The sequence below is a fragment of the Leptopilina boulardi genome, unplaced genomic scaffold (assembly GCF_019393585.1).
Source record: "Leptopilina boulardi isolate dan_hultmark-lab unplaced genomic scaffold, ZJU_Lbou_2.1 LbouV2_315, whole genome shotgun sequence".
Lineage (NCBI taxonomy): Eukaryota > Metazoa > Arthropoda > Insecta > Hymenoptera > Figitidae > Leptopilina > Leptopilina boulardi.
This window is the reverse complement of record NW_026137880.1, coordinates 617,403-761,581: the sequence shown is the minus strand read 5'-3', so window position 1 is coordinate 761,581 and position 144,179 is coordinate 617,403. Positions and strand designations below refer to the sequence as shown.

Below are 144,179 nucleotides of genomic sequence, written 5' to 3'. Positions count from 1 at the left end.
GTCATATCTGTAGACCTCTTCATTGTAAAGTATGAATTGCCTAGTATTTTCAAATTGCATTTTTCTTTGGTTTTTATTCTCTGTTAGAAGTATGTTTCCCTTAAAAATGAATTCTAATCTATCATAGTTTAATATTTAACTAACTTTTTATTTATTCAATTGTTTTAAATTTATTGTGTGTTTAATTTATTTAAAATTTTATTTTTTAGAATCTAGAGAGAATAACTTTACAAAAAATTTTAATAGACAATGAAAAAGAAAGTTATGCTGACTTTTTAAAAAACGTAAGTTTCTTTATATTCCCGTACTATTTATTATTTTCAACATATAACTTATTTTTAAGTATACCTTATAGAATTAAATTTTTTACTTCTATTTCTAGATAAATATTGATACACAATCAGTTATCAATGAACCAGCTGCAGCTACAATTCCTGCAGCTGCAATATTACAAGTAAGTTATCTTTCAAAATTCAAAATGTTCCTTGGGGGTTTCTGGGTTACTGATTACAAATCCGATGTCATTTTTTATAACTTGCAAATGAGGCATTTAATATTGCGGACAAAATTTTAAAAATGAAATAAAACCTTTATGTGAGAATTGTTTTTAAAATTTTTATTAATTTTTAATATGGGAGACTGGGGCAAACCGGCCATGTTAAAAGTTGTAAGGCTCTAGTAACTAACGAAGCTAATGAAAAACCTTTTATAATAGCTTGTTGGAAAGGTAATCTAATTGCGCAACTTTCTCCTAGAGACACATGTACCTTAAAATGTATTGTTTAGTTGCTGCATCAATTTTAAAAAAATTTGCAAACTGTCCGGTTTGCCCCAGTTCCCCCTATATTTAATTTTTGTCTGACATATTAATCCCTTGACCGTGAACTTACATTCTAAGATGAGCTTACTCGGGAATTTTAAAAGTCACTGAATACGAATCTGATGTTAGTTATGCAAAATTCAAAATGGAGGATCCAATATGTCAAACAGGAAAATTAAAAATCACTAGAATTTACTAATATCAAATTCGTAGTCAACGACCCTGAAAACATCCGAGTAAAGATTTTTAAGCAATTCCATCGAATTTAGAAAAATATATCCGTTATATTGGTTCCGCCATTTTGGCCCCATCAAAAATATCCCCGTGGAAATCCTCGAGGATTTCCTCCTGTCAAATTTGGACGGAATTCCTTGAGGATTTCCACGAGGATTTTGTACTCTAATTTTTTTGTCTGTATTTTAAAAATTCGCAAGGAATCCACGAGGATTTTGTACTTTAATTTTTCGTTTCTTTTTTAATAATTCCCACGGAATCCACGAGGATTTTGTACTCTAATTTTTTGTCTGTATTTCAAAAATCCGCAAGGAATCCACGAAGATTTTGTACTTTATTTTTTTCGTCTGTTATTAAAAATAATCACAGATTTCGCGTCGATTTTGTACTACAATTTTTTTGTCTGTATTTCAAAAATCCGCAAGGAATCCACGAGGATTTGTACAAAGAGAAAAAATTGAATTTCAATGTTCGAAAACCTCGAGGAAATTTGTAATTAAATGCCGACAAAAAATATTTACTGAAAAGTCCTCGTGGATATTTTCAACGATCAGGAAATAAAAATATTTAACTTTAAGTTAAAATCATTATGGATTTTTTTGACGACAGTGAAACACAGATAAGACATTTTTAAGATAAAAATCCTCGTGAATTTATAGGTGCAGGGAAATTAATTCAAAGTTCCAAATCCTCGAGGAATTCCTTGCGGATTTTTGAAATACAGACAAAAAAATTAGAGTACAAAATCCTCGTGGAATATGTGAAGATTTTTAATAACAGACGAAAAAAATAAAGTACAAAATCCTCGTGGATTCCGTGAGAATTATTAAAAAAGAAACGAAAAAATTAAAGTATAAAATCCTCGTGGATTCCTTGCGGATTTTTGAAATACAGACAAAAAATTAAAGTACAAAATCCTCGTAAATTCCGTGAGAATTATTAAAAAAGAAACGAAAAAATTAAAGTATAAAATCCTCGTGGATTTCTTACGGATTTTTGAAATGCGGACAAAAAAATTAGAGTACAAAATCCGCGTGGAAATCCTCGAGGAATTCCGTCCAAATTTGACACGAGGAAATCCTCGAGGATTTCCACGGGGATATTTTTGACGGGGTGGATTTTAAAAAACTATACTGAAAAAATGTTGACGAGAGATTCTACTACCATAGGATAGGTGACTAAAAAGTAGTTAAACTAACTACTTTCTTAGTTAGTCTAATCATATTTATGTAGTTAATCAAACTATTTTCAAGAAGTTAATAAGTTATAGTTGATTTTACGTAAATTTGTAGTTTAACTACAGCTACAGGTTGGTAGTAAAATTAACTTTTTTAACGTAGTTAAAACAACTGTAATTGTAGTCACCTGAAAATTTCAAGAGTAGTAAATTCAACTACTATTTACCAGTTATATGAAAAGTAGTAAAAGGAATTATTTTCTTTAATTGATATAATTGCTTTTTGAGTAGTAATTTTTTTTTGTTGATTTCTGTGATGTTATAGGTTTTAGTAAAATTCTTGTTGTAGAATTAACAAGTCGTCTGTAATTGAAGCTACTACTTTAAGTTATATATTTATATTATTTTTATTAATTCGATAAGCTTAAAGAACATTTTTGTTTTACAATTTACAAATAGTTTCCAGTTAAAACTACTTTATGTAGTAGATTTTAATACCAAAAATAATTCAATAGGCTTTAAGAACGTTTTTGTTGTAAAATTAAAAAATCCTTTGTGATTAAAACTACTACTTTAAGTAGTACATTTTACTATTTTAATTAATTCAATGAGCTCGATGATGTGGATTTACCAATCGTTTCCAGTTAAAAGTACTACTTCAAGTAGTATATTTTACTACTAAAATAATTCAATAGACTTTAAGAACATTTTTGTTGTAGACGGCAAAAAAAACCGCAATCAAAGCGGTGAGGTGCACTAAATGCACCGATTTCAAAAAGCAACTGCAGGAGTTGAAGCAGCAGCTGGAAAATTCTAATATTGAAAAAGCCCGATTGGTAGCAGAAAATTCTCTTCTTAAAGAAGAGCGAGAAGCGCGTAATGCTCAACTTTTAGCTGAGCGAGAGGCGCGTGACAATTACCTTTTAGCTGGTTTTAACCAACTAAAAGAAACTGTCGAGGCGCAACAAGCAGTTGTACGGAACGAAACTGCAAATACTGTATGTACTTCATTATGTTATATTAAGGGGGGAAACACCAGTTGTAACTCAACAAATAATGCTTTTTTACAAGAATATTTTCCAAACAAACAATGAAAGTTTTTAAATAATACTATTAATTAGTTAAAAGTACATGTAAAAAACTGTAATTTAAAAGAAAAAAAATGTTTATTAACAAAAACTTTTGGAGATATGAGCCATTGAACTGGCGCCTTATTAAAAAAAAGAGCGAATTGCGGTGACCAGCATTCGGCAAGTATACTTCATCGGAAGTACAAAAATGAAATTGATTTACATTTATTATCAGATTATCTAGTTCGTGATCGAAGGATGTAAAAAAAATAAAAATTTGACAAAATGACGACCTGTCAAAGTTAAAAGTATGATTTTCGTTAAAAAAACACGGTCGATTTTTAGCTATATAAAAAAAAGTTTTGCATAAAAAAATTCTTCGATCACGAACTAGACTTATATGTATAAATGAAGCACACTAAATTTCAAATAAATCGGTTTAATGGTTTTCGAGTAATCGTGGTCACCGACTTGGGAAATGTCATTTTGAGGAAAACGCATTCAAAATTTCAACTTACTTTTTTTTGTTTTGAAGAAATTTTTTTCCCAAGATACGAAGAATAATCGATTCCTGGACCATATAATAATAATAATTTCTAAATATGTATACTTTAAGAAAATGCACAAAAAATCAATTTTTCGAAAGTTAGAACTGGTGTTCACCCCTTAAAGTGTACCTAAGTGACAGTTGTTTTAATTTTGGAGAGACAATTTTTACGTTCTTTAGTCTATTAAAGTTTACGAGAAATGGCATAATTTTTTCCTTCCATTTTTATTTCATTAAATTGAAAGATAGTTTTGAGTTTTTTAATTGTTTTAATATTCTTTGATTTTAAAAAATACAATTAATTTGTAGGAATATTTAAAACCAATTAATTAATTGTAATAATTAACAAGGGTTTTATTTTTTCGCAATTCAAAATAAGTATATCAATAACATATTACATTTGATCCATAATATAGTGTATTAAATATATATCAATAATAATTTTTTGTAGACTCGCTGTGCTGGTGTGTTACTTGACTCTGATTTGTATTCCAAGGCATTAAGCGCGCAGACAATCAGTTGTCGAGTGCGCAAAATTGCAGCAGGTTACTGGCCCAAAGACGTGAACAAAGTCATTGCGGCCAGGAAGCCTCCTGGTGTAAGGAATGAAGACTTTCTTCAAATTCATACGGAAGACTATTACAATATCGATCGTAAGTATGTTATACCCTAATTTCGTTATTTACGAAAGTTATTTAAATAAAATAAGATAATTTTTAATGAACAGATCAAAATTGAAGAACTCAAAGTTTCTCTGATAAACACTGGCGCATCAACGGCCTAAGATTCAAATCTATAATAGAAAATTATCACATTAACAGTCAAAGTTGTAGATCTATAATTAAAAATTATTAATAATGGTGAAGAGCATTTATTTTTTTATACAACATTAAAAATAAACTTATTTTATTTAAAGAGCTTTGTTAAGTAACAACGTATCACACAACTGCTAGATACTTATTTCCAGCACACTAATATTGTAATTTTAAATAAAGGTGTTGTAGAGGAAATGCAAAAAGATCCCGGGACTAGAATAGTTGGATTCAACAAAGAGTTATATAAAAAAAAATTTAAAGAAACGGTTCAGAAGGCTCTTTCCTGCAGACGCGTTACGTAAGTTGTTTAATATTGTTTTTTTGAGTAATTTGCATGTTTTTTTAATAACAATTTAGATTTTTTAAAAGTTAAATATTTATAAAGTAATTGTACCCTAAAGGTCGATTATGTAATTAAGCTTCATAATATTCACTGCTATTAATCCCTTGACTATTAGGTACATCTATAGACGTACTAACAAAAGTGGGCCCTCACTGTTAGATACGTTTATACACGTACTTACAATAAATTTTTTTTAAAACACAAAAATTTGCATATGTGGCGCGTCGCGAAGAAAGGGACCTTAGAAGCAAACGAATCATAGGTTATGTTTATGACAGTTTTACCTTGGTTAAAAGTTTATTGTCGTTTTTGTAACATAAAAATAAGTTTTTATTAATTATTTTAGATATAATGAAAACTTAAATATCATTGATTTGCATTAAGAATTAATCCTCTTTGCTTTTTTTCATTTTGAAATTTCAAAACATAACCTATCATTTTTTGCTTCTTAGATCCCTTTCTTCGCGACACGTCACATCGCACTGACGTTATTTAAGGTATTTTGAACGCTGAATCAGGATTTGGAGTCAAAATTTAAAAATTCGAAAACCTAAATCCAATATGTCTTTTCAAAAGTAATCTATTTTAAAATTCACTTGTAACTGGACACTGCGGTTGTTTTTTACGTTATTAATTACGAATATGAAGTCAGTTGTAATCGAAACTCGTTACTCGGGTTTTTTATAGATCACTGAATTTGAATCTGATGTTATTTTTTTAAAATTCAAAATGGCGGATCCAATATGGCAGACCAAAAAATAAAAATTGATTGGATTCGCTTGATACTTGTTACTCGTTTTTAAAAATGGAGGAACCAATGTGGCTAATAGGAAAATTAAAAATCACTATAATTTAGTAAAATCAGATTCGTAATCAGCGACCCTAAAAACCCGCGAGTAATTTGTTTCAAGCAAATCTGTCGAATTTAAAAAAATATATCCACTATAGTGTGTCAAAAATTTTGGTAGTAAAAAAGTTTCTTAACATTTTGTACCCACATTTAAGATTTTGCTCCTCACAGCGAAGGGGTTAATTTTGATTTTAGATTCCATGACTTCTGTTTTCACTTTTACCGATTTTATTTTCCACATTCATTTATTTTTATCATGACTTTCCCTCTTGCTAATGATGATTTTCATTCTGAGTGGCAGTGTTACTGCAGTTGAATCACATTATCGAAAAAAATATAGTTTTACTAACAGTTCTTGTATCAGAACTTGTACAAGAAAATTTACCTGTTCTTGTACATATTACAGTAAATATGAGGTTCAATTGGTCGATGACTCATGTTGATCGTATATCATTTTCAGATCCAAACCAGTAGAAAAAATTAATTCTTTTTCTTCTGAAGGAGAAAGAGAAGAAGAAGAGGAAGATGAAGTTAATAATGAAAGTCTGACGCCAGAAAATGATGAAAACGCCGAAGATGATGATGATGATGATGGTGATAATGGCGATGATGAAAATGATGATGATAATTACGACGATGTTGATGACATTTGATTAAAAATTTTATCTTCAAATTTTATAAAATAAAAATTTATTTTCACCTACCTACGTTTTTTACTTTGCCTGACCTATTATTGCTCCCACATGGAGAAAACATTGTAATACCGAAATTTTTCGAACTCGAGTTTTTGATGTATCTATGTTTTTAAAATCACAGTAGGGGAGGATGGGGCAAGGATAGTTAGTTGCTGTTTTGTTTAGACGACTTGCTCAAAAATCGCGTCGTTCGTAAAAGTTGGAAGCCAATCTGCCACCATTTGCGAAGTCAGGAGTTTTTTTGTAAAAAGTCTGTTTTGCTAAAATGTCAACGTAGTGTTTATCATATTGTTTTCTATATTAGTGCTTCCGAATATTTATTTACGTAAGTATTTTCTGGAGTAGAATAAGGGCTCATGGGCAAGGATAGTTAGAGCTATTACGGCTAGATAAAATCCTGCTAATGCGACTGCAAATTATTAAAAAATGTTTAATTGTTCTTTTGAGTTTGATATACAGAATAGTGCGTAATTATATACGGAAAATGAGGCTTAGTGACCAAGAAATTGCTGAACATCTGAAGAAAATTGGTTAAACCTCAGATTCTAGTTCAGACGAATTTTAATGCAATAATTGATATTTATAAAATGTTCAAAACATGTTGTTAATACTTGATATATCAATATTGAATAGTATAAATCCAATAAAATAAGGAAAACGAAAATTTACTGATTTTCTATGACATTTTTAGCATTCGGATTCTGTTAAATATCCTTGCCCCAGTACTGGGGCAAGGATAGTTAATTTTTTTTTACTTTTTCATTCGCATCTCGTAGGGATTGCAGTCTACAGCAAAATAATATATAGCAAAATTATAGCTAAATAACCAGGCACCGGTACTGGGGCAAAGATAGTTAATTTTTTTTTACTTTTTCATTCGCATCTCGTAGGGATTGCAGCCTACAGCAAAATAATATATATAACAAAATTATAGCCAAATAACCAGGCCCCGGTACTGGGGCAAGATTAGTTAATTTTTTTTTTACTTTTTCATTCGTATCTCATAGGGATTGCAGTCTACAGCAAAATTATATCCAAATAACCAGGCTTTCCAAAAATACTACTCGTTTGCAGATACAAATTCAGGCTTGGTCGCTAGATTTGAAAACTTCTTACCTAACTATTTTTGCCCCATCCTCTCCTGTAACTTTCAAGTATGATAGTCAAGAATGAAATAATATCTGTAATGGGTCGGACAAACTGTTTATAATTTTTGTATATTTTCAACAAATTAGATGTAAAAGCATCCCTGCAATATAAAGAGTGGTACTTAATAAAAATTATAAATAATTTTTAATATTATAACAAACAAAATTTAAAAATGAAGAATATAGTTTTGGAAATTTATGTGGTAATTTGTGGAAATTTATGAAATTTTAGAGGTGATTTATAATTATAATATGAACAAAATTTAAGATTCAAAAACTATTGAAGTAATTTATGAAATTTTTAGGTAATTTAAAAATGTAATACAAACAAAATTAAAAATTATTGCAGGAAATTTATGTGGTAATTTATGAAATTTTGAAGATAATTTATAATATTTAAAAACTAATTGAGCGCATTATATGAACACTTTTCAAAAAATTAATTGTGTTCGTGTCGGAACACGAACACTTTGAACAAAATTAAATTTCTTTAAGTTCCAAAAAAAATTTTTTTTAGTACTACTTGAGACTAGCTTTCATGATTTCTTGAGATTCAAAATTTTAGAATTTTAATAACTTTTTATTTTTGAATGCTCATAACTTTATTAAAAATGCATCAAAAAATTGTTCTTTATTTTAAATTTGTGTTTTTAAACGTACTATTAAAAAAATCAAAATTTTTTTCAAACGATATTTCAGTTCTAAAGGTGCAAAAAAAATTTCAGACATCTATGACATCAGGAAGTTCCCACACAGCACGACTTCTTGCTGGGAGGTTACTGTAACGATATCTGTAGGGTTTGTAAGGTTACCGTGTAAGCCTGCAGTAAACTTGAGGTCATCTTAAAACTTCCGCCTTACAGTAAGCTTACACAGTAAAGCTAAGGTAAGCTTACACAGTAAGGTCGTGGTAAGTTTACATGGTAAAGTTGTGGTAAGCTTACACGGTAAGGTAGTTGTAAGCTTCCTTTAAGGTTACTGTAAGGTTGATGTAAGGTTACTGTAAACATAGAATGTTGTTAATAAATAAAATTTATTAATATTTATGCGCAGTAGTTTTCTATGGCACATACGGCTGCGCAGTAACTTTTATTTGACAAACCCTATTGGGGTTCATAAAGTACTTTACCAAATATATCATTTTTTATACAAAAAAATTTATAATATAATATATATTATAATATAATTATTTTTAATATATTTTCATATTACTTTATATTAACAGTAACCTTACAGCAACCTTACAGTAACCTTACGGGAAGCTTACAACAACCTTACCGTGTAAGCTTACCACAACCTTACCATGTAAACTTACCACGACCTTACTGTGTAAGCTTACCTTAGCTTTACTGTGTAAGCTTACTGTAAGGCGGAAGTTTTAAGATGACCTCAAGTTTACTGCAGGCTTACACGGTAACCTTACAAACCCTACAGATATCGTTACAGTAACCTCCCAGCAAGAAGTCGTGCTATGTGGGTTGTTTAAATTAAATTTTAAAATTTCATATTTTGACATTTGCAAAACAAATTGCTTATAACAATAACACTGATGCTCAAAAAATTATTTAACCATAAAAATCGTGTTCAGCATAAAAAATACATAAGGAACACCTATTTAGGTCCTTTGAAATATAAAATGGTTCAAGAAATCCATTTTAATTGGTAGTAAAACTTTAGACGCGTTTCTCTCGAAAAGTTGATTTTGGTAGAGCACCCTTTTCTCAGACGCGGTCACATATGTGACATGTGTACACATGTATAATGTGAAAGCAACAGAAAGAGAGACATGACAAAGGAAGTTTGATCTGTAATGTAAACTTTAATTGATTGGAAGTGTTTAGGACACGATACAATATGCGTTAAGAATATGTGTTCTATCTTGAACACAATACATCAGTAGATTTGTAAATGTATCGTGTTCAAGATACAACACAATAGGCATTATGCAAATGTATTGTGTCTTGAACACGACACATTTACCAATCTGCTAACGTGTCGTGTTCAAGACACAATACATTTGCATAATGCTTAATGTGTTGTATCTTGAACACGATACATTTACAAATCTAGTAATGTATTGTGTTCAGGATACAACACAATAGGCATTTTACGAATGTGTTGTGTCTTGAACACAACACGTTAGTAGATTGGTAAATGAAGGAAAGACATAATAAGCGTTATGCAAATGTATTGTGTCTTGAACTCGACACATTAGTAAATTGATAAATGTGTCGTGTTGAGAAAACGCTACGACACGACACAATCTTTCCGAGACAGAACCTGGAAAATACATATTATAATGTGCATTATATTTAAAAAATTTTATTGTAATTTTTAAACATCACATTTAATGAAAGACGGCCTAAAGGCTTGCTCGTAATACTGATGCTTCTCATGAGGCGCATAATAATGCTTTTTTTAAATAAATTATGAGCAATTTTCAATCGGTTTCGCATTCCTGTCATTCATATTTATTGAAATACTAATATTATTACTACTACTACTACTACTAATACTACTTATGCTGAAGTATAACTAAAGTCTGATTTGATTTTCATGAAATATTTTTATGTTTTTAAAAGCTTTCCCATGATGCACAAAACTGGAGACAAGAATTAACATTGAAAACAAATTGTAACTTCAGATGTTCATTACATGAACATTTGGCTTCCTCTTTACGATCAGCAAAAAAATGTGCTTCCCCGTGGAGAAAGCATTAACATTGAAATAAACATACATAAATAATATAATAATATAAACATTTGAGTACCTATACATTTGTGTTAAATTTAAAGAATTAATGGATGTTAAAAAACCAAAAATTCACATTTTAGCTAAAATTTCAAAAAATTAATGAAGAATAATATATAATTATTTACAATTACATCGATTCGTTTCAATGCAAGGAACACAATTATTTTATATTTAAACTTGAATTTAAGTAAATACAAAAATTTTCAGCTAAAATGTGAATTTTTTATTTTTTAACTTTCATTAATTTATTAAATTTACCTCAAATGTATACTTTATAAATACCAATCGATTCATTTTCATGCAAGGAATACAATTATTTCATATATAAACTTAAATTTAAATAATCACAAAATTTTACAGACAAAATGTGAATTTTTTATTTTTTAACTGTTAAATTTATCGTCTAAACAAAAAAGGGATCCACACACACACATACATACATCCGGACAATTGATCGGGATCTCATATAACATGTTTCTATATGGAGAAAAATTTTTTTCCGCCACTTTGGAAATTTTTATAAACGAAAGGACTACAAAGCTTCCTCCACGAGGAAGCAAAAAGATTTAAAAAGTTAATTTTTTTAACAAATAATTTCTTTCTGTATTCTACAAACTTGGACAATACACTGTACGCAACCTATGTTTTTGACAATGTTAGGTTAGGTAATTTTTTTAGTTATATTCGTTTCTTGGTTAGGGATATTTGAGGTTATGTCTGTCGGACATAGCCTCGAACCCAGCCCCCTAGCCAGGTTAGTTTGAGTTAAAGGCCAACGCACAATAGGTTCGCGAACGTGAAATTCGTTCGCGAACGCCGTTCCCGAACGAATCAAACATAACCTCAATTAATGGAAAAATGCATTAAATAAGGTTATGTTCGATTCGTTCGAGAACGAATTTCACGTTTGCGAAGCAGTTGTGCTTAAGCCTTAATTAGGTAAGGTTAGGTAATTTTTGAGGTAATGTTCATTTCTTGGTTAGGGATACTTGAGATTCTATCTGCCAGACATAGCCTCGAACCCAGCGGTAATGCTGGGCAGTTGCGGCTATATTCACGGTTATAATTCATATAAATGTTAAATTGATGGTTGTTTCTTTGTGGATGGGAGGTATTCCCTGACAAAATTTGAGCTCAGTTTGAGGTTATGTTCGATTCTTGGTTAGAGGGGATTTCCCGCCAAAATGAGACCCAAATTTATGGTTATGTCTGTCGAACATAGCCTGGAACCCAGCGGCAATTCTAGAGATTTGCGCCTATGGTTAGAGTCTTAAAATTGCGGCGATGTTGCCGGCAATATCTTTTTGAAATGTAGGTAGATCAAATAAAAATCAATTAAATTACAAATAAATGAAGTAGAAATTAAAAAACCTTTTTACATATTTTCATGAATTGGTTAATTTCAGTACATAAATATTATTTATTATTAATAATCATTTATTTTTCAAATATTGAATTTATTTCAAAATAAAAAACTGCGAAGATTTCTATTTATGTTCATATAAATACATATAGGGGAGAGTGACAAATAGTGGGACAGTTTATACTGTAGGACACTTTAATTTTCTAAAAAACAACTTAAAATAACTCGACCAAAATTTAAATGTAAACCATGTTTAATGACAACACACTATCTCCAAAAATTTTAGCCACATTGATTCATTATTTACAAAGAAAATTGAAAAACTGTTTTTAACGTACCAGAGTAAATTTTTTCTTGAAATACAATGCTGATTTTTATATAGATATGATAGTTTTAAAAAAAGTGTAACTGTTACTTCGTGTACTCATGTTTTTAAGTATAATATACAATAATGTAAAATATTTTTAAATTCTTCAAACAATTTTTATTTAAATAATTTCTTGTGATTGCTTACCCACATAGCACCGAAGATTTAATAAATATTTATTAAATATTTATTTTCAATATTCGCAGTATTTAGAATAAAGCTTCTGTTAATATTTAAATATCCGCACTTGAGCAAATGTTTAGCGCGAACCTTGAGTGAAGCTTCGCCTAGATAGTTGGATTTTAAAATTATCTAATCATAAAGTATTAATTGTATTAATAATAATAGTATAATTAAAATAATTATATTTAAGAAATTTTAGTTTTCAAAAATGAAAAAAAATAATTTCTTGAATTTAGAAACTCATACTTGATTAAGCAATTTTTTAGAGACTTTAAATAATGAAATTAATTTTGAAAATACATTTGTGAGACCGGGGATCGAACACGGGTTCGACGAACGCAAACGCAATAACTAACCAACCGAGCTATACGAGCAACTATGATTGGAAAAAAATCTTGCTCTTAAGTTACAAGTGATAATTATTACAATTATTGTTCGACAACATTTAAAAAGTAACACTTAAAAAGAGAACGACTATTAATATTTTGCTCCAAATTATTATTAGGTTATGACCAAATTATGACGTATGATCAGCAACCCTTCTAAAAAAAATCGATTAAAAACGATTGAAAACAATGTGAAAGAAATTTCTATTGTCCCCAATCGTGTTTCTTAATCGTGTTCATACAATTGAGGACGATTCCCAAATAGCACAACTATTTACAGCAATTTTGCAGCAAGTTTGCAATGCCAAGTTTGCAAAATTGCACTGCAAAATTGCTGCAAATTTGTGGTAAATAGCGATATGTCCTCCCTTTTCCAACTTTGCATTATAAGTTTGCAGGAAAATTTTTCAGAAAGATTGCAGAAAAATTTCTTTGGTAGTTTGCAGAAAAATTTTTAGCAAGTTTTCTTCAAGTTTGACATAAAAATTATCTGCAAACTTCCTAAGAAATTTTTCTGCAAACTTTCTGAAAAATTTTCCTGCAAACTTATAATGCAAAGTTGGAAAAGGGAGGACATATCGCTATTTGCCACAAATTTGCAGCAATTTTGCAGTGCACTTTTGCAAACTTGGCATTGCAAACTTGCTGCAAAATTGCTGTAAATAGTTGTGCTATTTGGGTTGACTTTCTTTTTATATTCAATTGTTTTCAATCGTGTGCTACAGATTGTATTCCATACACTATTGTTTTGCGGGAGTTTTTGAAAATTTTTAAAAAAGCAACTACTTAAAAAGTCTGGAAAAATATTATTATTTCAAAGATTAACTTCCATTTCCAGCACTAAATAAGCCTGTAAAGAATTTTAATTTGAAATTTTTAGAAAAAAGGGACGCATGAATATTCCCTTCATTAGACTTGACGGAATTTTTGTAGTGTCAAATTAAAAATTATCAAATTTACATTTAGTAAAATTTAAAAAAAGAGATTTTATAATGAGCCCAATTTTAATAACAACAAATTTTTATTTAACAAAATTCTGATTTTGTAGAATTTTTATTTAACTGAATTAAGATAAAGCAGAGTTTCTAATATATCGAATTTTCAAATAACACAATTTCCATTCAACAAAATTGATATGTAAAAAAAGTTTTCATAAAAAAAAGTTTTTATTTATTAGAATTGTACTTTTGTCGAATTTCTATTTATCCGAATATTCAATTATAAAGTATTTTCATTTACAGAATTTCCAACTAAATGAATTTTTATATACCAAAATTCTCATTTAACAAAAGTTTTATTAAAAAAATGTCTATACAACCTAATTTTTATTTAATAGTATTGTCATTTAACAGAAATTCTTTTTAGCCAAATTTTTGAGACAGAGAATTTCTAATTCACCAATACTTTATTTGACCGAAGTTTCACTTATCCGAATTTTCATTAGATAGAAATGTTAAAATGTCGAATTTCCATGCAAAAAGTATTAAGGTAAATGCACTAATTACGGCGCGGTTTGAGTAAAAACACCTTTGAAATAGAATTTTTGATATTTCTATTGTATAAAGTCAATTTAAAACTTATTAAACTAAAAGGTTATGTTATTTAGATATTAAAAAACATTTAACTTTATAAAAATCGATTATTTAAACAAATATAAAAAATTAAAACTAATACCGCAATTTTCTATTACGACACGTTTGTATCAGTTTCGGTCTATCAATTACGGTGACCAAACTTACGTGTATTTTGAAGATACTTTGCCCACCGTAATTGAAGCCAATGGAAATCTTAAAAATGTTTCACTTACGGCGAGAGAAAAAATTTAATCTCAAATAATTATATTAAAAATTGTTTAAATGTACATTTTTATTAGTAATTGTATCAAAAAAAGATCAAAATAATTTTTTTAAATCATTTTGCAACAGATGTACTAAATATAATAGTAAAAATAGCTATTTTTTATGAACGCGCCGTAATTGATGCACTCGCCGTAATTGGTGCACTTACCCTAGTTAAAAATTTTTACAAATACAATAATTACAGAATTTAATAGAAGTAATTCAATTTTGAAAGAGTTAGAATTGAAAGTTTTGACTTATTAATTTTAAATAATTGAAATTTTGTAAAATTTAATTAAAGAATTAGAAAACAATTGAACTTTTTAAAGAATTTGATTACAAGTTTTGAAAATATTTAATTGAAAAATTATGGTCTTTTGTTATCGCAAGGAGCTCAGGTGAACTTCGAACAAAATTTCTAATGAATATTTTTTTTGATAAATTTTTTTGAAAAGCTGCTGGACACCCAAAGTTTTGAAAAACTAAAAATTTTTTTCTTAAAAAAATGAAAAATTGAAATTATTTTAAAACTAGCAACTTTGTCGTCCGCAAGCGCCCGACTACGTTGCTAGTGTGCATTAACCATATTTTTTATTCATTTTTTTTCAAAAAAATTTAATATTAGAAAAGTAAAAAAAATTTCTTTATATTGGATCTACCACCCAAGTAGCAAGGAATATTGCTCGAATGTCAAGCTGATATCAAGCGGCAATATTTTTGTGACATTCAGGCGATATCATAATGTCCTCTTCACGGGGACATTCCTCGGTGATGTATCTATATGATCTATGTGACGGTCTTTCACACAAAAAATGTAACGCATTACAAAACTTACATTCTACATTTATTAAACCTAAATAATTCTGTGGAACTTTACTTTCATTGAAATCTTTAAAAGACATTATTGCACCTCCTGTAGTTTTTTTATTCCAATTATCGTTTTTACATGACAAATTCTTTTCTTGACGCACTTTCTTTTCATCTTCCGTTTCCGTAGAAAATTTTTTCTTCTTACATGACAAATTATTTTCTTGACGCACTTTCTTTTCATCTTGAGTTTCCATTGATATTTTGCTTTTCCTACATGCCAAATTTTTATCCTTGCGTATTTTCTTTTCATCTTCAGTTTTTATAGATAATTTCTTTTTTTTTGCATGTCAAATTTTTTTTGCGCTCTTTCTTTTTTATTTCTGTTTTATTACGATTACGTTTTCTCAATCTCTCATTCTCTTGTCTTCTTATTTTCTGCTCATATGTAACTTCGCGCCTTGCCTTCCTTTTTCTTCCCTTCTCTTTAATTGCTCGAATTATCTTTTTATCATTTTCTTTACTCAGAAAATTCTTCATTTTTAAATATTCATGTGGTGAAATTTTGTTCACATTATTATCAGTTGTACGAATTATTTTCTTTTCACTAGTGTCATTTAGAGAATGTTTAATTTTTAAATTATGTGTTAATAGAACTCTGTTAATATTATTACTGTGCAAAGTATTAAAAACAGAACAAGAGTTTAAAATATAATTTTTATGTTCCTAAGTTCAATTTATGAAAAGACGGTTCTAATTATTCTCTATTATCGAATTCCTATTGTGAGACGTTCTTACTGCCAGAAAATGATTTAAGCGATTATTTTCAAACATTGACTTAAAATGGTTTCTCATTTTGTTATTATCAGTTTCATAATTTACACGGTTTGGCATTACGTTAAATAATACAGATGTTGCAAATGCTATTGCATATACTCCACACTAAACACTACCAAAAAGTTGTTGATTAACAGCTTCAAAAACTACTGTTGGTTTAAAAGGGAACAATCTAATTAAACATTTTATTTGATGCACATTTAAACACCCCTCATTAAGGCTATCAAAAATATAAAGCCTTACTCTATCGTAATAAACATAAATTCAGTGACCATAACTGTTATTACCGCTAAAAAGTATTTGAATATGTTTATCACCTTCTCTAATTGGGACAATAAAATCAAGCATTTGTACATACAAAGTACTTTGCACATTGAAAAATGAATTGGAATCTTTTCTTAATAATTCTTCAAATTTGTACATATGCATGTAATTTAACAATTCATTTCTATTTTCAATAATTTTTAAATCTTTATCACTTAAAATAACATACTCTTTTATGTTGGCCATAGTATACTTCGTTTAATTTTATTTTTGATTGATGAAAATCTAAATATCTTTAACCCTTTTGCTCACTCTCTCTAATATAACCAATTTTGTCTTTAATTCAATACAACCAATTTTACCTCTTATTAAAAATAAGAAATTTTTCCTTTAATTCAATACAATTAATTTTACCTTTTACTAAATATAACCAATTTTTCCTTTAATCCAATATAACCAATTTTTACTTTAATCCAATATAACCAATTTTGCCTTTTATCCAATAAAACTACCAAATATCCAAAAGAATGAGAGAACTATGAGTAACTATGAATCAGTAACTACTGATCAGCCACTAAGTGCAAAAAGGACACTCTTATATGAGTAATCAGTAGTTCATTATAAATGACATATATACGTATTTATACCTGTATTAAAACCCCGGAACAAATACCACAAAAGAACCAACCATTGGACAATAGAACCTTTGTTAATGAGGATTAACTCTGAGGACCCAGGTAATAATTTCTTTTTTCACATTTATTATATAGAAAAATAAAGATGTACCAACCCTTGGCCAATAGAACCTTTGTTAATGAAGATTAACTCTGAGTACATAATGAAATGTACAGTAGGTTTACATTGACATCGGCACGTCCGACGTCTCGAAATTTTTTCCGTGTATTATCACAAGGAAATATAAAGATAAAAGTCAAAAACTGAAGAGGTAATGTATATCTTTCTTTCTCTCATCAAGGAATATAACATATAATTTTCATTTAATATTGCATTTCTCTATCTAGAGGATTCAAAATAACATAAGAATATCTTCGCCTAAAAATCTTACTCTTCTTTCTTTCTGTTTTCAAAATAAAAAAAATATGTATATACCAGTATTAGACTCTCAGAACAATTACCACAAACAATACCAATCCTTGGACAATAGAGCCTTTGTTAATGAAGATTAATTCTGAGGGGCCGGGTAATAATTTTTAAATTTTTTTATTAAAATTTTCTGGGGCTCTAATACAGGTAGGGGAGAGTGATAAACAGTGGGACAGTTTATACTGTAGGACACTTTAATTTTCTGAAAAACTACTAAAGAACCTCGACCAAAATTTAAATGTAAACCATGTTTATGACAACACACTATCTATACGCATGCGCATTTATACTTACACAACGACTAAAAATGTGATTTTTTTATGCTAAAAAACATTAAAAAATTCAAAATTTATAATTATTACAATTATTGTTCGGCAACATTTGAAAAATAACACTTGATAAGAGAACGACTATTCAAATTTTCCTCCAAATTGTTTTTATGTTATGACCAAATTATGACGTATGATCAGCAGTACTGTAAACGTAAAAAAAAATAATAACAATTTTTTATATGAAACTTGACATCGTATTATAAAAATGTAAAATATTATTAAAATATAAGTGTTTTGCAACATTTGTTAACGTTATTTAATGCAAAACATATATATTTATAAAGTATGAAGCAGAATATTATTATTGAAACAAATATTCATTATTTAATAATAGGTGTCCCACTGTTTAACACAAACCTTGAAAACAAGAAAAATGTATCAAGTTCCAAAAACTTGAAATTTTTTTATTTAATCACAATATAATTTAAATAGAATATATGCATTATGTGGAAAAGAGTTCAAACTTTATGGTAATATCAAAAAGTGGACAAAAATATATAAAATTGAAAAAAAGTGATCTTATGCCATTTTGAATTGTCTAGATAGAGAAACGCAATGTTAAACGAAGAAGTACTTATGTTATATTGCTTGGTGTAAGAAAGAAAGGTATGCGTTACCTATTCAGTTTTAGACTTTCTTTATAGTTTTTTCACGTGATAAAGGGAGAAAGAAATTATTACCTGGGTCCTCAGAGTTATTAATTAATCCTCTTTAAAAGATTGCAGGTCAAGCGAACCCTCATTTGCAAAATAAAGATATATCTTTCTCTCTCCATAACTTGTTCTTTTCTCTGTCACCGAAAACCCAGCAGGGGTCCGGACGGAATGAATGAATGAATACCAAGATTATTATAGTTAATAGAATATATAATTATGTGGAAAAGAGTTCAAACTTTATGGTAATACCAAAAAGTGGACAAAAATATATAAAATTGAAAAAAAGTGTTCTTATGCCATTTTGAATTGTCTAGATAGAGAAACGCAATGTTAAACGAAGAAGTACTTATGTTATATTCCTTGGTGTAAGAAAGAAAGGTATGCGTTACCTATTCAGTTTTAGACTTTCTTTAAAGTTTTTACACGTGATAAAGGGAGAAAGAAATTATTACCTGGGTCCTCAGAGTTATTAATTAATCCTCTTTAAAAGATTGCAGGTCAACCGAACCCTCATTTGCAAAATAAAGATATATCTTTCTCTCTCCATAACTTGTTCCTTTCTCTGTCACCGAAAACCCAGCAGGGGTCCGGACGGAATGAATGAATGAATACCAAGATTATTATAGTTAATGTAAGAAATAGAATGTTTTCTTATAGGTATTTATTTTTATATGTACCTAATTATATTTTTAATTTCTGTTTATAATTATGTATTTTTTTACGTACCCATTTATTTATTTTTATTTCTTTGAGGTTATGTATTAACAACTCAAAGGTTGTCATACTGAATTTGTTCATATATAGGATAAGTAAACATATTGACATTATCCATATCACTAGAAATTTTCTTTAGATTTTATATATTTGACACATACGCACGAACAGAACAAACTATATATTACAAAACACTTAGAACAAGAACATCTTTTCTGTTTGATTCAACACTTTTCTTATTCTTATTATTAACTATTTGCGCATGTGCGTATATCATTCTCCCGATAGCAATTGAAAAATTATAACTTATTTTACACGATTGAAAACAATTCGAATCAATTGAAAAAATATATACTCCAATTGAAAACAATTAAAAACGATTACAAAATTTTTGTACTCACTCGTTCTGAATCGTGTTCAATTGATTTTTTCTAGAAGGGAATACTGTAAACGTGAAAAAAAATAATAGCAATTTTTTATATGAAACTTGACATCGTATTATAAAAATGTAAAATATTATTAAATTATTAGTGTTTTACAACCTTTTTTAACGTTATTTAGTGCCAAAAAATATATATGGGGTAAAATTCCTGTAGCGAACTAAGTGAAAAAAAAGTTGATCGGATCGGGCTGTAACTTGCACGTAGTTTAGCCCTGGGGGTGAGTAATTAAACCACGAAGTATTGTTAGGTTTTTTCAAAAACTGTTGAAGAGGGAGGGGGTTGATTTTTTTTTGAAAAATTTAAACAGTGAATATTTGAAGACTTGTAACTTTTAAACAGTAAGAAGAGGAAAGATTTGTCCTATATGTTTTCGAAAAGATTTTTCTTGATCTTTCGAATAGTGCAAAAAAATTTTCAAAAAATTTAAATTTTGACCCTTTTTCCTGAAAATTAAACATTTTTTCGATTTTTTTTAAGTTCGGTCCTTTTTTTTTTATTTATTTTTTTTGGAAAGCATGAAATATGTATTTTCACCACAAAAAATATTGAGATGTCCTTTTTGGTTATTTTCCACATATTAATTAATTAATTAATGTTAATAAAAAATGAAATATTTCACAAATAAATAAAGTTATTGCAATCCTGAATGTAGCAATTGGAAGCTGACGATATTATTATTTTGAATTTTTTTTTCACCAATCGCAATAGCACAAAAAAATTTTGAAATGTTTGTGTTTGTTTATAATAATCAAAAAAATTTTGAAGTTGCAACCGTACCAGTTCGGTTGAAATAATGAATCCCTTTGTTTCCACATCGTTTTTTTCCTCAACAAATTTTTTCAAAAAACAACCGTTCTTAAGCTATTATTGCTATCTGTTGCTATGGAAACGGTAACTATAGTAACGGTTGTTATGGTAACGGTTGCCATGAGAACCATACGAGTATACGACGGACGGACAGACGGAAGGACGATTGCTATGGTATCTGTTTCCATGGCAACCATACGAGTGTACGACGGACGCACGGACTGACGCCAAAGCGAAACGATAAGGCTTTTTCCTCTGGGCTACGAAACCCTAATAAGGGCTGGTTTTTTAAACAATTGACCATATCTTTGTTAAAAATGAGCGTACCATAATTTTCAAAAAAGTGTAGGGTGGGAAAAATCTACTGAGCGACACTGTATATAATGGTTTAAAAGCTATCTAGATATACATATATGTACATCAACATATTTATATCATTTTCTTTTTTTCAGATTCCATTACTCAAGAAGGATGGCACGCAGAATGGAGTGGGAGACTTCGCAGGCGGGTTCTTCTAAGAGACGTAGAATGTCAGGTTTGAATGATGAAAATGAGAGAGAGGATGACAGTATGTTTATTGAAGAAAATGCGCAATTGAGTAACGAGAACAATGGTGAGAGTGAAAGTGAAAATGTGGTTGATGAATCTAATAGTGTCGAATCACAAAATGGAGTGTCTGCCAGTGAAGAGAATGAGAGAGAGGATGAAAGTATGTGGTTGCGAAGCGTGCGGTCCGAATAAAGATGAAACGTATGTCGGTACATTCATTCAAGTTCCTTTAGCTCCTCAAATAAAACAATTTCTAGATTCACCGAAGGCAGCTGAAGCATTAAGGTACAGAGAAAACAGAGTGAAGATAGACCCTAACGCCAAGGAAGATATATTTGATGGAGAGCGATATATAAACGACTATGAAGAATATTTACAAAGCGGATTTAATTTTACCCTACAATTATGGATTGACGGATTTCAACTTGCAAAATCATCGAAAGCAAATTGCATTTCTTTTCTTGTGCAAATTAATGAATTATCACCTCACGCTAGGAAGAGGAATATTTTTTTGGCAGGAGTGTATGTTGGTAAAGAGAAACCTAATATTTCAGTGATAATGAAGCCTATAGTTGACGACATAAATGCACTGTATGACGTAGGGATACCTTGGAGACCAACTGCAGAGCTAGAGGTAATCAGCAAATTTATTGTTGTTATCTTTACATGCGACTCAGTTGCTCGACCATATGTTTTTAGAGTCAAACAGTACAATGGACGTTACGGATGCCCATTCTGCTTAACGGAAGGGAAAAGTGTCGACAATCGATGGATTTTTAACGCCGAGAGGGCAGAATTGCGTACACTGGAAACAATGCGTGCTGACATGCAAGAAGTGATGATAAATGGCGGAGAATCAAGAGGTGTATTAGGTTGCTCACGATTAGGAAGTCTAAGAAAATTCCAACTCATTAATAGTCAGGTTGTAGATATTGCCCACAAGGATTATTTAGGAAACGCGAAAACATTTTTTGAAGCACACATGAAGGATCGTGGAACACAATGGTACATCGGCAATCCAAGAAAGAAGAAGGAAATTAACAAAATTTTAACGACAATCAAGACACCTTCCAGAATTTCAAGAAAACCCCGGGCCATACAAACATCGGCAAAATGGAAAGCCACGGAATGGCGTAATTGGACTTTGTATTATATGCTGCCGTGTCTCGATGGTATTTTACCAGAAGCGTACTTCAACCATCAAGCTAAGTATTGCGAAGCGACATTCATTTTAAATAGTGCGTCAATAACTAATGAAGATTTGAGAAAAGCGAGAACCAACCTTGAAGAATTCGTCAACGAGACTGAGGACTTATACGGGGAAAGGAACATGTCATTTAACTTACACCTTAGTCAGCATTCTCCCAAATCAACGAATGATTGGGGTCCTGCATGGGCGTTCTCTACATTGCCATTTGAGTCAATGAATAAACCCATGTTAGATTCAATTAAAAGTCCGAATCACCGAGCTGAACAAATTGTAACGCGTTTTTTTATGAAGAAATTTATTTTGCGCACCGCAGAAGAGGAGAACATTAGCCGAATTACACGAAAGGAAATAGAAGATCTGTTAGAGAAAAAAACTGTCGATGTACATCCAGAAATGCCAGAAGGGCATTATTTCGTTGGAAAAGGAAGGCCAAGGATACGACTTGCAAACCATGAAGAAGTGGAGCGGATAATAAACGCAAGAGTAGAAATAGATGAGGACACAATGGTAAACTTTTTTCAAAAAGCAATTGTACATGGAGTAACTTATGCGAAAAAGACGAATAGGACATTCAAATACTGTGATCACATTGCATACTGCAGAAACAAGAAATTTATTATTATAAAGGATATAATATCTTATCGACAAGAAGAAGAGACTATTGCTGGCTTCATTGGAGAAGAATTTCAGGATCTTGGAGGAGCGTATAATACGCAATACATGAGATTTGTGACTCCAACGGAAATTAGAATTTTTGTTTCATATCATGATGTCTTAGCGCCAGGTATAATAATAACAACAGCGAATAAAGCAACAGTTGCGGTTCACTTAAGCAACTGCTGGGAAACCGATTAAAGAAAGAAAGAAGGATAAGCAAACTTTTGCAACCGTTAAACATTTCATTTCAACATTTTTTTCCTCTCCAAATCTTAACATTTATTTTTTATTTTCTTTTTAATTTTTAAAAATTTGTAATTCAAATTTCGACAAGAAACGAATAGATTTAATTTTCCAAACCAAAATAACTAAATTATTATTTAAAAATCTTAAAAAGTTAGAGTTTTATTCCATTAATATATTTGTATAATAAATAATTACTTAATACATTTTTAATTTATTTCATTTCATATATATGTATATGTGTATTTCAAATATTACATTAAAGTAAATTTTTTTCAAAAAGCATTTGCATACTGACGAAATAACAAATTTATTATTATAAAACATGTAATATCTTATCGACAACAGGAAGAGACTATTGCTGGCTTCATCGGAGAAGAATTTAAGGATCTTGGAGGAGTGAATAATACGTGAAATAATAAAATAATACATGAAATTTGTAACTTCAAACGAAAATATGGATATGGTCTTAGCGCCAGATATAACAATAACAACAGTTCACAACAACAACGTTCACTTAAGCTACTGCTGGGAAATTTATTAAAAGAAGAAAACAGGATAAGCGAACTTTTTAAACAAAAATCACAGTTGAATCTCGATAATGCGAACCGTAAAACATTTTACTCGAACATTATTTTCCTCCTCAAATCTTAAAATTTATTTTTTATATTTTTTTCTTTCTTCTTTCTTTAAAAATTTTTAGCATAAAAAAACATTTCTGCGTAAAAAATCTTAGCTTGATGGTTGAAGAGTATTGTGAAAGCAAAGTTTAGAGTAGTTTAAATTTTCTACACAACGTTTGTATAGTTCATTAAAGGTAGTTTAAAATCGCGTACTAATTATTTCAAGTTTCATTTGTTGCTTTTAAAAAATACTTTGCTTTCCAATCCAATGCGGATCATTTGTATGCAAAGTTTTAAATAAAATTTGTGTGAGAAAAATGCGAAAATGTTATAAATTATGTTAGTGTGAATGTGTTGTGCTTATTTCCAAAGAGATGATATTGATATTAAGTGTTACTTTTTCATAATTCAGATGATTTTAATTATTTTAAAGAGGTATTACAAAAATATAATTCGTAAGCTTTTTTTTTATATTTTTTTCTTTAAAATCGAACTTCTTTTCATTTTTTGGTCGGGGGTTTAAACAGCAATGCTGACAGACACGCGGTTTAAAATTTTTTATGCATTTTTATATCATCTTTAAAAAATTCAGTAAATGCGAAGTCTCCCTCCATGAAATGTCGTAGGTCTGGATGAAGACCAGAAGTCGGTTCTGCAAGGTTTAGTTGGGACTAGTTAAGGAGGATTCTTCATGACAATTTTTTTCAACTTTTCAAAATTTTTTTATCCTTAATTTTTCAAGAAAGTTTTTAAATATTTGTTTAAATTAGTGTCATTTTTTAAACTTTGACTTTTACATATAATTGTAGTTATGAGTACTATAATTTTACCTTAATGTTAATTTATGCCGCCCTCAATATACTAAGATAATTTAAAAAATTAACTATTTTTAAAATTTCTGATTTTTTTTGACTTTGTAAAAAGTTTTTAAATTTTATAATAAACTGAAGTAGAAAAAAATGTTACATTTTAAATGTTTTTACATTTATATTTTTCAAAATTTTCATGCGGAATCCCCCTTAAAGGGTGTGGTTTTTAGTGGGTCGACCAGAAAACGTGCGTGCCTCTAAGGGTTTGCAGATGTTCCACCTCTCTCGTAAAATTAAAAAAAAATTGTTGTTTAGGAGTTACCCGCAGTCCTAATTTTTAAAAAATCCAATTCTTAATATTCACATAATAAAGAAGTCCTTAATCAAAGAAAATTTTGTTGTGGTAAATTTTTTTTTTATTAATTAAGAAATGTTCTATTACATTTAAAGATATGACTTTGAGCTTCCGCCATTTTATCAAAGAATTTTTAAAAACTTATTTCTTCGCTCCGTGACTGCGGATAACTTTTTAAGGTTTTTTTGTTTTACTACTCCTATGCAAGGTTGCTTGAAGGCGATCTGGTACCCCTGCATAGGGGTTGTTTTAATATGTTTGTTTTGTTTTAGGATGCATAAAATTAATGGAATTCCTTTTCAGAAATTTAAATATATATTATTTCGGTGGAATCATCCATAAAAGAGATGAGTATTACATGTGTAATATTAGGTTTGACGAAGCTTGTAACATTTATGTAAACTTAAATTTTATACTTTTGTTACAGAAAAATAAAGCTTAAAATAAGATGCAGAACGTGCTACACTGGAAGTGATGAAATTTTTTTATAAGGAGGACTTGCCGCGAGATTATGACGAACTGCAATGTGAAGACATCAAAAAAAGCATACATAAATGTATTTCTATCTTAATTATTATTTAATATATATAGTTTAACTGTTACATTGTTTTACTTTAATTATACAAAAACATATATATATATCCCACATAGCACGGCTTCTTGCTGTGAGGTTACTGTGAGAATATCTGTAGGGTTTATAAGGTTACCGTGTAAGCCTACTGTAAACTTGTGGTTAACTTAAAACTTCCGCCTTACATTACACTTACACAGTAAAGCAAAGGTAATCTTACTCAGTAAAGTCGTGGTATGTTAACGTGGAAAGCCTACACGGTAAGGTTGCTGTAAGCTTCTTTTTAGATTACTGTAAGGTTGATGTAAGGTTGCAGTAAGGTTACTGTAAACATAGAATGTTGTTAATTAATAAATTTTATTAATATTACAGCAACCTTACAGTAACCTTACGGGAAGCTTACAACAACCTTACCGTATAAGCTGACCACAACGTTACCATGTAAACTTATCACGACCTTCCAGTGTAAGCTTACTCTAAGGCTGAAGTTTTAAGATTACCTCAAGTTTACTGCAGGCTTACTCGGTAACCTAACAAACTCTACAGATATCCTCACAATAATCTCACAGCAAGAAGCCGTGCTATGTGGGATTGTTTTTATATAATTCTCCACGAATTTACTTTTTTAGGATAACGGTGAAGAGGAAAACATTCTTCATGATCAGAGATCTACGTTTCTATACTCCACCCGCAGTCATAATTTTAAAAAAATTTATTTTCTTAAAATTCACATAATAAAGAAGTCCTTAATCAAAGAAAATTTTGTTGTGATAAATTTTTATTTTATCAATTAAGAAATGTTCCATGAAATTTAAAGATATGACTTTGAGCTTCCTCCATTTTATCAAAAAAATTTTAAAAACTTATTTTTTCGTTCCGTGACTGCGGAGAACTTCTTCATGCTTTTTTGTTTTACTACTCCTATGCAAGGTTGCTTGAAGGCGATCTGGTACCCCTGCATAGGGATTGTTTTAATATGTTTGTTTTGTTTTAGGACGCCTAAAATTAATGAAATTCCTTTTAAGAAATTTAAAAATATATTATTTCGGTGGAAATATCCACAAAAAAGATAAGTATTATATTTGTAATATTAGGATTGACGAAGCTTGTAACATTTATGTGAACTTAAATTATCTACTTTTGTTACAGAAAAATAAAGCTTAAAATAAGATGCAAGAACGTGCTATGCTGGAAGTGATGAAAGTTTTTTATAAGGAGGACTTGCCGCGAGATTCTGACGAACTGCAATGTGAAGACATCAAAAAAAGCATACATAAATGTATTTATATCTTAATTATTATTTAATATATATAGTTTAACTGTTACATTGTTGTTACAGTTTACGTTTTTATATAATTCTCAACGAATTTACTTTTTTAGGATAATGGAGAAGAGGAAAACATTCTGAATGATCAGAGATCTACGTTTCTAAACTCCACGGCCGATATCACTAGTTTCTTCGACAAATTCACTACTATCATTGAGAAAAGAATACTTGGAAGAATAAATTGGATTAATTTTATTATTTGTACCAGTGAAGTTTATTATTATTTTAATTGTTCAGAAAATAAGAGGTTTATATTTCATGTTCTCCAAATCTATAATTTAAATTATAAAATCAGTTACAACAGATAATTTTTTTTAATAACATTATAAGCTTTTTCTGTTAATCTTCTAAATTTATTTAAAATTGCTATAAATTGTAAATGTTTTAAAATTTCTGCATTGTCTTAAATATAATATTTAGGCCAGTTACATCTGTACAAAAAGCTCGAAAATCGATTGAGTATCTTCAAACTTTTGATGTTTCGAGTTCAATTGAATGAAACTTAATAATTGTTGAAGTTCAAATCGAGCTCATTTATTGCTTGAAATTTTTTGAGTTCTTCATTTATTTTAAATAACTGATTTTTTTCAAGTTTTTGAAATTCTCGAACACTCAAATGCATACAAGAACTCAAAAAAATTCATATTGATACTATAATTTCGTTTTTTAATTAAAAAAATCTCAGGCGAAAAATTTTTACTTTTTTATTTTAATGTTCTTATTATTTTCTCCTTTACACCTTAAAGTTTACCTACACGGAGAGAAAAATAAAGCGCTTGTAGCATGAACAGTCATCCTTATTTCGGAAAAGAATTAAGCGACATATTTGTAAAATTTGTGCTGTATTTCTATAAATTTGTACGATATGAGCATGAAATTTCTCCCTTTAAACGCATAGGACATCAGCATACTACGATTGCAAGAATCCATCCCAGTAAAAAAGGATTTTTTGAGACAGCAGTTCGGACAATTGAGCAAGCCGTTTGCTCAATTGTCTAAAATGCATTCGGACAATTGGAGTGTTTGTTCAATTGTCCAATGCATTAAGCCCAATCATCCGCAATATTTCTCGTGTCTAAAAAGCTGCTAAAATAATATGAAAAACTATTAAAACATTGAAAAAACGGTAGAAAATGCATAATTCTTGATATATACAGAAAAAGAAAGTATAAAAATACCTCGATCGAGGAAAAGGAAAGAGTTTTCCGAAAAATCACTTTTTAACTGACAGTATACTGCTGTACTTGACATTTTATGGGTAAAGAAGAGAAGATTATGATAATGAGTGACACTTCATTATCGACTCTCAATATTTGTCGAATGTTAAATATAATAGTAGATGACTATTAAAAATGGGTAAAAGTATTATATTTTTAGAATAAAAGAGCCCTATTTATTGTCAATTTTTACAATTTCTTATGCTGCACTAGTATCATTTTTCTTTAAATATTTAATTAAAATTTAAATAAAAATATTTAAATTAGTACTAAAAATATAAACATATAATAAAAACATAACAATAAATGAAATATAAAAGTAAGAAAATTTTTAATTCAATTAATTCAATAATTATTCCTTTTTTAAAAAATCAGAAAGAAATCTAATATTATATTTTACCATTCGACAAATATTGAGAGTCGATAATGAAGTGTCACTCATTATCATAATCTTCTCTTCTTTACCCATAAAATGTCAAGTACAGCAGTATACTGTCAGTTAAAAAGTGATTTTTCGGAAAACTCTTTCCTTTTCCTCGATCGAGGTATTTTTATACTTTCTTTTTCTGTATATATCAAGAATTATGCATTTTCTACCGTTTTTTCAATGTTTTAATAGTTTTTCATATTATTTTAGCAGCTTTTTAGACACGAGAAATATTGCGGATGATTGGGCTTAATGCATTGGACAATTGAACAAACACTCCAATTGTCCGAATGCATTTTAGACAATTGAGCAAATGGCTTGCTCAATTGTCCGAACTGCTATCTCAAAAAATCCTTTTTTACTGGGATGCTTTTTCGGTATAAGTTTCATGCAACTGTAGTACCTATAAGGCTACGCCTCTTAAGCAGGAACGTCCATACAAAAATAACATAAAGAGCTCCATACTACAAACGCTTGATTTTTCTCTCAGTGTATGTAATTAAAATTTGTTTAAGAAGATTAGTAATCTCAATATGTTCGTTAAAATTACATATTATATATTATATTATAAATATATGTAGTTTAATTTAATATTATAAAAAAATGTTGGTGTAATTTTTAGTTGATTTGGACTGATTTAAAAAAAAATTAATTTACATGTCACGATTACTTAGGATTTAACCTTTCATTTAAAAAAATTAAAATGATGAAGACTTTAATAGTTTTAGAGATATTGCATTTTTTTAAGGCGCGCACCAGTTTAACGCTAGAACCGTGCCATTCAGAGTCACACGCATGAAGCGGCAAAATGGTGTGTGTATGTACTATGTAGTGTCCGCACCAGTGCGTGTGATGGAGCTTCTACAATAGGTCCGAGAGGCTAGTGCAAGTACAAGTCCAAGTCCGAGTGGCTCGGACTTTGTTGCGCGCGCATCGTGTTGACTTTTATTTTTGTAAGATATTTGATAATAAATAGTAATTAATTATTAAATTATAAGTAATTAATTAATAATTTAACAATTAATTAATTAATAATGAGTAAGAGTAGAAGCTCCATCACCGAAGGGCACGGCGGTAGCGCTAAACTGGTGCACTTCTTCACAAAAAATGCAATATCTCGAAAACTATAAGTCTCCATAGTTTTCTTGGTCTTGAAATAAAGGTGATATTATAAGGAATATTTTACTTTTTCACAAGAAACTCAAAAATCGGTCCCGTTTAAGGACTTGACATAACGAAAGAGGTTATGTCGATAATGGAATAAACAAACAGATTTTGATAAAACTTGGTGAACTACTAGATAATGCTTCTAAACTTATACAGTTAAATTTTTGTGACTTGTAGAATTTGAGAAAAAAAGTTATGTTCGTTTTATTTTTTCACTCCTTAACATTGATTCTTATGGGAATTCATTAGTTTGTCATATATATTTTTATACTACAAATTACACAGTTCTACAAGGTTTTTTTTGCAATGTCAGAGTGGTTTGCCATGTTTTTTTGTGTACTGAACACGATCCCGGGTTCCAAAATTACATTTCACGTCAGGATTTTGAGAAAAGTGGGGGTAACGTCTTCAAAAAACGTTTCTTTGAGTGTTTTAAGTATTTTTTTTCTCCTTAACCTGACGTGATAGAGACTTCTCTATAGACTTAAATTAAAACTTACAGTCTTACACTTCAAGCCTCATATGCACAAGATAAAAAAATTTTAAATTTCGAAATAAAATTAGGTTTAAGTCACTCAAAAATATTATTTTGGTCTTTACCCCCATTTTTTAAATATAAAATTTTTTTATTATGCGTATATGGGTCTTAAAATGTACGTTTTAAGCTTTATTTTAAGCCTACATGGGCAAATCCACGAAACTTTTAACTTTCAAGAAAAAAAAATTCTCTTTTTAATTTGCAGGCACATTGATGTCACTTTGTATACATGTTTAAGTATACATTTTAGAACTACAAATTCACATGCGTGATTCAATTTTAACTGACGCCGTCAATGTTTAAGGAGACATTCCACTTCAAAATGAGGAAAAAGAAGGCTTTTTTAGTATGTATTTTTAAAAAAACCATGACATTCATTCAGAAATTTTTGTTTGCATGTTATAAATAACTTATTGAAGAATATGAAAAAAAAATTTCCACTTGTAGTCCAAGATGGCGGCGATGTACAACATTTTCAAAAATGTTCATTTTTCATGGGGAGATCGATTCCGAGATTTCTACAACAGATAGAGACATAAAATAAAAAGCATTTTTTTCGTTAGATATTTCTCTGTGGATGGAACCTCAAGAAAGTGAAATTTTCGTCCCCTTTTTGTTTTAGGGTACGTTTTTTTCAAAATGTGAAAAAAACACATGTTTTTATTCAGAATTTCTGTTATAGAAAAAAAGGGAAAAAGAAATTTTCCAGTTTTTGTGGTTCCATCCACAGAGAAATATCCAACGCAGAAAATGCTTTTTATTTTATGTCTCTATCTGTTGTAGAAATCTCGGAATCGATCCCCCCATAAAAAATGAACATTTTTGAAAATGTTGTACATCGCCGCCATCTTAGACTACAAGTAGAAAATTTTATTTTTCATATTCTTCAATAAGTTATTTATAACATGTAAACAAAAGTTTCTGTATAAATGTCATGGTTTTTTTTAGAAATACATCCTAAAAAAGCCTTCTTTTTTCCCATTTTGAACTGGAATATCCCCTTAAATCTTTAAACTGTTTAATGTTAATAAATTAAATATAAACTTGAAAAATTCGACTTTTTTTTATTTTTGATATCGGAGTGGTTTCCAAAGTGTTTTCATCCTCTGAACACGATTCTGGCACCCAAATTTGCTAAGCACGTCAGGATTTTAATTATCCATTGATAATGATAAATTTATTCATTCTTAGTTAATTCCAATTTTTTTTTTATTTTTATGTTAAATTCTATGTTTTTTTGCATATTTTCTAATGACTAAAAATTTGTCAGTTTTCAGCACCTCATATACTTTAAATTCATATTTTGCAAAAAATAATTAAAATTTTAATAAAATTCTTTTCATTTCGTGATCATAATAACTTCAAAATCATTCCTGCAAAGTGTTATAATTTTTAAAAATTAGTTAGCAGCGAGTTCAGTCGAAATATAATGGATTGACCCATTACTCTCTAAATTTGAATCAGTGGATTTCACTGGTAACCAGTTATAAGTATACCAAATCAGTGAAATTTCACTGATTTGGTATACTTATAACTGATTACCAGTGAAATACACTGATTCAAATTTAGAGAATAACATTAAATAACGCATTATTTATATTAAATAATTTCGACGCCTCCCGACAGGAAAATGCTTTTCCAAATGTCAATGCAAGAAAAATCTATCTGAGAAACAAGTGCAGTATGAAGTTAACCCGCAAATTTAGGCAAGAAAATTCTTAATCATTCTCAATACAAGATAATATGCTATCTCAAAATCCAATGCAAGAAAATGACAACTGAAGCACATTCATTTGAATGTGATTAATTATTAATTAATTTAATTAAAATAAATTAATTAATTAATAAAATAATTAATTTAACAATACAGAATAATTTTGTAATGGGATAGTTATTTAAATTAATTTTTTTAACAAATTATAAAAAATAGTTGTCTTCAAAATATTCAACGTGAATAAAAATCCTATCAAAATTTATTTGATATATTAAAGTATATATACATATATATTTCTAGAAAATATGCAGAATTTAAATAAAAAAATTTAAATAATAATTAAATGTTAAGTTTATTTATTTGTAAGGGTAACGTATTATTAAATAATATTTCTAGAAAGAATCATATTTAACGCTAGCTTCAGTTGTCATTTTCTTGCATTGAATTTTGAGATAGCATTATCTTGTATTGAGAATGATTAAGAATTTTCTTGCCTAAATTTGGGAGTTAACTTCATACTGCACTTGTTTCTCAGATAGATTTTTCTTGCATTGACATTTGGAAAAGCATTTTCCTGTCGGGAGGCGTCGATTTAATTAATTAGAATCAATAAAATAAATTTATTGTATCAAATACTTTTTATTTGTACCATAAAAATGAAATATTTGAGTGAAATAAATAAATTAATAGTTGCAAGTAACTCTTTATTTTCGTTTCAAATAAACATTTAATTGATTAAAATATTTCTTAATTTGTCTTCATTAAATAGTGTATTAGAGTTAAATAATTTAGTTCACTTGAATCCATCAAATAAAGTTATTGTATCAAATACTTTTTATTTGTTTCAATAAAACGAAATATTTGAGTGAAATAAATAAATAAATTGTTTCAAGTAAATCATTATTATTGTTTAAAATAAGTATTTAATTGATTGAAATACTTTTTTATTTTTCTTGATAAAATAGGGTATTAGTATTAAATAATTTAGTTGACTTGAATCCATTAAATAAAGTTATTGTGTCAAATACTTTTTATTTGTATCAAATTTACGAAATATTTGAGTGAATTAAATGAATGAATAGTTTCAAGTAACTTATTATTTGTATTAAATGAATTCATTTATTCCATTTAATTAATTATTTACTTGGACCAAATACGATTTATTTGGTTCAAATAAATGGGATTCAAATAATTCAAGTTATTTGAATCAAATACATATTTTTTTGATCCAAATAAAAAGTATTTGAACTAATTAAATATTTTTGAAATAAATTGAAGTATTTGAATCAAATAAATTTTTTTTTCAGTGTACAATTATTTACTTCAACTATTACTATAAATTTTATAAATTTTAATTACATACCTCAAAAATTCTATTCACTTCAATGTGGGGAATATTCATTCGTCCCAGAATTTGCATTTGACATAATTACCTGGATTTTACATTTAGACAAATTTTTATTTCATCGAATTCTTTTCCAGGCGATTTTTTAATTATTTAAATTTACTTAATTAAAAGATTTTAAAGCGCTGAATTTATATTTCAATGAACTTTAATTTGTCCAAATAAATATCTGTGAGAAAAATTTTTAATTTAACCATTCATGATTTTGCAGGGTGGCCGCAAAATTTTATTTTCAAAATTCCCTGATTTTTCCCTGACTAAAAAACTTTTGAATTATTCAATATTCTGCATTGCTGATTGAAATTTTTATAATGCTTTTTAAGTAACAATTTTATTCATAAAGAAAAAGATAAGATAATTATTAATTGTTAAATAACAAAATTTTATTATATATTTAAAACTTTTATTATTAAAAAAGTAAATACTTTGAAAAATGAAAAATTTGACGGCACCATTATAATGAGCTATATTACTAAAAACGTCTAAATAAAAAAAAATGAATTGACATTTATGTATCAGGGTATTTTAATTTGTAGTTTCTTTTAATCAAAATTCCTTGACTTTTAAAGAATTTTAAAAAATTCTCTGTTTTTTCCCTGACTAACAAAATTCTCTGACTTTTCCTGATTTTCAGTTTTTCCCTGACTTGCGGCCATCCTGTTTTGTTAATAACTTTCTACTTTTTTATTTTTAAATCAGCATTTACATTTTTCTGCTAGATAATTATTAAGACAAATGAATTTTTTGTAGAAATAAAATGTAGCGTAAGAAGTATTTTGTCAAATATAAATTCAGCTAGAAATGAATTCTTTTTGTGAAATAAAATTTTTTTGTTAAATTAATTTATTTATTTTTAATTATGAAATAATAAAGCACAGCTCTGTTAAACTGAATCAGTGAAAATTTCACTAATTCAGATTAAATATAAACATACTAATTTGTATCTAATAAAATAATGTAAAAATTGTTATGAAACAAAAATATGCTTCCACTAATTTAAAATGTCCAAATATTGCGCTTTAATATTCTTCGACGCGACATCTTGTGTATAAAAAATAAATCGCGCGTTCACTACGCCGGCCGGTAAAGTAGGCTCATATTTGACAGACGTAAACAAATCATTCTACTTTTTTAATCACTCATACATTTTAATTAATGTCACTGGAACTCATTAATTAAAAAAACAAAAAAAACAAATTTGATTATCTTTTATCACTTGGAATGTGAAAATTATGCATATTTATAATTTCCCGAAATGAGGGAGGAATAAGGTAGGAACGAGGTAGAAAGTATTTCGCTGTAAATACTTATTTTAAATTACTATTATTTATTAATTGTTGTTTAATTTAGTATAAATATTACATAAAAACAATTAATAATAGTATTTTACTATTATTAATAGTTTTTATTGCATTATTTATCATTTTTAAACTTTTTTTTCAATTTCCCCAAACCAGGGAGGAACGAGGTAGGAACCAGGGTCGAATTCGACCCTCATTCCTCCAAAACAAGTCGCAAGGGATTCTTCCTTATGTTTCAGTTTTAAATGATTTTTGAAAGTTTCAGCGTGTTTTTCCTATTATAAAAAAAGTGTAACAAATTAATATACATATATATAAAAAAAAATGAAAAAAAATTTATTTGATTCAAATACTCAATTACTTGACTATTATCAAATAAATATATACTTGAAACAAATAATTTTTATTTGAATTAAATAAATTGTATTTGAACCAACAATTTCTGTATTTGAAACAAATACAATTTAATTGACTCGAATAGTAATTATTTGATTCAAATAAATATTTATTTAATAATAGTCAAGTAACCGAGTACCTATTTGAATCAAATAAATCAACAGTTTGCTAATCGTTGATTATTTTTGTCGAAAATTAAATTTTATTTACGCCAATTTTTGCTTCCTCATATCAATATTCATAATGATGTCGATTTTGGAACTTCTTTCAATCATTTTTTAAAATGTTTTACTGGCAGACATATTTCTTCATGAGAAACAATTCTCCAGATATAAATTATACTTACAATTAGTTATTTCAATTTAATTATCAATTTTTTTTAATAAAATGAATAATTTTTTTTAAACAAAATTAAATTTACAGTATACAATTTTTTTTTTCAAAAAGTATATAAATACAATTTAAATGAAAATAAGTTCAGATAAGCCATTTTTAGAAAAAAATAATATTTTTGTTCCAAAACTACCTTTCTTTTAGTGCTAGAAAATCAATTACAATATCCAAAAATTCATCAATTTCATTTTTAGTGATTAATTTCTTTGTTAGATTATTGTAATAAATTTTAGCATAACCATATTAGCTTTTAATTTTCATTCATGTTCAAATTTTATTAAATGTCAATATAAATGTACTTTAGTGGTTAAATTATCTAGAACCGAAATATATGGGCGATTTCAAGTGAGATTTACATATGACCCTCTAAATTCGGCCAAATATATTTTATTCTTTTTCTGTAGTGAAAAAAAAGATACGTATTTTTTTTTCCTAAAAATTTTCGAGTTATCAATTTTTAAAATTTCAGTTTTTTCAATGTAGACCTATTTTCAATGACTGATAACTCGAAAAAATAGATTTTTTCAATTTTTGCTAAGAGAAGAAAAGTTACAGTTTTTCTTTTACTTTTCAATAATTTTAACAAAAAAATTTTTTTTGATTTTTTATTAAAAAATATCAATTTTTTATAAAAAAATTATTTTTTTTAAATTTAAATATGATTTTTTTAAAATTTGTTTTAAAAACATACCTGGAAACACTAAGCAGATTTTTCAAAAAAATTCAGTGTGGTCCGATAAGTTTTATAGGTTTAAATAAACATTTAAACTCCGCGTGCAGCATTTAGCACATTTCCGAAAATTTAAAAAAATTGTAAAATTATTAAAAATTATTTTTTTTCATTTTTTCTGGAACCTGAAATCATATTACATTATGAAAAATAAAAAAAAATAATTTTTAACAATTTTACAATTTTTTTAAATTTTCAGAAATGTGCAAAATGCTGCACGCGGTGTTTAAATATTTATTTAAACCTATAAAACTTATCGGACCACTCTGAATTTTTTTGCAAAATCTGCTTAGTATTTCCAGGTATGTTTAAAAAAATTTTTTTTTAAAATCATATCCAAATTAAAAAAAATTGATATTTTTTAATAAAAAATGAAAAAAAATTTTTTCGTTAAAATTATTGAAAAGTAAAAGAAAAACTGTAACTTTTCTTCTCTTAACATAAAATTGAAAAAATCCATTTTTTCGAGTTATCAGTCATTGAAAATAGGTCTACATTGAAAAAACTGAAATTTTAAAAATTGATAACTCGAAAATTTTTCAGGAAAAATAAATACGTATCTCTTTTTTTTACTAAAGAACAAGAATCAAATATATTTAGCCGAATTTAGAGGGTCAAAGGTAAATCTCAAGTGAAATCGTCCATATATAACATAGAATTATATTTAATAAGTGGAAATTTTTATAAATAATATTTTCTATTCCTTTTTTTTAATAAAAAAAACCTTCTCTTAGAAAATCATTTTTACTCACAAATTTTGATTTATAAAAAAAAATTTTTAACAAGGTTTTATTTTTAAATTTTATTTTTCTGAAAATTTTAAATTTACAAAATTTTTCAAAACGGAAAAAAGTATTACATTAAGAGCATTGCAGCATATTGAAAATAATATAAAAATCCATTACTTTTTAAAAATTTTACTTTTTTATTATATATTAGCTCTGCAAATATTTTTTACTGGGTATATTGAAATTAAAAAAAATGTTAAATTTCAAAAAGAGAATGTTGACATAATAAAAAACAGCTGATAAGATTATATATATATATATATATATATATATATATATAATATTACATATGGGTCAATCCATTATATTTCGAATGAAGTCGTCGCTGACTAATTTTTAAAAATTATAATACTTTGCAGGAATGATTTTGAAGTTATCAAGATCACGAAATGAAAAGAATTTTATTAAAATTTTAATTATTTATTGCAAAATATGAATTTAAAGTATATGAGGTGCTGAAAACTGTCAATTTTTTAGCCATTAGAAAATATGCAAAAATACGTAGAATTTACCATAAAAATAAAAAATTTTTTTTGTACTTTACTAAGAATGAATAAATTTATCATTATCAATTGATGTAATTATTTAAATATGTGAAATAATATATAAAATATGATTTTCAAGTTCGCCTGTCAAATAACCTAAATTTGCAAATTTCATCTATTAAATGTGAGAAAGAGAAGTCATTAAATTGAAAAAAACCTTACCAAATATAAAGTACCTGTGACTAACTTTTAGTTTTTCTTAGCACTTTTTTCCTTTTTTCTTCATAAATGTGAAATAAAAAGCAATAAAAATTGGCACTTTGCTTATTTTCACTATTTTCAAATGTAAATAACTTTCTTGGAGAAAACTGAAAAATTACAAAACTTGGGCAATATCTAATTGATCACTAAATACACAGACTGGAAAAAAATTAGCTTTGGTCCCGAAGATACTTTTTGAGATAATTATGTTTAAATTTTTCACAATTTTTATCAGGTTAATGCATGTGATTATTATAAAATTGAAGTTAGTTCAAAATGTTTAACCAATAAAACATAACTTCGTCCTTAAAAAACTACATGTACACGGAGAAAATCTGAAAGCACTGAGTATTTTTTCTCACAGCACTAGTTACTGTGTAAACCAAAAAATTAAATTCCAGAGCTCTGAATGTTCTCCGCACAGCACTCAGTGCTCTGCAGAAAATATTCACTATTTTTTTGACAGTAATCAGAGCTTCTGTTCATATTAATAGACAACAGAGTATTCAGAGCTACGAATATAGCAATAAATGCTTTGCTCGAAGTCGTGACTGCTTTTCTCACAGCTCTTAGTACTGTGTAGAATTATTTTTTATAATTAAAAAAATAAAAGAACGTTTAACCTTTAGTAAAAATAGATAACAATTTTAGAAGATGTTTAAATAAAATATTAAAAGAAAAAAATTATTTTGAGTTTCCCTAAAGTTTTTAACGTTCAAATGAATGACATTTTTTATCCCTTCTTTAAATTTGAATTTTATTATAAAATATTGTTACTCTACTCTACTCGTAATAAATCATACACTGTATCATAATATACTTTTGACATTTTTATAAAATTAATTAAGTAATTGTCAAACAATTGAAAAAATGTCTTACTTTTTGATATTTTAAATAAATTCCTTTTCTTGTGATGTTATATTCTTGCTATTAATTCCCGTCATTCAAGAATCGTTTACAAACATGACAATCAATATTGATCAATATTTGACAAGAAAAAATAACCACAGTTATCTTCTTTTTAAGTGAGGTTAAACTTTCTTTTGTTTTCTAAATCCTAAAAAATAATTCTACACAGTAGTCAGAGCTGTGAGGAAAGTAGTCACGACTTCGAGCAAAGCATTTATTGCTATATTCGTAGCTTTGAATACTCTGTTGTCTATTAATATGAACCGAAGCTCTGATTACTGTCAAAAAAAGTAGTGAATATTTTCTGCAGAGCACTGAGTGCTGTGCGGAGAACATTCAGAGCTCTGGAATTTAATTTTTTGGTTTACACAGTAACTAGTGCTGTGAGAAAAAATACTTTGTCAGTGCTTTCAGATTTTCTCCGTGTATTAACCTGATAAAAATTGTGAAAAGTTTAAACTTAATTATCTCAAAAAGTATCTTCGGGACCAAAGCGAATTTTTTTCCAGTGTGTGTATTTAGTGATCAATTAGATATTGCCCAAGTTTTGTAATTTTTCATTTTACTCCAAGAAAATAAATAAATAAATTCTACGTATTTTTGCATATTTTCTGATGGCTAAAAAATTGACAGTTTTCAGCACCTCATATACTTTACATTCATATTTTGCAATAAATAATTAAAATTTTAATAAAATTCTTTTCATTTCGTGATCTTGATAACTTCAAAATCATTCCTGCAAAGTATTATAATTTTTAAAAATTAGTCAGCGACGACTTCAGTCGAAATATAATGGATTGACCCATATATAAAATATTTTTCCATAATAAAATATCAACTAATTTTGTTTTTTGATAATATTAAAATTTTTGAAAACCTATATGAAAGATTTTAAAGTGGCATGAAAAAGCGTGTAAAATTTGCGATAGAAAATAGTGAAAATTATTAAAGAAATTACATTTTGAGAAATTTAATTTTTTTAAAATTTAAATTCTTAACTCATGAAAAATTATTAATTTCTATTTTTGACAATCCAGCATGTTTCTTTGAAAACAAATAATATTTAAATTAATTAATATATGTATTTATAATATATATTAATAAAAAATGTATATAACTTACCTTGAATGTTGTATTACACTGACCAATTTTGCACTTAAATTCGTTGTCTATTTCACAAAAAAATTTATTTACCTCTGATCTAGGTGCACAACCTGACATTTTGGAAAAATTTTATATTCACACAAATTATAACCACTCACTATCGTGTCGATCTGCGGAATGATATATTCTAATTCCTTTATCTCTCCAGGTTAAATGTACGTTTCTTTAATAAATTAGCATTTATTTTTGCTTCTAATTTAATTTCCCATCATTTCTGCATCCATTTAATTGCTTTTTCTTGATTAAAAGACCTACAAAAGTTGTCCATTTCAGTGAGTTTACAAGCTTATATGAGCATTTCGGATACCGAAAAGTGCTTGTATCCGAGATTCTTATGGATTTGTTTACCAGCTATTGAGCTGGAATCCGCGGTTCTTGTATCTTTTTCTTTTTACTGGGCTCTTTATGTTTAGGTCATTTCCACTAATTTTTTCAAACTTATCACAATGTTTAATGCATAAAAAATAACTGTCATTAATACCCTATTGAAAAAAAACACGTATAATTGTACGTATAATTATACGTATAATTAATTATACGTATAATAATACGTATAATTATACGTATTATTATACGTATAATTATACGTATAATAAGACATACGAATTTGAAACAAGAATTATACGTATAATTATACGTATAATAATACGTATAATTATACGTATTATTATACGTATAATTATAATTCTATTAAAAATAGAATAATAGAATAGAATAGATTAATTAGTAGCAAAATTGCGCTGAAAATTTTTAAAAATTTTAAAATGCAAATTAAATTTCACAAAAAAAAATATCGTCGAATGTCAATTCAAGCAGTCACCCATCCAAGTACTAACCGCGTCCAACGTTGCTTAACTTCTGTGATCTGATGAGAACTTGTTCCTTCGCCTTGGTGTTTCCGCTGTCTTGTCTTGATTAATAACTTTGTCGTATAAGTATCACTAAAAGTGAGGTTAGGTGCGATACAATACTTATACGACAAAGTTATTAATCAAGACAAGACAGCGGAAACACCAAGGCGAAGGAACAAGTTCTCATCAGATCACAGAAGTTAAGCAACGTTGGACGCGGTTAGTACTTGGATGGGTGACTGCTTGAATTGACATTCGACGATATTTTTTTTTGTGAAATTTAATTTGCATTTTAAAATTTTTAAAAATTTTCAGCGCAATTTTGCTACTAATTAATCTATTCTATTCTATTATTCTATTTTTAATAGAATTATAATTATACGTATAATAATACGTATAATTATACGTATTATTATACGTATAATTAATTATACGTATTATTATACGTATAATTATACGTATAATTCTTGTTTCAAATTCGTATGTCTTATTATACGTATAATTATACGTATAATAATACATATAATTATACGTATAATAATACGTATAATTATGCGTATAATTATGCGTATAATTATACGTATAATTATACGTATAATAATACGTATAATTATACGTATTATTATACGTACAATTATACGTGTTTTTTTTCAATAGGGTAACTTTCGACGTACAAATAAAAAAAATTCTCATAAACTTTCGATGTGTTAATTATTCTATGACTATTATAAAAATGTAGAAAATGGGAAGTTGTGACTAATATCATATTTAACAGTTTTTTATACTAATACGCACTCTATATTTTTTTAATTTTCATAATTTTTGGTGTGATAGTTTAAAAAATATTTGAGAAATATTAAAGTATAAATTACACGTGTAATAGTTTAAAAAATATTCCAGAAATATCAAAGTATAAATTACAGGTGTAATATTTTTCTAGGGTATACTTTAATTATTTCAAGTATTTTATGTTTTTTTTTTTAAATAACGCGGGTTTGAGTATATTCTAACCTCAAATCATTGACGCACGGAATACCGTGTTGTCAGACGTTGAAAGTTGTGCTTGCTGTATCACAAAAATTAAAAAAAAAATTATAAATTAATTAATTTGAACTCTCACAGGTACCTATTGTCCTTTTTTAAATACAATATCGGTTCATTACATATCTGCGTTTAACTATACAAAATTTGATCAATATCTCTTTGTTTAATAATTTGTAGTACAAAAATATACGTGAAAAAATAATGAATTCCCATAAGAATCAATATTAAACAGTGAAAAAGTAAAACGAATATAACTTTTTTCTCAAGAACCTACAGGTCTCAAAAATTTAACTACATAATTTTAGAAGCATTATTTAGTAGTACACCAAGTATTATCAAAATCTCTTTGTTTATTCGATTATCCATAGAACCTCCTTAAAGTATTAAAGGAAGTTAAAAAATCAAAAATTCACATTTTAGCTGAAATTTCTAAAAATTAATAAAAAATAATATATAATTTTTAATTATTTACAATTATATCGATTCGTTTCAATGTAAGGAACACAATTATTTTAAATTTAAACTTGAATTTAAATAAATACACAATTTTTCAGCTAAAATGTGAATTTTTGATTTTTTAACTTTCATGAATTTATTAAATTTACTTCAAATGTAAACTGTATATATACTAATCGATTCTTTTTCATGCAAGGAATACAATTATTTCATCTATATACTTAAATTTAAATAATCACAAAATTTTATAGCCAAAATGTGAATTTTTGATTTTTTAACTTTCATTAATTCTTTAAAATAAAACTATACTTTATATATACCGATCGATGTATCGTAATGTAAGGAATACGATTTTATTATATATAACCTTAAATTTTTCTATTTAAAAATTTTTTCGATTAAAAAAAATTTTTTGGCAAAAAGACGATAAATTTTTTTTTTTTGTTTTTTTTAAAATCCTTTGGTCAGATTTGAGATATTAATATGATAAATAAGCCTACCAAATTTTATCTAAATCCATTAAAACCTGGGAGTCGATTATGTAATTTGATTTGACTTTGACGTCAAAGTCAAATTTATTTTTTGATTGCAATACGTCAAATTGCTATCAAAAAATAAATTTGAATGCGACGTTAAATTGAAATAAAAAATTAAATTTTAATTTAACGTGTAAGTTAAATAAAACAATGAATTTGTTGAATTGAATTTGACATTGACGTTAAAATAAATTTGATTTTGACGTCAAATCAAATTACATAATCGACACCCTGTTAAAGTTATCTTCTAAACTAGAAAAGAAATCCACACATACATACCTCCGGACAATTGATCAGGATCTCATATAACATGTTTCTATATAGAGAAAAATTTGTTACCGCCAGTTTGAAAATTTTTATAAATTAAAGGACTATAAAGCTTCCTCCACGAAGAAGCAAAAATGAAATCAACGTTAATTGGTGATGCCTGCATTGTACAATTGGCCTTCTACATTAATATTGGTTTTATTTTCAACCTTTCGAGTGGTTGCGATCGTAAAAGAACGCAATTGTTACCACGGTAAAAGAGAAAACAGCCGATAGCACTATCAAGCAGTTGAAGCGCTCTTGAACACCTTCTGGAGATTTCGATTTTTTAGGATTCCGTACCCGACGGGGGAACCCTATTAATGAGACTAGTGAAGCAATGCAGGTACCCCCCCCTAGCGGCCACACGAATTTATCTAGAGGGCTGAAATTTGGTATACATATGTATTTTGGCGTGTAGATTACAGGAAAAATATAGCGAATCTCATAGGAATTAATTATCATAGCGTTGTCAAGGAAAAACCATGAATTTTTACGAAAAATCCCTAAAAATGACTATGTACCCCCCCCCTGGTTACCACATTTTTTTACATAGAGAGCTCAAATTTGGCACACTTATGTATTTTTACGTGAAAATTACAGGAAAAATATAGCGAACATGATTCGGATTAATTTACATAGCGTTGTCAAGGAAAAATTAAAAATTTTGAAAAAAAGCGATTAATCCTTCTAGCGCACACAATATTTGACGAAGGCAGTTCATATTTGGTATACTTACGTATTTTTGCGTGTAGATTATAGGAAAAATATAGCGAGCACAAGTGGAGTTGATGTTCATATTGTTTTTAAGGAAAACTCATATTTTAAAAAAAAATGATGGATTTTTCGAATAAAAAAAGAAGAAAATTTTATCCTAAGGGATCCAAATTTATACATTTTTACGTGTAGATTACAAAAAATATAGCGAGAACGATTGGAGTTAATTATCATAGTGTTTTCAAGGAAAAACTGATAATTTTCGATAAAAATCATGATTTTTCCCCAAAAAACGAAGAATATTTTATCTAAAGAGTTTCAAATTTATACACTTTTACGTATTTTTGCGTGTAGATTACAAAAAAATATAGCGAGAACTCCAATTGTGCTTGCTATATTTTTTGGTAGTGTTTTGCCATTCTTTATAATTTGCCATTTTCTTTTTTTTACCATTTGCTATTTTTTTTATCTTTTGACATTTTTTATTTGTTGATATTTTTATTATTTGGTGAAATCTAAAAAAGATCATAAAATTGAAATTGTTAAATGATAAAAAAATTAAAAAATTTTTAAAAACTTATGATAAAAGTATCATTAAAGTATTATTCTATGGTCACATTACAGGAAAAATTAAGCAAAATTGGAATTTTTCCATCGGCCTTCACACTTTAAACCCCTCAAATTTTAGGATTAGGGGTACGGAACCGTCGGTTTTAATGCGAGTGTAACTCGCACTTGTCCAATTTTTTTCACATAAAATTACTTCGAAATCGCTTTTGCTGATATAATTTCTATTCTACACATCATAAAGTATCGTTTAAGAAAACGAAAAAAATTGATTCTTTTTCCGGGTCAAAGGTGTCACTCCCCCTTAAGTGTCATAATTGGTTTAAATCATTTTATATATTACATTTAAAAGGCATATGGGAGACAGTGTGTCCGTAAAGTGCTGCACGCGATAGATAATTTTTGAGTATACTTGATATATTTAAAAGAGAAAAATTAATAATTTTCTCTTAATTTTGAATTCATAAGCTTAAAGGAAGAATTATTATTTGACTTTGTGGATAATTTGTAATTTAATTTTATTTGTTGACTTCTATTTAATGTGGGTGGAATAAAAACCACATGTCGAAATCGATGATTTGCAATCAGAAAAGCTGGCGTCAGAATATGCTAGGAAATCTTTCCTTGGTCCTAAATAATTTAAGCCCATTGATTGAGTCCCTTTCAAGTACATAAACACTCTTTTCACCATGTTCCACTCATTTTCAGTCGGGCTGAGCTGATGTCTGCTGAGAACATTAACTGCATATGCAATATCAGGACGAGTGGCACCTGACAAATACAAGAGACTACTTATGGCTTCTCTGTATGGAATATTTAGTGTACAGTCTTTTTGATGTTCGTTATGGTCTTCTTCTCGCGCACGTCGTTCATGATTTGCTACTTGCCTTGTTATCATTGGAGTATTCTTAGGAAAATCCTTTTCAAAGCCAAATTTTAATAAAATTTTATTGATGTAATCTTCTTGAGATATAGTCATAGCTTTCGTTTCTCTATCTCTTTGGATTGTCATGCCTAAGAATTTTTTCGGCTCATCAAGGTCTGACATTTTGAAAACATTCATTAAACTTGTTTTATTTTCAGGAGTTTTACACTGTCGTTGCTTGCTAACAAGATGTCGTCGACATAAATTAGTAAAATTACTGTTATTTTCCCGGAACTCCATGTAAACAATCAATAATCAAAATCATTTTTGATCCTTTTTTTCATCGTTTTCTAGTCCTAATGATTTTGCTATTTCAGTGAATTTCCTATTCTAGCACTTTGGACTAATTATTATGCCGTTAAGAAAGGCAAGTTGACATACATCAAGATCGTAATTGTTGATTAAGGCTAGCACTGTTCGCACAAGTGTTAATCTAGAAACAGGTGCATAGGTCTCCTTCAAATCGTACGAGTTTCTATCTTTAAAACCCCGTATAACTAATCTTGCCTTAAATTTTGTTTGTCCGGAACAGTCGTTTTTTCTTTTGAACACCCATTTAGAATCAATAATATTCGGTCGTTTACCTGTTTTTCCTAATTTTGGGCGATCTATCAAGGTCCAAACTTGGTTTTTTTTTATTAAACTCAGTTCCTCGTCTACTGCACTTATCCATTCATTTTTATTTTCATATTCTATTGGGAACGGCAAAATCGTGAAGCGCAATCTGGTGGCGAAAATGTGAACGAGAGGGAATGAGTCGCTGACAATCAAAATACATGTGACAGATGTAAACAATTGATATTTCTAATAAAATATCCCTTATTTTCTATAAAAGGTTAAGTGATAAACATATAAATATGGATTCTGGAGTAGAATTTACTCCCAGGGAAGTCTTAGTTTTCATAAGTTTCCGAAAGCTGGATTATTAAAAGTTGATTTCGAAAATAAATTTGGTGTTAATGAACAAAATGACAGGAGAGTCTTATGGGAAAGACAATTAAAAATGGGTAAAAAGGTTACAGATTATATGGTAGTTTGTTCGCTCCATTTTACAAAAAATGATTATTCTTTTTTTACTGGACCAGGTAAGAAAATGTGTATATATGTATTTAAAACTTTAAATTTAATTCAGAAACTAATATTTATTTATAAATTTATTTAAAACATACTATTAATTTTATATTATTTATATTAAGAATGCGCTTATCCTCTTAACGTAAACTTAAACTTGGAAATAGTTTTTAAAAAACAAAAATATATTAAAACTTGATTTTGCCTAATTTTAAAAGATCCAGTTGTACAATTTTCAGAAAAAATTATCTTTAGTTCAAATTTGTTATCAAATGGTCATTAATTAATTTATTGTATTTTTATTTTTAAAAATTACCTACGAATTATAATTTTTGACCAATTTTTATAAACAATAGCTCATTTTATTCTCTGAAAGATTCTCCTAAAATTCTATGTTTGTTCAATTTTGTTAAAAAAATATTTATTAAATTTTGTTAAAAAAAATGTTTATTAAATTTTGTTAAAAAAATGTTTGTCAAAATTTATAAATAAGCAAATTGTTATTTTTTTAATAACTTTTGAACAAAATATTTTCAATCAAATTCAACGAACAAAGTTGCAGAGAATCTTTTGGAGAGTAAAATAAGCTGTTGTTTATTAAAATTGGATAAAAAATTACGATTCGTAGATAATTTTTATTAAGAAAAAACACAAAAAGTTAATTAATTATTATTTAATAACAAATTTTGACTGAAAATAATTTTTTCTGAAAATTGTACAACTGGATCTTTCAAAATTAACCGAAATCAATTTTAAACATATTTTTAGTTCTTTTAAAAATTATTCTTTAGATTGAAGTTGTGGTAAGAGGATAAGCACCTTTAAAATATAAGTACTTTAAGTTTTATTCATTTTTCTTCATTTCTGATTAATTATATAAATTTTTGTAGATCAAACAACTAAAGCTCGATTCCTTAAACTAACTGCTGTACCGTCAGTAAATTTGCCAAAGTCGACTGTGGAAATAGAAAAACAAAGCGATGAGAAAAAAAATGCGATGAGAGGAGAAAACTTCCATTTGAAAAGCGAGAAAAACGATCTTTGAACGAAAAAGAAAATGATTCGAATTGTGATTGTTTTTTAAACGATAATCAAAACAATGAGGAAGAAGGCGAAATTTCTTCTGTTGAAGGAAGCATTGAAAATAATGTGAATAATTTCGATGATACTCTTTCTGTTGCTAACATAACAATTCAAGAGCCTATCAAAGAAATTAAAGAAAATGCTTTTGAAGATGCGGAAACACAAGTGACAAGTGGAGATTTTGACAATCCTTTTTTAATTTCCTCAAAAGCGATCAGAAATTAAGCACCGCCACTGGGATTCTGAATTTAAGATTGTTTAACAATTTTGTAAAGTCTTTTGATATAGCTGCTCCTCAGTTAAAAAATCACACTCGTGTTGTGGATACAAAAGATAGAGTTTTAATCACATTTCTGAAATTAAAGCAAAATCTATCTTATGCATTTCTCTCGATTTTATTCCCAAACGTAAGTCAGAGATATTGTTTTGATATTATTTGCAATGCGATAGATGTTTTATATGAAATTATGAAACCGTATATTAACTATCCAACGAAAGATGAAATTCTCAGAAATATTCCGCACTGTTTCGACGATTACTCCGAGACCAGAATAATTTTGGATTGCACAGAAATAAATTGAGATTCAGAAACCAAAAAATCTGTGTTGCCAAATTTCAACGTACTTCCATTACAAAGAAAGGCACACGATTAAATTCTTGACAGGAGTAACACCCGGTGGAATTATATCTTTTTGCTCCAAAGCCTACGGTGGTCGAGTTTCTGATGAATCTATTTTCGATCAAAGCGGTTTAATAGATATTCTAGAGGAAAATTCCGCTGTTATGGTGGATAAAGGCTTTTTAATTGTCGAAGTGTGTGCCGATAACAACATAAAATTAATAAGGCCCTCGTTTTTTAATAAAAATCAAACTCAGTTTTCGGAAAACGATGCTGTGGAAACTTCGAGTATAGCAAGTGCAAGAGTACATGTCGAAAGACTTAATCAAAGAATAAAAGTTTTCGACATTTTAGGAGGTAAAATGTCTTCGTGCTTGGTACCAAAAAGTGAGAAAATTATGTTTATTTTATGTGCTATTGCGAATTTAACCTCACCGATTTTTAAAGATGATAAATTTAATGAGTAATAAATATTTCCGGCGCTCACGGTTCGGATCAACTATAAGATTTAAAAAAGTCGCTTTAGTCGCATAAATTTACAAAAAAAGTCTAATGAAATGTCAGAAAAAGTCGCCAAAAGTTACTTGAAATTGTAAAAATGGGATTCAAATTGACTTCTATATTTGAACAAAAATTGTTTTAGTAATACAAAAACTTTTTTGAAAAAACTGAAAAGTAGATTTGAATATTTCAATTTATTACAACATGATCAATAAAAAAAATTGTACTGCTGAAACATAAAATTTGTTTTTCAAGTCAAAAAAGAAGATTTAGATATAAAAAGAAAATAATAAATATAATCTAGAAGTCAGAATTTTGGGACTACGTTTATTTTAATAATAAAAAATAGTTTAAAATATAAAATTTATGAAAACATAATTTTTTCTGCTCAAAAATTTTAAAAGACTGAATAAGCAGTGAAAAAAATAAGAATTAATACAATGATTTTAAAAATATTTTATTCTATTTTAAAAAGCGTAATTTTCAATGTTTCATAAAAATTTGAATAATTTCCAAAATAATGAACGTAATTTTAATACATTACGATGGCTGGGTGTAAAAACATGATACATCGGATTGGCGTTGAAAAACATGATACGTCGGACGACAAGACGACAAGAAACAAAATTTGTAAACTTATTTTAATAATTGCAGATCGTTAAGTGCGCTGATGAAAGCTGCTGTGGCGAGTGGAGAAGTAATATAAAAGATGTTCTTCTCATGAGTAATGGTTTTCTACCACCGCCTTTTCCTTTGCGTAGGACAGATCAAGGAAAACTCATCATTCCTCCCCCCGAAGATGTCAAGGAAAGTGATAGTTTTCCGGACCTTTGCCTACGCCAGTCCATTGGATTAAAACCTGTCACTACAACAGCTTCTCCTATTCCATACGATTTTTACTGTCCTTCAGTGCGTTATGAAATCGAAGGTATAAATTAAAGAATCATTAGACACACAGCCGAAAAAAAGTCATAACCTAAGTCCGTCATTTTGACTGTATTTATAAATATAAACAATTTGTAAATTTTTCTTAATTTTCAGGAAGAACATGTGATTTTTGTGGTGCTTATTTTGCATCCAAAAAGCAAAAAGGCATCCACAGTAAAGCCGTACATGGTCGTAGCACCAGCGCTTGTGAAAAACAGCGTGTAAACAAATTAATCACAAAGCGGGGAACAGAAGTATTATGTGAAATCGGTACTTTAGAGCCCGTAATAGAGTGGCTTGAAGAAGAAGAGATTCAAATAGACTCGCTTGATGTTCCTAATGACGAATCAGACGAAAATGTATTTCCGGTCATAACTGACCTACATGATTGGTTGATCTCATTATTTACAGAAGATTTTTCTTAAATATTTATATTTAAATTAAAAATATTAGTCATTTAAGTGATTTTTTATGTTGATGTTGAAGATTTAACATTTTATTTAATTTTATTTCATGTTCAAACGAAAAAAAGATTAATAAAGTTCATGTTAAAAGATACGTTTGTTGCTATATGCAAAAATGAAAAAAAAATTGTGTTTTAATTGACATGTTTCTATTTATACTATGTTTTTATGAATAAAAATGCATTTTTATAAAATTGAAAAAACTACGTTCTACTGGACGGGGGGGGGGTAAACCGAAAACTACGCTGGTCTACGTGGGGGGAGGGAGGGGTCAAAAAGTGACAAATTTGAGACTACGTAGTTTATGGACGATCCCTTACGGAAAATAGTACATAAAACAAATGACAATTGTAGACTTTTTTACTTTGCACAGCAGTTTTAAACAATCACTTCACATCTTTAAATTCATCTTACTTGAGCTTGTTACTGTTATCTAATAAAAATATTCTTACTTAGTACAAAGCCTGTTTTGTCATTAAAAAAGTGTCCAATATACAAAAAACCTATATGTGGAAATTTTTATTTTTTAAATATTGTTTTCTAATCTTATACATTATTAGATCTATTTTGAATTTTACAAATCTACCTTCAGATTCGTACTCAGCGACCCCAAAAACCCAGAGATACGAAGTTTTATAAAAAACTAATAACATTTATAAATTTTGACCACCATATTGGATCCGCCATTTTGAATTTTGAAAACCCGACATCAAATTTGTAATCAGCAACCCCAAAAACCTTCAAGTAACAAGTTTCAAATGAATTCGACGAACTTTTATAAATTTGAAACGCCATATTGAATCGGAAATTTTGAATTTTAAAAATCTGACTTCAGATTCGTACTCAGCGACCTTAAAAACCCCTAGATACCAAGTTTTATAAAAAATAATTAATATTTATAAATTTCGACCGCCATATTGGATCCGTCATTTTGAATTTTGAAAATCTGACATCAGATTCGTAATCAGCGACCCGGAAAACCCCGAGATACCAGGTTTCATAAAAAATTATTAATTTGTACAAGATTTCCTATCACCTTTCATTTAAGGGTTGTTTTTACCCCTAAAAGCAAAAAATGACCTGATCTAGCAAAACGGCCAGACACGGGTATCTTTTTTTGGTCCTAGTTTCTGAAAATCATTGATTTTTTCGTGTGTGAAAAAAAAGTTGAATTTTGTCGGACGGTGTTATTAATTACTTTTATTACACAGCCACAAAAAAAAAGTTTTGATCTGGGGGTCTGACTATATGAGGAGCTGGAAAGTAAAACTCGCTCTCCGCTCGGATGGACTCCGTAGAGCCAGTCAAACATTTGAAAAAGTGATGAAAATTGAAATTCAAAATTTTGAATTTTGAAAAGTACTACATTATAGGAAATTAAAAGGCGCATCTTTTTTTCCTTTGAAATTTTTTTATAAAACGAATATTTTAGTTTCTAGAGACCAAAAACTGAGAAATTTAAATTGTTAAATTTAATTAAGTTTTAAAACATAAATCATCGTATCTCCGACAATTATTAATGAATTTGATTCAAATTTGAGATGTACACGTAATAGGGTCTACTGAAGGCGACAAAATAATGAAAAATTAAAAAATCATTAATTGTTTAAATTTTTTTTAATAAAAATTGTGACCAGTTGATAATAACGTTTTCTTACTTTCATCGACAAAAAGTCTGCGGGGAACTTTGTAGTTTAGAAAACTTCCAGTGAGACATTTGTTTATCACTATATAAGGAAGTTTTCTGTAAAATATTAAACCAATTCATTGAAAACTTTAAAAATTATTCAAGTTTTAAGAAAGCGCGGTCGACGCGCAAGTAAGTCCTAACGCTATTCGTACAGACAGCTGTTCCGTGCATGAAATATAATTAGATTTTCACATTAAAGTATAAATTTCTTTATTATTATTATTATTATTATTATTGCCTATTCAGAATTAAAGTTTGTTGTTCAGTTTTATAAACTTTAGAAAGTTAATAAGATATTTGTAATACTTTCTGAATAAGTATCAAAAAAAATATTTTGAATTGTAAAATTTTGAGTGTATTCCTAATATAATTAATACTTTAATCTTTGATTTGTTTATAAACTTTGTCAGTTAGGCTGTGTACGTCTTACATATAGCAGTAAGAAATTAATTTCTAATATTCTAATTTTTCTGTGAAAAATGTCTGAAAAAGGTATTTTGAAAACCGTAAGAAAAAAATTAAAAAATGAAAAAATGTGGAAAGCAAATGTAAGAAAGTTTGCTTGAAATGAGGTAAATTTATTTGCATTTTTAAATTAATTAATAATTATGTTTTGAAATTTACTTCGCTTTCATTTTGGAATAAATTTTTTTTAAATATAACAGATTTATTAAACAGCAAAATTTTTTTTTGAATTCGTTAAAAATCTCAATATATTAATATAAAAATATCATTTATTTCTAATATTTAATTATATTGCTATGTATAATATGTATTTTTAAAGATTACTTTTGTACGAAAGAACTTGACTAGTTAATCAATAAATGAATAAATAAAAAACATTTCTTTTCTATTTCTTAAATAATTTAACATAAATAAATTTAAGATAAATTTTCGACTTATATTATTTAAAAAAATTATTTTTATTTATTACTTATCTTAAATATTAATTTTTATTATTTTTAAAAATTTTATTTTTTTTATTTTGTTGAATTGAATTTGATATTTTAATATTTTAGGGTAGAGAATATATTTCTAAATCCAAGAAAATAATTTGTGGAAAAAAATTTTTTCCGGTAAAAAATTGCTGTTTCAAAAAATGTTTTGAAATTGTGGACATCTCTCAGCAAGAAATTTTTTTTAATTTATTTTGGAAATCTGCTGGAGATTATAAATCGCAAAATTTTTTATTATATGGGTTGATGAAGAGGAAAATGTTTCACGAGAATAAAAAAAATGTTGCGTGGGAATATATTTTTCATTGCAATTATCATCAATCAAGTGAATATCTTTGTGTTTGCCAAAAATTTTTATGTCAATTGTTAGTTATAAATAAAGGAAGATTTTCGACGATTCAAAAGAAAATTTTAAATAATGACTCACTCGACGACAAACGAGGAACCCATATAAATAGTCATAACGTTCGTTTAACGGATGAATTAAAAAAAATGATACACGATCATTGCTTGTCAATACCTCATTCTCCATCCCATTATGCTCTAGAAAAATCAAATTTATTGTACTTTGATAACTCAGAGCTTACAATGACTACACTATATAAGTTGTTCATCGATTATATGTCAAAAATCGGTAATTTAAATTCTCCAATCGCTGAATCAACTTATTCAAAATATGTAAATCATAATTTGAATTTCAGCTTTTCAAAACCGCGTACAGATGTCTGTAATTTTTGCTTTGAGCATAGAGATAATGTAGAAACTTTAGAATTTCAAAATCATAAAAAAATGGTTGAAAATCATAAGATTTTAAAAACAACTATGTTAGCTGAAAAAAATGTTTTATGTTTGGAATTTGATTTCGGACAGAACTTAAATTTACCAAAAATTCCGGTTAACGAACAATATTACAAACGTTTAATTGCATTAAATGTTTTAAATATTCATACGTTTGGTAAAAGCAAAAATAGTTATATGTATTTCTTCACAGAAGGTCACTTTAAGAAAGGTGCTAATACCATCTGTAATTTTTTATATGATGCTATAAAACGCGAATTAAAATTAGATTATTATAATAAAATTTATTTGTTTTCCGACAATTGTGGTGGACAAAATAAAAATTATTTAATTTCATGTTTCTTGACATTGTTGTCTGAAAATTTGCAAATTGAATTGCATCATTTGTATCCCGTTAGAGGTCACAGTTATTGCTCTTGTGACCGAAATTTTGGGCTTTATGGTCAAAAAAAGAAAAAAATGGAAGTTATTGAGACGGGCGAAGAGTACTTTAAACTTATAAAAAACGCGAGAAATCCACCCTTTATAATAATTAAAGAAAAGGATATTATTGTACATGATTTTGAAACTTTAATTCCAAAGAAATGTAACATCCCTAAAAATCTTAATATTAGGGATACTGTTAAAATCATCTACTCTCCAAATAATCATCTTAGTGTTTATAGAGATTATAATGACCAACCAGAAGATTATATTTTAAGTTCAGAAATTAATTTTAATAATTTATTAGAAACGCCACCTCCACATTCTACTGGTATAAGCAAAGCCAAAATTGATGATATCACAGCTTTACTTAAATATTTAAGTCCTGCAGGAAAGTAATTTTTTAATAAGCTATTTGAAAAAAATTAGCACGATTTTAAATCAAACAAAAACGTTCTGAAAGAAAAAAAATTATTTATTAAATTAAATGCATTTAACTGCATAATATTACAATAAGACTGTTTTTTTATTTATTTTATATATCATCATTATAAAGTGTATGTATCGAAATTAAGTGAAATAATAAAAAAAAAATTTGAAAAAAATTAGTAAATATAAGGTAATAAAAAAATTTAACATTAACAATGTATATACAAAGAAACTGTTGAACTGTTTGTTAATAAATAATAACAAAAAAATGTATTATTTGCATCATTTTTAAAATACATATAATTTTCCATTTATTCAAAATGACAAAAAATTTGTAAATTATATTTGTTCAATAAAATAACATGGTAATTACAGAATTGAACATTGTAGTATTAATTGTCAACAAACTTTAATTCTGAATAGGCAATAATAATAATAATAATAATAATAATAATAATAATAAAGAAATTTATACTTTAATGTGAAAATCTAATTATATTTCATGCACGGAACAGCTGTCTGTACGAATAGCGTTAGGACTTACTTGCGCGTCGACCGCGCTTTCTTAAAACTTGAATAATTTTTAAGGTTTTCAATGAATTGGTTTAATATTTTACAGAAAACTTCCTTATATAGTGATAAACAAATGTCTCACTGGAAGTTTTCTAAACTACAAAGTTCCCCGCAGACTTTTTGTCGATGAAAGTAAGAAAACGTTATTATCAACTGGTCACAATTTTTATTAAAAAAAATTTAAACAATTAATGATTTTTTAATTTTTCATTATTTTGTCGCCTTCAGTAGACCCTATTACGTGTACATCTCAAATTTGAATCAAATTCATTAATAATTGTCGGAGATACGATGATTTATGTTTTAAAACTTAATTAAATTTAACAATTTAAATTTCTCAGTTTTTGGTCTCTAGAAACTAAAATATTCGTTTTATAAAAAAATTTCAAAGGAAAAAAAGATGCGCCTTTTAATTTCCTATAATGTAGTACTTTTCAAAATTCAAAATTTTGAATTTCAATTTTCATCACTTTTTCAAATGTTTGACTGGCTCTACGGAGTCCATCCGAGCGGAGAGCGAGTTTTACTTTCCAGCTCCTCATATATTTTCTATGTCTTTTGGGTCGCTGAATCCGAATCCGAGGCCCATTCAACCCCATCACATCAGGTTTTTGAAAAAACCTCAAAAAATCAAAATGGCGGACACTTTTTTGGAAAATTTATCGGATTCGCTTGAAACTCGCTACTCGGGGGTTTTTGGGGTCGCTGATTACGAATTTGAAGTCAGTTTTCAAAAATTCAAAATGGCGGATCCAATATGGCGGACATTTTTTTGAAAAATTTGCCGGATTTGCTTGAAACTTGCTACTCTGGGGTTTTTGGGGTCTCTGATTACGAATTTGAAGTCAGTTTTCAAAAATTCAAAATGGCGGATCCAATATGGCAGGATTTTTTGCCAACTTTATTAGATTCGCTTGAAACTCGTTACATGAGGGTTTTTGAAGTCGCTGATTACGAATTTGAAGTCCAATTTACAAAATTTAAAATGGCGAATCCAATAAAGATGTTCTTTTGAGAAATCAAAAACTTGAGTGTTTTAATTCACCCGTATTTACTTTGTATCTTGCGTGTGCCTGCGTCCAGGGCACCTCCACGTGGTGACAGTGGGCAACGGAGTTTGTCTCCTATCCGGCGAAGTCCCTGGATTAATGGCTTTGATGCCGTCCCAGCAAACACTGTTATATATCTGTTCTAGAACTGTTACAAATTTCTTGAGAACATGTTCTGTAACTGGTTAAGAACGTGTGAGTCACTGGTTACGCAAAACGTCGTACTCAGCAGGTATGTTCAGATATGTAACAAATCTAGAACGCGGTTACAAAGTCATTTGTAACAGTTCTAGAACTGTGTTGTAACAACTATGAAAAGAGGAATGTAACCAGTAAGGAACAGAGTTCTGTATTTGTTACGTAACTAAATTACGTAACAGGGATAAAAAAATATTATATATGTGTTACGTAAACGTATCACAGTGTAGGAACAAAAATCTATATTTGTGACATAACATTGTTTCAGTATGAATATGTATCATAGTTCTTTAAATGAGAAGAACAGTAATAACAACGATCTAGTGTTGTTATACATGTTGTCCCGAAATTTCCAAGACATTTGGGTATTTTGTAACGATCTTATTTTTGAGAAAAAGAAACTTAAATGAAAGATTGTTCAGAATAACAAAATCAAATTGCATATTTTAACATATTTTGCTATTCTGAACAAATTTTTAAATTTTTTATCAAAAAGGCTATTATTACGCGATATCCAGACATCCCTAAAATTTTAGGACACCCTGTACTATTGTGGTGCATAATAAAGTTGTTATTAGGTTATATAATTTATATTTAACACATTCTTATGTCATTAAAAAATTAAATGTAAATGTTTATATCGAGTTAATTTGATTTGACATACTGCTTTTTTCTTACAAATGTATGCACAAATGCTTTATGCTTGTTAATATAATAGAATTTTATTACTATTGTTACTCACAAAGTTAATATTCAAATAACTATATATCAAATACACAAAACATGTCTTATTATGAAATTAATAATTTTTTTTATTACAAATTTACATCAGGGCGAAATATATATGTGACACGGACAGTTAAAAGGGACTTACGATCCGAAAAAAAGATTTCGAGAAAAACGACTTTGAAGTTTAGCAAGTTGGTTTTGATGCTTGTGAACGTTTTAATGAATTAAAACTTGTTACTCGGAGGTTTTGGGGGTCGCTGATGACGATTATGATGTTATTTTTTGAAAATTCAAAATGGCGGATTCAATATGGCGGATGACTTTTTAAAAAATTGATCAGATTCGCTTGAAATTCGTCACTCGGGGATTTTCGGGGTCGCTGATTACGAATATGGTGTTAGTTTTAAAAAATTTAAAATGGCGTATCCAATATGGGGGAAGACTTTTTTAAAAATTGATCTGATTCGCTTGAAATTCGTTACTCGGGGGTTTTTGGGGTCAGTGATTACGAATATGATGTTAGTTTTTAAAAATTCAAAATGGCGGATCCAATATGGCGGATGACTTTTTTAAAAATTGATCGGATTTGCTTGAAAATCGTTACTCAGGGGTTTTTGGGGTCGCTGATTACAAATATGATGTTAGTTTTTAAAAATTTTAAATGGCGGATCCAATATGGAGGACAACATTTAAAATTTGTTCGAATTTGTGTAAAACTCAAAAATTTCGTTGGATCTGCCATTTTGAATTTTTAAAAACTAACATCGTATTCGTAATCAGCGAGCCCAAAAACCCCCGAGTAACGAATTTCAAGCGAATCCGATCAATTTTTAAAAAAGCCATCCGCCATACTGAATCCGCCATTTTGAATTTTCAAAAACTAACAGCGGATTCGTAATCAGCGACCCCGAAAACCCCTGAGTAACGAGTTTCAAGCGAATTTGACTAATTTTAGAAAAGTTTGTCAAATTTGATTTTGTTGTACTTTTTTTTTGTCAAGGTACCTAACTTTGAAGTGAAATTGTTAAAAAACTAATGCAGCTAGAAAGCTGCGGTTTAATGCGTTGGAAAGAGCGGCTTATTTACTATAAGAATCAATAAAAAAATGAAAATCGATTTTTTCGGACCGTAGGTCTCTTTTAACTGTCTGTGTCACATATATTTACAAGTATAAAATATGCATCACACATTCAACATCAAATTAATTATTTACGTGCAGAAGTGGAATAACAATGAAGCTATTATTTTGATTAATTTTGAGTCACTTTCTTTTAATGGCATTAACATGAATTATTTGGTTCGGAGAAAGTGTTTCAGAATTTTCAATGTAAATTAATAGAAAAAGAAAAAACCTAAGATAAGCAACTACTATCTTGGATATAAAACCACATATACGGCACTGTCAAATTTAAACTGTTCAAATTTAACTTTATATTTAAGACAAAGGACAGCTACATAACATTGTTCCGACACAGTTCTAGAACTACGTTGGAACATCACTTGCAGATTATTTGTGACTAACGTGTTACAGAAATGTTACGTAACATTGTTACAGAATTGTTCCGAATTGTAGTAACAAATGTCTTCCAGAACTTAACAGCAACAGAATTTCAGAACAGCTACATAACATTGTTCTGGCACAGTTCTAGAACTACGTTAGAACGTCAGTTACAGGTCACTTGTGACTATTGTGTTATAGAACTGTGACGTAACATAGTTACAGAATTGTTCCATTTTGTAATAACAAATGTTTTCTAGAACTTAACTGCAACAAAATTTCAGAACAGATACATAACATTCTTCTAGCACAGTTCTAGAACTACCTTGGAACGTCAGTTACAGATCATATGTGACTTTCGTGTTATAGACATGTTACATAACATTGTTATAGAACTGTGACGTTATCATAATATAGAACAGTTCTGTCACTCTTTTGTAACAACTGTTCTGTAAAACTGTGACATCACTGTTATAGAACATTTATAGAACGTGTTTGCTGGGGTCATGGCAGACACACGTAGGAAACGTATTACGATGCAGGGACTCGGAACCCCAGTATCGGCGGTTGAGAGTGAGAAAGCAGGCTCTCAGGCGTCGTCATCCAGCAACTGCAGCTCTTCATTGGTGGGAAACTTGGCTAATGTAGAGTATAATACGACAAGAAGAAGTAACAATTCATTTCACAACTGTGATAGCAGGCGTAATGTGTTTTGTTACATTTGCTCAAAGTATGAAGTTACTTCCTTGCGGAAACAAATAGATGATGACATAAAAGTCACGTACAAAGAAATTTTTGCCTTGACTATTGGTGAGCATTCATGGGTTCCCAATATTATTTGTAATTCTTGTCGAATAATGTTGAATCGTTGGAAAAAAGACAAATTGGAAGGTAAATTTTCTAGTCCTACGGAGTGGAACCAACCTCGTCGTGAAAGTGACTGTTTTTTTTGCTCTAATAAAGTGAGTAGAGCTTTTAATATTAAGAATAAACAGAAGATAGAGTACAAAACAGTGACATCAGTAAAGGCTCCAATTTTATCCGTCAAAACCAAGCAAAAAACTGACTTCGAAGGCACTGACGTATTTAAAAATACTGAAGTGATGGAAGTTGATGAATATGAACCTGAGAACAATGACACCGACAGCGACTCTGACTATGGGGAAGAATCTAAAAAATCGGTCCCAATGCTGCTTTCACAGTCTGCATTGAACGACCTTGTACGAAATTTAGGCTTACCAAAGGACAAGGCTGAGTTTTTAGCTTCATTTATGAAGCAGAGAAATTTCCTTGAACCACAGACGAAAGTTTCTGTTTATCGAAATCGAGAGTCAGAGTTTAGGAAATATTTTGTTAAATAAACTAGATAGTTTATTGCATTGACATTAATGGCCTCATGAATGAACTGAAGGAAAATTGCTATAAAGCAACTGATTGGCGACTTTTTATTGATTCCTCGAAAAGAAGTATTAAGGCAGTGCTCCTGCATAATACTAACGTCTATGCTCCTATACCCATAGCTCACTCGACTGTCATGCAAGAAAAGTATGTGAATATGGCAGTACTATTGGAAAAAATTGGCTACGAGCAACATAAATGGCAGATTTGTGGAGATTTAAAAATTATAACTATTTTACTAGGGCAACATTCTGGCTTCACAAAATTTCCTTGCTACTTGTGTTTATGGGATAGTAGAGATCGAGAGCACCATTACAAGGTGAAAGATTGGCCAGCTAGAAAATCCCTCACACCCGGATCACATAATGTTATCAATGAATCCCTAGTGCAACGAAAGAAGATCATCCTTCCTCCTCTTCATATTAAGCTAGGTCTGATGAAGTAATTTGTCAAATCTCTTGATAAGACAGGCAAATGTTTTAAATACTTACATCAAATTTTCCCTAAACTTTCCGATGCAAAAATTAAAGAGGGAGTGTTTGATAGTCCTCAAATTCGGAAACTCTTTAGGGATCCTGATTTCATTAAAACGATGAAAAATCGAGAGAAAGCGGCTTGGCAAAGTTTCCAAGCAGTTGCTTAGAACTTCCTGGGAAACAAAAAAAGTCCACAATATAAGGAACTAGTCGCCAAACTGATTCAAAATTACGAAAAACAAGGGTGCAACTCTCGATGAGTTTCCAGAAAACCTGGGACATTTCAGTGAAGAACAAGGTGAACGTTTTCACCAAGACATTAAAGTGGTTGAAACTCGTTACCAAGGACTCTGGGATGTTAACATGCTTGCAGATTTTTGCTGGATGCTAAAAAGAGAAACACAAGATCAAGAGATGAGACAAAAAAGAAATCCATTAAATAGATCTTTTGAGGAAAAGAGAACCAGATACAGTTCAAAAAAATAAAACAATTAGAGTGATAAATTTTTCTCAAAAAAAAACTTTTCCTCAAATAGCATTAACAACCAGCCCTTTTAAGAGCTACAAGATGTACAAAATCCGATCGTGCAACCTCCTCGCGGTGTACATCGGGTAACGCAAATGCCAACGGTACATTATTTAGTAAAATAGACGTGATAACATAAACATTGAAACTAAAGATATTACGCGCGTTTAATAGCACAAATTGTAGGTTTTTTTAGATTATGTCCGAATCCTGATATGATAAATTTAAACTGACCTCAAATTCGTAATCAGCGCACCCAAAAACCCTCGAGTAGCAAGTTTCAAGCAAATCCAGCATTTTTCAAACAAATGTCCGCCATATTGGATCCGCCATTTTGAATTTTTGAAAACTTACTTCAAATTCGAAATCAGCGACCCTAAAAACCCCCGAGTAGCGAGTTTCAAGCAAATCCGGCAAATTTTTCAAAAAAATGTCCGACATATTGGATCCGCCATTTTGAATTTTTGAAAACTGACTTCAAATTCGTAATCAGCGACCCCAAAAACCCCCGAGTAGCGAGTTTCAAGCGAATCTGATAAATTTTCCAAAAAAGTGTCAGCCATTTTGGTTTTTTGAGGTTTTTTCAAAAATCTGATGTGATGGGGTTGAATGGGCCTCGGATTCGGATTCAGCGACCCAAAAGACATAGAAAATATATAGTCAAACCCCCAGATCAGACCTTTTTTTTTTGTGTGGCTGTGTTATTATTACTTTACAGGTAAATCCTCCAGGAAATGAATAATTGGAGGGTTTACTAGAAAAAATTTACCTAAGTTAATTTAATTTATTTAATAATTGTGTTTTAAAAAATATGCTTTACTTACTCTCCATGATTGACTCTTTAAACAAATATTTAAACAACACCAATTGTAACAGAATATTTACAATATAAATATTTATAATAAAATAGAATTATTTATAAAATCGCAGATTTTATCAATCTAAATATAACCTTTATAAAAAGCTATTTATCCTAATTTTTTTTTGAACTGACATATTATGAAGCAAAATCATTTGTTTCATAAAACAGTTTCTAAGATTTGACACATTTTAAATTTCACGGTCAGTGGTACCAACAGAAATTTGAAAAAAAAATTTCGTTTTTGACGTGTCATGTTCTTCAAATCAAACGACAATGTATCATGTTTTCCAACGCTAATCCGACGTATCATGTTTTTCAACGCCAATTCGATGTGTCATGTTTTTACACCCAGCCATCGATATACATATATATATGTATATTGCACGATACTGTTTATATACCTGTAGACTAAAAGCAACTTTACCCCTATCGTCAGGTTATTTCGCTCAATTATAGTGCAAGGTAAAAATTTATTAGATGACGAAAATATAATTTAAAAAATATAATTATATAATATATAAATATAAAAAAAATATAAATATAATATAATAGATAGATAGATAGATAGATAGATAGATAGATAGATAGATAGATAGATAGATATGTTTATTTGTATATAATATATAAATATTGTTACAAAGGATCCAGTCTACGCCATTATACACTTTATTCGTTTATAATAAACGATCGAATCTTCAGCGCATTACCCACATATTGATATAGGTTATTCATTTGTTCCATTTCCTCTACACACATAATATTTTGTAAAGACTGAGTCTCATTCAAAGCAGGATCACGAATTATATATTTTTTTAAAAATTTATTTCTGCTAGCCTTGTAAATCGGGCAATAGAGTAGAAAATGTTCGAGTGTTTCTAACTCATTAAGATTGCATAATGTGCATATTTCTAATGTATTAATTATATAATGATTTCCTTGATAAGTTATTCTTATTCTCTTTTCATTTGCCACTCTTAGTTGTCCGATTAATCTAATTTTATGAATTGAAATTCTAAAAGTTAAATATTTTTCAGTTGAATTAAGTTGGCTTATATGTCTATAAGTGGAGTTATATTTGTAGTTTATGCATTTTTCTATTATTAAACTTTTCAAATTATTTTCCCAAGAATTTAAGACCATTTGACAAACTTTTTGCAAATTAATATTTAGATTTTGATCATCCCACAGATTAGAAAGCCCAACTTGTTCAAAAAGCATCCTGATTTGCGAGACCCAGTTATACTGTAAGCCTAATGTATTTTCCTTGTCAAGTTCAAGCAATTTGTTATAGCATTTTTTAGGTAGCCTATCGTTAGACATTTTTAAAATACGACTCCACCAAAGCAACGCGCGCTTAATTACTTGAAGCCTAATTGGGCGAGAGCCCGTTTCTAACAACACAAAACTAGTTGGTGTATTTTTTGGCCAATGATATAACATTTTTAAAAATTTTGTCTGAACAGTTTCAATTTTATCTAAATATCTCAGCGCCCACAGTTCCGAATCATACAGTGTTACAGAGTTAACAGTTGAATCAAATAGAGTTCTTACAGTTTCATGAGATTCGTTTTTAGATTTATAAAGCAAATTTCTTAATTTTCCCGAAGCTGCAATTCCTCTACATGTAAAATAATCCGCCGAAACTGCAAATTTACCGCTTGTTGAAAATGGAATGCCAAGGTATATATATATGAATGCACGTACTCACAGTATTTTTCAAGACATTTAATTTGTTTTGTGCGTCATGACACGAATATGCCAATAAAGCGATATCATCAGCATATAAAAGCATGATTAAATCTTCAAAAGAAGAAATGGGTAAGCCCTGCATTCCATTTTCTCTAAAGTAATGAATGATGTCATGTAACATAAGTATAAACAATAATGGACTGAGACTATCTCCCTGCAGAACACCTTCAGTTACTTCAATAAAATCAGTATACCTTCCTCCACATCTTACAGTAAGTTTTGTCGTATTATAAAATTTTCTTAAAATGCGAATGATTTTCCCACTCACTCCTAATTTAAAAAGTTTGTTCCAAAGAAGACAATGGTTTACAGAGTCAAATGCTCTTTTAAAATCCACAAAAATTACGTATACACAGTTTCTTTTTCTTCCTACATGCATATCAATTACCGAAGCAAGAGTAAACAGGTGATCTTGACACCCACGCTTCGTTCGGAAACCTGCCTGTTCCTCCGGGATAAGTGAATTTGCCTCTGCCCAATATAATATAATATATAAAATATAATTATGTTTTCAAATTATTGAAAAGAAAATAAGTTATTAATATCGGCTAATGTCAATAGGTTAATAAGTTTTATATATAGATGCTCTTCAGTCAAAGTTTTCGTGCTTAATTAATTAAAAAAGTTAAAAAAAATTATATTAACTATATTCAAGGATGTACCAGTAAAATATTATTTTATTTGAAAGTTTTAATAGGCGAAGATTTTTTATATCATTATTTTGGATACATGTTTACAATAAAATTACTATACATTAAATTACATTGCCCTAAAAACATTACTGATAAAGAATAATATGGAAAAATAAATTAGCTATTAATCTTATAATAAATAATAACACTTTTATTATTTAATAAATATCAGTTATTTAAATATTTTATACATATAACATACTAACCATATTTTTTAGTTGTTCAATAATTTAAAATTTTTTTAAAATCAGGTACATGCAGAATAAAAAGTAAAGCAAAATTTAATTTATTATTTTCTTATAGAAGCAACAAAAAAAGTTAATAAATTTTATGTTTAGGTTAAGCGTTTACGTTTCGATTTTATTAATATTATATAATAAAATATAATTTGAAAAAAATGACTTACTGTGAAAAGCTAATACTTCGGCTTCGTACTTAGCTCCATTGCTAGCAATTATATATATATGTATATATATATATATATATATATATTTTTTTTTTTATCAATTCTCTTCAATATATTTCCTTTGGGGATAACGACGTACGTCAAACCCTTGTTGAACGTCAGTAAACCATACATACTTAAGCCTTGCACATTATATGTTTTATATGCCTTTATAGACCTCGATCGGATAAAAAATGACAATTCTACACTACATTTATTGAACAAAGTACTTTTTCACTTTTAGTATATTTTCAAGTGATTTCGATCTATATCAGTTTTGTATAAAACTAAGTTAAGCAAAGATCACCAAAATGAGTACTCGGGGGTTTTCGGGGTCGCTGCTTACGAATCTGAGGTCAGCTTTTCAAAATTCATAATGGCGGATCCCGTATATTATAATTTTATTTACGTTATCGCGTAGTGACAATATCTATAGTCTGGTTTGATTTTATTTCAAATAGTACTATATTTTATATAATTAGAAACTCCCCCACGAAAACTCCCGAGTACTCATAATGGAGTACTTAGCTCTAATTATTAAAACTTTGTCTGCCATATTGGATCCGCCATTTTAAATTTTCAAAAACTGACCTCGAATTCGTAATCAGTGACCTCGAAAACCCCTGAGTACTCATTTTGGTGAGCTTCGCTTAACTTAGTTTTATACAAAACTGATATAGATCGAAATCACTTGAAAATATACTAAAAGTGAAAAAGTACTTTGTTCAATAAATCTAGTGTAGAATTGTCATTTTTTATCCGATCGAGGTCTATAAAGGCTTATAAGTTTCGTAATTAAATATACTATTAATAAAAAATTTAAAACCTGCATTTTTTTGGTTTTTTGACTTTGAAAAAATTAGCGAAAGTTAGACGAATGTCTAAAAATCATTAAAATTTGCTTGAAATTTGAACTTTGATCGACTGTAACTCTGACAATTTTCAATGGATTTTATTGGTTGACCAATGGTTTGAGAGGTAATTTAATTATCTTTCAAATGGTGATTTATTTTATACATTCACAGTGTGCACGTTATGTAACTGTTCTAGAACAAAAAGTGTAACTTGTTCTAGAACAAGTATTACAATTTTGTTATAGAACAGTTCTGGAACTGTGTTCTAGACCTGTTCTGCAACAGTTGTTCCGTCTCTGTTCGATAAGGAAGATAACATTTGTTCTAGAACATTTGTGCTTAATTAGTTTTAGAATTTTTAAGTAACGTTGTTACTGTACCGTTCTAGAACAGGGTTACAAAAATGTAACATAATAGTTCTAGCACTGTATTTTATATTTGTTCTCTATCTGTTCTGAAACAAATTTGTAACGAATAGCTGTTTTCTAAATGTGGTGTTACTAGAGTGGTTTAACTGTCTAAAATAGAAATCAAAGAAAAATCAACCAACTAGCAAGGTTTATCACCTTAATGTTACATTGATTTTTTTGTGAATATTCCTATGATATTGAGGGAATATTTCTCTAATCCTGAGGGAATGTTCCACCGAAATAGTTTTTCTTTATTATTTTGAAAATTGAGACAAAATATTTATACACAATTTTATTTTTATCACTATTATTTTATTTTCCAATCTATAAAAATATTTAAAAAATAATTTTTGTGAAATATTCCCTTAATATCAATGGAATATTATCCGAATATTACTGAGATATCATCATGAAGCGGACACTTTGATCTCCACTGTATATCACAGGAATATTCTAAAAAATATTCCAATGCTATTTATGTGACATACAGTGCTATTTGTGCACGGTCACTTTTTTTAAGTCAGGGAAATTTTACTCAAATTAACTAAAAATTACAAATCATAATTTTACTTTTATTAAAACTGATACAAAAAAAGTTCTCTAATTTTAGAATATTGTTATAGATCGGTTACAGAATTGTTATAGAATTAAAACTTTCAAGAATTTATTTTGTTATCAAATTGTTACATATTTGTTCTAGAACAATGATCTAGAACATTGTTCTAGAATTGTTACAGATATTGTTACAGTTTAGTGCCCCCAGGGGACGACATTTTTACTGACCTGTTCCTCACCAGTTCTAGAACTTGTTTCTTTTTGTTATAGAACAGTTACAGAACTGTTCTGTAACTTTGCACACTGGGTTTGGATTAACTGCTTTCTCTACCGGTGACTTTATGTGACGTCACACCTCGAAAATGCATAATTTACTGTTCTAAAAAAATTGCACGAGGAAAAAAAAATTTTAAATATGATTTTCTTACTCAAAAAACACATATTAATCGAAAAAAAATGTTTTGTTCGAGTGACAATTTCACTGAAAATCTGTGTAATTCTTTGAAAATAAAAATATCCTAATTTTTTAAAAATTAGATTTTATCCCATATACATTCAATGTAATGTTTTGTACTAGATAATCGCCATCTTGGATTTCCCACCACCGAACTTCAACTATCCAACTAGATATGTATATGCAGAGTCCTTGTTTTTCCGTACGACAAAAAGGACAATGCATACTTTCCGAATATACACTTTATCAAGTATGTGCTAAAAATCCCAATTCCGATGGACCGAATAAAGAGGTATAACTCTCGTAGTGGGGATAATGTAAGACTTCGTAAGAATAAATTGTCGCAGTAGGCAGAATATTGATAAACTGAAGGTGCTTTTAGGGTACGGTCACACTATTAAAGTAAACTAATTTAGTCAGTGAAATTTACATCTCAAACGTTTAAAGAATATTTTTTATCATACTTCTTAATGTATTTGATATTTTTTAGTTTTTAAATTTCTAAACAATTGCTCCAATTAAAGTAATAATACACTTTAAACATAACTCCATACACGTTTGTTTTATAATTTTTTAGATAAATTTATTTAAAAAATATCACTTACCTTTCAAGCGGATACCAAAATAAAATTACGTAAAGGTAAAAGTATTACATTTGTTGCACTCTTCCATATTTAAAACTATAATCGATATTGCTTTAGGTAACCAGCACAATATTATGAAAATTATTGATAATTTGATAAATGAAGAGCTCCACTCTATTGAAAATCCCTGTACAAGATCTTGTACAAGAAAATATACATGTTCAGCAGCTGAACTTGTACCTGCTCTGGTAAGAACATGCACAAGATCTTGTACAATTTCGGCACCAGAATTTGAAATAAGTTGTTGTACGAGAACTTGTACAAGATATTGTACAAGTAAATATATTTAATATTTATATACAAGAACATGTACGTGTTCTTGTAGAGGTTCATTTATGTCTTTGTTTAATAAAAATTAGAAACTTTAAAGCCTGCGCAGTAGTTTTCTTAAGACTTTACAGCTACTTAATAATTTTTACCATGCATAAGTAAAAAGTACTAATGATTCTAAATTATTAAAATCTCAAATTTAAAAAAAAAATTTTAAATGAACTTGTACAAGAACATGAACGGTTTCATGTATAAGTATTTGTACATAAACCTGCAGAAACATAAGTACAAGAACATAAACATTTTCTTGTACACAAATATTTAATGTATTTACTTGTACAAGATCTTACATCTTATCTTGTTCTGAAACAAAAACTCGTTCCACATTCTGGTGCCGAAATTGTACAAGAACTTGTACATGTTCTTACCAGAACAGTTACAAGTTTAGCTGATGTACATGTACATTTTCTTATACAAGATCTTGCACCTCGGCCTATAATTTTTTTGATACATCGATGTTTTAAAATTTTTATGAATGTTTTTATTCGAATATAAATATATAAAGCGTTTAGTTCCAGGACCCGGTTTGAGACGTATCGTTATGTTCCAGGACTTTAGTCCTGGAACATCAACATTGGTCCTTTACATACATCGTTAAGTTCCGTGACATAAGAAAATCATATACTTTTCGAATAACGCAAATTTTAATTTAATTTTACATTATTAAGTTCCAGGAGTTAAAAGACTGTCAGAATAGAGTCACAATGATATGAGAAAGTGTTTTCCTTTAGTTGAAAATTAAAATATTAATGTTAAATATTAACAAATTATAGACAGATGCACATTCTCAAATTCTAATTCATATAAATAGATATAAAATCTGTTTATCCAGATTTTAATTCCCCACAGCACCTTAAACTTTAGCAACATTGACAAAATTTATTCCAAATTGCCTTTGTTTCTGCAATGTTGCTACAATTCTAGAATTTTGAGGCAATGTTACGAATATTCTGCAAGTTTAAGTACTGTGTGGGTTCTTAATAACCTTTGTTAAATTCTCTAAATAAAAACAATTACCAATATCAGTTTATTGTTCTTATTAATGAACAATATACTTTATAAAAAATTAAAAAATTCTCGATTTATATAAATTAAAATTCAGATTTTTTGTTTGAGTATAAATGTATAAATTGACGGTTTATAACAATACTACAAATACAAATAACATTCTCTATTGTGGTAACATTTAAAACAACCGTTTTAAAAAATTATTTTTTTAGCAGTTAATATATTTCTTACTTGTATACACCCAAGTTAGAAAACCAACACGGCCCAATACTAACCTAATATTGTCACAGCTGGCACCGTGCCAATAATGATCCAGTAATGGAACAGAGTTCTTTTGAATTATGGAAAATCAGAATTACCAATTATTTATTGGTGTCAATATTGGCCCAGTAATGTGACAGAGTTTGGCCCAATAATGGAATATTAGAGTAACCGAGAACCGGTGCCAATATTGGCCCAATAATGGGAAGAATTGATTGCCAGTACTGGTCCAGTAACGTTTACCGTACTTCGGCAGACATTACTGGGGAATTGTTAGGCCGTATTGGCAGTCTTGTCATTACGCACTTGGGACAACGTAGAATACTCTGTTATAAGTTGTGAAAATTAAAACTTTTTTCTTCATTCAAATATTTGATAACAGACGAATGTCGTAAAATCCCAGAATTATAATTTTAAGCTATACAAAAAAAATTGTTGGGTAAGTTCTCTAGTTATTTTACTTTATTAACATAAAATTAAATTTATAATATTCATAATTTTTGTTTTAAAAAATATATTACTACCATGTTGACAAGAAATATTGTAATATTGTATTGAGTTTACTGAAAATTTACAGTAAAATATTGATGCACAATTATGTAAGCTTTAAATATTCTTTTGCAAACATGCAAAAATATTTCTGTATAAAATTTGTTTCATTCTACATTGCACAATATTTTCATAAATAGCTTAAATCACATAATCTATTACTTACTGACTTTCGAAAAGAAATTCATACTTGTAATTATGATGTTAAGTGTTTTGTGTTGAGTTTCTAATGTTTTAAAAATGTGAATTTTAAACCATAGGTCCCTAAACTTAAACAATATACATATAGAAATTACTTGTTTTGTAATATTAGTGTTCAGAAAAATAAATTCTGATAAGGGAATCAGTACCGATTCCGAAACGTTAAAAGATGTATAAAATGTCTTATTTAGTCCTATAATTATGCCATTACAATAACTTCTTCATACATACATATACATACATATAATGTATTCATGTACTGGCACAAGTTCCTGAACTCTCCGATAAACGTATTTTGATATATTTCCAAAAAGTCCTGGAACTCATCGATAGACAAATTTTTATAAATTTCCAAAAAGTCCTGGAATTCAACGATAGAAAAATTTATAAATGTTCATAAATTACCGAAAACGGAAAAAAGAAAATATAAGTTTCCGTAGTCATTTATAATGTATAATCTTGTATATGGTAGACTAATCTACGTTAATAATACCTGAAAAGAAATTTAACGGCAATAAAATTGCAAATATTGGTAAAAAACTGAAGATGTGAGACATAACGGTCGATTCCAGGAAAGTCATGGAACTTAACGTTACAACGCAGTAAGTTCCAGGACGGTCCTCAAAGTTACAAAAAGTCCTGCAACTTAACGGCGAACCACAGATTTGGTCCTGGAACACAACGCCTGACATATGGGCAAATCCACAGAACCGGCCGATTTCATGTTACTCACATATTTTTCTATTTTAGAAGTATTATATTAATTATTTTCATACTTCAACCATTTTGTAATATCTCTGAGAACCTATTGAAATAAGAAAATTGAATAAATGTGAACCTTCTAGTCTTTTATAAAAAATAAAATCGAATTAAGTAACTTAAAAAATGAAATTTACGGTGTTACTCCAGGTATAAATTTTAATTCTTATAGGTATAACTTGTTCGGCATAAATCCGAACAATTCCAAACTGTGGTGAATTATAGTTTACTTATTGAAGAATGTTTTAAAAGTAATAAAAAATATGTGCTCTTAAATAAAAAGAAATGATAGTCGTTGAAAGTAGCGTTACTCATTATTTTATAATAATGAAATGTCTATACATTTTTGTAAATATCTTTTCCGGCGATTATTTGATTTGAATTTTTCAAATTGGAGCTTATTGCTTGTGAACAGACGAACAAATGTATGTATCATAGAATAGAGTGCAATCAGAATTAAAGAAAATATTCCAATAATTATCACTCTATGTTTAAGCGTGAAACATTTTCAACTTAGCCTTTTTTCAGTAGCACAACTACAGGATAAAATATGATGAGTTGAAAACATGTGTGATTATATAAAGACATTATTATAATTCTTGTATACAAACGCCAAATTATATTTTCAATTTATAACGTCTAAAAATTAAAAATAAAAAAAAATTTATCGAAATTTAACTAGTTAATCGTGAAAAATGAATTATCCTTTCATTTGTTTTATTTTCAAAGTTATATCAAAATCAATGTCAATAATGTCAGTTTGTTGGTTAAAATAGTTAAAATCAAAATTAGTAAGTAAACAATTTAATTTACAGAAATAATAAATTAAATGCTAATAAATAAAATATATAATAAAATATGATAAAATATAAATAATTTATTTTTGATAATTAAAAAATTAATTATTTGTATTTTATCATATTTTATTATTCAAAATGTTTTGCACATATTTCAAATAATATATAAAAAAAACAAAGAAATGCCATTTTTAATTATAATTTCCAGAAGAAAAATAATATTTTCGTTTTTGGCTTTTAACTCAAACGGCATTAAAATAAAATGAATCACGCAAGAAGATAATTGTTCTTGAATATATTTTAAAGAAAGTAAACCATAAATAAAAGGTGTGCTTGCTATTTGGAAAATTTTCATCTTGATAAGTAAAAATCGACCGGTTCTGTGGATTTGCACATATATACACACACACACATATATATATATATATATATATATATATATATATATATAATTTTCGTATACCTGAGTATGCAATTAAAATGGAAGATGCATTATATGGTCCTGGAATAGACGATTCAATGTAAGTATGAAAAAAAAATTTTAACTCAATGTAAATTGTTTGTGAAACTTAAATTCGCTTTTTCTCAAAACTATGTTTTTCAAATCGGTGAACACGATTTCTCGAAAACCACTGAACCGATTTAGTTCTAATTTTCACACAAGCTAAATAACTACTTTTTGCTGTCCTAAATCGAAGATCTTTTAAATAAAATTATAATTTTAATCAACACTTGAAGTCGATTTTTTTTTCATGAAAAAGAATCTTTTGTTTCTACAAGCTGACATTTTGTCAAAAAGTGATATTTTTTTAATTCCTTCGATTAAGGACTACATTTTTTAATACAAAAACAAAATCTTTTTGACTTTTTGATTTCAGATGATTCTGTCAATTGCTATTATGTTCACCGCGGACCACTTTTTTTTCGAGGACCTTTGGGAGATTGGATATAGAGGCCAAAAAGAATAAAATTTTTACAAATTAAATATATTTTTTTAAACTTAAAAACATGTAAAACAATATAGAAAAACTGCCGGTTTAATAAATAAATATTCCTTTGAAAAAAAATACTGAAAAACTGCATTTTGTTTACAGCCTGACTGTATATAACCCCTTAAGACTTAATAAATTTTAATAATAATAAATAATAATAATAAATAAAAATAAAAATAGGTAAAATGTTATAGTATTTATGTTATTTATAATGAACTACTGATTACTCATATAAGAGTGTCCATTTTGCACTTATTGGCTGATCAGTATTCATAGTTACTCATAGTTCTCTCATTCTTTTGGATATTTGGTAGTTTTATTGGGTAAAAGGCAAAATTGGTTATATTAGATTAAAGTAAAAATTGGATATATTGAATTAAAGGAAAAATTAGTTATATTTAGTAAAAGGTAAAATTAGTTGTATTGAATTAAAGGAAAAATTGGTTAAATTTAATAAAAGGTAAAATTGGTTTTATTGAATTAAAGACAAAATTGGTTTTATTTAATAAAAGGCAAAATTGGTTATATTAGAGAGAGTGAGCTAAAGGGTTAAAGATATTTAGATTTTCATGAATCAAAAATCAAATCAAACGAAGTATACAATGGCCAACATAAAAGAGTATGTTATTTTAAGTCATAAATATTTAAAAATTATTAAAAATAGAAATAAGTTGTTAAATTACATGCATATGTACAAATTTAAAGATTTATTAAGAAAAGATTCCAATTCTTTTTTCAATATGCGAAGTGCTTTGTATGTACAAATGCTTGATTTTATTGTCCCAATTAGAGAAGGTAATAAACATATTCAAATACTTTTTAGCGGTAATAACAATTATGGTCACTGAATTTGTGTCTATTACGATAGAGTAAGGCTTTATATTTTTGATAGCCTTAAGGCGTACTTGCGTTTGAAAAAAAATTTTTTTCGATTTTTTTTTACATTTTTTTTAATCCTTATAATGTCAAAAATACGCGTGTAAAATATTATGAAGAAATTCGGATTTTTAAAAAAGTTATACACCAATATATACCTGCATGTACGCAAAAACTATAGCAAAACCGATGTGAACATAAACTTTAAACTCGTTTTTCTCACAATAGTGTTCTTAAAAACGGTACCCCCTGTAGCAAAAAATCTAAACGAGATTTTGAGGTTTTCTTTTTTGCATGTTGTTAAAAAACATATTCTTCAGTGGACTAATTATCAAAGTTTTGAAAATTAAATTTTTTCCATTTTTTTTAAATTTTTAATTAAAATGGCTGTGTAAAAAAATTGTAAAAAGGTGCCTATTTTTCGTCTTCGCAAACGCATGTACGCCTTAATGAGGGGTGTTTAAATGTGCATCAAATAAAATATTTAATTAGATTGTTCCCTTTTAAACCAACAGTAGTATTTGAAGCTGTAAATCAACAACCTTTTGGTAGTGTTGAGTGTGGAGTATATGCAATAGCATTTGCAACATCTATATTATTTAACGTAATGCCAAAACGTGTAAATTATGAAACTGATAATAACAAAATGAGAAACCATTTTAAGTCAATGTTTGAAAATAATCGCTTAAATCATTTTCCGACAGTAAGAACGTCTCACAATAGGAATTCGATAATAGAGAATGATTAGAACCGTCTTTTCATAAATTGTACTCAGGAACATAAAAATTATATTTTAAACTATTGTTCTGTTTTTAATACTTTTCCCAGTAATAATATTAACAGAGTTCTATTAACACAAGATTTAAAAATTAAACATTCTCTAAATGCCACTAGTGAAAACAAAATAATTCGTACAACTAATAATAATGTAAACAAAATTTCACCACATGAATATTTAAAAATGAAAAATTTTCTAAGTAAAGAAAATGATAAAAAGATAAATCGAGCAATTAAAGAGAAGGGAAGAAAAAGGAAGGCAAGGCGCGAAGTTACATATGAGCAGAAAATAATAAGACAGGAGAATGAGAGATTGAGAAAACGTAATCGTAATAAAACAGAAATAAAAAAGAAAGAGCGCAAAAAAAATTTGACATGCAAAAAAAGAAATTATCTATAAAAACTGAAAATGGAAAGAAAATACGCAAGGATAAAAATTTGGCATGTAGGAAAAGAAAAATATCAATGGAAACTCAAGATGAAAAGAAAGTGTGTCAAGAAAATAATTTGTCATGTAAGAAGGGAAAATTTTCTACGGCAACGAAAGATGAAAAGAATGTGTGAAGAATAGAATTTGACATGTAAAAACGATAATCGGAATAAAAAAAGTGCAGGAGTTGCAATAATGTCTTTTCAAGATTTCGATGAAAGTAAAGTTCCACAGAATTATTTAGGTTTAATAAAAGCAGAATGTAAGTTTTGTAATGCATTACATTTTTTGTGTGAAAGACCGTCACATAGATACATCACCGAGGAATGTCCCCGTGAAGAGGACATTATGATATCCCCTGAATGTCACAAAAATATTCCCGGTTGATATTAGCTTGACATTCAAGCAATATTCCGTGCTACTTGGGTGGTAGATCCAATATAAAAAATTTTTTTTTACATTTCTAATATTCAATTTTTTTGAAAAAAAATAAATAAAAAATATGGTTAATGCACACTAGCAACATAGTCAGCCGCTTGAGGACGACAAAGTTGCTAGTTTCTTATTAAACTGAATTCTTTTCCGCTACAGCTCTTACATGGACTTCGTCGGTTAGAAGAGTTCTATTTGGTTTTTCGTCCGCCTTTCGTGTTATACTTTTCTTTTAAGTTCTACACGGGGGTCCGACGCGCAGACGGGCTAAGTCGCGGCGTTCTTAAGGTCTCGCAACACTTTGCCAGGCTAGAGCCAGGAGAGGTGTTGCTCGGAAGTGTCAAGAAGTTGTACTGCAATTAATTAGATTTTGCGACTAGCCTCTAGTCCTTGCCTTCAGTGTCAAGGTTGTGAGAATTTCGATTACTTGTGTATAATCGTCGTAGTAGTAGCGGAGAGAGGGGAGAGGCTTATGATTAGCAATTTTGTCAAATGCGCAGGTTGAAATCAGTGGTTAAGGGCCCTTTGCATACGAAGCATGCTAAAGGGAATACTCAAATTATAATTTATAGATTAATATTGTAACGCGCCAAGCGCCGTAAACTGAGATCTGACACAACGCCCAATTTGGGTAATTAAGTTTAAATAGTCTGTGCAATATTGTGTTAGATATTTATTTTTATACTCAATTTTAAACGAATTTACAGCGGCTGGTGAATAGTGAGAAATCACCGTGTCTTTGGTTTTGTCGCTAAGCACCCTACGTGCGAGAAGTATCTGTGGCTCACCAATTTTCTATACACACAATTATTTCTTTTGGAATATATGACTTCGGTACCAAAGGTGGATTATCGTCGACATTTTTTCATTGATCACAGATTCTCGATCATTGGAATAAAAGGAGATTTCTACGGCCGACAAATCTTCCTAGTTTCTAGCGTCGAGATACACGTGGACCGGAAGTCTGCCATCAACTTCTGACTCTGACTTTGCTAAGGTTAAAATTGTAAAAAATTATCGACTAATTTGTGAGTGCTGCTTACTTTTAATTTGTATCGACTTTTCAACCATCCTTGACCACAAGTTTCTTTGTTTTTGTCTTTATATGATTTTTAAACGCAAATCTCAAATGAATCAATTTTATATTAATATAATCGACAAAATTTGGAGATACGATTATTTTATATTTTGTATGAGTTGAGAATGAATGTGTGAAGTGACCAGTAGTGTTCATTTTTTTCGTTAAATTTTGTGCCTGTCGAATTTATAAAGAAATATATTATAAAGGGAAATAAAATTGGAATTCTCAACTAATAAACTTAATAATTTGATCGATCTAAATTTGTTACAATTGGCCTTAATGACCTTGAACTAACATAACTTTACTTTTAGGATGCACCTACTTTATTAAAATCATAGTTACAGAATTCTAACAAGATTACATAAGTTAATACAATAAACTTAAATTAAGTAGAAATATTTATACTCCTAAGTTGAAGAAGTTTCGGATGCTGATAACGTCAGAGATGTAGCTGGAATGCCACACTGCTTTGTTGTCGACGTCCACTATTCCGCTCGATCCATTCTGGAGTACAGAGGAATAATGCGCATCTACAGATGTCCATTCTGAGAAAGACGCTCGAATTATTATTGAGTCAGCGTTACCGTCTGCAATTTCATGCGTCGTAGCGTTGACTGCTGATAACATCCACCAACTAGTACCAGTTGCGTTTTCCGTAATACGGCCTGTTCGGATGAAGTTTCTGCGTTTGCATGATTGAATGAGTTTTGCAAACTTTAAAACTGCTCCGGCTGGTAATGAGGGCAACGGGTCTGCTGCTGGGTCTCCACAATATTGTGGAACGTTTGTGATGGCTCCGGGATGCGTGATAACCACTTCTACACCGCTTAATATCCTTGATAAGCTGAGTGGTAATTCGGAGAAATATGGTACGAGTCTCCGGGTCGTTTGAATCCCGTCGTAGAAACGACAATGTACGTCGTCAAGACGTGCAGCGAGAAGATTACGACATATAGCTACGAAATCAGCTTGATTGATGATCCCAGTAGCATGGAAATGTCCATCGGGGTATAGCACTGAAGTCAATGAAATCCATATCGATCGGAAGTACGGTATCCATGTACTTGTCACAACGACATGCATCTGTGTTTCAGCGATTGAAACAGGCGTTGAGAATCTCGTAGAGAGCGTTCTCAAGCATAACGCATAGAGTCCGCTAGCGGCTGTTGGAGCTTGCATCGTGGTCGGCTTGTCCGACGTTGATCGCTCACGTGTCCGCGACTTCTTGTCGGCACTTTCGGTCAAGTCCTGAGGAGTGTCAATGGAAGGAGGATTGGCTGCGTTCTGATCCATCTTATCAATATATATGTGTACTATTCGTAAGTAGAGCTGGAGTTAAATCGGTCGTACGAATCTGTAACATCAAATTATTGGTAAGTGACTATGAAATAGTCGGATGTTATTTGAAATGTGTCGATTATATCGATTTTTATCTAATTTATTACTGTGAAAGCGAAACTCATAAAGTGCATCCCCACGACTGGCTTTATTTTCAAAAAATTTTTCTTTGTGTACATCGAGTCGATACCACGCGTCTTTCGAATTAAAAAATAATGGATCATTCACTTGTAAAAGTCTACACGGAATCTTTTTATCACGCGCCATGCGAAATGTAACAATAGAGTTTGGTAACTCCTCTCCCTTCATTCGAATGCGCTGATTTTCTACATCAATAATACATTTGAAGCGAGACAACCAATCAATTCCCACCAAAACGTCTGTGGCCAACCCTGGCACGACTAAAAATGGGGAAGTCAATTGGTGTTCTCCAATGTTCAAGGTCAACTGGACCTGCCGTTTAATTGACGTACTTTTGCTTCCGACAGCAACGCTCACAGTCAGATTGCTCACCGGTAATTCCGCGATTTTCTATTTATTTTTTAATTCATTATAAAATTTTTCCGACACTGCAGTAACTTTACTGCCACTGTCTACCAAAACCGCGACCTTATGACCCTCAATCACCGCTCGACAATCTTTGCCTCTATATCGCTTGCTACCGTTTCCTTTTCCGGTTCTATATCCCAGCAAAAGTCTTTGTTACGTTCCGAACTATGCGTGGTTTTTAAATAAAATTAATTTTATTTACTTGAAGGTAATAAGGCTGATTAATCAGGTTGGCAAAGCCTGATATTTATTTTTATGTAGGATCGTGGTCACTTGTCAAAACTACGGGTTTTGCGTTACAATAACAAGTCAAATATTCCCTTTTGTAACATTTATTGTTTAAATAATAATTATACAGTAATGATTATACAATAATTTAGCGATGAAGTTGGATAAATCGATGATTATAGCTTAGTCGTTATAAATTGGTTTTGATTTGATTTGAAATAGTTCGTTTTGTTGCACTTGTGTAACTTTAACGACTTTGATTGTTTTATAACTATTTAAAGAATTACAATATTCTTTATTGTTATTTCTCGTCACTCGCACCTTTGACAGGAATGAATTTTATTGCAGGTGTAAGAGAAGCAACATATACTAAATTGCCAAATTTAGAAAAAGAGATAATGCAAGATTTCTTTAGTATTTATAGTTATAAATACGACAGTTATTTCTATTAAATTATTGATTTTAAGTGTTAATTTGCTTCTCTTGCACCTATTGGCTATCAGGAAAGAACTATGTTCTAAGTGAAAAGTCAAATTAACTTGCACCTATTGGCTATCAGGAAAGAATACAATAATTATGGCGAAAATAAACTGAAGGGTCGCTCTATGATGTTAGAGATTGCACCGGAACTTTTGACAAGCTTTATGAAAAAAGCTCTCGTTTATATACTAGTCGATTATGCTGATTAGTGGGAAAAATGTCATATTATTGAGGAGGGGGTGATCTATAAATAGAATCACTTTCCTTATATGGTAATGATCTACATCGCATGTTTGACATTGAATCTTCTTCTTTCTGAATTCTCTCTTTTATATGCTGACAATGGGCTTTTGAAGATCATATTACACTTAGATCTTCACAATCTTCACATTCTTCACGCGTATAATCAAACAAGCTCGAACTTGCTTCACATTTTGCTTACATATATCTTATTATTAGCTATTTAACTTTCTGAACTTTTATGGTGAAAACGAATGTCGTATCTCTTTTAAGATCGATTTCGTTTCCACACTCTATCCTATCAATATATACATAAATAAATACATTAAAATAAGACATATAGTTTAAATATAGTAAAATTATAATAGAATTATATGAAATGTCTTATTTTAATGATAATTTTAAAGAAACTTAGGGAAAATTGTTACCGGGATGTAACAGTCTTCAACAAATTCAGACGTACTAGATTTCAAAATCGCGCGAATGTCGCCGGAAGAACCTCCTTTGTTTACCCCGCTATCACGCGTATTTTGTTTTCTATTATCATTATCATCATTGGGTTGCGCACGTGTTGGTTGGCCGGATTGACCTCACCCCTGTCGCTAATTTTTAAATCGATCTCCATCATGATTTCTCTGCTTAAATTGCGAATTACCAAGCAAATCATTTCTTTTATTAGGATTGTTATTATCCTTTTGATTTTCCGATCCCGGATGAGATTTTTCATAATTATTTGAATTGAAAAAATATCCACTTTCCTTCGGATTTGAAAGAGCCCCACATTCAACGTCCCTGCGAGTACATCTAACAGAGCCAAAGCTTGAAAAATTTTCGAAGTGTCATTATAGTCAATGGTAGCTAAGACCTCTCGCGCTCATTGCGGCAATTGTTTTACAATCAAATAATTAATTTCATATTTCGCGAGAGATGTTAAACAAAACTTTGCACCCCTTAATTGTTCCGTGTAATAACCCTGAAGTGACCTGTCACTATTTTGGAAACGTCGATTTTCCCAGTCAGATTTCGCGTTCATTCGCGCTTCATGGAATAAAATTCCTCTAAAAATTTTTCTTTAAAATGTTGAAAGCTAATAAAAGGGAATGCTCGGGCATCATGCCACATTTTCGCCTTCCCCATCAAAGCATCTTCAATAAGAATTAATTTTAAATTTTCCGAAACTTTTTTTCGCACAAAATATTTTTCCAAGTGTCGAATGAATTCAATCGTGTTCTTTCTCACACCATCAAACTTAGGTAAAGGAATTGTGACTTGCATTGATTCGACATAATTCACGAATCCGCGCATAAGATTGTCTTGACCACTCATCTGAGAGTCGACATTACCAGAACTTTCTCGTCTGTTATTTTCGAAATAATTATCGCGATTATTTCTATCGTCAAATCTACTGTTATTAATTCTCGAGTTCTGTATACTATCGTTTACAAATATATCGTCATGCCTCGTCTGGCCTCTCTCTCGATTAGTCATTCGCTTACCACTTTCCGAGTCTGCGAAATTATCAGTTTGCGCGTTGGCATCTTTCTTCGTCACACCTTCGCCCGTAGCCACTGTCCTACTCTGCACCTGTTTCTCTAAGGCGTCCTTCATGCGACGAATTTCCGCGCTCAAATGTTCGTTCTCTTTGTCAGATTGGGTTGTCGATTCTCTTTAACTTCGCCTTCAATTCAATCACCTCTCCTTGTACCAACAACAAAGCCTCGTCACTGTCATCGGTTTTATCCGTTACTTTGCGTAGAGCCATTTTTCATGAAAATAACGTATAGAATTAAAATTTTTTTTCTTTACAAATTACAAAAACATACAAATTTAATTGCAAAATATAAAAGCCACTACGTCAGGCGCCAATTGTAACAAATTTAGATCGATCAAATTATTGAGAATTCCAATTTTATTTCCCTTTATAATATATTTCTTTATAAATTCGTCAGGCACAAAATTTAACGAAAAAAATCAACGCTACTGGTCACTCCACACATTCATTCTCAACTCATACAAAATATAAAATAATCGTATCTCCAAATTTTGTCGATTATATTAATATAAAATTGATTCATTTGAGATTTGCGTTTAAAAATCATATAAAGACAAAAACAAAGAAACTTGTGGTCAAGGATGGTTGAAAAGTCGATACAAATTAAAAGTAAGCAGCACTCACAAATTAGTCGATAATTATTTACAATTTTAACCTTAGCAAAGTCAGAGTCAGAAGTTGATGGCAGACTTCCGGTCCACGTGTATCTCGACGCTAGAAACTAGGAAGATTTGTCGGCCGTAGAAATCTCCTTTTATTCCAATGATCGAGAATCTGTGATCAATGAAAAAATGTCGACGATAATCCACCTTTGGTACCGAAGTCATATATCCCAAAAGAAATAATTGTGTGTATAGAAAATTAGGAGCCACAGATACTGCTCTACAATATTAATCAATAAATTGTAATGTGAGTATTCCCTTTAGCATGTTTCGTATGCAAAGGGCCCTTGACCACTGATTTCAACCTGCGAATTTGACAAAATTGCTAATCATAAGCATCTCCCCTCTCTCCGCTACTACTACGACGATTATACACAAGTAATCGAAATTCTCACAATACACCCCTTTTTTATAAGTCGAGACACGGCGCATAAAAAATTTTTTACAATAATCGTCGAAATTCATTAATTAATTCAGACAACTTATGCTCAACATATAATCGAGTCCACCTTCGCAAGTACCATCAGTCAAGCTCGTCTTTGTAAACAATAGATTCAAGTTAAAAAGAAAAAAAATTACACGCTAAAGCGTAACACCGACCAACACCAAAACCTACTTATTCGTTTTCTTTAATATATTATTTACAATTTTTTTCAAAATTTAAAATCACATGCCTTACATTCATGCCCATTCAATAAAAAATGACAAATTTTTTTTGCGCGATTTTTTGCAATTTTTTTTTTACGCTAATAGCACATAACATACGTCACTATTTTTAATCTAAGCTAAAAAAATTATCTCTCCAGAAAGTTATGGCGATTTTCAATTTACCTCATATCATTCTTATTAGATTCAGTTGTAAATCTATCGACACCAAAACCAAATTTTTCGTTTTCTTTTATAAATTATTTACAGTTTTCCTTCAAAATTTAAAATCACATGCCTTACATACGTGTGCATTCAATAACAAATGATAAATTTCACAGCCACACAAAAAAAAAAGTACCCGGGCCGGGGAATGAGACCACCATTTCTTGATGTATTTTGATGCGCTGAACACGAATCTGAAGTCCGTTTAGCTCCATCACGTCAGGATTTTGACATAACCTCAAAAAACATAGCTGATTTTAAATGACAGGAGAAATTTTTTAAATAATGGCAGATTTGTTTGAATCTTGTTACTCGGGGGTTTTTGGGGTCGCTGATTACGAATTTAACGTCAGATTTAATAAATTCAAAATGGCGGATCCAATATGGCGGACGAATTTTTAAAAAGTAGTTGGATTTTTACGAAAATTGGTATCTAGGGGTTTTGGGAGTCGCTGATTACAAATTTATCGTCAGATTATTCAAATTCAAAATGGCGGATCCAATATGGCGGATGACTTTTTAAAAAATAGTTGAATTTTTATGTAACTTGGCCGATACTGGGGTTCCGAGTCCCTGCATCGTAATACGTTTCCTACGTGTGTCTGCCATGACGGCATCAAAGCCATTATCCAGGGACTTAGCCAGATAGCGGACAAACTCCGTTGTCCACCGTCACCGCGTGGAGGTACCCTGGATGCAGACACATGTAGAAACATAAAGATATTTGACCACCGTACTATATCTGCCATTTTACATTCGAATAATCTGACGTTAAATTCGTAATCAGCGACTCCAAAAAACCCCATGATACCAATTTTTGTAAAAATCCAACTACTTTTTAAAAATTTGTCCGCCATATTGGATCCGCCATTTTGAATTTGAATAATCTGACGATAAATTTGTAATCAGCGACTCCCAAAACCCCTAGATACCAATTTTCGTAAAAATCCAACTACTTTTTAAAAATTCGTCTGCCATATTGGATCCGCCATTTTGAATTTATTAAATCTGACGTTAAATTCGTAATCAGCGACCCCAAAAACCCCCGAGTAACAAGATTCAAACAAATCTGCCATTATTTAAAAAATTTCTCCTGTCATTTAAAATCAGCTATGTTTTTTGAGGTTATGTCAAAATCCTGACGTGATGGAGCTAAACGGACTTCAGATTCGTGTTCAGCGCATCAAAATACATCAAGAAATGATGGTCTCATTTCCCGGCCCGGGTACTTTTTTTTTTGTGTGGCTGTGTTTTTTTTTCGCGATTTTTTGCATTTTTTTATTGTTTTACGCTAATAGGACATAAAATACGTCACTATTTTTAATCTGAGCTAAAAAAATTTTTTTAACAGAAAGTCATGGCGATATTCAATTTTTCTCATATCATTCTAATTATATTAAGTTCTAATACGACCGACACCAAAACTAAATTTTCCGTTTTCTTTTATAAATTATTAAAGAACCGCTACAGGGTTCCGCTCTGAAGCGCTAAAATTCGACAACACAAATAATAATTATTAATGTTCTTCATTCTGACTCGAAGCAAATAAAATTTAATTTTAAAATCGCATCAAGATTAATGATAAATATGACGTAACGATAATTGCAGCCCATAATTGTTAAAAAAAATTATATATATGGGACGTTTCACGTCAACCGGCCCAGAGCTCCATCCAAAATTCTAATCAACGAAAATCAACTTATTACGGCTCAAAATAATCGTCAGCTCATACTGCTTCGAATAAAAAGTGGCGAATTAAAAAATTCAAAATGGCGTCCTTACTGTACTATGTTTTGCAAATTTTTTTACTAACTCAGCAAACAAATGTATTAATTACCTTGAGAAAATAATTTCAACTTGTTGGATAATGGGTCACTCTTATGTTTTTGGGGTCGCTGATTACGAATCTGAAGTCAGATTTTAAAAATTTTCAAAATTCAAGATGGCTGACCCAATATGGCGGCCATTTTTATTAAAAATTGATCAGATTCGCTTGAAACTTGCTACTCGGGGGTTTTTGGGGTCGCTGATTACGAATATAAAGTCAGATTTTAAAAATTCAAAATGGCGGATCCAATATGGAGACCAAAATTTTTCAAAATTATCAGATTTGCTTGAAACTTGTTACTCGGGGGGTTTTTGGGGTCGCTGATTACGAATCTAAAGTCAGATTTTAAAAATTTTCAAAATTCAAAATGGCGTATCCAATATGTCGACCAAATTTTTTTTAAATTAATCAGATTTACTTGAAACTTGTTACTCGGGGGTTTTTGGAGTCGCTCATTACGAATCTAAAGTCATATTTTAAAAATCAGGTCACAGATCACGATTCAGATGTAAAAGTTGTTAAAAATTCAAAATGGTTGAGCCAATATGGCGGATGAAATTGTAAAATTTGTTTGCATTTATAAACTTAAATGTAAATGTAATTCCTAAAAAATAAGAAGCGAACAATAAACGAGTCCGCTTAAATTGGACCTCTTAAGTAGGGCTCGAGTGTAGACTAGCTCAAAACCAAATAACAAGGTTTGAGCGAATCCATCCAATTTTTCTGATTTTTCTGTGACCTGATTTTTAAAAGTTAGACATAAGATTCGTAATCACCGACCTCAAAAATCCCCGAGTAACAAGTTTCAAGCAAATCTGATAATTTTTAAAAAAATTTTGGTCGCCATATTGGATCCACCATTTTGAATTTTGAACATTTTTAAAATATGACTTTAGATTCGAAATGAGCGACTCCAAAAACCCCCGAGTAACAAGTTTCAAGCAAATCTGATTAATTTAAAAAATTTTGGTCGACATATTGGATCCGCCATTTTGAATTTTAAAAATTTTTAAAATCTGACTTTAGATTCGTAATCAGCGACCCCAAAAACCCCCCGAGTAACAAGTTTCAAGCAAATCTGATAATTTTTGAAAAATTTTGGTCTCCATATTGGATCCGCCATTTTGAATTTTTAAAATCTGACTTTATATTCGTAATCAGCGACCCCAAAAACCCCCGAGTAGCAAGTTTCAAGCGAATCTGATCAATTTTTAATAAAAATGGCCGCCATATTGGGTCAGCCATCTTGAATTTTGAAAATTTTTAAAATCTGACTTCAGATTCGTAATCAGCGACCCCAAAAACATAAGAGTGACCCATTATCCAACAAGTTGAAATTATTTTCTCAAGGTAATTAATACATTTGTTTGCTGAGTTAGTAAAAAAATTTGCAAAACATAGTACAGTAAGGACGCCATTTTGAATTTTTTAATTCGCCACTTTTTATTCGAAGCAGTATGAGCTGACGATTATTTTGAGCCGTAATAAGTTGATTTTCGTTGATTAGAATTTTGGATGGAGCTCTGGGCCGGTTGACGTGAAACGTTATATATATATATATATATATATATCATTTTTTTAACAATTATTATTAATTAATTATATATATATATATAATATATATATAATATATAATATATATTATATGTATACGGCGCGCCTTTCTAGTTTTGTCTGTAACTTCGAAAATATTTCTCGAATCTTAATAAAAAATTATTTCACAACAGACAAATATATATACTTTAAGAAAATGCAGCAAAAAAAATCGATTTTTTTGAAAATCGTGACTGTATACACTACCGTCCGAAATTGTGCGAACTCTGCTTTTTCAACAACTATAAAACTGTTTAAATCTTCAAAAATATTAAAACTGAAATTTTATCCTCTTTATTTTATTAAAGCTAATAAAATTCTGAAAGAAATGACACCTTGACAAAGAGAATATGTTAATTTTTCAATTAGATATCTAAGAAAACCCAATTTTCAATGTTTTTACTATTTTTTTTATTTCTCTGTCAAAAATTAATATTTTTAAACGTTCTTAGGCTCATTGAAATCGTATTTTGTTATGCAATTCAAATTATATAAAACAATTCATGTACACATTCTTCCCTAGCGTATGCAAACCGTGAAAGTTGGCTCATAAAATGTCAAAAAATTGTGATTAATGTTTATATGACAAAAATTGATCAGTAAAATGTATAAATTTCAAACTTACTTACATAAATCAGAGAAGTTTAGAATGATATATTTACTTGATTTTTAAACATTATATTTTATTGTAGAATTAAATTTCAATTTTTTGACATTTTATGAGCCAACTTTCACGGTTTGCATACGCTAGGGAAGAATGTGTAGATGAATTGTTTTATATAATTTGAATTGCATAACAAAATACGATTTCAATGAGCCTAAGAACGTTTAAAAATATTAATTTTTTCAAGAGAAATAAAAAAAATAGTAAAAACATTGAAAATTGGGTTTTTCTTAGATATCTAATTGAAAAATTAACATATTCTTTTTGTCAAGGTGTCATTTCTTTCAGAATTTTATTAGCTTTAATAAAATAAAGATGAAAAAATTTTAGTTTTAATATTTTTGAAGATTTGAACAGGGGTGCGTTCACGTAACTCTCACACTCACTCTCACCCTCATTCTCACCCTCACTCTCACTCTCACTCAAAAATTTTTCTCTCTCACTCTCACTCTCACCCTCACTCTCACTCTCACTCAAAAATTTTTCACTCTCACTCTCACTCAAAAATTTTTCTCTCTCACTCTCACCCTCACTCTCACTCAAAAATTTTTCTCTCTCAGTCTCACCCTCACTCTCACTCTCAATCAAAAATTTTTCTCTCTCACCCTCACCCTCACTCCCACTCTCACTCAAAAATTTTTCTCTCTCACTCTCACTCTCACTCAAAAATTTTTCTCTCTCACTCTCACCCTCACTCTCATTCTCACTCAAAAATTTTTCTTTCTCACTCTCACTCAAAAATTTTCCTCTCTCATTCTCACTCTCACTTAAAAATTTTTCTCTCACTCTCACTCTCACTCAAAAATTTTTAACTCTCAATCTTACTCTCACTCTCGCTCAAAAATTTTTCTCTCTCACTCTCACTCAAAAATTTATCACTATCATTCTTACTCTCATTCAAAAATTCTTCACTATCATTCTCACTCTTACTAAAAAAGTTTTCTCTTTCACTCTCACTCATAAATTTTTCACTATCATTCTCACTCTCATTTAAAAAATTTTCTCTTTCGCACTCACTCTCACTCCAAAATTTTTCTCTCTCACTCTCACTCAAAATTTTTTCTCTCTCACTCTCACTCAAATTTTTTCTCTCTCACACTCACCCTCACTCTCACTCAAAAATTTTTCTCTCTCACTCTTACCCTCATTTAAAAATTTTTCTTTCTCACTCTCACTCAAAAATTTTCCTCTCTCATTCTCATTCTCACAAAAATTTTTCTCTCTCTCTCACTCTCACTCAAAAATTTATCACTATCATTCTTACTCTCATTCAAAAATTTTTCACTATCATTCTCACTCTTACTAAAAAAGTTTTCTCTTTCACTCTCACTCATAAATTTTTCACTATCATTCTCACTCTCATTTAAAAAATTTTCTCTTTCGCACTCACTCTCACTCCAAAATTTTTCTCTCTCACTCTCACTCAAAATTTTTTCTCTCTCACTCTCACTCAAATTTTTTCTCTCTCACACTCACCCTCACTCTCACTCAAAAATTTTTCTCTCTCACTCTTACCCTCATTTAAAAATTTTTCTTTCTCACTCTCACTCAAAAATTTTCCTCTCTCATTCTCATTCTCACAAAAATTTTTCTCTCTCTCTCACTCTCACTCAAAAATTTATCACTATCATTCTTACTCTCATTCAAAAATTTTTCACTATCATTCTCACTCTTACTAAAAAAATTTTCTCTTTCACTCTCACTCATAAATTTTTCACTATCATTCTCACTCTCATTCAAAAATTTTTCTTTCTCGCACTCACTCTCACTCAAAAATTTTTCACTATCATTTTTGCGTGGCCGATTACGAAACTGACATCAAATTTGTAATCAGTAACCTCAGAAATACCCGAGTCATAAGTGTCAATCAAATCTGTTAAATTGTTATAAAATTGGTTTGTATAATTTTAGAATCCGCCATTTGAAATTGTTAAATTCATTTTCGTAATCAGCGACTCCATAAATCTCTAAGTAAAAAGTTTCGTGACAAATCTGACAATTTTTAATTTTTGCATAAGCTATATTAGACCTGCCATTTTGTGTTTCGAAAAACCGTCCTCGAATTTGTGATCATAACCCCAAAAACCCACGAGTAATAAATTTTAAGCGAATTAAGTAAAATCTTATAAATTATCCGCCAATTTCAATTTTAAAAAATTAACCACGGATTCGTAATCAGCAGCCTCAAAAACTCCCAAGTAAAAAGTTTTTAAGCGAATTCCATTAATTTTAAAAAAATCGTTCAACATATTGGATCGGACATATTGAATTTTAAAAAACTATTTTTTATTCATAATCAGCGGCCCCAAAAACACTCGAGTAAAAAATTTTCAGCAAAGCTGATAAAATTGTATTTAAAATCGACCAACATAATGGATTCGCTATTTTGAATTTTGAAAAATTAATTACGGTTTCGTAATCAGAGACCCCAAAAACCCCCGAGTAAACAGTTTCAAGTGAATTAAATGAATTTTAAAAATCGTTGGCCATATTGGATCTGCCATTTTGAATTTTTGAATTTTAACTTCATATTTGTAATAAGCGACCCCACAAAGCTTTGAATATTAAGTGTTTGAACAATTGAACTTAAAATTTTAATAGAAGCACCATATTGACCGTGTATAGTTGTAATTCCAAAATCGCCACGTGGCAAAGGAAACTACAAATAAGCTACAATTTCCCGTATTAAATGATTTTTTAATTCGAATTGCTGTTGCTCTAGAAGCTCAAAATAATTTACTCCGTTCATCTTAAATTTATTTAATTCTTTAATTTATCTTTACTTTATTTATATTTATCTTTTGTTCTATGAATAGTTTTATTACAAATTTCTTGTATTTTAAATTTTAATAAAAATGTTTATAAATTATGACATTTCTATTATTTGAAATTTAATTTTTGACATCTGTCAATAGAAATTTTTTTAAAAAGTATAAGCTTCAGTAATCACAAGTTTATTATAAATTTATTTAATATTATTTAAGTATTTTTTTATTTAATTTTTTATTGTATTATTAAAATTAATATTATTATTAATTACGATTAATATTAAAATTAATCATTCGTCACATAACTGCGAATCAATTCAATTTTATTTGAATTAAAAATTGTTATTTTTTAATGGCGTTAAATTCTATTGTTTATATGAGTATATACTGTTACATTATACGAAGACAAAGAAAGGTATGTATATTCATATTAAATAGTAAAATTGAAAGAGAGTATCAGAGAGTGTTAAAACTTTAGTAAAAGGGAAAGTAAGAGTGTAAGATTAAGTAAGAAAAATTTTTTTTTAAATAAAATTGAAAGCGTAAGTGATAAAGTGAGTGTGAAAACAAAAAAATTTCAATTTGAAAGTGCGAGAAAAAATTATAGTGAATGTTGGAGTAAAGGTGAAAATTTTTGTTCGAAAGTGAAAATGAAATTATGAGTGGGAGTCCGAGTGAAATTTTTCTGAATTGAAATGAAAGGGAATTTTTTAGTTTAGCTGAAAATTGTAAGTGAAAGGGAACAATTTTTGAGTGAGAATGAGAGTGAGAGTGAGGGTGAGAAAGAAAAATTTTTGAGTGAGAGTGAGAGTGAGAGTGAGGGTGAGAGTGAGAGTGAGGGTGAGAGAGAAAAATTTTTGAGTGAGAGTGAGAGTGAGAGTGAGAGTGAGGGTGAGAGTGAGGGTGAGAGTTACGTGAACGCACCCCAGTTTTATAGTTGTTGAAAAAGCAGAGTTCGCACAATTTCGGACGGTAGTGTATAACCCCTTAATAATTGGATAACAATAATTATTATAAATTGAATTTTACTAGCAAAATGTTATGTATACTTTGAGGTTAAATTTATTTTATAAGGGAATAATTTATTAGCGCCAGAATATTTTATATAAAAAAATATACAAAAGTTAATTATTTATTTAATTTAAATATTTACCAGACTAGTTCAGACAAATGTTAGGAAAACTTCCTGGCAACCCGCGGAGAGGGGGAGGTAAGGAGAAAAACACATTAATTAATTCACTGAATTTATTTTAATATTAATATTTATTAAAGTTCAATTTAATTTTGATTATTAATTTATTACATTTTTTTTAAATGACATAGAACAAGTTTAATTAATGTATTCGGCCTATGGCCGAACTTACAAGGATTATTCCGCTTGCCATGCGGTGAGCAAACATCACTTTAATTAATTTCAAAACTATTTTCTTTTTTATTTTATGCCAATCTGGCGAGAAATGGAATTTATTTATCACTGGGACTCACCGTTTATTCGACGCCGTCCCCGCATTGCCCCTCGTCCAGACAAGGTTAATCAAATTGTTTTATTTTTATTTTTACACTTTTAAAATCTTTGGCGTGTTGCCTGAATCACCATCAAAACGAGAATAATTTAAATGGCTGAACTTTTACTCTAGTCGCCGTCACCTTTCACGCTTTCTTTTTGGTGGTAAGTGCCAGTGAAAGTAATTAATAACTTTCTATTTGTCGATATTCCATATATCACACGTCGATAACTTTTATCGATGTCGCTAGTAAGGTAGATCGCAACTCTACCAGAGGGCGTAGTGGTGTCCTCTATTCCAAAATGGTTGCCCCCATTATTGTGACAGGATCAAAATAATCAATATTCTTTCGGCTTCCTGGTGCTCTTGAATATTCAGAAATCTCATCCAAATATATGCACCAGGAAGTACTTCCCCTGCTGACTTCGTAACAGATGAGCGACCATGGATTTGGATAACATGAAAACATTTTTTGGAACGCGAGTATACAAGTTTTATTTATCAAAATAATGCGAGAGTGATTCAACGAGTTGGCAGGTTTAATCTATTATTTTACTTTAATTTTCATTATTATATTCAAATAATTATTTATTTTGTCTAATTTTTTTATTTTATTTATTTTAGGAAAAGGAAGATTCCCATTCTGATGGGGTCATAAATTAAATAATAATTAATTATTGTGTGTAGCAAAATGCCACGTCACAACTCTCCCCTGCCAAGACTCGGTCCAATGGGGTCGAGCAGGTAAGCCCCAGATCTCGGAGCCACCCCTCGCCAGATCAGCTCTCACAAAAAAATATTTATTTTTATTTTATTTTAATTTCACTAGTATTACTTGTTATTATTAAAATTTTGGTTCGTTTTACTCATTGAAAATAAAAAAAAAAATTTACTTAACTTTATTGAACGATTATTTTAACCATTGAATCAAAATTTAGAAGGCATTGAATGATTCCAATAATTACTATTTATTTCTAATTCTTCTCTCTATTTTTTTTATTTAGAATTTATGTTTAACTAGTTTAATAATATTATTGTGAAGGAGAAGAGTAGGTCAGTTTGTCGGGTTGATAACGTCAAGACAAAACGTTTATAAAAGAAAATTATTTTAATAGTGAGGGGTAATTTACCCTCCCTCACAAGGGTTTGAATAACACACAAGAAAAATTACATTTCTAATTTTTTATTTAATTTAATTATTATTTTTTTTATTAATTCGGGTCGGTCAATTAAAATAACTGTGGCCTTTGCTGCCGTCTTGCCCCTGTATGCAGGAGTCTTGGACCTTGAAGCAATTTGTTGCCGCATTTGCTCCATACACCACTCCCTGGATCTCTGGGGCCGAACCTCCTGATCTTCATGTGTAGGAGCAATTTGCTCCGCCTGTACTGGCTGTTCCGCCTGTTGGGGACTTTCGGGCCTAGGAAGAAGACCCTCCTCCTCCAAGGCCAATGGCTGCGATGGGGAATTGGCAATTCGCCGGATTATTTGATCTAGGTCTTGCTCCGTAAAGTCGGAAGCTTCCGAAGGGGCTCTTCCCCTGAGCCACAAGCTTCTGGCTACCACCAGGCATTCCACCTCCTCGTTCTCCTCGTCTCCACCCAAAACTTGGCGAATTACTTGAGCTGTCAAAAGGACCAAATTATCACTTATCATCTATAATTATGGAACTTCTATGAGTCATCCAGAGAGGTTAACTTAAGATTCTCAATTTATGTCAAAACAAATTCATCTAATTATCTTAATAGTTATTAGAGGTCATGGACCAATTAAATTAGTTGGTCCATGCAGCATCTCTACAGAAACAGACTGGATTAAAATCTCAACGTAATCTAGAGCAAAAATATGACCTAGTTTTCCCAATTCTATTGTATTAAGATAATTAACGGTCAAAAGTGATCTTTTTAAGATGATTAACAGTTATTTAGTTAAAGATTTATATACATTTATTTATAAAATTATTTACAGACTCCATTTATGAGTTTTTCTAATTTCAACAAAGATTTGGTTTTAGAAGGTCAAATTTTAGATAACTCTCTCCCTCTTAATTATTTATTTATTTTATAATCCTCTCTGGGATTAACTCATGGACCCCTCTGACAGGTCGCCAATTTCATTCCACTCAATACGAAAACGAACGATTGCGCAATTTTCTGCGCTGATGGGGTTCGTCTGTTCTATCAGGACTTCTTACTACTTCTTGATCATTTTCCGGATCAGTGTTCTCTATTTCCGGTTCAGGGTCAGACCAATTTATTTCGATTAATTCCCGATCTAATATTCGCCCTTCTTCCGAATCAGACGATTCAATGTCCTCCTCAAGCACATAATATGGTTGAAGATAGGAAGCATGATACCTTCTAGCTAACCGGCCTTCTGTCGAGGACAATTCATATACGTTTGGCGAGACTACTTGTACTATCATAAACGGACCATGAAAAGCTGGAGCTAATTTACTAGCAAACCTATCCTGCCTACTGGACAACACGTGTAGAGGTTTCTTGACTAAATCGCCTATTTTGAACTGTAGATCCCGACGCCTACGATTATAATATTTCGCTTGTTTAAGGAATGCTTGATCCTAATTTTGACAGATTTTCTCTCGTAAGTCATTAAGTCTGGTCATACGAGTTGTCCATTCTGCGACATCAGCAACTGGCAACTCGTTTTTCCCCTCCATAAGACGACATATAAGGCCGCACAGAAACTGGCTATCGTCCAAGGTTTAGGAACGCCGGCGTTACGCGATAAGTACTATGCAGCGCCGTGTTGTAAGCGAAACGAAAATCACCAATAAAGATATCCCAGTTCCTATGATTTTCGCCGATTAATACTTAATTAATATGAATTAATATTACACGACATGACGCGACTTGCCTCTTCCAGTGTCTCTGCGCGTAGGGGAAGTGAGTGTTTCTCAGTTAAATGCTTCTCGCTTTAAATCATCTTTAATATAATAAATAAATTACACAGTCCTGCGAGGGTAAGTTTCTAGAATGGCTGTACGTGTTTCTTGTAGTTTTTTATGCGCTGAAAACGAATCTGACCTTCAAAATGTTCCATCACGTCAGGATTTTTAGTAAATGAAGCCTAAAAGGTCAAAAATGGCCATTTTAGCCATTTTTGATAATTTTTTGGGGATAGAAATTTTTTTTTTAATTTTCGACGAAATGGTCGCATAGTACAACTCTTTAGCTTTAAAACCTATTTTTCAAAATTATTGTACGATTTTAAAAAAAAAGTTATTATATTTTGAAATTAACAGTTTCAGTTACGCCAATAGACGTTATACTCAACGATTCTTTAGACAGTTCTTGGGAAAAATATTTTCTAAAAAATCTTGTTTCTATCTTATTGGCTTGAAATTTTTTACTCGGGGGTTTTTGGGGTCGCTGATTACGAATCTGCAGTCATATTTAAAAAATTCAAAATAGCGGATCCAATATGGCGGACGAATTTTACAAAAAAACGATCTAATTTGCTTGAAACTCGTTACTCGGGAGTTTTCGGGGTCGCTGATTACGAATCTGGAATCGGATTTTAAAAATTCAAAATGGCGGATCCAATATGGCAGAAAAAAATTAAAAATTTATTGTATTCGCTTGAAATTTGTTACTCGGGGGTTTTTGGAGTTGCCGATAGCGAATCTGAAGTCCAATCTTCAAAATTCAAAATGGCCAGAAAAAAGATTCAATATTTAACTGGTCTAGGTGAAAATGTTTTCTGGGGGGTTTTATCCGCTGAAGTCTGATTCAGGGACCCCAAAAACACCGGTGCGCCCATTTTCAGACAGATTAGTTAAATTTTGTATTTTTGACCGAAATTTTTTGATATACCAGATATTTTTTATATTTTATCGGTATACATTTTTTTTCAAATACGACAAAAATTCGTTACTGTTTACCGTTCGGAATAAATGAATTTTTAATTTTTTTCTGCCATATTGGATCCGCCATTTTGAATTTTTAAAATCCGATTTGAGATTCGTAATCAGCGACCCCGAAAACCTCCGAGTAACGAGTTTCAAGCAAATTAGATCATTTTTTGTAAAATTCGTCCAGCATATTGGATCCGACATTCTGAATTTTTTAAATCCGACTTGAGATTCGTAATCAGCGACCCCGAAAACCCCCGAGTAAAAAATTTCAAGCCAATAAGATAGAAACAAGATTTTTTAGAAAAAAAATTTCTATCCCAAAAAAAGTGATCAAAAATGGCTAAAATGGTCATTTTTTGACCTTTTAGGCTTCATTTACTATAAATCCTGACGTGATGGAGCATTTTGAAGGTCAGATTCGTTTTCAGCACATAAAAAACTACAAAAAACAAGTACAGCCATTCTAGAAACTGAAAAAAGTTAAATTTAGCAGGCCTGTGTTATTATTCTTATAACAACTATTAAATCATATGTTAAATTTACTAGATTTAGGATTAGTTTCACCAACTCCGGTTTAAAGTTAATCATCGATTAAATCCCTAACCGACCAATCATGAACAGTTAAATTGGCTTTAATCGCCGATTAACTTTTAACCGGAGTTGGTGAAACTGGCCCTTAATATGTTTCAGAAAATTTTGTGAATATTTAATTCAATTCAATTTGACATTTAATCAAGTATTAATTGATAAATTTTTTTAATGGAATTAATTATTATTGATTAAAACAACATTTGTTTTAATTTATTGTTAATAATGAATTTTCTTTTTTAAACATGTATTTTTCATAAATTAATTTTATATACATATAAACAGTAATAAATAATATATTAGGTAGGCGTTTTAAAAATATATGTATAGGTGGCCTTTAATAAAAATAGCGTTATTTATTTATGATTTTACGAAATTTTCATTTTACTGTATTTAAAAATGAATAGTTTTAAATTTTAAAATGTAATTATTCGATTAAGTTAATGTTACTTGATAAAAGAAAATGTTATTTGTTTTAAATACAAAAATAAATCGGTATGAATACAGTTAATTTATTGTAATAGTTAATAATTGGTTAAAATAAATAATCACTTAATTCAAATTGACAAAATTTTCTGAAACATATTAAATCTTTTAAATTTAACATATGATTTAATTGTTGTTATAAGAATAATAATTTACTTTTTATATTAACGATGATTTAAAGCGAGAAGCATTAAACTGAGAAACACTCACATCCCCAATGCGCAGAGTCACTGAAGGGGGCACGTCGCGTCGTGTCGGATCTCTAAAAGATTTAAGTGTGGAACGCTAATTAAAATCAATCCTAAACGGGAGAATAAACGTTTCACTGGTACAGAAGTTGCTTGAATACTCAAGTAATCACGTGCCATGCGTGCCAAATTGGGAAACAAATTTTCATGGGTTTTCCACCATAAAAGAATATCAGATTTTTCGTCAGCGCGATCAGACGTTAAATACTCCTCAATTTCTCTCTTCCATTTTTTCAGGTTTACTCTGCTTTCGAAACTGCTTTTGCTTTTTTTGTGTCTTGTTTCCTGAAACACTGAAACAAATCAATTTCATCCTCAGAATCATCACTTGCATTCTTTTTTCCCGACTGCTCTGGAGGTTGAGTAATATTCAATTCTTCAATTTCAGGCTCAACCTAAAAATGTTTGCGGAAAATTTCTTCTAACTTTTGCATAGACTGAGCTTTCATACTTCATACCCCCATTCTGTTCTATTGAAAACTTCAGTTTTTTGCCTTAGATCAAGGAATAAAATCGCGCAATATACCCAATTGCATTTATTGTAATGTTTTAACATTTTTTCTTTGGCAGCCAGGAGAGCATTCTTTATTTTTAGGTCATTTAAATTTATATTTCGATGAATTTTGTTTTCTAATTCTGCAATTAAATCGTCTATTTTATCGAGAAGTAAATTGAAAGCAACTATAACTAAAGAAAACGTTACATATTTTTTCCCAGATAGTGCTTGTGAGAGGTACTTGAAATGCCGTAGATCATGATGAGCTGACGCTAAAAGGTACCAATCATTTTCATTTAAAGAATATTTTTGTAAATATAGATTAAAACTGCATAAAAGATCAATAGCTTTTTCCATTTTCAAACCCTTGTCTATTGTTGGTGAAAGCATTTTCGTATTCGTCGTTACACAGCAACATTCAAGTTTGTGCTGTAATTGTTCACTACATTTGAGTTTTATAAACATTTTTTTCAGTCTTCCGATAGGTGATGGTATTTCGTTATTTTCAGGTTTTGCATCTTCATCAAGGTCTTGCTCCACAATTTATAATCTAACAGACGTTCATTTTCGTTTTCAAGATTTAATTCCTTCAAAAACTCCTATACTGCTAAATTTTCTATATGAGCGATGCATTTGAACTGTTGTTCTTCAGGATTCAAATTAATATAATCGTGGACTATTAGCTTTTTAAATTCAAAAATAAACTTCGTATTAGATGCAGCATTATCCATTGTGATTTCATTCACCTTATTTTGAAGTTTGTATTCTTTCATGAAATTTGCAAAAAAATTTTCGATATCTTTTCCACTGTGGTCACCTTTAGCTGGTATGAAATTTTATGTCACGGATTGTAACACTCAATCGTTGTCGATATAGTGACCTATTTATAATTGTTGTATTACACTTCTTTATTCTTATTCATTAAATATTTATTTAAAAAATTAAATTTATGTATTAATTGAAAATAAATTTTATTAATTTATTATTAGAATATTATTTTTTAATTTAATTAACTTTTATGATACTTTTTAATACTGTTATTAAAATTTTAAATTTTATTTTAATTCAGTTGATTAGAAATGAATATTTTACAATTTATTTTGAAAATTTAATTCTTTTAATAATAATTTAATTAATTAAACTTATTTATTATTCTTATTTATTTTATAAGGATTATTAAATAAAACAAGGAGGGGGTCCTTTATGTTTATTTCATAAACATTATGCTTTCTCATTGTGTAAAGCAAAAAATTCGCTTCCTCGTGAAGGAAGCAATGAATTTGTCCAATTCAATTGATTGATTTAAAAAATTTCGAGTTAAAAATGTTTTAAATTAATTAAATTTTTTGAAAAATAAAGAAAATTTTAATTAATTTTGAGTGTAACATAAACTTTATATATACGAATCGATTCGTTTTAATGCAAGGAATACAATTATTTTATTCATCAACTTGAATTTAAAAAAATCACAAAATTTTTTAGCTAAAATATGAAATTTTAGATTTTTCAATTTTTATTAATTCTCAAATTTTAAATCAAATCTATACTTTATATATACCAACCAATTCGTTTCAATGCAGGGAATAAAATTATTTCATATATAAACATGAATTTAAATAAACACATCATTTTTTTAGCTAAAATGAGAATTTTTGATTTTTTAACTTTCTTTAATTCTTTAAATTTCAATGAAATCTATACTTTATATATATCAATCGATTCATCTTGACATAAAGAAGACGATTATATTATATATTACCTTAAATTTTTCGATTTAAAAATTTTTTCAATTAAAAAAAATTTTTGGAAAAAAGACGATAAATTTTTTTTTGGGGGTATTTTTAAAAATCCTCTCGTCATTTTTGAGAGATTAATGTGTTAAATAAGCCTACCAAATTTTATCCAAATCCATTAAAACCTGTTAAAGATATCGTGTTCACAAAAACGATCCACACACACATACACACACACACATACACACACATACATACATCCGGACAATTGATCAGGATCTGCACTGCACCTTGAAAATATTTCTTTAATTTCCTCTGACGCTTTTCTAACCCCCATTAAATCAAAAATATTTTATAATTATAATTATGCATTATTTTAAGGACAATCTGAGATTAAAATAAAAAAGAAAGAAAAGATAAACTGACGTACGTTTAAAGAATAATAATAATTAACTATAATAATCTTGGTATTCATTCATTCATTCATTCATTCATTCATTCATTCAGGACCCCTGCTGGGTTTTCGGTGACAGAGAAAAGAACAAGTTATGGAGAGAGAAAGATATATCTTTATTTTGCAAATGAGGGTTAGCTTGACCTGTAATCTGTTAAAGAGGATTAATTAATAACTCTGAGGACCCAGGTAATTATTTCTTTCTCCCTTTATCACGTGAAAAAGCTATAAAGAAAGTATAAAACTGAATAGGTAACGCATACCTTTCTTTCTTACACCAAGGAATATAACATAAGTACTTCTTTGTTTAACATTGCGTTTCTCTATCTAGACGATTGAAAATGGCATAAGAACATCATCGTCTAAAATCTTAATCTTCTTCCTTTTTGTTTTAAAAATAAAAAAAATATTCATATATATATCTGTATATATGTATATAGGGGAGAGTGACAAACAGTGGGACACTTTTTTTTCAAAGATATATTAATATGTCAATTTTATATATTTTTGGACACTTTTTGGTATTACCATAAAGTTTGAACTCTTTTTTACATAATGCATATATTTTATTTAAATTATATTGTGATTAAATAGAAAAATTTCAAATTTTTACTTTTATTATTATTACTTTACAGATAAATCCTCCAGGAAATGAATAATTGGAGGGTTTACTAGAAAAAATTTACCTAAGTTAATTTAATTTATTTAATAATTGTGTTTTAAAAAACATACTTTACTTACTCTCCATGATTGACTCTTTAAACAAATATTTAAACAACACCAATTGTAACAGAATATTTACAATATAAATATTTATAATAAAATAGAATTATTTATAAAATCGCAGATTTTATCAATCTAAATATAACCTTTATAAAAAGCTATTTATCCTAATTTTTCTTTGAACTGACATATTATGAAGCTAAATCATTTGTTTCATAAAATAGTTTCTAAGATTTGACACATTTTAAATTTCACGGTCAGTGGTACAAACAGAAATTTGAAAAAAAATTTCGTTTTCGACGTGTCATGTTCTTCAAATCAAACGACGATGTATCATGTTTTCCAACGCTAATCCGACGTATCATGTTTTTCAACGCCAATTCGATGTATCATGTTTTTACACCCAGCCATCGATATGATATATCGAATTATAATGCATTAGAATACATTTAATTTCTTTATAAATAGTATTATGTTAAAAAGCAATGCAGAAAATTTAAAATTAGGTTAAACTAAATTGCACCAAGACAAAAATTCTGATTTTTCAGAAATTGTATAACAAAAATTTATTTTAGATATTTAATAGTTAAAATAATAATTATGTCCATCTACAATTTTTACACTAAAAAGTTAATTTATATTGTTATTCAGGCTTTTGAAAAATATATTTATTTTCAATTTGTCTATATAAAAATATCCAAAATATTGATTCTATAAAATTAATTTAACGTTAAACTACATTTTGCTTAAATCTACATTATAAAGATTAAAATTTTTAACCACTAAAAATTAGCTTCTATATTATATCTGACAAAAATAAGTTAGAGTAATTTCAATATATAGAAAACTACATTTCCGTCAAATTTTTATTCCTTAACATATACCTTAGAGTACATGTTACTTCCAAAAAATAAGATGTAGGCTAATTTACAATTCGTTTCAACAGAAATTACTGCAACTTTTAATTCATCACTTGTGAATTCGACTTTATATTGAATATGCTTTTTTCATTTTGGGATGAAAGTCTGCAACCCTCCCAACGCTAGTATAGTACACCTTCCCATACCTGTTTGTTTACAAGTGTCAGCTGGCAATGCACAGTGGTGCAAATCTGCAATTTACTATTCAAAACAGACTACAGCTTTTTTTTTATTGACAGAATTTCAAATATTTTTTTGAATTTACTCAGGATAAACTTATTAACAACTCTGTCTTCGTGGATTTTTTATTTAAATTGTTAATAATTAAATATTTAAACAAACTTATAAAAAAACAAAATTACTAAGAATTAATTATTTATAATTTGGAGGAAATATTCTAAAATAACCTAAAAATGAACAAACCTAGTATCAAAAACCATGAAAAATATAAAAAATTGGTTCTTAAATTTAATTGTTGTAAATTTTTAAAAGTTATAAACAAATGAATATTTAATTACAAAATACAAAAATAATTAATAAAAATTCAATATACTAAATTTTTAATTACTATTACTAGCTAATCCCTACTGAATATCCCTCTATATGATCTTGTACAATTTCCTGTACAGGATCAGCAACTGAACTTGTACATGTTCTGATCAGTTCCTGTATAGGAAAATGCATACGAATTTGGAACAAGTTCATGTGTGAGATCTTGTACAAGATCTGGTGCAAGATCTTGTACAAGAAAGATACTTGTACAAAAAAATGTACATGATCTTGTACATGAACACGTTCATGTTCTTGCACATGTATAGTTGTAAATTTTTTTTTTTTTAATATTTGAGATTTTGATAATTTTTAACCACTAAGATTAGTAACTCATGCATGCTAAAAACTATTGCGCAGCTGTAAAGGTAAAAGTAAACTATTGCGCAGCCTTTGAAGTTTTTCATTTTTAGTAAAGAAAAACATGAATTAACATGTGCAAGAACATGGACGTGTTCATGTACAAGTCTTATACATGAAATTGTACAAGATCATGTACATTTTTTTGTACAAATATCTTTCTTGTACAAGATCTTGCACCAGATCTTGTACAAGATCTCACACATGATCTTGTACAGGGATTTTCAATAGGGATATATACATGTTATATATGATTATTCATTAGTTTATAATAGTTTAAACAATTTTTTATTGTTTTGTTTATTATTAATAATTTGCAGCATACATTTTTAAAAAAGATTGATTTAAAACGATAAACGTTCTAATGGGGGTTTATGGAGTCGCTGATTACGAATCTGAAATCCGTTTTTCAAAATTCAAAGTTTTGATGCCATGAAAACACGTTTTTTAAGTTTCAATCAGGCAGATTGAAGAATTGCACCCATCGTTCTAGTATTATTTTCGTAACATTTTAACCTATCACAATATTACCCTTTACCCTGTACCTAAACGCATTTTACCCTCTATCCACAATCACTTTTTACCATTTTTTTCTGTGAGCTATTATATAGAACTTTTAGTACACGTACAAATACAACTTTTTCATGATCGATTAATTAAAATTCAAAACGGAATTAGAAATTTTGCTTGTTCTTCGAAAATACTGGTTTTATGACTTTCCAAAAACATTGAAGAAAAAGACATATTTTTTAGAATATTCTTTATTAAAATTATGAAATGTGAAAAAGTAAGATAGTTTACATAAAGTAAAGTAATAGATAAGATAATAAAAGATTAATTTGAGATAAAATTAATATTAATTAAATATTATTAATTTATTATATTATTAATATTTTAATTATATTATTACATTTATTAATATTATTAAAGTGTCAACCTAGATTCAGTCAAATAAAGTATTGTAATTTTTAGATTTAGGAGTACTTTTTTACGAAAGGACATGTCCCGTTATATTTTTAATTAAATAAATAAAATACTTTTATTATTTTAAAAATAATTAAATTAAACTGGGTAATTAATTTTATTTATGGTGAATACAGATGTACAAATCTCATTTTAATAAAGAACAATATTTAAATTGCATAAAACATTCTAATTGCTCATAAATAATTTGAAATAATAATAGAGATCCCGAGTCGAAATTTAAGATTTGTTCAGAATATAATATAATATATTAACTTATTAATAACTACTTTTAAGATTTACAAACTCTGATTAGAATGTAGTAGGTTTTGGAAGGGTATGTTTAAAGTCTGTTTAGTTATACTATATCGACAAAGGAAGTAAACCGAAGTTCGACTTAGAGTCTGACAAGTTCTGCCACAGAATCTGATGTTTGTATTAGGGCCTTACAAGATATTCTTCTTAGTTTTTTCTTCTGTTATTGTATATCTGCGCCTGCGCCATAATATTAGTTTTATACTTAGAAATTTTTCATTGCCTGCTGAACTTAGAATTTTTTGCTATAGGTTTTATACTTAGAAAATATTATGCTTATAATATTACAATGAAAAAAATATTATTTAAGTTAATTTAATTGCATTTGTTTAAAATATAGCTATTATTTGTTCCAATTAAGTTTAATTGATTCAATTAAAAATTATTTGGTTTAAGTAAATATTTAATTAATAATGGTGCGATTGATTAATAATTATTTCGTTCGGATAATCGAAAATTCGGATAATAGAAATTACAAACATTTTTTTATAATTATGATTAAATGATTGTTTTTGAGAGTTATTGTACACTTTCCGATCGAATTTGTGTATTTTTTAGTTACTTATATTAAAAATCAAAAGTTATCCAATCCAATTTTAACGTTTTTATACAGATAGATAAAAAAAATGAAGTTTCAGATTCATAAAGCATAGAAAGTTCGTATAAAATGATTCATAGTTCGGATAATAGAGTTTATCCTGTATTATTATAATTATTATTTATAATAATGATGAAAAAACGATTATATGGAACAAATATATTATTATAATATTGTATTTTATAATATAATTATTTTTATAATTATTATAACAATATTTTACAATAAAATTCAAAATAATTTTTTAATTATTGTAATAAATTTATATAAATGTACGGAAAAAAAAGTTTTAACACCAAGAATCTGTTCCATTTTGTTCATTTTTATTAGAGACCAGAAGTCGGTAATGGAGAGAGCGATATATATCCAACTCACTGCTGCCCTCTTAGTACTATACCCATAGTTCGTGAACCAAAACTGACGAGCCGCGATTACTATAGAAATATTCTTTAAAATTATGAGCATCAATTTTCAAAAGGACTGTAATGATAGTCTGTGAATTGCTCATGGCATGAAATATCTTTTCCCTAACTTAAACAGCAATTTTAACAGATGATAATGATGAATAATTTTATGTAGTAAAGTTTACTACACAAAATATAATTTCTACTTATTTATATTATATCCCTAATATATATCTATATCTTGGGATATATTGATAATATCCCGCAGATATCCTAGGGATGTCCTATGGATATCAAAAGGATCTCTTAAGGATATCCAAAAAATCGGCGGTTTGGATATCCTTTGGATATCCCATGGATATCTGAGGATATCCACAGGATATCTTCTGGATATCTCTATAGACTTTGATAAATGTCCTCCAGATATCCCATATATATCGTCAGGATATCCCACAGATATCATCAGGATATCCCATAGATATCGTCAGGATATCCCACAGATATCTTCAGGATATTCTCAGTATATCTTCTGGATGTCAAGAAGATATTCTCAGGATACTGTTTTTAAAGTCATTATGAGACTACGAGTGAGAATATTCTGTGAATTAAATTTTATATAAATAAAATAAAATGCAACTTGTTTTTCGAGAAGGTTGTTTAATTTGAAAAATTATTAACTAATTTTTTTCTCATTCGTGATTCATTCCTTTATTCATATGCTTAATATTGTCAGAAAATAAACTGGCTTTAAACAATATAAATTCTTCCCCGCAAATAACGAATAACTTAATATATATTAATTATACATTAAGTGCATGAGTTTATTTAAAAAATTTGAAAAATACGCTTCAAATCTTCATTTAAAATTAATTAGAAGCTCACAAGATTTTTGTTTTTATTATATTATTATTCATTATATTAGCTTAACAATTTTAACCTTTAAAAATATATGTTGAGATATTAAATATCCCGTGAATATCCTTAGAATATCCCACGGACATCCAGCGGATATCCCATGGATATCCTGCGATATAATATCCAATAGATATATTGTGGATGTCTTAGGGATATCCTGTGGATCTCCTATGGATGTCCTGTTGATGTCCCACAGACCGGCAGTTTGGATATCCTAGGGATATCCCAAGATATCCTGGGGACCATTCTAGGATATCGACCCTTGATATGGATATCCTATGGATATTCTAGGGATATCCTTTTGTTATGAGGGATAAAATATATTCTACACTTAATTGAAATTTTTATTATGTTTTTGTAATTTATACAAGGTATACAACGTATTCCCAACACAGTGGTCCTCAAGCATCGACAGGTTCGACTAAAATGGATCCAAAAATTGACTGAACAAGCTTTTAAAAGACTATTCGTAGATGTAAAAACTGGTTTTCATAAAATCCTAGCTGATCGTTTTCTCGAAAAAACTCAAAATTAAGTTTCACGAAATGTATTTTTAACATTGTATTATATACTGTTCAATAATCAACAATTATATCTTTAATGTTCTTTGGTAAACCATTTTAGTGCACAGTACGTACTCACTAAGCATTAATATATTTGACTTATAGTAAAATAAATACAAAAGCTTGTAGAATAGCTCATTAGATTACTCTTTATAGACGCTAAAACGACTTTGTCTGAAATCAAAACCAATTTTTTTCGAAATATTTTTAAACTGCGTTTTACAATAATTTTTTATATTTTAAGATTACCATTATGCTTAACTTATCATTTAAGCTTTATTTATCTATTTATATTTAAGTTGAAATTCCATTCATTCATCCATTCATATCAATGTATTTGTGCATTAGTTTAGTAACGTTTTGTAACAACTGACTGATTAACTTATTGCTTGTGCTCAAGACCAATTGCTTTTTCTCTATTTTAAAATGAGTTCACATGAGGAGAACAGGAAGAAAATATGTGCACCTTGCGGTCAGAAAATTGCTTTTAGAAAGGTTAAACCAGAAAAGTTTCTTATAAACAAAAAGTTAACTAATTTAATTAAAAAACTTATCAACAATAGTTTTAATTTAAATGATGAGAAATTTTTATTAAGCATTTGTAGAATATGCTATCTTACTTTTCTTGATTACGAAAAAAGTATCTTTAAAAGGCCAATTTAAATTAAAATTATTGTTGATAAATTTTTTAATTACATAAATTAGTTAACTTTTTGTTTATAAGAAACTTTTCTGGTTAAACCTTTCTAAAAGCAATTTTCTGACCGCAAGGTGCACATATTTTCTTCCTGTTCTCCTCATGTGAACTCATTTTAAAATAGAGAAAAAGCAATTGGTCTTGAGCACAAGCAATAAGTTAATCAGTCAGTTGTTACAAAACGTTACTAAACTAATGCACAAATACATTGATATGAATGGATGAATGAATGGAATTTCAACTTAAATATAAATAGATAAATAAAGCTTAAATGATAAGTTAAGCATAATGGTAATCTTAAAATATAAAAAATTATTGTAAAACGCAGTTTAAAAATATTTCGAAAAAAATTGGTTTTGATTTCAGACAAAGTCGTTTTAGCGTCTATAAAGAGTAATCTAATGAGCTATTCTACAAGCTTTTGTATTTATTTTACTATAAGTCAAATATATTAATGCTTAGTGAGTACGTACTGTGCACTAAAATGGTTTACCAAAGAACATTAAAGATATAATTGTTGATTATTGAACAGTATATAATACAATGTTAAAAATACATTTCGTAAAACTTAATTTTGAGTTTTTTCGAGAAAACGATCAGCTAGGATTTTAAAAAAACCAGTTTTTACATCTACGAATAGTCTTTTAAAAGCTTGTTCATTCAATTTTTGGATCCATTTTAGTTGAACCTGTCGATGCTTGAGGACCACTGTGCCAAATCTGAATGTAATGTCAAGCTTTTTGTTTAATGTATTACGAAAACCAAATTTGTGTGTTATAATATTAATTAAAATTATTTGAAATGAATTAAATACACAGAAAAAATATGCTATTGAATCTATAACATTTCTGACAAAGGCACAAAAATAATTTATTCAGAAGCATATGCTATAAAATTTTTATCATATTTTACAAATTTTATAGTATATACTTTTGAATCAATGATTTTTTTACCTTTGGCAGAAATGCTATAGATTCAATAGCATATTTTTCTCAGTGTATAAACGAAAAAATTGTAGTTTTCCCTATATTATATACATATAGGGATGTTATAAGAACGCCTAGTTTTTGTGTCGAAAAATATTTATTCGTTTCTGAAAATTTGTCATTTTAGTAGCTTGCACTAATGGACTTTTAAAGACTATTTTGCACTTTCACTGCAAATGAGGAACGCAGCTATAGAAATTTGTCATTTTGTATAGTAACCTTCGATGTTGGAAGGTGCATTGTGAGTTAATAGTTTGTGTTTTCATTTTTATTGAATCCATGCAGTGAAAAATAAATAAATAAAAATTTGAATTTATTTATATCTATTTCTAAGTTTCAAAGTGAGTATGTTAATATAATTCAGACGTAATACAATGCCATCCAAAAAATTTGATGATCTCACTAGACGTCAACAACTGAATCGATTAAACACTATAAGATCAAATTTGAATCCGTAAGTAATTATATAGTATGACACAATTATTAATTAGTATAATAATGCAGACGCCCTGCAAAGTATTAGTCGTTTGTGTGTCATTTTTTCAATGAGGAACCCTGTGACGCTAGAGGCAGTGTTGCCATGTTACACATTTTCTTGCTCTCACTCATTTTCGAGTTCTTAACCAGAGAGAGAGAGAGAGAGAGACCCAAAACTATTGAATCTGAGAACACTACTTGTTCACGCAAGTAAGTTTCATTCCATAAAAACTTGAAATTGTCATGTAATTTTTTTCAGTCAGCTAAAACCTAGAACTCGTATTTAATAAAATTAATTTTCCTTATTTGAAATTTTAAAATCAGAACTAATTTAGTAATTAAAAATAATTTTATACCAATTGAAAACAACTGAAACAGTGCCGGCCCTAGCCTTCCTTGCGCCCTTGGGCAAATTTTTCCAGGCGCCCCTTGTATGGAAAGGAAATTCAGAAAAGTGAACCAATATTTGTTGTTATTAATAGTCCAAAATTTAGCCATTAGTGTATATATTTGATAACGATTTGACAATTATTTTCAGTATAAATTTTAACGAATCATTTGCTATTTCTTATGGGATTTAGAAGCTTTTGTCAATGATTAATTTCCTATTGTATTTCAAAATGAGAAATTAATAAAAGCACTTATGTATTTTTGTAAGAATTCTATTTAAAAAGCATATGGATAATATTAAGTAAGATTCAAAGATTAAATATAACCTCACAGTACAAATTAATTTTTATGTAAAAATTTACATTACGACGAATGTTTAAACAGAAATGGAAAATTTATAAAAATATTTAACTCAGTTTAATTCCTAAAATCAACTTTTCGAGCCTTTTTCTCAGCGAAAGTTTGAATTAGAACAGAGGTATCTAGATTTTCGGCGATATCGTGTTCAATAGATAAAGTTGCTAAATTTGAAAGTTTATTCTGTGACATTGTCGATCTTAGGTACGTTTTAATTAACTTTAATTTCGAGAAACTGCGTTCACCACTTGCTACAGTTACCGGTATTGTTAATAAAATACGCATGGCTATCCATATATTTGGATACAAATCTTGCAAATTATGTTTTTTTATGAAGTTTAATACGATTAGTGGAGTAATTTTGACTTTAGATTTATCGACAAGAAATCCTTTGACACTCAACAATTCATCACAAAGTTGTCCACCTTCAATATCTGATTTTGAATTTATTGTTAATTTAATTTGAAGACTGTTACACATTTCTAAAAGTTCGTCTCGATCTGGCAGATTATCAACATTATACAAAAAACCCCAAATTTTTGAAAATTCATTAAGATGTTGAAATCTCTCTTTTATTGATGATAAAACTGTATCCAACAAGGGGTTAAAAAATTCAACTTCTAATTTCTTCTCTGGGCAAGTGATTGGTTCGTCTTTGTTTTTTTCATCAAAGATCCGCTTAACACGTCGTACCCTTTTTATTTCTTTAAAAATTGGTTCAATTTCAAGCTCATCTGCTAGTTCTCTTGCTGTAACAATGGCCTTTTTAAAACCTTCTTTTCTATAGTCTTCTAAAAAGTTGCAGCAGTTCTTTAACATTTCTACGCATTCGGTGATGTCCATATCCTTTGCTTGAAGCGATTTACTGACTATGTTTATTTGGAAAAGAATATCATACCACACAATCAGTGAGACAAGAAAGCTAAAGTCTTTTAATTGTTCGGCTAAAGTAATAGCTTCATGTGCTGTATGACTATCGCCACCTGGAATTTCAGATAAAGCCACTAAAGCGTCATGAATTCCACCGATTTGGTATCGAACTGCTTTCACACTTCTGATTTTTGCTTCCCAACGTGTGTCAGATAGTTTTTTTAACGTGTATAGTTCAACGTGATCAGTCAAAATTTTCCACCGATTGACTGAAGCAGAGAATAATGTGAACAATCTCTGAAGTACACCGAAAAGAGTTACTGACTTGACTGAAGATTGTGCAGCATCAGAAATTACGAGGTTTAAATTATGGGATCCACAAGATACAAAATCAGCCAACGGATTTTCATCTAATATTCTTCTTTGCACGCCAACAATTTTTCCTTTCATATTAGATCCGTTATCATATGCTTGACCTCTGCAGTTTTCCGGTTAAAGTCCGAATGTCTCCAACATTTGAAGTATTGATTCAGTAAGACCTGCACCAGTCGTATCATTGACATTAATAAATCCCACAAAATGTTTTTTTATTTCTACCGTATCGACAGTTACATCTACAAATCTAATAGTAAGGGAAAGTTGTTCTTTTCGCGAAACGTCTGGCGTACAATCAGCAATGATTGAATAATATTTGGCTGATAGAGCATTATTTTTAATTACAACATTTACATTTTCAGCAATTAAATCTATTAATTCATTTTGTATCTTTGGCCCACAATAATGATCAACAATTTTGCCATCCACAGCAAGATTCAAATGATTTTCCATGACAGGATCAAACTTTGCAATCGTTTGCACTAATCCCAGAAATTTACCATTATTAGGCGTAAAAAGTTTATCTGAATTACCTCGGAAAGCCATATTATTTACACCTAAATATAAAACAATATTCAACAGCCGAAACAAAACACTTTGCCATCGCAAACTCTCTTTTTTAATAATTTTTAATTCCTCTTTATCGATAGTTTCTCCTGTTTTTAGCCTCATCTCTGTTTCTATCCACATTCGGTAAGCTTTTTTATGAGAAAGACTGTTCTCATGAATTGAAAGATATTCTGATAAATTTTTCCATTTATTGAATCCATCACCAACGAATTTTGAAATAGATTTGTTGTCAAAAAGTCGACAGCAAAAGCAAAATACGCAATCTCGCGAAAGAGAGTACACTAACCATCGTCTGCAAAGTACTTCGCCATTTGAAAGTTTTCTAGTATAATATGAGTTTGAAAAATGTCGACCTTCTCCATTTTGAGGGTAATTGTCAATTTTAATTTGATTTGGACCTCCTTTAATCAACTCATCGATAAGACTATTATTTCGAATGGTAGGCCAATTTCCACAATCAGACAACTGTAAAATCTCTTGTGAATTGTCAATAATATCCTCGTTTTTCGTATCTTGTACACTATTTAAATCTATTTCTTTATTTTCAATTTCATGTATGTCATTCACTAATTCCGTGGAAACACTTTCGGAAATACTTGATTCAGAAGGAACTTTTATACAGTCTTCAGGGATTACGTCTTTTACTTTTTGAATTATATATTTTTTAATATCCATAAACTTTTTATCATGTTCTAATTGCTGAATTTTCTCCGCTTTTCGTTTTCTAAATTCAAAACCAGACGGTTTCTTTTTATCACTTGACATCTTGCTAATTTATTAAATCAAAATTATTGCGAATATCCTATACGTAAAAAAATAAAAAATTATTATTATAAACTATTTCTAGAGTGGCCGACTCGACCCTTTGAACAACAAAATAATTCCTCATTTCTTTCAACTCAATTTTTTTTGCTATTGAGGAGTTTTTATACCAGTGTGACAGTGTGAAATATTTCTGTTAATATAATATATGTAAATAAATATAAAACACGAATAATACTAAGATTTAAATATATAATTGCATATCATGCATAATCGTTATTTTTTACAAATATTAAGCATAAACAAAATAAAAAGTTTTACAACAAAGACAAAACACAAACATAAATATACATTTTCTCGATAAAGATCTTACCAGTGAATAATTTCAGTTAGGGAACTGGAATTTATAGTTTAGAAACTTTATGTTCATTCTTATTTCCTTCTTAACTTTTTGAATACAATTTTTTATCAGCATGTGCATTTGTTTCACTTTAAAACTTTCCTTGGTTTAGTTATTTAATTCTACAAATTAACCATAAATTTATAAAAAGCAATAATTGTGATGTTTATATCACTGAAAATACTTGAATCTATTATTTGCTACCTATTGATAAATAATCAGGGATGGGTGCGTAATATATTTCATATCAGCGTTGGGCAATAACGTGTCTGTGTGCAACTCTGGGACTAACGTTAGGGTGCGGTCACAGCATTTAAAATAGTTCGATATATCGAACTTTTGCATAACTTGATTCGTTGGATCTAACGGAATACTTATCTTACTATTAGATCCAACCGATCATGTTCTGCAAAAGTTCGATATATCGAACTATTTCAATGCTGTGACCGCACCCTTAGTTACTTATTGTCAGGTTGAGTTCACAATAGACGATATTGCTTTTTTATATAATAAATAAGATATATATTTTTAATAATCCTAAAATATTTAAATTAAAATTTCGGAAAGTTATTTTTAAGTTATTGAAAAAAATTTATTTAAGTCAAAATATACATATAAGCAACTTTTTTGGGCGCCCCAAATTACTAGGCGCCCTTGGGCGGCGCCCGACCTTGCGCCCCCCTAAGACCGGCACTGAACTGAAATATAATTGAAAAAAATTGAGAAATATTTATAATTAATTTAAAAATATTTAATAATAATTGAAACTTAATCAAGAGTATTGGATTGAGAACATATGTAGTCCAGTGCAATTGTCGTTTTCAAAGCCTTAAAAAAAGAAAAATTCCAAGGTCGACAATTTTCTTTTGGATTCGATAGGGGGCTACTTGCTGAACCGAAATCTGCGTTTGCGACATCGGGGGACCATGAAGTAGGATAAGGAGAGGTAACGGCGTATATTCATTGGCCCTCAGATAGACGGACCACAGTAGTAGGCTTTCTTTTTTCCTAATGTCGCGAGCGCTCCTTTGGGGAAAGCGAAGAATTAAAATTTATCGTCTGCAACATGGCTGCAAGTCAGCTGTTTACAACGTTAGGTTAAGTTAATGAATATGAAGGTATTATGCAAATACATTAACTGTAAAATGTCAGAAATATTTTAAAAATCAAATAATAGTTTAATATTGACACTGGAATTTATTATGTTGTATTGCCTAATGGATGAGACAACGCTTGGCAAATTGTTTTGTGTTGAATGTACATTGAAATAATGTAAAGAAAAAGTAAGTATTATTATTTGAGTATTAAATATGAATTTAATGTTTAAATTAATATAAAATGAGTAAAAAGTTTTATTTTATTAATACATAATTACTCGTGTTTACTGTTTATTTATTACCGAAATTAGAATATTTTACAATTATCAGAAAAGTAGATGTACTTTAATATTAAAGGGTAATTTAATTTTATATTTTGCAGCAGTAATTTTTCCATTCGTAGAAGCAAATCACGTTAAAGAAAAACAGCAATGGACCAAATCAAAGGAATATGTACATTTGAAGAGTACAAAAGCTGCTTACAGGAGATAAAAATGCCTTCAGACAAGTGGTGCTTTGTAAAAGGTTCTGAACGTTACTTTGGTTTTCTAAAAGTAGAAAATTTAAATGTAACAAAGAAATTAATAATATTAAGTGATTTAAGTGTCAAAATTGTTATTGGTGATAGAGTTAGTTTGTTATCGAAATTTATAAAAATTTCAAGTGTTGATGAACTGATAAGTCTTTTAGAAAGTGTGGACGAAATGTAATTAATTATTCAATTCTGAATAAGTTATTGTAATTTAATTAATTTAATTAATTATAGATTTTATATATATATATATATATATATATATTTATTTATTTATTTTAATTTTTTATTCAATTGTGTATATTAATAAAATATTCTTGATTAAATTAGAAATTGTCATTATTGATTCTATTGTAATACTTTGTAAGCAATGTAATTTTAGTTTTATAAGAAATGTAATTATAGAACACTAACACATTACTGAAATACTTCATGTGTAAAACAAACGACTGAATTTTAACAACAAAAACACCATGTGAAACATTCAGGTTATGTTTCTCTTTTCGCGGTAGGTCACGTGATAAAATATAATTCAAATATTTCCCACCGCAAGCGCTGTCAACAGTAGGAAAATAGAAAGTCGTACTACTGTGGTCCCCCCTATATGGTGTCAAGTTTTCTAGCGATTGGCTACAGGCGTTACCTCTCCTTATCCTACTTCATGCGGGGGACGTAAATTTGGCCGCCATATTGAAGAAAGGATAAAATTTTGAATTTAAAATAATTCGTAATCTATGGCTCCTATGCAAAAATGTTAAAAATACAAATTTATTGGAAATAAAATTGTGTATCTTTTTGATATGAATCATTTTTAGCTTAAATTAATAGTCTGTCTTTTATTATAAAAAAAAGTAACAAAAAATTCTTACCAAATCCATTTTTGATCAGCTGATACTAGCTACTGCCATACATTATAGGAAGATCAAACATGGCGTTTCACACATAAAAATCTCTAAATCAATAAATCAAAGTATATGCCCCTTATCAAATCCAAAAAAATTGTCAACCTTGGAATTATTGTTTTTTCATTGGACTAATATATTTTTACAGAGCGCCTGCATTAATATTATTCAGAACTGTTTTTATTTCTCTCTGAAATAAAATATTATAATTATAAAATAAACATGAAAACAATGTTTTTTTGTTAAACAAATTCAGGATTGGAGAGATCGTGATTGATAATCAACATTATAATGAAAATGTAGAATTGGCAGACGAAGTTAATCATGAATTACATCATCAGTTAGTACATATTTAAAATTTTTAAAAAATCTTGTATATATATATATATATACTTTTTTTAAATTAAAAAAAAATATATAGGGGAATAGTGTCAGGGTTGGACACTTGGCTTTTTTTAAATAAGAACACTAGCGCCACCTGTGTGCGTACGTGACGAATCTTCTAGTAGTATAACCTAACTTTTTGTGGCATTACATTTTTGGAGAATCAAAAGTAGCGTCTCTTGTGACTTCGGTGCAATCGAAGAGACAAAAAAAGTTTTGTTTGACTTGTGAATAAACCTAAAAAATGTGTAAAAAAGCACGAATTCGGCAAGATAAGCTTATTGAATGTATTGTGGGGTACATAATTTAAGAAGAAAAAAAGTGAAAAATCGAATCGCGACACATGTCTAGTTATGGTTAGCACAATTCGAAAATGATGCTTCTAGTTAGGGTTGGACACTTTATACAGTTAGGGTTGGACACCCATATTAATTATGAATTTGACACAATTTATAAATAAATTTTATTTTATTGATATTTCAGTGCAAAATTGTGCCAAAGATATTAGAAAAATAATACTTAAATTGTATAAATTTTGTTCATCATTTCATTGAGTTATTTGGAACAATAAAGCGTTATTTTTTATAATTTGAGTTCATTCCTTTTTTAAACCCATGAAGCTTTACAATTTGTAAACAATAAGTAAAGATAAACATGAAAAAATAAGAATAAAAAACATTACAAATGTTATTTTACGTTTTTACCAATAATGCGTTTCGATTTTCAAAAAGTGTCCAACCCTGACTGAAAAGTCCAACCCTGACTAGATTTTTTTTTTTTTAAATGTTTATAACTTTTTTAATTTTGGACCAATCAATTTACGGTCCACAGCAAAAGTGTTCCTCTTTTGTAGATCTTTCCACCCATATACCACAATTGACTGAATTTATCTAAACAAAATATTTATAAACAAAAAACCAAAACTGTGTCCAACCCTGACACTATTCCCCTATATAGTATATAATTATTATAGATGCAAGTTTATTATAATCGTATCTTTAAATTTTTTGTCGGATTTTAGATTTATATATGAAGAAACAGAGGACATTGAAAATAATGTACCAGAAATTATACATGAATATGAAAATGAGAATGGCGATGAAGTTGATGATAATGAAGATGTCGATGACGATGAATACGAAAATAATGCAGTTGAGGATGAAAATGACGACGAAGATGAAAATGAAGAAGATGAGGTCATGCATTTGATGCATTTTTTAATGAAAATAATCATGAGCCCTTATATCAAGGAGCTCCATTAACGGTTGTTCAAAGCATGTTATTGATATTATCCATATTTTTGCATCATAATGTACCATTATCCTGCATTGCTGATATTATTGCAGTTATTAATTTTCACTGTTTACAGCTAAATTTAAAAAAAAATAGCTTATATAAATTTCAAAAATTTTTTTCTTTAACAACGAGAAATGAATTTATTAAAAAAATTTATTACTGTTCGACTTGTTGTAGACAATTACCACATGCAACTTTTCGTTGTCCTTCGTGCCCAAGAAAAAAAAATTCGTATTTTGTGCAACTGGCTTTTCTTGAACAATTAAAAGAAATGTTTCATCGAGAGAATTTTTATAATGACTTGCAATATCGTTTTCATAGACCTAATGGAGCTTCGGATATCTACGACGGTTCCGTGTATAATGAATGGATGCAAAATGACGGTTTTCTTTCTAATCCTAATAACATTTCTCTAAGTTGGTATACAGATGGAATACCAGTTTTTAAGTCATCAAAAATAAGTGCATGGCCTGTATATTTAACTATCAATGAATTACCTCCAAATGAAAGAAAAAGAAGAGAAAATATTTTACTTGCTGGATTGTGGTATGGTGATCAAAAGCCAGATATGAACATGTACTTTAACTCTTTTTATTCTGAATTACAAAAACTTAGGGACGGAATTCAAACTTATATTCCTCAGTTAAATATTGATGTAAATATCCGAGGAATTTTATTAACAGGAACATGTGATTTGCCTGCTAAAGCTGCTTGTTTAAATTTTACTCAACATAATGGAGACTACGGTTGTCCAACATGTTTCGTTAAAGGTGAAACTCTTGCTTTACCAACAGGTGGCACTGTTCACATTTATGATTATAGTAATGAATTTGATTTGAGAACATTTGCAGCATGCGATTTACATGCAGAATATGCGACAAGTGATATCCCTGTCATGGGTATAAAAGGTCCTACAATGCTTTCCCGTTTAATGCCTGATTTTATAAAAGGAATGGCAATAGACCGTATGCATGCGGTTGAAGGTGGTGTAGTTAAAAAAATATTAACATTATTGTTTGATTTAAAATACAGAGCATACGATTTTTCTTTGATTAATGCTATAGATGTAATTGATAGGAAATTGACTCAAATTAAACCACCCAAATTTGTCCATCGTATGCCTCGTACTGTTGATGATTTAGTTCATTGGAAAGCTTCGGAGTTGAAAATGTGGTTCTTTTATTATTCAATCCCTGTTTTTCATGGAGTTATGGAGCAAAATTTTTTTGAACACTATATTCTACTTGTTACTGCTTTATCAATTTTAAACTCAAATACTATACGGTATGACAAAATTGTGGTAGCTCGTAATTTGTTACATAAATTTGTAAGAGAATTTCCAGGTTTATACAATATACAGTTTTGTTCAATTAATGTCCACCAACTATTACATTTACCTGATGACGTTATAGAATTTGGTCCTTTATGGGTACATTCTTGCTTCGAATATGAAAATATAAATGGTAAATTATTACAACTTGTACATGGAACTACTCACATAGATACACAAATAGTACGTTCACATCATTTGTTTATAAGTATGATAAATAAAATTGAACAAATAGAAGATGGCCCGATAAAAAATTTTTGTTTGAAAAAGAAACAACAAGTCAAAATTATAGAACAACTTTTTCCGAATTGCTATAGTGTAGGTACATACAAGCGTCTTTTCGAACTTACTCATGTAATGTATACTGTTATATTTATATTTGTCATGAACCATTTAACAAATTTAAATTTGGACAAATTCAGAGATAATAATTATAATAGTTTTACAATATCCAACTCTTCTTGGGTAAAATTATTAATATAAGTTTAAAAAAAAAAATTTTGGTTTTAGATGACTCAGCAATGCTGGATAAAATAGTTGTAACTGCAACTGGAGAAATTGTACCCCCAACAAATAAAATTTTCTCTTCTACAATTTTGGAGCAAAGAAAAAATCTGCAGGTCCAAAAAAAATTGCAGGAAAACATTAAAAAATCGAATGTGCGTCAAATGAATGACACAATAAGGAATAAAATATCGTTATTTCATAATTTTAAAGAAGGTAAGAACAAATTAAAATTTTTTTTTAATGAGGAATGATACACGTTGATAAAACCTTAAATCTGAGAAATAATTTTTTGTCTCGTTCTGTATTTTTTTCAGGGGAAGGAGTAGAACCCACTAGAAACACTGTATTTCTAGGAACAACAGTAAGGCCTACTGCTCCTTCAAGATTCGAATCGAATCCCGGGCAATCTGCTGTCACAGGAGCGAGATTAAGACCTAATGCTCCTTCAATATTCGAATCGAATCCTGGATCATCTGCTTTCCCAGGAGCAAGAGTTAGGCCTACTGCTCCTTCAAGATTCGAATTAAATTCCGGAGCATCTGCTTTCCCAGGAGCAAGAATAAGGTCTACTGCTCCTTCAAGATTGGAATTGAATTCCGGAGCATCTGCTCTCTCAGGAGCAAAAGAAAGGCCTACTGCTCCTTCAAGATTCAAATTGAATTCCGGGCCATCTGCTCTTTCAGGAGCAAGAGTTAGGCCTACTGCTCCTTTAAGATTGGAATTGAATTCCGGAGCATCTGCTTTCCCAGGAGCAAGAGTAAGGCCTAATGCTCCTTCAAGGTTCGAATCGAATCCTGGATCATCTGCTCTCCCAGGAACAAGAGTAAGGCCTAATGCTCTTTCAAGATTTGAAACATCCTCAGAAGTCAAAAAACGCCTAGCAGGTGAAGCAGTATATTCAACAGCTAAACGCTTTGCTGGACCTTCTGGTTCTGAATCAGAGAAATCGCAGCAAGAAGACTATTCTGAGGCAAAACCATTTTATTCGCTGTAAGTATAACCTAAATTTTTTAAAGTAATTTAAAAAAAAATTTTTATTTTATGTGACGAGGAGGATATATATTTATTAATATCTATTTTGCTTACGTATTCTAGATCTGAGGAGAAAGACAATCAGGATCTTATTCAAGATGTCTCGGATGACGAGTTGTCTAGTGATTCTTCATCTAGTGATAATGAAGATCAAAGAGAAGAAATGAAACGATTTGCCGATTCATTACCGATTAAAAGTATGAAATCTTTTTTTAATGAAAAATTTTTTTTTAATAAGGTACTGTTATATTTAAACATTTAATTTTGATTACAGTCAAAAGGAGTCATATAAAGTGTTTCAAACTGTTCCTTTCAGTTATTGAATATTCTTACCAACTAAGAACAAAAACTAAGTTCAGCTCCAAAACTGATTTCAAAGTGAGTTGATCTTTTTTGTTTAACCGTCATTCACATATAGTATATGTCGTAATAGAATGTATTTTATGTTTTTAATTTCTAATCCGTTTAAATTTTGTTTTTAGATGCCAGTGCAATTTTTTCAACCGGGACCTGGCATGGTAAAAATTCATTTTTTTCTTATTCATGTTATTTTGATTTTTTTATTGAATTCAATAAATATTAATTCAATTGCAAAATTAATTAAAGAATTTGTTTTTCAATTCAGGTGGAAATAGCAACCAATTGCGGATTCTATTTGCATAAATTTAAATATGATTTTGCTATGCTGAGTGCAAAAACCATTACTGGATTTGATTGGGTCACCATCATCAAAGAAACTTTGATAGAAGTTTATGGTGACAGTATAATAAACTACTCGGCCAGCGGGAAAAGAAGCAAAAGGCCAGGGATTGATTTTCGACTTCGAAATGGTTTGCATGGTGAGTTACATATACTGTATTATAATTTGTAATCAATTTTAATTAATTTCAATTTAAATTATTATTTTGAAGTTAGAGGATATTATATTCAATTTTATTTGTTTTCAGGTTGGGTGAATCAAGTTTCAGAAAATCCTGTTAGTCACAAGGCTTTGAACAAAGAAATAAATGTTTTTATTAATAATAAAATTTATAGTAAAAACAGAAAAGGTTCAAAGGCTCAAAGATCCAAAGTTGGAAAAAATGCACTTGATGCAGATCTGGATCAAAATTTGGATCAAGATTTGGATCATGAAGAGGATCATAACCAAAATCAAGATGAGGATCAAGATTTGCATCAAGATTTGGATCATGAAGAGGATCAAAACCAAAATCAAGATGATGATCAATACATCTATGACGACCTCATCAACGATTATCATTGTTTAGAACGTAATGAGATTTCGTTATCTGAATCCGACATAAAATTCTGTAACACTTCACAGATAACTCTTCTATAACAAAAATCCATATGAGTTCATACGTAGGACCTTGTATAGGATCCTACATGAAATCCTATATAGGATCTCATGTAAGAATTCATCATACAGATGAGGCAAAATTCCTGAAATGTCCGAACAAAAAATTAAAAGTTCTCGAATTTAACCCATACTTTTCTAAAATGTTGTTATTGTTGGTGAAAGTTTAAAAATCAATTATTATAACATATTAGTTAACATATATGGGCATATCTCTAGAACTTTTAAACTTTAGGTTATCGCTCATTATGATACCTTAAGAATTTTTTTAATAATTTTTCAATACCATAATTTGACCAATTATAGGGCTTTTTAAATTTATCATGCGTTATATAATTTTTTTAATTATGTAGGAAATGACAAACGTAAGTTAAAGTGGTGAAATCGACAGTTTTTTAGTGTGTGATATTGACTGTTTTTTTTTATTTTATAGACTGTAACTTTTTTAACGAAACATTGTGTGTCTTGTAGCTTGCAATAGAAGTAGGTGGGAGTGTAAAGAACTAAAAAATCCATGAAACAATGATGTGCCTCAAATTGAATAAAAACTATGTAGCTTCAAACTTGCGAGACAACTTTTTCAAAATTTCTACAAGTTAGCAGTTAAACTGATATAACTTTTTTAACGAAGGTTTTTGAGTAACGGCACAACGGGATTATATTATCTACCTAATAAGAAGTAATTTGAACCCATACAGGAATGTGTGCCTCCTTTACACAAAGAATGCAATGACTTCAAACATTAAATTTTAAAACGTAACTCATATCAAAAAACCACATATTTGAAAAGCACATGTTGCATTTTGCTTTTAAATGCTCCCAACTCATTGTAATCTCTTCTCATGCATTATAAAAGTATACAGAAAAATCGTTAACCTTTGCACACTTCATTAAAACTGTATAATTAATAATGAATATAAACCTAAACTGTCCGACGCATAGTTTGTGAAGAAAAGTAAGTATTAACTAATAGATGTGTTTAAATCTGGCTGATATTTCTCACTCGAAGGTTTTTGGGGTCGCTGCGACTACTAATCTGAATTTTAAATTTTCCAAAATTCAAAATGGCGAATCCAATATGGCGGACGACTTTTTAAAAAAGTGATCCCATTGGCCTCAAATTTGTTACTCGGGGATTTTTGGGGTCGCTGATTATGAATCTGAACTTTGTTTTTCAAAATTCAAAATGGCGGATCCAATATGGCGGATGACTTTTAAAAAAATTGATCCAATTGGCCTGAAATTCGTTACTCGGGGGTTTTTTGCGTCGCTGACTACGAATCTGAACTTAGTTTTACAAAATTCATAATGGCGGATTCAATATGGCGGATAACTTTTGACAAAATTGATCCCATTGGCCTAAAATTTGTTACTCGGGGGTTTATGGGGTCACTGATTACGAATCTGAACTTAATTTTTCAAAATTCAAAATGGTGTATCCAAAATTGCAAACAAAATTTTTTAAAAAATTCAAAAATTGTTATAAACTACATTTACTTATGACTTAATAAGCCATGGGACATAAAATTTTCGAAACTGTAGCATTAAATATTTCAATATTAAATTACACATTTTGATTTTTAAAATTTTAGTTTATATTATAATAATATATTTGGGTTTTAAAATAAGTTCAGTTTCGTAATCAGTGACCTTAGAAAACCTTAGGCATAAATTTTTATAAAAATTGAATAATTGAAAAATATCTTTCTGACATATTTGATACACCATTTTAAATATTAGTAATGAAACTTTAAATTTTATGTACATGGTTACAAAAACTAAGCTACGAAAACCCCCAAGTAACAAATTCCACACAGTTTTCTTGTGTGTATCAAATTGATACAAGAATTAAGATCAACTCATGCAACGTTTTGAATCAATATAAGGTATCAAATTGATCCAAATATTTGGATCATTTTCAAGAAATGATCCAGAATATGGGATCATTTTTTGATACCTGAATTGGTATCAAAGTATAACTGTCATGGCTGGCATGCTCTTATTGACAAATTTATTAATTAATTTATTCACTGCACTGAATATTAAGATATTAAAAAGATTAAAAAGATATTATAAAAAATAAATTATCGATAATTATTTGAACCATAAAAATAATTAAAAATTTTCAAGTGTTGTGATTGTGAACTTAACTTAAATCTTATGTGATAAACATAAATAAAGGTTAGTGTATTTCATTTTATTTCGAAATAAATTTTTTCTTATTTAATTGCTCGCAATTTATAAGTTTTCGCTTCTCTCTTTCTTAAAATTCATAATAAAAGTATTTTTAATATCTTAATATTCAGTGCAGTGAATAAATTAATTAATAAATTTGTCAATAAGAGCATGCCAGTCATGACAGTTATACTTCGATACCAATTCAGGTATCAAAAAATGATCCCATATTCTGGATCATTTCTTGAAAATGATCCAAATATTTGGATCAATTTGATACCTTATATCGAATCAAAATGTTGCAGTCCAAAATGATACCATCAAGTTTACAGTGCAGGGCAATTGGATCAATTTTTTTAAAAGTCGTCCGCCATATTGGATCCGCCATTTTGAATTTTGAAAAAATAACGTCGGATTTGTAATCAGCGACCAAAAAAATCCGCGATTAACAAATTTCAGTCAGTTTTAAACACATCTAGAGATTTTGGGCAGGTTTTTTGCAATAAGGCCCACTGTGCTGCGTAACAATGTGTAAAAATGAATTACGCAAATTTTTTTATAGTATTTGATCAATACTGAAGACAATAAAATTTGTTTCACGAATGTGCCCTGAAAAAAAAAATTAATTTTTCTAATATCTCAAAGTTTAAAAGTTCTAGAGATATGCCCATATATAATGATTTTTAAAGCTTTTTTGACGGGCTACACGCTGTTAATAAAATTTTTTTTTTAAATAACATTTGACCTTGAAATTCAAGGTCAAAATGTTAATTTACGTTTATCTCAAAATCGGATTTTTTAAAATTATTTTTAACTATCTCAATGGAAAGCTTGAATTATTTCCTACAAAACATGTAATTTTCAGAGTGGGATCTTTTAAAGTTTTTGAGATATTAATTAATTAATTAATGTTTATAGTAAATGAAATATTTTACAAACGAATAAAGTTACCGTAATTCTGAAGTTAGAAATTGAAACTTAACGTAATTCCGCATCCAACGAGCCCTATATGAAGAATTTTGGATAAGTAGATTGTTAATAAACAATTGCAATGTTAACTAATTGTTTATTAACAATCTACTTATCCAAAATACTTCATATAGGGCTCGTTGGATGCGGAATTACGTTAAGTTTCAATTGCTAACTTCAGAATTATGGTAACTTTATTCGTTTGTAAAATATTTCATTTGTTATAAACATTAATTAATTAATATCTCAAAAACTTTAAAAGATCCCACTCTGAAAATTACATGTTTTATAGGAAGTTAGTCAAGCTTTCCATTGAGATAGTTAAAAATAATTTTAAAAAATACGATTTTGAGATAAACGTAAATTAACATTTTAACCTTGAATTTCAAGGTCAAATGTTATTTAAAAAAAAAAATTTATTAACAGCGTGTAGCCCGTCAAAAAAGCTTTAAAAATCATTATATATATGTTAACTTTTATGCATTCTACTTATAAATATTGTACATTGAAAAAAAATTTTTTTTTCAAAAGTCAAAAATTAAAAACGTTGTTATTCAAAAACTATTTTATTAAATTCAATAATAATTGATTTTTAGACTTTCACCAACAATAACAACATTTTAGAAAAGTATGGATTAAATTCGAGAACTTTTAATTTTTTGTTCGGACATTTCAGGAATTTTGCCTCAAATATATATATATAAAAATCCATGTAAAATCTTATGTAGGATTATATATAAAATCCTATATAGGATCCTATATAGGATCTCATGTAAGAATTCATCATACAGAAATATATTATAAAAATCCATGTAAAATCTTATGTAGGATCATATATAAAATCCTATATAGGATCCTATATAGGATCTCATGTAAGAATTCATCATACAGAAATATATTATAAAAATCCATGTAAAATCTTATGTAGGATCATATATAAAATCCTATATAGGATCCTATATAGGATTTCATGTAAGAATTCATCACATAGGAATTTATGTGGGATGTCATGTGTGGATTTCATTGTTTTAATTGTAAAAAAAACAGTAATATTATTTGATTTTTAATTAAATAATTTTTAATTTTCATAAACTGCCGTCTGCCAACTGAAAATTCCTATATGAAATCCTATATTGTTTTCTTTATATAATTCTATGTGAAATCGTAGATATAGATATTTCAGAATCTACATAAAATCCTTTATGATTTCTTACGTTCAAATCAATCATATATATGATCCCACGTGAGGATTTTTAATATGATTTCATATCAGATTTTTTGTAATAATTTTTTATTCAAGTATCGAAAATAGATTTGTTGTTTGATTTGATATAGGAAAATTTCTGGTTAAGGATTGAGCAATGAATTTTGGTATGTTTTTTAATGAGAAAACACGAAGGAAATTGACATGAGAAATTGACATAAGAAATTGAAGGAAAAAATGTGACCAGAAAAAATTGTGGGATTTCACATAGGAATTTACATAACTTATTACCAAAGAATACGTTTGTAAGAATTTACATCGAATCCTACTTCAAATCATGTCTCAATTTCCTATATGATTTTTCATAAGATCCTATATAGTTTCTTACATGACACATAGGATTTTATGTGGATTTTAATATATGAATTTATGTGAGATCCTATATGAGAATTTTCAGTAGGGCTTACAATAAAATATATAATAAATAATGTATAATGTATATAATATATATAATATATATAAATAATGTATATAATATATATATAAATAATAATAATATATATATATAAAATTAATGTAATATGAAAAATTATGTACACGTATTTATTTATATGAAAATAAATAAACTTAAAATAATAATTGCTCTACTTTTTGTGTCTTTACCGACCGAGTATCTATAACTCATAGCGCAAGCGCAAATCCTCATGATGATATATCCTAGCAAAGTTTAAGCAGTACTTAGTAAGATATACTTAAGTACTGAACATATTCTGAATCAGAAATATCCAGACCCTAACAAAACTTATGTTGGTCTTACTTTAACGTGGAGTAGAAAATGTATAAGATATATTAAGTACTACTACATGCAGTACTTAGCAGTTTCTATTCAAACCTTATATTTCGACTCGGGGAGTGCGTATTAGTATTAAAAACTGTTAATTAATGGTGTGAGGCACAAATCCCCATATTTACTACATTTTCAAAATAGTCATAGAATAATTAATACTCCAAGTGTTTAGGAGAGTTTTTTGTGTAGGTCGAAAAGGTTTTAATGACAGCTAATACTTATACATTAAACATTGTTATCACTTTGAAAAATTTAGTGGAAATGAACTAAACATAAAGAGACAAAAAAAACTTTTAGAAAAAAATGTTAAATTATTTCAAAAAAATATAAATATTTGAAGAGATGAGAAGGAACTAAAATTGAAAAATTGACATATGGAGAAAATAACTGTAAAATTGATTTAGGAAGGTACAAAATAGGGTAAAAAAATTAAAAAAATCTTTAATTTATTTTGAAAAAAATTATCGCATGCTTAAACATTACATTTATGTTTTTTTTATTAATTGAATCATTTTAAAAAAATCACTAATTTTAACTATTTGTAACGTAAATGAAAAACTGAGGTGGTTTGGCACCCCAGACGATGTTCAACACCACACCGATTGAAGCTAATTCAATCTCACCGGCGCACAAGTACCAGAATCAATAGTCAGATAGATAAACTGAATTATGGTGAGGGTCTCAGATCCAATCTTACCTCGATCGGGCTTGTGGCGTACCTTAAACTTCGCGTGTGGTGCCTAACCTACCCAGTTTTCTATTCTAGGGTTGAAAATTTTTTATTTTATAATAATTTTTAAAAAAGTTACACACTTTAGTCATCCTTACGCACGGACAGATTATCTGCTTTTTCATGGAAATGCACAATTTTTTAAATTCAACCGATAAGAAAAAGGAATCTACACTTGATGTTAGGCAATTACAGCCCTCGATTTTGAGAAAGGATTTATGAAGATGTGTGTTAAAAAATATAATTCATATGTGGTGGACAGTTATTTAACGGTAAAAGAAACATTTTCAGTTACTGTGTAATTTGATATTAAAGATTGCATTTACTTACATTTTGAAAAATTCTGATTTATTATAAATATTTCCTAGATATTTTGGTATAATGTCAATAGGGTTGATTAATTTTATTAATAATAATAAACACAGTATTAATGCATAAAAATATTAAAATTATTTCTTTCAAAGTTTGAAAAATTCCAATTTGTTGTGTATTTTATTCTAACTTAAGGGGGATCCTACTTTACACGGTTAAAAAAATTAAAATTTTTTTTGCGTAAATCTTTAGGTAATACATTTCAATAATAATAATACATTTCGAATATGTACCTCATGTTTTAGAGGCCAATCTAAAGTATTTTTTAGGTTACGAGAGTAAACGCATTGAGGAGTCGGGCAGGTGTTCAAGCGCCTGGATAATCTATTCCGAAATACATACCCTCAGAAAGGCTCCTGCAAAGGTACTCTATTATATTAGTAATTACCTTATAAAGCTGGGAATGCAAATTAGAGAAATATTGAATAGCGTTAAATTTACACTTATTTAACCTCAAACTTTTAAGCGCGTTTTCTTAAATTTCACTTTTTACGATTCTTACAAACTGGTAAGCATGATTAACGAAAACGAATTTACCGATTTTAATGAATGATGGCTTGTTACTCAGTATTAATTCCTCTTCTATTTGAAATGAAAAAATTTCTAAAAATTTTTTTTACAATTTTGAGAACGAGTTAGTAATTTTTTCTTCAAAAAAGTGATATTTTTCGTTTTTTCCTCTATATTTCTCTCAAAATATTCGAATTTCAATATCAACAATTAATTTTAACTTGTCAATTTTTAAATATTTTTAGTCAAAAAGGTTTTTACAAATACTTAAAATATGTACAAAAACATTCCAAAAAGCTCAGAGGTTTGAGTTATTTTTTTCTTCTTAAAAAAATTCTCAAAAAAGTGCTATTTGTAGGCTTCCTGAAATATGATCTCCCCTTAATTTTAAAACTCCTTTTATGTTTTAAAACAATAAGACCTAGAAATAGTACATGAGAGTAGAACACGTTGAAAATATAAAATTTAATTTTAGTTTAAGCAGATTTCCATATACAAATTGCTAAATTTCCTGCGCAGTACATATACAAAATATGTTTAAGCTGATATGTGATTTCAAATCCATAGCCTTCACCGACTACTGTATGCCAAGATGCTCCAAATCGTTTATCCATCGTCTCTTTAATCATACGAGAAACACTTTCATAGTTATCAGCATATTTTTCAGCAGCCGTTACACATAATTCCATTGCCTCCTGCTTCATTTCGTCACTCATGTCACATTTCTAAAATATAACATTAAATTACATTTACTCAGTATGTTTTAATTATACCTTTTTCAAATTCTGCATAATTTAAGAAAATTCATTTTTAGCGCGGAAGCACAAACATATCGCTAATTTTTGTGGTACTTTTGATTTTTGTGAAGATCTGTCAAAATTTTTAAAACAAAAATCTTGAGAGCTTTTACATTAATTTACTCAAAAATAATTAATTTTTAAAATATTGATACCAAATGAAATAACAGTATATAACATTTTGGAAGTTGACAGTTGTTAAAATTTTCAAATCGAGCATTTTTAGTTTTTAAATTTTGACAGCTGTCAATTGTCAACATTACAAAATTATACTTCCTTTATACTTAATGATTCGAAAAACAAAAATTTTTTTGTGAATAAGTGAAAAACTCTTATAAACTCTCGTTGATAAAAGTGATGTGAATTGTGCTGGTAAAAAATTTGAATTTCAAATGATTTCGTATATTTTGTAATCAATTTATTCAAATACAATAGTCTTGCTACAAATGTTGTCTAACTTCAAATTACTACTTTTTAATTGTTCTTATTTCGAGAGATTTTTAGTGAATAACTACTCTCTTAAGGGTTCCTATCTACGTCATTACTTGGATTTCTAATGTGGTAGGGGTGCACTACCCCTTCGCTAATAGTTGGAGAATGGTTCAAATGACCACCTTCAGATATAATGAGCTGGACATTTTTAATAGTGTTATTTTAAGAACCCAAATAAACGCATAAACTATCTTGCTGATAAAATCTTAAATAGATTCAAACAATTTTTAATACACGTTCATACTACAGTAATATAAATTTTGGGTTTTCCCTTTCAAACACATGATGCTTCCTATCCTCTCCCTAATCCCTTGCAGGGTGGCCATTGAGCAAGAGTAAGAAAAAGCTAGATGCTCCTTGAAAAGTCGCTAGATGTCGCTAGGATATAAAGAGAAAAACTCTAGATATATCGCTAGATTATATAAATAGAAAAATTCTAGATATATCCCTAATCTATAAAGAAAAATTGATTTTTAAATTAGAAAATAGGTACTTGAATACTATAATTAATTTTAGTGATGCATAATAAGACACAATTATCTTGATTCTCATATATTCTCGATTGTTATTGAAATTATCTTGAGAAGTTAGTATTAAAAATTCATTTGTTTTTTAACTAACCATCTTGACTTATTTAACTATCAAGAAAATCAATAATATTGCTTTTTGTTTATTTTCAAACTGTCAGTTCAAAGCAAAGGTTATAGATGTTTTGAAAATCAATTTTACAATCGATAATATCAATAAAAATAATTCAATTTCTCGAAATGGAAGAATCAAGCCAAAAAAGATCATTTGATTCAACGTCAGAAAGGTTTTACGTATTACTAAATTGAAATTGAGTGTGACAGATAATTAACGTTATATAATTTAAATATTAATTTTACTAAAAATAGGGGTGAAAGAACTAAAAGATTGAAAGCAAACTTCGAAATTAAATCTCTCGATCAAAGGAACAAGGAAGGTATATGCATAATTTGCCGTGAACAACAAATCGAAAAAATTATAAAAATGAAAAATTGCAATACTTCAGGACTCATTCGTCATATGGAAAACCATCATAATGATCTTTATAAAGATATTTATGGTTGTGTCTCATCACAATCTGACAAAAAAAGGTTATTTTTATGTTGACATCTTGTCAAAATTAAACAAGTATACTAAATACTTTGCTAATCCAATAATCATACTATATAATTGAACAAGATTATTTTAGTGTATTTTAACATTTGTATAAAAATTTAGAATTCAAAAGAAAATTTATTTTGAAAATAATTGATATTTTCATATTTTTATTATAGTTGTTTTGTTATTGCTATTATTAATATTTTAAATTCAACCTTTTTTAAATACAGATCAGTTTCAATCAAGAAACATTTGGTATTTTATTGGTCACTTGGTGCGCTAAGAAGTGTCTTCCTTTTAATTTCTTCGATGATTGCGAGGAGTCCAAAAATGTTTTTGAATATTTAAATACTCAAGTTGAATTACCGAAGCGCAACAAATTGAAATCATTATTTCAATCTCATTTTGAAAAAACTCAGAAAATAATTTTAGAAATCTTGCAAAAAAACTCTTCAAAAATTTCGTATACGATTGATGGCTGGACATCAATTAGAGCAAGATCATATTATGGTATTACTGCCCACTTTATTAACGAAAATTGGGTTCCGAGATCTCTGGTTATCGATTTTGTGCCATCCAATGGAAAGCATACTGGAAAGGACATCGCCAATTTATTTCTAGGTGTTATAAAGGAAAAGGGTTTGATAAGTAAGCTACAGGGAATAACTGTCGACAATGCCTCAGCCAACACATCGTTTATTGATAAATTAGCAAGTCTTTTAAGCGCTTCATTGGGAACAGAATTTGATGCGAATGATTTACATTTCCGTTGTTTCGCGCATATAATTCACCTAGCTGCTCAAGATTTTTTGCGCGAACTTCAAATCGAAGACAATCATGTTGTATCCGAAGAATATGATTAGTACGATGACAGCGATGAATTGCTTGAAAATCATGAGAACGTTTATGAAGAACAAGAAGAGGAAGAAGGAACTTCTGAATCGAAGGTCATGGTTCGTTTGCGAACTCTTTTTAAGAAATTGAAGTATTCCGAACAGCTACGTGATAAATTAAAATCAGCATGTGATGTAATGGGAGTAAAATTTTTATCACCGATTTTAGACGTGTCCACAAGATGGAATTTTTCTTGTGACATGATTGACGTAGATCTTCAGATGAGAGCAGCTTTGGAGTTTTTTTGCACTACCGATTCGAAATTGCAATTGCTTAACTTAACAACGACTGAATGGGATCTTTTGAATACTATTAGAAAGTCTTTAATGTACTTTAAGACCTTATCTACAACTCTCTGTGGCGATAAATATATTACTTTGCCGCTCGTCATATTAGGCTTTAATTTGTTGTTAGACAAATTAGAAACATCAATACAGAGTATCAACGAAAAGCGGAGACAAACTGTGACAGATATGTGTCTCAAAAATGCTCTTCAACGTGCTTTAGATAAGCTCCTGAAACACTACCGTAAATGCAACTGGATATACAGCTCAATTATGATTCTTGATCCAAGATTTAAGTATGAAACTTTTGAGATGACAGAATGGGGTCGCGAGATGGCCGCAGAATCGTTAAAAAAATTTGAACAGATTTTTAAACAAATATATACATCACCAGATTTGAGATATAAACCTACCGAACCAAATGAAGCTATGGACACAAATGATGAATTCAATTTATTTTCACTTTTTGAGCAAAAATCATATTCTGAATCAGGATGGCGACACGAAATTTCGAGGTATCTAAAAGAGCCAAGAGCTGATAAGAATACGGATATTGCGCAATGGTGGAAGGAAAATCAAAATGTGTATCCAAATCTCAATCGCATGGCAAGGGACTTTTTTAGTATTCAAGCAACTTCAGTACCAGCAGAACGTCTTTTCTCTAAAGCTGGACTCATAATAAGGAAAATAATAATAAAATGTTGCACTAGAATTACAGTATTGAAAAAATTTAAATGCATATTTTCAAAATCAGTTTTAATGTATTCAATATAATTGATTAAATTTTAATTTCTCAGTTAATATAGTAAATAAAAATTTATAATTTTTAAATAAAAACGATGATTAAACAATAAGATGTTTAATGTTTAATTTAACCTAATAATTACTGAAAACATGATTTTATTTTATATTTAAGAATGTAAATGTTATACAAATCCAAATTGCTTTGTTCCGTAAATACAAAATTAAAATTAAAAAATGTATTTTCTGTAATGTACAACATTTGTCTATTTCTTAAACTCTCGAAAAAAATTTTAGATGCCTGGAAAAGCTGTAAATATATGAGAAATTTCTTTATGATACTATTAGACACCCTCAAAAATAAAATTCAATTTTAATTTTATAATAAAATTATTGTCATAATTTTAATTATATAAATATTGTAACGAAAGTATTTTATTTAAAATATTAATTTGAAACGAAAGTATTTTATCAGCATATTAATTCAAATTATTTCAATGCATGAATATATATCTATACGGTTGAGCTCTCAGCTCGATAGCCAGGAGGAGAGTACCGAACGCGCACACTTTGCCGCGCAGCACGTGGCCTCTCTCACTTCGCGCCATAGCTCCCTGTAGAAACGTCAAGCGCTATATACTTGCTTGCACGTACAGTTTCCTCAGTTCGCCGTCGACCGGACTCGAGGCACATCTCGAGGCTGGACGACAGCAGCTCTCTCCTTTCCTCCTATTCTCTTCCTTTCGATTCTATCGCCGAGGGTGAGGTACGTCTCTCCCGAGGAATGAGATCATCCTCCCCAGGGCAGGCGGACCACAGGTACATCTGTGCTGCTAGCCCTGCCTACCTCATCCTCGAGGACGGTATCTCAGGTACATCTGGGGCCGACCTTGTGGATGTACTCCTACAGAAGGAGTTGTACTCAGACACCTTGGTGCAGTAGTAACTCCCTTCGCACTCCATCTTCTCTTACCTGCCGCGCAAGGTCTGACCAGGGGTACATCCGTGGAAGGCTGACGCGATCCTGACCCGCCATTCCTGGAGAACCGACCCTGTGAAGACGAGGTACATCTCGCTCTTCACCGAGTTGATGCACCAGGTATTATTCTTCAACTCGAGGTACATCTGGAGGGAAGAATAACCTGTAACTTTCCTCTCTCTCTCTTTCCGCACTAGCTTCGCGTAGAGTATGAATGTCGTACGGAAACGGCATCTAGAAATTTTGATTAAAAATAAATCACTAGTCGTGCACGAAACCTAGTTTTCGCTCGTCTCGTAGCTAGGGGCGTAATTCTAGAATCTCCCTCGCGGAAATAATTATTGAGCATTTCACCTGGGGAAAAATACAAAATGGCGAGAACTAAATATTGTTTCTTTACAGTATTGCGGCGAATCAATTACAGCACTAGTGCAGCACCACAGCGGCGTAACGTCTCGTTTCTTTTCTCTCTCATTTCTTTATTCTCTATTCTTTTATTCTTCTAAATTCTTCTATCATCTTACTTCTTTTAAAATTCTTTATTCTTTTCCACTTCTTTCATTTACAATTAAGTTAGTTAGTTTCGCATTTATTTTATTATTGTTAATTTAGTTAGTTTAGGATTTCTTTATTTTTGTATTATTATATATTTTTTTTTAGAGTTATCGAGCAGTTCGATTTTAGTCATTTATTTTATTGTTATTTTCTTTTATATTGTTTATTATTTCTTTTCTTTACATTTGTTTAAATAAAAACTGCTTTCGAAGGTTTAAATCATCGCCTCATTATTGACTTTACCTACCTGTATATCACGATAATACCATTTATATTTTTACAAGAGAGCAATGAACTCAAGAGTTCCTAAAATTTAAGACCCGGACTCATCCGGCGAGCAAATCCTTTGGCTTAATAAATTCAGATCTTTACAATATAAATCGCATTTTTTTATAAGTGAATTATATAAACCAAAAAAATTAACCTTTAAGACAATAATCTAGAATTGTGATGAATTTCGATTGATTATTGTTTTTATAAATCCAACTGTCAAGAAAAACTTGATCCCTTTCTCTTGAAGTATAATACAAGTTATTGATCTCGATTTTTTCTTGATTTTCTCTCTTGAATGCATCACTAATTAATTTTATAGATATTTGAAATATTTTTAAAGGTTGTTTTTAAATAAAATAAATTTGTTTCTGCATAAAAGTTGTGTCACGTCACCGTAACATTTTTTTATAAAAATAATAATAATTAATAATAATTAATAAATAAATATTTATATAAAATAAATTCTTTTATAAATAAATATATTTGTAAATAAATAATTGTTCTTCAATAAACAAATATTTGTAAACAATTGTTTATAAATAAACAAATATATTTAAACATCATGTCACCGTCACATTTTTTTATAATAAATAATAATTGTTGTTAATAATTAATTTTAATAAAATAAATATTCTTGTAATATTAAATTATAAATGAGCGTTTATAAATAAACAAATATTTGTAAACAAATATTTGCAAATAACAAATGTATTTATAAACAAAAATAATTGTTATCAAAACTAAATATATAAACAGAAATATTCAATGTAATTAATATAAATCAATATGTAAAATTATTATATTTCATAAAGGTGTGATGTTCTTAATATTTAAAATTAGAAAAGACGATCTAAAAAAGCAGGAAATCTATTATGGAGTCACCACTACTAAAAGAAAAAGCAATAAAGATTTTTCGTGTCTGTGAGGTCCCGACATTGAATCTACCCATAGAGGCGAACTGGTCCCGCTGCGAGAAATACATTGGAAAATATTACTATATAATGGAAGCCCTTTCACTAAGAAGGCAGTCCCAAATTATAAGCACGGAGTTCATTATAACGAGTGTAAAAAAACAGTTTTTTAAAAATATACATCGAAGATACACAAATGTCATCATAGTTCACAAGTTAAAATTTTACATATTCAGAAGTTTTCGTCAGTTACGGTCTAGCCTAAAATATACCTGTGTAAATGAGGTAATAAAACTTTTACGACTTAGAAGATATAATCTTAGGAGACCCGGTGTTCGAAAAAAGGAAAAACTAATTGAAGAGTCATTACAAAGTTTATTTAAAGGTAAATAATATGAATCTTTAAAAATAAGGATTGTTTGATTGTCTTATAATAATAAAAATTGAGAACATTTAACATTTTTAAATAAATAATTTTCATATTGTAGGGGAATAGTGTCAGGGTTGGACACAGTTTTGGTTTTTTGTTTATAAATATTTTGTTTAGATAAATTCAGTCAATTGTGGTATATGGGTGGAAAGATCTACAAAAGAGGAACACTTTTGCTGTGGACCGTAAATTGATTGGTCCAAAATTAAAAAAGTTATAAACATTTAAAAAAAAAAAAATCTAGTCAGGGTTGGACTTTTCAGTCAGGGTTGGACACTTTTTGAAAATCGAAACGCATTATTGGTAAAAACGTAAAATAACATTTGTAATGTTTTTTATTCTTATTTTTTCATGTTTATCTTTACTTATTGTTTACAAATTGTAAAGCTTCATGGGTTTAAAAAAGGAATGAACTCAAATTATAAAAAATAACGCTTTATTGTTCCAAATAACTCAATGAAATGATGAACAAAATTTATACAATTTAAGTATTATTTTTCTAATATCTTTGGCACAATTTTGCACTGAAATATCAATAAAATAAAATTTATTTATAAATTGTGTCAAATTCATAATTAATATGGGTGTCCAACCCTAACTGTATAAAGTGTCCAACCCTAACTAGAAGCATCATTTTCGAATTGTGCTAACCATAACTAGACATGTGTCGCGATTCGATTTTTCACTTTTTTTCTTCTTAAATTATGTACCCCACAATACATTCAATAAGCTTATCTTGCCGAATTCGTGCTTTTTTACACATTTTTTAGGTTTATTCACAAGTCAAACAAAACTTTTTTTGTCTCTTCGATTGCACCGAAGTCACAAGAGACGCTACTTTTGATTCTCCAAAAATGTAATGCCACAAAAAGTTAGGTTATACTACTAGAAGATTCGTCACGTACGCACACAGGTGGCGCTAGTGTTCTTATTTAAAAAAAGCCAAGTGTCCAACCCTGACACTATTCCCCTATTTTTTTAAACATTCATTTAATAATCCTTTCCCCAACTTAGTTAATTTAACTAAGTTAAATTAAGGAATTAGAATAGGGAACAATTATAAGTTCAGCTTAGGTAAAATTAAAAATTATTTAAAATATGACATAACAGTTGTATTTTTTTAATATTCCATATGCAACAAACTCAAATAAATTTTTTTCTTATGAATATCTTCAACAATTTGTACTTTTTAGACTTTGGTTACAATGCGTATTTCTTTAAAATAAAATATATAAATATTAAATACATATATTTTAGTTTACATTAATTGTCATCAATTGCATCCAATTCTAATATTTCAATTGCACCATTCATTTCAATTTCATGAACATTCACAGCATTCGACGAATAAGATTCTTAGGTACCTATTAACTAAAAAACTGCATGAGGTATTTCATAATTGTGACAACACATTTTCAAACGTTTTAGTCCATATCTTATTTGTAAAATAGAATTTAGCATGGGAAGTAGCATTCTGTTACTTCATTTAGTTTTGACTACGTTCATCTGACTAAATGCACGTTCTATATCTGCATTTGATAAAAGTAATACCAACAAAGTTAAGGCCAACTCCCCTAATTCCTAAAACGGATGTAATCCAGAGGCATCAGTATCAGAATTTACTTTTGACCAAAATGATAAAGTGTCCTTTAAATCAGTCTAATTAACAGAATTCAAGTTTTGCCATTGATGCTCTATTTTCGTTACTTCGATGCTGTTCGAATAAAACATCTTTGTAACGTGAGTGATGCTTGGTTTAATTCTATTCAGACATTCATCCAACGAAAAAAGTCGAATTTTTTTCGAAATATCAATATTATCTGGTAAACGATCACACAATTCGATTCCCAAATATTTTACAAAAGAGACGCATCTCTCTTTGACAATATTTTGGTATTCAGCGGAAATGTTCTCTTGACGACAAGCATCCAAAAAAGAAAAACCTAAAAACAGGTTCGAGTCCAAATGTTCTTTACATCTATCGTTGTAAATAACAACTCTTGCATTAGGATGTAGAATTATCTTAACAATGGATGCATACGTATTTTTAAGATGATTTAAAAGTTTTGTCGGATCCGCGACCGAAGACTCAGAGCTCTTAATCACACTTTGGACTGATTGTAAAATTGGCAAAAAAATGACAAATAAACTTTATTAAAAGAATCATTGTACATGGCATACAATATTTCGGCTGTATGTATAATTCTACTTATTGATCTAGAATTCGAGACACTGCTGGCTCGATCGATAACCAACGTGTTTTGGCCATCTTAGGAATTTGTAAAGGAGATTTATTATCGTTGATCAATTTATAAATTGTTTTATACTCATGACGCCTGTTAGAAGATTTTGAAAACCATTTGTAGGTTTCTCGAATGAGAAACTTTATATGCCTAGGCAACGCTTTTTTGGAAGTTTCAGACACTGCTAGCTGGATAGAATGACATACACATCTAATCAGAATCATATTAGGCAAATTTAATTCTCTTTTTAATCTCTCTTAAATTCCGTTGTCTACGCCTACCATCGTGCTCGCATTGTCAGTTTCTATTCCTTTCAAATTCTTAACTGTCAACTTAAAATTAGTTGAAGCATTTTTAACAGCATTTTTAATTGTTTACGCTGATCCATTTTCCACTTCGACTAAAGTAAGATATGTTGAAAAAAATTCTTTACGTGATTTACTATAGTAACGTATTACTATACCTAAAAGCTTTGAAACACTAATATCTGTAGATTCATCCAGTAAGAGGCTATAAGGACTATCGCCAATGTCTAATATAAGATCAGCTGTAATGATCTGACTTTTTATATTGACAAAAGATTTGCTCGCCGGATGGAGTCCGGGTACCTATTTTGACTAGTTACTTTAAATATCGGTAGATGGCGTGAAGCGCCATTTATGTTTCTAATAATTTCGGAACTATTTCTTACTATGATGTAGAGGAAAGGTATAGTCATTGACGAGACTTTATTTAAACCTTCGAAAGAGAATATATTGTTTAAATAAAAGAATGATAAAATATACAAAAATGAGTTATTACATAAAATAATATAAGAACAAAAGAATCTATAATGCAAATAAAATAATAAACTCTAGAAAATATAACGATAAAAGAACTAGCTATTCTAGAGGAGCATTCGCTAAGCTCCGATCGCGCTCAAATAATGCGGAATTAAACATATTTACCACGTTCGCGAAGATGTTGGTCAGGACGACGCATATTACTTTCGCGTGGGGTACTTTCTAGAATTTACCCCCTAGACATTTGGACTCGCACCTATATTTAGGTTTTTCTTTTTTGGATGCTTGTCGTCAAGAGAACATTTCCGCAGAATACCAAAATATTATCAAAGAGAGATGCGTCTCTTTTATAAAATATTTGGGAATCGAATTGCGTGATCGTTTACCAGATAGTATTGATATTTTGGAAAAAATCTGACTTTTTTCGTTGGATGAATGTCTGAATAGAATTAAACCAAGCATCACTCACGTTACAAAGATGTTTTATTAGAACAGCATCGAAGTAACGAAAATAGAGCATCAATGACAAAACTTGAATTCTGTCAATTGGATTGATTTAAAGGATACTTTCTCATTTTGGTCAAAAATAAATTCTCATACTGATGCCTCTCGATTACATCCGTTTCAGGAATTAAGGGTGTTGGCCTTAACTTTGTTGGTATTACTTTTATCAAATGTAGATATAGAACGTGCATTTAGTCAGATGAACTTAGTCAAAACTAAATGAAGTAACAGAATGCTACTTTCCATGTTAAATTCTATTTTACAAATAAGATATGGACTGAAACGTTTGAAAATGTGTTGTCACAATTATGAAATACCTCATGCAGTTTTCCAGTTAATAGGTACCTAAGAATCCTATTCGTCGAATGCTGTCGAATCCCGCAGATATCCTAGGAATGTCCTATAAATATCAAAAGGATCTCTTAAGGATATCCAAAAAAATCGGCGGTTTAGATATTCTTTGGATGTCCCATGGATATCTGAGGATATCCACTGGATATCTTCTGGATATTTCTATAGACTTTCATAAATGTCCTCCAGATATCCCATAGATATCGTCAGGATATCCCACAGATATCATCAGGATATCCCATAGATATCGTCAGGATATCCCACAGATATTTTCAGGATATTCTCAGTATATCTTCTGGATGTCAAGAGGATATTCTCAGGATACTGTTTTTAAAATAATTATGAGACTACGAGTGATAATAATCTGTGAATTAAATTTTATATAAATAAAATAAAATGCAACTTGTTTTTCGAGAAAGTTGTTTAATTTGAAAAATTATTAACTAATTTTTTTCTCATTCGTGATTCATTCCTTTATTCATATGCTTAATATTGTCAGAAAATAAATTGGCTTTAAACAATATAAATTCTTCCCCGCAAATAACGAATAACTTAATATATATTAATTAAACATTAAGTGCATGAGTTTATTTAAAAAATTTGAAAAATACGCTTCAAATCTTCATTTAAAATTAATTAGAAGCTCACAAGATTTTTGTTTTTATTATATTATTATTCATTATATTAGCTTAACAATTTTAACCTTTAAAAATATATGTTGAGATTTTAAATATCCCGTGAATATCCTTAGAATATCCCACGGACATCCTGAGAATATCCCATGGATATCCTGAGTATATCCTATAAATATCCTGTGGATATCATATAGATATCCTGAGGATATCCCATGAATATCCTGAGGATATCCCATGAATATCCTGAGGATATCCCATGAATATCCTGAGATATAATATCCAATAGATATTTCGTGGATGTCTTAGGGATATCCTCTGAATATCCTATGGATGTCCTGTTGTTGTCCCACAGACCGGCGGTTCGGATATCCTATGGATATCCCAAGATATCCTGGAGACCATTGATATAGATATCCTATGGATATCCTTTTGTTATGAGGCCCTCACAGCACCAGATATCCTAGGATATTCCAAAAACATCCCTTGGATATCCTAAGGATACTTTAAGGATATCCAAAGTAGCGGCGGTTAGGATATCCTAGGGATATCCCAGGGATATCTAAGGATGTCCCTAGGACGTCCCAGGGATATCCTAATCATTTCCTGGATATTATTAGGATATCCTGTGGATATCCTTAGAACGTCCCAAGGATATCCTCAGGACGTCCTAAGGATATCCCAAGGATATCCTTGGAATAATTAGGGATGTCCTTAGGACGTCCTAAGGATATCCACAGTATGTCTATATTATCTTAAGGGTTAGAATATCCTTGAGTCGTTCTAAAAATGTCCCTAAGGTATCCATAAAACGACCCTAACATACAAATTAATTAAATAAAAATGGAAAACATATTTTTTGGACGTATTTATAATATAATGTATTTCCAAGATATCTAAAATGATTTACCTTGTCTACAAGAATTCTTTTTTCTACTTTTTCTTTTAAAAATCTCTTGAAACCAACTCAAGCGCTAACTATGAAACACTTGCTCAACTGTACATATTTTATGTTATTTGGCACAATCTAGCCCACTGCTGCATGTGGGCAAACAGCCGAGTTGGTCCTCCTGTCCCTAGTCTTCGCTGTCCCAGCTTCGCTGCACAGTGGCCTGAATCTTTAATTTACTGTTCAAAAAAGTCACTGAACAAGATCATGCCAGAATAGTATATTGTGCATCTAGGGAGGAAAATGGTTGATTTCCACGAGTGTATTTTGCAGTTCGAGGCATAGCGAGCGCACGAGCCGCAGGCGTAGGTTTGCGAGTGAAGACGAGAACTGTAAAACACGAGTGGAAATCATTTTCCTCCCGAGTTGCACATACTACTTTTTCTAACACACGTATACCGAAAGTACAAACGCGGTAGTGTGGATACTATTGATGAAGGTATGATTGTGTCTGGTGTACCAGACGTTTGAGACTCACTATTGTTCATAGTTTGATATGCTCTAATTATCAACTTTAAAGCCCAGATTTGAAAGATGATTGACAATAACGAGAAACCTATTTGTATCAAAAAATCGCTATCTCAAATAGTCAAAATTTGAATCATAATCATATCCTAGGGAGATCTTAGCGATATTTCTAGAATATTTTAACGATATACCAAGTTTATCCCAAGAATATCCCCAGGATATCACTAGGATATCCCTAGAATATCCTCAGGATATCCCTAAAATCAGTAGGGTAAGGAATAGAAAAGATGTGACTTTACTTTCCATTATTTTGTAAAGTTTCAGCTTTTCACTTGTAGTTTTTGAAGCACTTCTTTAAAAAACATTTCGAAGTATGCATTGAATTCTTCAAATGATCACGAATAATTTGGTACATTAACAAAAGTTGTGCTTTTAAAATAAATTAACATTTAAAGGTAAAATAACACAGCCCCACAAAAAAAAAAGTGTCATGTACTTTTGACCGGAATACCCTAACCCTATGTATTTTGACGCGCTGAACACGAATCCGAAGTCCGTTTTGCTCCATCACGTCAGGATTTTTTCTAACCTCAAAAAACATGTCGGATTTTGAGAAGTAGGCGATTTTTTTAAAAATTTATGTATTAACTTCAAACTTGGTATCTGGGGTTTTTTTGTGTCGCTGATTACGAATCTGAAGTTAGATTTTCAAAATCAAAAATGGCGGATCCAATATGGCGGACGAATTTTTTTTGGTCAAAAGTACATGACACTTTTTTTTGTGGGGCTGTGTAATCTGTTACATACAGCGTAAACCTTTTGTCCAACGACACTTTAACTAAAGGCACATTTACAAAATAAGTCAAAACCACCTAAATCTTTTTGTAATTATTAATTTTCTTATTTTTACATATATTTGTAAAATGCTTCAAAAAAAATTTTATTGGAAATGTATAAAAACGTGATTAACTGCATCGTATGATTTTTCACATGTTCAATTTGAAGTTGACGTAAAGTTACTCTTTTAAAATTAGTCAAATTCCATGCTTTTTTTAAATAACGATGTTCAAACGAGTTGTTTATTGTAACCTATTTACAAACGTCAAAAATCAAGAAAATAAAATGTCTGCAGGTAATTTAATATTTGTATTAAAAAAATAAGAGTTTTCCTACAGTAGCATTTACTGATAACGCGTATTGATTCACAATTTCTGTAGATCCGAAAATACTCAAACATGATAGAATGTGAGAAAAAAGAAAAAAACAAGCTTTGAAAAAGGAAGAAGAACGTTTGGGGAAAGTAGAATACAATACTAAAAATAATCCACTGCAACCATCTACGAAGTCATCAAAAATGATTACAATTGATTCTCAAGAAAATTCACTAAAAACTCGACTCCGTAAAAATTCATTTAACCTCTCAATAATAAATTTAATTAATTCAAATGAATTTAAATGAATTTAAATGAATTATACTTATATTCTATGATTTATTGCACACACAAAAAATTTCAATTGCCAGGACTACCATATGGTAGATTCTCTTCCTTAAGATGTATCTAAAGAGAAAATCGTAGTCTGACCTAAAAATTAGTTCGTGTTCTCTTTTTGCAGGCATGGTGGAAGGGTGATTTTTGAGAAATTGATTTCTATGGGAATTTAATTAATTTCTGTATGTAAAACTGAATTTTTGCTACTTCTGAATGTTGAATTGGATTCAGTGACTTTAATAACATAAAAATGACATATATAAAAAAATTCAAAATGGCGGATTCAAAATGACTGATCTAATATGGTGGATTTTTTCAAAAAATTGCTTGGATTTCTTTGAAACTTGCTACTTGGAGGTTTTTAGGGTCGTTGATTACAAATATGATGTTAGTTTATAAAAATTCAAAATGGCGGCCCAAATAATTTTGAAATGAATTAAATCGATTGAAACTTTTTACTCCGTGGGGGTTTTCGAGGTCACTGAAGACGAATCTGATGTTAGATTTAAAAAATTCGAAATGGTGTATCCAATACGGCTTACGATGAAATTATTTTCAGATTTTTTTGGTTCTAGTTAAATTAGCGACACCAGGAAGGACCTAAGTAACAAGAACCAAAAAAATCTGAATTCAATTTCATCGTAAGCCGTATTGAATACGCCATTTCAATTTTTTTAAATCTAACATCAGATTCGTCTTCAGTGACCTCGAAAACCCCCACGGAGTAAAAAGTTTTAATCGATTTCATTCATTTCAAAATTATTTGGGCCGCCATTTTGAATTTTTATAAACTAACATCATATTTGTAATCAACGACCCCAAAAAAGAATCTACCATATGTCAGTCCTGGCAATTGAAATTTTTTTTTTCTTTGTGTGCCTGTGTAATTTTAGCCTGACAGTAATATCCAGGGAAATCAGTTTCTTAAATTTAAAAAATTCGTTCGACATATTGGCGGATCAGTGACCCCAAAAACCGTCGAGTAACAAGGCTCAAGCATATTTTAACGATTTTAAACAAATTCGTCTGCCGTACCAGATCCGCCATATTGAATTTTTAAAACCTAACCTCAAATTTGTAATCACTAACCCAAAAAAACCTCTAAGTGACTAGTTTCAATCAAATCCGATTGTGGAGAATCGCTTTATAGCAAGGTTGCATTGCCAAAGATTTAAACTATAAATTCAACTTATTGAATACGTTAGGGGTTATGCGTTAAATACATGTTCCCCGGAATAATTGCATAACATTTCAGTTTTAGGTCTTAAAATTGAAGGTTTAAGCTTTTTTTGAGCCCTATTAAAGCTATCTATGCCTTTACGTTCTCCAAATAGTGTCAAGAAAGCCATTTTTTGAAACATTAATACACATTTTCAGGAAACTGAACAAATTCAATTTTTTTTTGTATTTTCTTGTTCATTGGCACCCAAATATTCAATAAACACAGGAATTTTGAAATAAACACAACATGACCATTTTTTTGTTACCCAGTTATAACAATTAATGTTATAAAAGAATGAAATATTTTACAAATAAATAAAGTTACAATCGCAATTCTGTAGCTTACAATCAAAAGCTAACATAATTTATTATCCAACGAGCTTAACACGAAGAATTTTTTTAAGTCTATTTTTTACGAACAATTGATTGTCATTATAATTGATTATAATTTATTTATTAAACGAAAATACTTCATATTGTGCTCGATTGATGCGAAATTACATCAACTTGCATTTTGTAACGTCAGAAGTGCGATAACTTTATTTGTTTATAAAATATTTAATTTTTTATTAACATTAATAATTAATTAATTAATTTAAAATTGTAATTATTTTACATATGTGAAGATATAAATAATGTTGACTTTTATGTTTTCTAAATGGTTTTTCCTGCTCTTTCGAATGGTGACGTAGTGGAGAATTTTGGACACCGGATTTTTTTCAGCGCAAAAATTCCGTTTGGAAACACTGTGTTATTTATTTAAAAAATTGTTAATAACTTTAGAAAGTATTACACTTTTCAAGCAGTGAAAAACAGTTTAAAATTTTTTTTCACGCTTATTACTTTATTTAAAGGAACCTAATTTTTTTATAACACTAAAGGTCATTAAAACTTTATAAACAAAATATTTTTTATTGGATCGGTTTGGTCACCAGAGGTCACTGAAGTCAAGGCTAAAAAAAATTTGAACAATCGGCGGCCAAACTTTTAGGGAGATTGGATCCGAAAAAATAAAAAACAGTTTTAAAGCTGAGACATGTAGTTAAGCATCACCCTAACCCCGATAAAAATTGTTTAAAAATAAGAAAATGGCAGCATTTAAAAAAAACTTTTAATGGTATTTTTTTGATAATTTTTGAACTGTAGCCAAAAATCAAAAAGAAACGCAAGTAATTGAATTTAAGGGGGATGCTTAAAGGATTTAATTTAAAAAAAATGACTTCTTTTGGTTAAATCGGTTCATTAGAACTTGAGTTTTGATGTACGCCAGTTTCAAAAACATCGTTTCGAAAAAAACGCGTTTGAATATTTAACACTCAAATGTACAAAATTTTTGTCAAAGTTTGACACCATATTTAAGAACTCAAACTTCATGGAAAAAATTTTGCAATAAACATTTCTTATGTGCCAAAAACCGCTCTTTTGAGTGATGCATATAACAATTTTGTAAATTAAAAAAAAATTATTACACTTGTTTTTTTAAATAAAAACGTGAATAAAAATTGAATGCATTAAAAATTGTGATTTTTTGTTCGGTATAAAGTGTAAATACTACTTTTAGAACAGTTGGTTTAAAAAAAAATTGTTAGGAGAAAAAGTTTTCTATATTATATGTAGAATATGTAACAAAAATTTTAAATGTATTGTATTTTGAATTTTAAGTTTTAATAAATTATTTCTACATTATGTTCTATCTACTGCAAATCATGAAATTTAACATTGAACTTAGCTAATATAATTTGATACTTTTACAGTTATAAGAATTTAAATAGCTTTTTGTAATAAAAAGGAGACTAAATATTTAAAAACAATTAATTAACAATGAACTAAAACAATTACTAAAATAATGAACTAACGGAATTTTATTTTGAATCTTTAAAAAGTAAATATTTTTCACATTGTAATCTCATTGTAAACTCACAATAACAGAATCTCATTTTTTTAAATAAAATTAATTTCATGAAAATATTTAAATACAATTAAAAGACAATAATTTCATATTCTTAACAAAATTATTAATTATTATTGAAAAATCAAATTAAATTTTTATTCATTATTTTATAATGAAATAAAAAGCTTTTTTTAAATTACGAAATATTTATAGTGTTCACTGTTTATTTTTCTACTTCATTTACTATTAGTTGTAAAATGCAGTTTAAAGAATTATTAAGACTTCTGCACCAAATGTGTTGTCTTCTTTCACAAATTTATTGATCGGATTACATATAGTATTTACTATAAAATAAAATGTTCCAATGATATCCTAAATAAAAAACTTACTCGACATAAAGGATAAGAATGTAATATTTTTATAATATCGTCCTTTTTTACTTCTGTCATTGTGTTCGTATTAATAATATAATTTGTCTCTTGTTTTTACTTAGAAGCCTACTGTATTCATATCTATACTGTTTGTTTCCTACTGAAGCAACCTCGTTCACCCTCTTATGAGTCACTTTCATCAGAATCAAGGGTGCGCATTGAAAGGAAAAGTACTACCCTGAAACATAAATATTGCCTTCAGACCGAAAATTTAATTTTTTTTGTAATATTTATTAATGCATTTTTGGTATAAATCGTCTCTGACAAAGAAATGAGTTCAAAAGAAGAGTTAAATGTTCTTAGAGGTATTGTAGTTAAATATTAAAACAATTATTATCTACTGTTTATTATAAATTTAAGAACAAAGGAAGTAATATA

The 144,179-nt window shown here is 29.3% G+C and overlaps 3 protein-coding genes across 3 annotated transcripts; all 3 read right to left on the bottom strand.

The window, feature by feature from the left end:
• Window positions 1–44,802: 44,802 nt before the first annotated feature.
• Window positions 44,803–45,318, bottom strand: LOC127283900 (uncharacterized). The gene has a single exon (XM_051309017.1). It carries the CDS (start codon window positions 45,316–45,318, stop codon window positions 44,803–44,805), a length of 516 nt encoding a protein of 171 aa, XP_051164974.1.
• A 30,842-nt stretch (window positions 45,319–76,160) lies between these two features.
• On the bottom strand, window positions 76,161–143,879 carry LOC127283899 (uncharacterized). Its single transcript, XM_051309015.1, has 3 exons — window positions 143,760–143,879; window positions 112,613–112,835; window positions 76,161–77,115 (listed from the first exon to the last, which is right to left on the bottom strand). Exon 3 carries the CDS (start codon window positions 77,052–77,054, stop codon window positions 76,161–76,163), a length of 894 nt encoding a protein of 297 aa, XP_051164972.1. The 5' UTR covers window positions 77,055–77,115; window positions 112,613–112,835; window positions 143,760–143,879.
• On the bottom strand, window positions 107,198–108,928 carry LOC127283898 (52 kDa repressor of the inhibitor of the protein kinase-like). Its single transcript, XM_051309014.1, has 2 exons — window positions 108,782–108,928; window positions 107,198–108,277 (listed from the first exon to the last, which is right to left on the bottom strand). Exons 1-2 carry the CDS (start codon window positions 108,926–108,928, stop codon window positions 107,198–107,200), a joined length of 1,227 nt encoding a protein of 408 aa, XP_051164971.1.
• Window positions 143,880–144,179: the final 300 nt, after the last annotated feature.

Excerpts from the sequence above, each read along its gene's own strand:
- LOC127283900 (XM_051309017.1), bottom strand. The coding sequence starts at position 45,318 with ATGTCAGACCTTGATGAGCCGAAAAAATTCTTAGGCATGACAATCCAA.
- LOC127283899 (XM_051309015.1), bottom strand. The coding sequence starts at position 77,054 with ATGGATCAGAACGCAGCCAATCCTCCTTCCATTGACACTCCTCAGGAC.
- LOC127283898 (XM_051309014.1), bottom strand. The coding sequence starts at position 108,928 with ATGGCTTTCCGAGGTAATTCAGATAAACTTTTTACGCCTAATAATGGT. Across the intron at positions 108,278-108,781 it reads AAATTGTTGATCATTATTGT|GTCAATCGGTGGAAAATTTT; the intron begins GGGCCAAAGATA and ends TTCTCTGCTTCA.